Consider the following 131,875-nt stretch of genomic DNA (forward strand, 5'->3'; position numbering starts at 1 on the left):
TATTTATCAGGAACGTAATGAGCACCATAAATGTCCCAACATCATACAAGACCGGAAAGTATACGTCTATTACCTGGGTTGAAAATGACCACTAGACGAGGAAAGCACAAGCCCTCTTTCAGTCTTAGAATATGTACAAATATCTAAAGACGAGGTGGGGTGGTAGGGTAGCCTTGTGGTCAAAGCGTTCGTTCATCCTGGGGAAGGGACGTGTTCGATTCCCCATTTCTGGTGTCCCCGCCGTGATACAGCTGGAATATAGCTACAAGCGGCGTAAAATCCGACTCACTCACTAACGACGAGGTGACGCTTCAACAGCCACAAAGAGTGAAGGGAGACCACTCTTGATCATTCACCTGTGCACGTAACTTATAGTAAGTGAAGCCATCGTAAAATATCTAGACTTCCGACATCAGGTTTGTAGCTATAGGTTCCACTACACTAAATCAGTATCACACGCTCCTGCGCGAGAGCCGTATGTAAACAAGTGTAGAGAGACAGAGACATGTGACAGCTGTGATTGGATGAAAAGAGTGTAAGATGTTTGGGTTTTTTAAATATCAATACCAGTGTGGAAAGTTGAGGGTTCGTTTTTCAGGCAGAAATATCCAAGTCTTCCGATTCCCTTTCTCTGTTATTTCACAAGAAGTTTATCTCAGAAAAGAGAAGTTGCAGTCTATAGGCTACACATGCAGTGCCGGTTATAATGGAAAGATATACGTTAAGGTCATTTGCACCAAGTTAAAATGTATATATAGAGGTTAGGATTTCTCGACAGGGACCATTTCTTTCCAAAGAACTGTAAACAAACATGAAAACGACTACAAATAAGGAAGCACATCCTGCTTTGCCAGCCGTTGCCATGGTTTCCGTCGGTGATAAAAGAAAGTGCATGTTGTCTTTGTTTCGACCCCGAGTTTTAACTGGCAAACTGGTGAACGTAAGTAGTTGCTGGCAAAGTCCATTCATCCGATATGGGCACCGTCTGCTGGTGTGTAGCTCGTGGTGTACATTTATAGGTTGTCGGTAGCTGCACTAATTGCTGCGGAAAGCTAAGCTACGCAATTCGGCTGGAGTCAAATCTGGGCTGATAAACGCTCGCTAATAGTCTGACAAGAGTGGTCTCCCTTTGTGCATCGGCCCACACCAAGCTGGATAAGAGAGACCGGTCCATCCATTCCTTCAAATACACTAAAAGCTCATTAACCTGCTTGCGCGATCAGTTTGTTAATTTTGTGCACGATTCAATCAAGAAATTAAACCCGGCTACATAATATTCCATCCATATTCCCGCTCATCTGAATGCCAAGGCAAGGCGTCTAATTGTTAGGCAAAGCGCGTGATAACCTGCAGTTGCTTGTAATGACCGACCTGTTCTGACAGGTGGTAGTGGTAGCAGTAGTAGTGGTGGTAGTAGCGGTAGTAGTAATGGTAGTGGTAGTAGTGGTGGTAGTTTGTAGTAGGAGAAACAGTAAAAGTAAAAGTAATAGTAGTAGCAATCATTGTCATCATCATCACAATAAATATTGCATGTTTGAATCATGTTTGTGTTCCATCCAGCATACAGCTACACAATAATATTAATTTCCACTCGTGACATAAAAGTAACGTGCTTCTTCTGTACTCGCTTTATGTTTCAGATGATACGTGTCCAACTAAAACGTGTGAAAACCATTCTGTTGCTAAGAGCCAACTACACTCACTCACTTTGAAGTCATGGCGATTTCCGTGTCTAAAATATCAAGGGGAGTCTAGACCTAGTCAAAATGACTGTATTTGTGGGTTTGGTTAACGTTTCTCAAACACCACTATGTTTCTTCATCCAATATTGTAGCCTATATCTATCAGGGTTGGTTGGTTGTTTAACGCCGCACTCAGCAATATTCAAAGCTATATGGCGGCGGTCTATAAATAATCGAGTCTGGACCAGATAATCCAGTGATCAACATCATGAGCATCGATCTACGCATTTGGGATACGATGACATGTGTCAACCAAGTCAGCGAGCCTGACCACCTTGATCCCGTTAGTCGCCTCTTACGACAAGAATGAGTTGCTGAAGAACACTTCTAACCCGGATCTTCACGGGTATATTTATCAGGAACGTAATGAGCACCATAAATGTCCCAACATCATACAAGACCGGAAAGTATACGTCTATTACCTGGGTTGAAAATGACCACTAGACGAGGAGCACAAGCCCTCTTTCAGTCTTAGAATATGTACAAATATCTAAAGACGAGGTGGGGTGGTAGGGTAGCCTTGTGGTCAAAGCGTTCGTTCATCCTGGGGAAGGGACGTGTTCGATTCCCCATTTCTGGTGTCCCCCGCCGTGATACAGCTGGAATATAGCTACAAGCGGCGTAAAATCCGACTCACTCACTAACGACGAGGTGACGCTTCAACAGCCACAAAGAGTGAAGGGAGACCACTCTCGATCATTCACCTGTGCACGTAACTTATAGTAAGTGAAGCCATCGTAAAATATCTAGACTTCCGACATCAGGTTTGTAGCTATAGGTTCCACTACACTAAATCAGTATCACACGCTCCCTGCGCGAGAGCCGTATGTAAACAAGTGTAGAGAGACAGAGACATGTGACAGCTGTGATTGGATGAAAGAGTGTAAGATGTTTGGGTTTTTAAATATCAATACCAGTGTGGAAAGTTGAGGGTTCGTTTTCAGGCAGAAATATCCAAGTCTTCCGATTCCCTTTTCTGTTATTTCACAGAAGTTTATCTCAGAAAGAGAAGTTGCAGTCTATAGGCTACACATGCAGTGCCGGTTATAATGGAAAGATATACGTTAAGGTCATTTGCACCAAGTTAAAATGTATATATAGAGGTTAGGATTTCTCGACAGGGACCATTTCTTTCCAAAGAACTGTAAACAAACATGAAAACGACTACAAATAAGGAAGCACATCCTGCTTTGCCAGCCGTTGCCATGGTTTCCGTCGGTGATAAAAGAAGTGCATGTTGTCTTTGTTTCGACCCCGAGTTTTAACTGGCAAACTGGTGAACGTAAGTAGTTGCTGGCAAAGTCCATTCATCCGATATGGGCACCGTCTGCTGGTGTGTAGCTCGTGGTGTACATTTATAGGTTGTCGGTAGCTGCACTAATTGCTGCGGGAAAGCTAAGCTACGCAATTCGGCTGGGTCAAATCTGGCTGATAAACGCTCGCTAATAGTCTGACAAGAGTGGTCTCCCTTTGTGCATCGGCCCACACCAAGCTGGATAAGAGAGACCGGTCCATCCATTCCTTCAAATACACTAAAAGCTCATTAACCCCGTTTGCGCGATCAGTTTGTTAATTTTGTGCACGATTCAATCAAGAAATTAAACCCGGCTACATAATATTCCATCCATATTCCCGCTCATCTGAATGCCAAGGCAAGGCGTCTAATTGTTAGGCAAAGCGCGTGATAACCTGCAGTTGCTTGTAATGACCGACCTGTTCTGACAGGTGGTAGTGGTAGCAGTAGTAGTGGTGGTAGTAGCAGTAGTAGTAATGGTAGTGGTAGTAGTGGTGGTAGTTTGTAGTAGGAGAAACAGTAAAAGTAAAAGTAATAGTAGTAGCAATCATTGTCATCATCATCACAATAAATATTGCATGTTTGAATCATGTTTGTGTTCCATCCAGCATACAGCTACACACAATATTAATTTCCACTCGTGACATAAAAGTAACGTGCTTCTTCTGTACTCGCTTTATGTTTCAGATGATACGTGTCCAACTAAAACGTGTGAAAACCATTCTGTTGCTAAGAGCCAACTACACTCACTCACTTTGAAGTCATGGCGATTTCCGTGTCTAAAATATCAAGGGGAGTCTAGACCTAGTCAAAATGACTGTATTTGTGGGTTTGGTTAACGTTTCTCAAACACCACTATGTTTTCTTCATCCAATATTGTAGCCTATATCTATCAGGGTTGGTTGGTTGTTTAACGCCGCACTCAGCAATATTCAAGCTATATGGCGGCGGTCTATAAATAATCGAGTCTGGACCAGATAATCCAGTGATCAACATCATGAGCATCGATCTACGCATTTGGGATACGATGACATGTGTCAACCAAGTCAGCGAGCCTGACCACCCGATCCCGTTAGTCGCCTCTTACGACAAGAATGAGTTGCTGAAGAACACTTCTAACCCGGATCTTCACGGGTATATTTATCAGGAACGTAATGAGCACCATAAATGTCCCAACATCATACAAGACCGGAAAGTATACGTCTATTACCTGGGTTGAAAATGACCACTAGACGAGGAGCACAAGCCCTCTTTCAGTCTTAGAATATGTACAAATATCTAAAGACGAGGTGGGGTGGTAGGGTAGCCTTGTGGTCAAAGCGTTCGTTCATCCTGGGGAAGGGACGTGTTCGATTCCCCATTTCTGGTGTCCCCCGCCGTGATACAGCTGGAATATAGCTACAAGCGGCGTAAAATCCGACTCACTCACTAACGACGAGGTGACGCTTCAACAGCCACAAAGAGTGAAGGGAGACCACTCTCGATCATTCACCTGTGCACGTAACTTATAGTAAGTGAAGCCATCGTAAAATATCTAGACTTCCGACATCAGGTTTGTAGCTATAGGTTCCACTACACTAAATCAGTATCACACGCTCCCTGCGCGAGAGCCGTATGTAAACAAGTGTAGAGAGACAGAGACATGTGACAGCTGTGATTGGATGAAAGAGTGTAAGATGTTTGGGTTTTTAAATATCAATACCAGTGTGGAAAGTTGAGGGTTCGTTTTCAGGCAGAAATATCCAAGTCTTCCGATTCCCTTTCTGTTATTTCACAGAAGTTTATCTCAGAAAGAGAAGTTGCAGTCTATAGGCTACACATGCAGTGCCGGTTATAATGGAAAGATATACGTTAAGGTCATTTGCACCAAGTTAAAATGTATATATAGAGGTTAGGATTTCTCGACAGGGACCATTTCTTTCCAAAGAACTGTAAACAAACATGAAAAACGACTACAAATAAGGAAGCACATCCTGCTTTGCCAGCCGTTGCCATGGTTTCCGTCGGTGATAAAAAGAAGTGCATGTTGTCTTTGTTTCGACCCCGAGTTTTAACTGGCAAACTGGTGAACGTAAGTAGTTGCTGGCAAAGTCCATTCATCCGATATGGGCACCGTCTGCTGGTGTGTAGCTCGTGGTGTACATTTATAGGTTGTCGGTAGCTGCACTAATTGCTGCGGAAAGCTAAGCTACGCAATTCGGCTGGGTCAAATCTGGCTGATAAACGCTCGCTAATAGTCTGACAAGAGTGGTCTCCCTTTGTGCATCGGCCCACACCAAGCTGGATAAGAGAGACCGGTCCATCCATTCCTTCAAATACACTAAAAGCTCATTAACCTGCTTGCGCGATCAGTTTTGTTAATTTTGTGCACGATTCAATCAAGAAATTAAACCCGGCTACATAATATTCCATCCATATTCCCGCTCATCTGAATGCCAAGGCAAGGCGTCTAATTGTTAGGCAAAGCGCGTGATAACCTGCAGTTGCTTGTAATGACCGACCTGTTCTGACAGGTGGTAGTGGTAGCAGTAGTAGTGGTGGTAGTAGCAGTAGTAGTAATGGTAGTGGTAGTAGTGGTGGTAGTTTGTAGTAGGAGAAACAGTAAAAGTAAAAGTAATAGTAGTAGCAATCATTGTCATCATCATCACAATAAATATTGCATGTTTGAATCATGTTTGTGTTCCATCCAGCATACAGCTACACACAATATTAATTTCCACTCGTGACATAAAGTAACGTGCTTCTTCTGTACTCGCTTTATGTTTCAGATGATACGTGTCCAACTAAAACGTGTGAAAACCATTCTGTTGCTAAGAGCCAACTACACTCACTCACTTTGAAGTCATGGCGATTTCCGTGTCTAAAATATCAAGGGGAGTCTAGACCTAGTCAAAATGACTGTATTTGTGGGTTTGGTTAACGTTTCTCAAACACCACTATGTTTTCTTCATCCAATATTGTAGCCTATATCTATCAGGGTTGGTTGGTTGTTTAACGCCGCACTCAGCAATATTCAAGCTATATGGCGGCGGTCTATAAATAATCGAGTCTGGACCAGATAATCCAGTGATCAACATCATGAGCATCGATCTACGCATTTGGGATACGATGACATGTGTCAACCAAGTCAGCGAGCCTGACCACCCGATCCCGTTAGTCGCCTCTTACGACAAGAATGAGTTGCTGAAGAACACTTCTAACCCGGATCTTCACGGGTATATTTATCAGGAACGTAATGAGCACCATAAATGTCCCAACATCATACAAGACCGGAAAGTATACGTCTATTACCTGGGTTGAAAATGACCACTAGACGAGGAGCACAAGCCCTCTTAGAATATGTACAAATATCTAAAGACGAGGTGGGGTGGTAGGGTAGCCTTGTGGTCAAAGCGTTCGTTCATCCTGGGGAAGGGACGTGTTCGATTCCCCATTTCTGGTGTCCCCCGCCGTGATACAGCTGGAATATAGCTACAAGCGGCGTAAAATCCGACTCACTCACTAACGACGAGGTGACGCTTCAACAGCCACAAAGAGTGAAGGGAGACCACTCTCGATCATTCACCTGTGCACGTAACTTTATAGTAAGTGAAGCCATCGTAAAATATCTAGACTTCCGACATCAGGTTTGAAGCTATAGGTTCCACTACACTAAATCAGTATCACACGCTCCCTGCGCGAGAGCCGTATGTAAACAAGTGTAGAGAGACAGAGACATGTGACAGCTGTGATTGGATGAAAGAGTGTAAGATGTTTGTTTTTTAAAAGCACATCCAACCAGTAATTAAAACTGACCACAATTTTAAGTATTTAGTGCTGTCATTTTTATCACCATCACTTATGCTTATTGTGTACATATATTTTTTCCAGTAGGTGACATTTGGTGCGGAACTGGGGTTGATGTGTTCCGGCTTCCTGTGCCTCGCAAAAACGAGCCGGACAAGTTGGCTCTGATATTTTGTTTTATGGTAGTTAAAGGGCCAGAGTGTACCCATGTGTACATGGAATGGCTGTTGATAGCCTGGATATTTTAAAAAAATATAAGGTTACTATAGAAGTCTATGGAAAACATTTGGTGGTGTGTAACCTGTAGCTGCACACGACTATAGACTCCGTCATTTCCATCACAGAGAACTTGTTAAACACTCGGCTAGAAGACAGCAACACAGCGGGATAGAGCAAACGACCCCTCAATATCTTCATTTGTTAATTAGTTTACTCTTATAGCAACTTTAAGTTGCATAACGATAAACAGGCTTCTGGTTCAATTGCCTCCTGCTGTGTTACTGTCCCCTTTGTTCTTAGTAGATCCAAAGAAGGAAGGAAAACAGACTCATGTGTATACCATTCACTAATATTTATTATATATCAAGAAATAGAATGGCATGTGCTTAAAGAAAGTATCCGAATCGGGGCCAAAGGGAAGAATGGTCCTCTCATTAGAAGAGAAATAAACTCAGAAATGTCAGCCAAAGGGTATGCCAAAAAGATGCTTGATCGAAAGGGTGTGTCCAAAACAAAGCCCAAAATGTAGTAGCCAAACAGACCAAATAGGGCAGATGGGATAATAGGGGGGATTAAACGGGCAGCCAAACGTGTCAGCCAACCTGAAAAACATGCACATCAGAACAGGTATGCAAACTCTACATGTACATCACAGATACAGAAGAATATCACCCGCACACACACACTCTCTCTCTCTCTCTCTCTCTCTCTCGCTCTCTCTCTCTCTCACTCTCTTCAAACATAAAGAGCGCATTCTTTCACATTCACACATTATGATACATCAAGCACTCTCGCACACATACACGTCTACATCCGATCAAACTTCATAAACACGTTCACACACCTACATATTCACTGCCACACGCACACACACTAACTCACACACAAGCACGCACACACACGCACACACCACACACGCACACCACACACACACACACACACACACACACACACACACACACACACACACACACACACACACTGGACGAGGAATCTACGAGAATACTCTCCTAAAGAAGGCAGCCACCTCTCCTCAGCGCCTTCACGGGTGAATATCCTCCACAAAACTGTCGTCGTCCTCATCCCTCATAGACCCAGTAGTCACTGTCGTCGTCACTTGGGACAGGGTAATAGTCGACATAGGTGATGGTGACTGGGGCAGGGAGCGTCTCGCCGTGGTCAGGGCGGGCCCAGAACGGGGTGAAAACACTCAGGGGGTCGGGAGAGAGGAGAGGGGACGAAGCCAGGGGACGCTACATCGGTGAGTGGGGAGGGTGGGAGAAAGGAGGGTCATTGGGCGAGGTTTATAGGAGTAGTTTATAAGAAACAATGTCAGAAAAGGTCATAGTGCATAGTCCCAGATTACACACTTTATGATGTATAGTATCCCAAGACAAACAGGCTGTGCTGACAGCTGCAGATTGTTAGAAAGTTAACGTGTAATTGGGTGAGGGGTACCCGAGCACTGATTTTCAGCACACCATAACAGAGAAAATACAATAAAATGCCTCTATTATGCATACGACGATTATGGAAACTGGACAAAAGAAGCAAACTATTCCGTCCCAGCTAAAGAAGATGTAGATAAAATGCATACACAGTCGGATTCCTCATCCAGCGACGGCCATAGACTAGCAGCAGGAGTGACATGATACCGGATCATATCTTCCCGTGCTGAAAATAACCAAAACAACACATTTAAATACACATTAAATACATGAAGACTACGGCGACTACAACCAAAATGATTTAGGGGCCGTCGAAACGATAGTGGACAAGCGGATTGCCGATAATATAGACCATGGAGCCAATGGAATCTCTTTTCGGGACAAGTATAGCCACCAAGAATAATAATGGGCATTTAATCGCTGCTTTGTATACACAATCCATCTATTACTAAAGCCATTATGGCCGACTATTGGAAATGAAAAAGTGGACAGAAAAATATGCCCAAACTATGTCTTATAAATAGTAAAAACATGTCTACAGGATTGTTACAATACCCTCCGTCGTATATAACAATACCGAGAGCCTTTCATTTCTGCGGGCAGAAAAGTCATTAAACAGATACACATTTGGGAATTTTCACACAAATTGCAAATTGGCGGCCAGTCATCCCCACCGTTACCGCTGTCAAACTACGGCCAATTTCAATGGTATTCTAACACTTTAAACACTTTAAAAATACAATGAATGTCTGCTTAAATACCTTGAATATGCAGCCTTGCAAACATCTTGTCAGTAGCAGAACCGGAACGATGCTGTAGTCAACGAAATGTAGAGCGATAGGTAGTAAGAGTTGTTCGCGATTCTGTTAAAGCAACAGAGGGACCGTTGGCGGCGGACAACGGTAACTACATGGAGACGAAGTCAGAACGAGGCGTCATCGAATGCTTCTGGTACCGTCAAAACAGCCAGCTATAGCTGCTTCATGGTATCAAATACCTGACGATTTATAACTTTTAAATCAATGCCTATATGTCCCAACGTCGGATATACTGTAGTTCACTACCAATGTCGTGGTCTGTTAGTTCTTGAAAACATGCAGTGAATCTCTATAAAGCCCTGTAAATATCAATACCAGTGTGGAAAAGTTGAGGGTCTGTTTTCAGGCAGAAATATCCAAGTCTTCCGATTCCTTTCTGTTATTTCATTGGAAGTTTATCTCAGAAAGAGAAGTTGCATTCTATAGGCCGCTACTACGCAGTGCTGGTTATAATGGAAAAGATATAATGTTAAGGTCAGCCGGTACAATTCAAGCTGTATATATTAGATAGGTTGGGATTTCTCGACACAGGACCATTTCTTCCGAAGAACTGTAAACAAAACATGAAAACGACTACAAATAAGGGAGAAAGACATCCTGCCTTTAGCCAGCCGCCGCTATGAAGTCGCCGTCGGTGAGTTAAGAAGTGCATGTTGTCTCTTTGTTTCGACCCCGAGTTTCCAAATTCGGCAAACTGGTGAACGCAAGTAGTTGCCGGCAAAAAGTCCATCTATCCGATATGGGCACCGTCTGCTGGTGCGTAGCCTGCGGTGCGTACATTTGGTAGGGTTAGTCGGGTGGAAGCTGCGTAATCTGCCGTATTGCGGAAAGCTTGCTAGCGCAATTCTGGCTGGTCAAATCTGGCTGATAAACGCTCGCCAATAAGTCTGACAAGAGTGTCCTCTCTGTGCATCGGGTCAATGTTCAAGCTGGATAAGAGAGACCGGTCCATCCATTCCTTCAAATACACGGCTAAAGCTCCTACACTCTGCCTTGAGTTGATCAGTTTGTTAATTTTGTACCGATCTAATCAAGAAATTGAAACCCGGCTGCTATAATAATCTGTAACTCATATCTCCCGCTCATCTGAATGCCAAGGCAAGGCGCTCCAATTGTTAGGGCAAGCGCGTGATAACCCGTAGTTATTTTTTTGTAATGACCGACCTGTTCTGGACAGGTGGTAGTGGCAGCAGTGGTGGTGGTGGTAGTAGCAGTAGTAGTAATGGTAGTGGTGGTAGTGGTGGTAGCTCTTCGTAGCAGGAGAAACAGTAAAAGTAAAAGCAATAGTAGTAGTAATCATTGTCATCAATATCACAATAAATATTGTACAAGTTTGAATCATGTTTGTGTTCCGTCCAGCATACAGCCATACAATAATAATATTAATTTCCACTCGTGACATAAAAGTAACGTGCTTCTTCTGTACTCGCTTTTATGCTTCAGATGATACGTGTCCAACTAAAACGTGTGAAACCATTCTGTTGCTAAGAGCCAACTACACTCACTCACTTTGGAAGTCATGGCGATTTCCGTGTCTAAAATATCAAGGGGAGTCTAGACCTATCAAAATGACTGTATTTGTGGGTTGGTTTGGTTAACGTTTCTCAAACACCACTATGTTTCTTCATCCAATATTGTAGCCTATATCTATCAGGGTTGGTTGAGTTGTTTAACGCCGCACTCAGCAATATTCAAGCTACATATGGCGGCGGTCTATAAATAATCGAGTCTGACCAGATAATCCAGTGATCAACATCAAGTGAGCATCGATCTACGCATTTGGGATACGATGACATGTGTCAACCAAGTCAGCGAGCCTTGACCACCCGATCCCGTTAGTCGCCTCTTACGGACAAGAATGAGTTGCTGAAGAACACTTCTAACCCTGATCTTTCACGGGTATATTTATCAGGAACGTAATGAGCAACCTGCATAAATGTCCCAACATCATACAAGACCGGAAAGTATACGTCTATTACCTGGGTTGAAAATGACCACTAGACGAGGAGCAATAAGCCCTTCAGTCTTGTGAATATGTACAAATATCTAAAGACGAGGTGGGGTGGTAGGTAGCCTTGTGGTCGTAAAGCGTTCGTTCATCCTGTGGAAGGGACGTGTTCGATTCCCATTTCTTGGTGTCCCCGCCGTGATACAGCTGGAATATAGCTAAACGCGGCGTAAAATCCGACTCACTCTCACTAACGACGAGGTGACGCTTTTCAACAGCCACAAAGAGTGAAGGGAGACCACTCTCGATCATTCACCTGTGCACGTAACTTATAGTAAGTGAAGCCATCGTAAAAATATCTAGACTTCCGACATCAGGTTTGTAGCTATAGGTTCCACTACACTAAATCAGTATCACACGCTTCCCTGCGCGAGAGCCGTATGTAAACAAGCCGTAGAGATTTCAGAGACATGTGACAGCCGTGATTGGATGAAAGAGTGTAAGATGTTTGTTTTTAAAAGCACATCCAACCAGTAATAATTAAACTGACCACAATTTTAAGTATTTAGTGCTGCTCATTTTTTATCACCATCACTTTATGCTTATTGTGTGTACATATATTTCAGAAGTAGGTGACATTTTGCGGAAAGGTGAATTGTTGATGTGTTATGCTTCCCTGTGCTCGCAAAACGAGCCGGACAAGTTGGCCTTGATATTTTAGTTTATGGTAGTTTAAGGGTCAGAGTGTACCCACGTGTACATGGAATGGCTGTTGATAGCCTTGGATATTTTAAAAAATATAAGGTTACTATAGAAGTCTATGGGAAAACATTTGGTGGTGTGTAACCTGTAGCTGCACACGACTATAGACTCTGTCATTTCCATCACAGAGAACTTGTTAAACACTCGCTGGCTAGAAGACAGCAACACAGCGGATAGAGCAAACGACCCTCAATATCTTCATTTGTTAATTATTTTACTCTTTATAGCAACTTTAAGTTGTATAACGATAAAACAGGCTTGGTTCAATTGCCTCTCCTGCTGTGTTACTTGTCCCCTTGTTCTTAGTAGATCCAAAGAAGGAAGGGAAAACAGACTCATGTGTACATACCATTCACCAATATTTATTATATATCAAGAAATAGGAATGGTATGTGCTTAAAGAAAGTATCCGAATCGGGCCAAAAGGGAAGAATGGTCCCTCTCATTAGAAGAGAAATAAACCTCAGAAATGTCAGCCAAAGGGTATGCCAAGATGCTTGATCGAAAGTGGGTGTGGTCCAAAACAAAGCCCAAAATGTAGCCAAACAGACCAAATAGGGCAGATGGGATAATAGGGGATTATACGGGCAGCCAAACGTGGTCAGCCAGAATTCTGAAAACATGCAATATCAGAACAGGCATGCAAATCACATGTACATCACAGATAAGAAGAATGACAAGGCCGCATCAACACACACACACACACTCACTGTCTCTCTCTCTCTCTCACTCTCTCACTCTCAAAACATAAAGAGCGCATTCTTCACATTCACACACATTATGTGATACATCAAGCACCTCTCGCACACATACACGTCTACATCCGATCAAACTCTCATAAACACTACCGTTCACACACCTACATATCTCACTGCTACACGCACACACACTAACTCACACATTAAGCACGCACGCACAATACACACGCACCACCAACGCACATACACACACACACACACACACACACACACACCACACAATACACAATAATATTACACACACACACAATAACACACTGGACGAGGAATCTACGAGAATACCTCCTAAAGAAGGCAGCCACTCTCCCAGCGCCTTCCTCACGGGGTGAATATCCTCCACAAAACTGTCGTCGTCCCTATCCCTCATAGACCCAGTAGTCACTTCGTCGTCGTCACTTTGGGACAGGGCAATAGTCGACATAGGTGATGGTGACTGGGGTAGGGAGCGTCTCGCCGTGGTCAGGGCGGGCCCAGAACGGGGTGAAAACACTCAGGGGTCGGTAGAGAGGAGAGGGGACGAAGCCAGGGACGCTACATCGGTGAGCGGGTAGGGTGGGAGCTGAGGCTGGTTGGCTAAGGAGGTTTATAGGAGTAGTGTGGTGATAAGCACGGTCAGAAAACAAGTCATAACATGTATAGTCCCAGATTACACACCTCTTTATGATGATGTATAGTATCCTTAAGACAAACAGGTTGCTGCAGCCAGACAGCCGCAGATTGGTGGAAAGCTAACGTGAATCAAGTGAGAGCAACGAGCACCGATTTTCAGCACACCATAACAGAGAAAAATACAACAAAATGCCCTATTATGTGACTACGACGATTATGGAACTTTGACACAAAAGAAGCAAACTATTCCGTCCCAGCTAAAGAAGATAGTGATAAATGGCATACACAGTCGGATTCCTCATCCAGCGACAGGCTGATAGGACTAGCAGCAGGAGGACACGATACCGGATCATATCTTCCCGTGCTGAAAAATAAATGTACCAAAACAACACATTTAAATATGCTACTAACATACAGCGAAGACAATGGACAAGCGACTCCGCTAAACGCCAAAATACCGATTTAGCCGTCGAAACGATAGTGGATGCTGCGGATTGCCGATAATAACAGGACCATGGAGCCAATGGAATCTCTTTCGGGACAAGAGCATAGGGCTTCAAGAATAATAATAATGCTACTTAATCACGCCTTTGGTATGGTTAACCATCTATTAGCCATTAAAGCCATTGTGGGCCGACTGATTGAAATGAAAAGCGGAATGGAAAAACATGCCCAAATCCAAGGGGTCTTATAAATATAAAAACATGTCTAAGCAGGATTGCCATAATACCCTCCGTCGTATATAAATACCGAGAGCTTCCCATTTCGCGGGCAGAAAAGTCATTAAATCAAGATACACATTTGGGAATTTCTACGTACCAGAATGGCGGCGGGCTAGTCGTATCATCCCTCAACGGGTTACCAAAGCCGTCAAACTACGGCCAAATTTCAAATGGTAATCTACACCTTTAAAACATTCTAGGTAAAATTACGCAAATGAATGTCTGCTTAAATAATTCTTTTGAATATGCAAGCCCGCGTAAAACATCTTGTCAGTAGCAGAACTCGGAACGATGCTGTAGTCAACGAAAATGCAGAGCGATAGGTAGTAAGAGCAAAATGGCGACCCCCGGTTTAAAATAGAGGGGACTGCTGGTAAGGACAATCGTAACGCTATGGAGAGCCAGCCCAAACGAGGCGTCATCAATTGTTTCCGGCAACGCCAAACAGCCAGCTATAGCCGCTTCCTCATGGTATCGCAACACCCGACGGATTATAACTTTAAACACGCCTATATGTCCCAACGTCGGATATATCAGTGCCCCACTACCACGTCGTGTCATTAAGTTAGTTCTTGAAACATGCAGTCAATCTCGGCAAAGCCCCTGTAAATATCAATACCCAGTGTGGAAGCCGAGGGTCTGCTCGTTCAGGCAGAAATATCCAAGCCCTCCGACTCCCTTTCTGCCATTCTCACAGCAGCTCAATCCCAGAAAGAGAAGCTTGGTGGTCTATAGGCCACATGCAGTGCCGGTTGGCAATTGAAAGCATATACGTTACAGTCATCGGTAATCAAGCCAAAATGTATATATAGAGGTTAGGATTTCCTCGACAGGGGACCATTTCTTCCAAAGAACTGTAAACAAACATGAAAACGATCGCTGCGGCTGCAGTGAAGATCCCACTTTGCCATGCGTTGCCATGCTTTCCGTCGGTGATAAAAAGAAGTGCATGTTGTCTCTTTGCCTCCCTGACCCTTCGAGTTTTAACTCGGCAACCAGGTGAACGTAAGTAGTTGCTGGCAAAGTCCATTCATACGATATGGGCAATCAGTCTGCTGGTGTGTAGCTCGTGGTATACATTTATAGTTGTCGGTAGCTGCACCAATTGGGTTGCCCATACAAACGCTTCAGTGTATCTATGTTAGAATCGCCGGTGATAACGGTAAAGAAATTTAAATCGATTGCAATTCCAATTGAATGGTCACTCAGATCCCAGTACTGTTCGCTTTTGTCCACGCGATAAAACGTACCGATGAGATAATTTCTGGTTTTACATTTTATTTTTACCCATAACGTTTCTAGACCAGCAATGTCTAATGCTTCCATACTCTCTACACATAAATGGCCACGCCGCCGCCTCGTGTTAAACGGTCTTTTCTAAATGGTATATGAAAACCTGGAATTAGTAAATCGTAAATCGTCTGTATGAACGGTATCATTGAGCCATGTCTCTATGACGCAAATTACATCGTAATCTGCAAATTCTGCATGAATGATATCGATTTTATCTTTCAGACTTCGGATATTGAAATGTATTATCTTCAGATTCCTATCGTGTTTCGGTCCCGAGTTTGGATGGATATCACCGCAATAAAGTAAGAGAAGACAAAAAATATGGAAATTGACGAAGAGTATAAACACCGAAATCTGGAGCGAAATATATACATCATGAAATTATTTGCACGTTTTACATGAAGCGTAACTGCAAAGCGTCCCACTGCCTGTATGTACTGTATTATGTCAACAGACATGATATATACATATATTCAAAAAGTTTCAAAAGACTGGCAGTTGGACTACATTTTGTAAGCAAACAATCATCAAACACACATATACATGTAAATTGAGAACTGTGAGAACATTTGTCTAAAGTTGAACAATAATCACAGAAAGAATTTTCAAAAATGGAAGAAAAATAAAGAAAAAGTATTAAAAGCAAAACACTCATTGCGTTTTAAAACAAACAGAAATAAGAAGAAACAAAAAATGGGTTTAAAATATAACCAAAATCATTAAGATACATTTGTATATGAAGAGGAGACAGTAGAGGTAGATATAAACAAATCTGTCCCAACAGCTGTAAACACATTAAGACTCGCCGGTTACTGTGGTGACGCACGAGATTCATGAGACAAATGCAGCACGTGCATACCGTTCAAGTGTTGTACATTTCATATCCCACTGTGGGAGAGGTGGATAGCTGGACACCTCTACTTGTGATGGGAAAATGCTGAAAGTAATCTTTATTGTAACAGATAGTTATCATTTTTATGTTTTAGTGAACAAATATATATATATGAATTTGAGAGACATAGACACTATTAAGATATACAAGTCGAAGAGGAAGACTTTCATGACAAGTGTTACTGTTATAGTGTATTACAATAATAATCCTTATAATTATTTGAATTCACAATAGAACAAAACATTTTGCATAACAGGATTTTGCAATGTATATTAACGATATACAAAGGAAATACTCCAATTTGGAAACATGTATTCACAACAACAAAAATAAAGAAGTGAGAACAGGCAAATAGTTAACAAGCAACAATATTTTAGATAAATAGTACACCATTTGAAATTCCCAATTCAAAACGAATTCACTGTAATAATTACTAAATTAAAGATATTAATAATAAAAATATTTAAAGAAAACTTTAGACCACGTTAAGAGAAAAAGAAATAAAACTGACAAATACACTCCAAAAATACCATCAAACAAATCCAAACAAATGGCAAACACTCCAAAAATACCATGAAACAAATCAAAACAAATGGCAAACACTCAAAAAATACCATGAAACAAATCAAAACAAATGGCAAACATTTTTTTCTTTTTCCGACAGTACTTTAGAAATGTCTACCAAAGGGTGTGCCAAAACATACTTGATCGAGATGGTGTGTCCCAAAAATAGATGTGTCGGCAGAAGTGATAAGTAATGTAAGCTATTCTATCTGACCCAACTCACTACTTATATTCGGAATACAACCTCCTCCCTTCAGGCCGACGCTACAAAGTTCTAACTGTGAAAACTAAGAGAGTCCGTACATCCTTTATTCCAAGTACCATATCTCTCTTAAAAAATGTGAAGATATTTAAATTCGTGGAATTATGTACATATGTTATGTATTTGTATCTCCCCGATGTGTCAGTAGCTCTGTTGATGTAACACAAATTCCTGAAAAGGCAATAAAGTAATATTATTATGATGTATGACTAATCCATGTTCATATTCATGCAACTGGAGGAAATAGAGAATGTCTTTCTATCTATCAGTGTATACCATTTATTAAAATTTACATAGAATCAAGAAAAAAAATAGCATGAAATTATCCAAATCGGGGCCAAAAGAGAAGAACAGTCCTCTCATCAGAAGAGAACAAAAACCTGTGCCAAGATCGATCGAAACGATCGAAACGCATCCTCTCACTCACACATACTTGCACCCAATCATACCTCATACATGCAGACTGCATTCTTTCACATGTACACCTATTTATCACACAACAAACACTCTGGCAGGCTCACTTACACCTTTACTTCCGATCAAACATTCACTGCTTCAGAAACACACACACACACACATACACACACGCACACACAACATGGATGTTGAATCTAAGAAAAACTTCTCCAGAAGGCAGCCACTCTCCTCAGCGCCTTCCTCACGGGATGAATATCCTCCACGAAACTGTCGTCGTCCTCGTCCTCATAGACCCAGTAGTCACTGTCGTCGTCACTTGGGACAGGATAATAATCAACATAGGTGATGGTGACTGGGGCAGGGAGCGTCTCGCCGTGGTCAGGGCGGGTCCAGAACGGGGTGAAAACACTCAAAGGTTCGGGAGAGGGGCTCGGGGACGCAGCCAGGGGACGCTACATCGGTGAGTGGGGAGGGTGGGAGAAAGGAGAAATCCTTGGGCGAGGTTTATAGGAGGTGTTTAAGAAACAATGCCAGAAAAGCTCACAGTGCATAGCCCCTGATTACACATGCCATGAGACGGTACCCCACGACAAACAGGCTGACAGACTGCTTGAAAGAAGTGTTAACGTGTAAATGGGAGAGGGGTACCCGGGGACTATTCCGTCCAAGTTGAAGAAGATGAGGATAAAACGCATACACAGTCGGACTCCTCGTCCAGCGATGGCCATAGACTAGCAGCAGGAGTGACATATGATATTGTATCGTATCTTCTCGTGCTATAACCAAAACATCACATTTAATTAAACATTAAATACATAAGGAGTCGAACTAAAAACGTCGAAACGATAGTAGACAAGCGGATTGCCGAAAATATAGACCATGGAGCCAATGGAGTCTCTTTCGGGACAAGTATAGGTCACGAGAATGTGTTACAAGAATAATAATGGTCATTTAATCATTGTTTTGATACACAATCCATTTATTAATAAGCCATTATAGGCCGACTATTTGAATGAAAAGTGGACAGAAAAAATATGCCCAAACTTTGTCTTATAAATAGTAAAAACATGTTTATAGGATTATAACAATACCGTCCGTCGTATATAAATACCGAGAGCTTTCGTTTCACGGGGAGAAATGACATTAAAAAGATACACATTTGTTAACTTTCACAAAATTGCAAACGGAGGCCAGTCACACCCTCCGATACTTTTGTAGTCAATTTCAATGGTAATCTACACTCTAAACACTTTAAAATACAATGAATGTCTGCTTAAATACCTTGAATATGCAGCCTTGTAAACATCTTGTCAGTAGCAGTACTCGGAACGATGCTGTAGTCAACGAAATGCAGAGCGATATGTAGTAAGAGCGATAGCGATTCTGTTAAAAGCAGAGGTGCCGTTGGCAACGACAACAGTAACTACATGGAGACGACGTCAGAACGAGGCGTCATCGAATGTTTCCGGCAACGTCAAACAGACTGCTTATTCTTTTCTTTGATAATGTTTCGTTATTGATTGTGCCAAAGTTGATATGATCTCTATTGAAGCTTGCACGCGTTTCTTCGTGTCCTATAACTGCTTCGCTCGTCACGCCGAAGACCCGGGTTCGATTCCCCACATGGGTACAATGTGTCCCCCGCCGTGATATTGCTGGAATATTGCTAAAAGCGGCGTAAAACTAAACTCACTCACTCCTGCACTAATCGAAATACCCCTTAACATGATCTGAATATTCTGAACCTGTTTTTCTTTCAATTTTTTATTCTGATGGAAGAGATATTGGTTAGATCTTCCGATGGGCGGGTTCACATGGGGTAAGCCCTGTCTATGTTCAACCGGAAGTTGGTCGTCATCAACTACCATTTCCTCGATGGACAATCGATCCCGGTAGAGATTGAGTCATATTTGTTTGTCAGGGTGATCAGCAGCTATGGTGTTTATTAGGGCTGCGCAATATAACCGGTTTACCGGTATTTACCGGTTCAGACATGAAAACAATACGTATTGCGATACGCTGATCAAAACCGGTATTTTGACTTGCATTCGGAAAACTTCGTAACATTCGGAAATCTTCGGATATTTCCTTGTTTCATTTGTGCCAAATATTATTTACATTTTTATTTTGTCATGATTAAAGGTTGTTGTTAAAGCTTAATCAAGAATAGTTATTTTGTTGTGTTTTTGCTCTAAAAATCAAGTTTTAACGCTATTGTGAGTAGTTTTTTGTTTAAAAATACTTCTTGCAATATATTGCAATACATATCGCAATATATGCTTTCGCATCGCAATATATCGCAGTATGAAAATTCTCCGCAATACCCACCCCTAGTGTTTATGTAATGTTCAAGGATGTCAATTCCATCATTGTCACTATTGTCATACACTGGAGAGCCTCTGGTGAGATATAAGTAAATATCAACATAGTGTCTTAACACTTTGTTGAAAAATGTAGAACAACAGTATTCTGGAAGTGATCATAAAGTCTTGTAATTAGATTATCTTGTAGCCATTTCTCCTTTGTCAAGACGGTGACAACGCCGGTGTGACGACCTAGTTGTTTCATTTTATCCCTCACAGCGTTGACTGCTCGAAAACCGGACAAATATGCCGAAAATTCGTTTTGAGCTTTCACAAATGATTCACAGAAACATACAACATCAAAATTATGACACAAAGGTTCCATCTGAGAAAATTCATTATCATATGTTTATGTAGCCCGCCGATATTCCACGTCAAACTGTTGAAAGTATAGGGCCATGGCATTGTTTTCGTTAATGTCTTAAAGCTTGTATGTTTTGACAGAAGCTAAAATCTAAAATCTTGACGAAGCGGCTACATAACCTCATTTAGCCTAAAAATGCACAATACGTGAAATGAATTCAATTGATTATTTTATAAAGACGTTGAAAGTGGTCGATTTCTCGGCTTTTCCTATTCTCGCCGAAAGCCGTGTCCAGAAATGCTTCAAATGTAAACAAAATATAACGTGTCATGACCAAATGATATAGGGGTTATAATCCATGACCATTCAGCTAAGAAGACAGGTCGATTTCATAAACATTTACTACTTGGAAATATCAAAATCTTACGAAGTTTGGGACTCACTCTCCACCGGGATCGACTGTCTATCCCGGTGGATCGAGGAAATGGTATTTGATGACGACCAACTTCCGGTTGGGCATAGACAGGGTTTACTCCCTGTAGGGTTTAGCGTTTTTAAAAGTGGTGTTGTTTTCTTCTCTTTGGTAAACTGAAACAGATCATTTGAGCCGAAGTTATAAAAATACAAATATTCTTGAAAAAGTGTTATTTTTGTGTAATGGCGTGAAAAGAGTTCAATACTTGCCAGACTGTGTTTGTCTCACGTCTTGTAGGTACAAGAAAGTGAGGTTTTCCTGAGAATCTTTTTTCTAATTCTCATTTCCTTGATCGATATTTTGTTGTCAGCTCGTTGTTTATCTGCCATAGTATAACTGGCATGTGTTTTTCTGATCAAGTCATCAAGGTTGCTTCAGATGTTTTTAGTACAATGTCATCCTCGATAATCTCCAGGGTATACGTTACGATCACTCTCCACTATACCCTGGATGCATCCACGGCATGGCCCGATGATTTTATTACCTCCCTTTGCTGGCTTTTTATCCAATCAGGTGTCTGCGCTTTCGCTTCTTAAGTTATCTAACTGTTTAAGCTTGGCAACACAACTGATGAAGAGGTACTCTGAAAGAGGTAGAAGGAGTTCTTTCATATATTTTTTTAAAGTTTCAGATCTGTAAATTTGTCTGTATGATTTCCCCCAAAATCTGAGTCGCACGGCGAACAAACCTTCGCGACTGCAACCGCTATCTTTGTTGACACTGGCAAGCTCGGATGTAACGGCGGCTTAGCTGATTGGCTACTGTGAGAATGCGGAGCCAGCAAAGGGAGGTAATATAATTATCGGGCCGTGGATGCATCCAGGGTATAGTGGAGAGTGATCGTAACGTATACCCTGGAGATTATCGAGGATGGTATAATGTGTGAAGCCTATTTCTGGTGTCCCCTGCCATGATAATGTTGGAATATTGCTTAAAGCAGCGTAGGGGCGGTGGGGTAGCCTAGTGGTTAAAGTGTTGGCTCATCACACCGAAGACCTGGGTTCGAATCCCCACTCACCCGGGTCTGCAGCAAACGCTGAAACAACTAGGCTACCCCACCCTCCAATATGGCTTGTTAACTTCCTATGTAGCCTTGTCACTCCGGATGTGTAAGGTACATTGTTTCGTAATACATTTATATAACTCCACACTAAATAGAAACAAGAAAATATTTCTAAATAAATATATCTTTATTGCATAATTGAAAACAGTAACAGTAAAGTTTGTTAAGTCCATCATATAATCATGTCGCATAAGTTACCTCTTCTGATTCTTGCCTTCAGAGTATATTCAAAGGCAAAAATTCCTGTCACCATAGTTTCAGTTATAACATTGAACTTGTGGAAGCCACAACCTCAAAATTCATCCGATTGTGTTCAAATTTTCAAATGTCATTATCCCTTTTCCTTTCTATTTTTAATATCACATTTTTACAATTATTGCACTTATATAGCAAGGTGCAGTCTATTAGTATTTACTTGTTTGACAGTTAGTTTTGCCTTTTGAATATATTTTCTGTTTGAACTTTTTTGATTAAATTGAAAAGATTATTCAGATAACTGTAAAAGGTGCAATGGCTCGAGTGAAGTGATACAAGCAAATAACTTAAATATATCACTGACTACAATCAAATAATACCTACTAAATTGTGATTTCTACAAAAGTAAAACTTGGCAAAAGGATAAAACAAGGTTACCACCTGAGGGTAACCATGGCAACACAGGGGGTAACCATGGCAATATTGAGACTCCATGAGGTCACAATGGTGACAAATAACATCAGTAAGTAATCATGTATTAGATACAACACAAGAAGGGTAAACATAGGTCCTAGAAAATAAGTTTACTGTGATTAATAGATCTATACTGAACAACATTAGAAACGCACCACACTAAAATGCACCGAAGATGCTCAGATATCATGGGTACATTTCAGTCTGATGGGGATATTTCGTATTATATGGGTGATGCGTTTCTAATGTTGTTCAATATATCTTCTGCTGCTCGCCATTCAAACTTGATTTCAGATCATAAATCAAATCAATCTCAGACTAATCTGACTTTCATTCACAAAAGCCTATGTTTGTCCATGGTGAGTCTTCTGAAAGACAGTTTTGTTTTCATTTAGACCCATGTATTTCAAAACATTATGCTCAATTTTAATATTTTTCTCTTCTCTTTTCCTGTGTTGTTTCAGGAACTAGATACTAATGTTTTTGGCTTGTTTAAAATAAATATCAGCAGAAGATACCGAGCAGCATGATATGATTACCATTGTTGTTCCATAACAACATAGTAATAAGTTGACATGGTTTTTGTTCTGTCAGATGGAAACCATGGCAACACATTATGAGGAGGTTCCTATTGTTGTATAGCTAACATCAGAAGGTAACCATGACAACACAGTAAACTCAGGTTACTGATAGTGTGCAGCATTGGACAGTAACCATGGTAACATCAGAATGCTTCTCTGGTGATGCAACTTACAGCAGAGACGTAACCATAGTGACCTGAAGAGGCGAGTTCAACTCATTATTTTGTTAGCACAGGTAGAGTCTTAAACACAAGATCTGATTTTACTGTTTACCCTGATAATTTTGAAGTAACCATGGTAACCATAAACAGAAGGACATGAGATCCTGTAGAACACTGAGGAGTAATGACTGACTTCATCTCCTCAACGATAGCCCTAAGAATTCATTAATCACTATTATTGCACAAATACCTACTGTATGGTAGTACTATGAAAAACAAATACAAGTATTGGTCCTCACATACTGGCTACATTGACGCAGTAATGGTCAAAAACAATCTGTTAAAAACAATGCCCTAAACACAATCTGTTAAACACTATCTGCTAAACAGTCTGTTAAACACAATGTGCTAAACACAATGTACTAAACACAATCTGATAAACACTATCTGCTAAACAGCCTGTTAAAACAGTGTGCTAAACACAATGTGCTAAACACAATCTGTTAAACACTATCTGCTAAACAGCCTGTTGAACACAATGTGCTAAACACAATCTGTTAAACACTATCTGCTAAACAGTCTGTTAAACACAATGTACTAAAACACAATCTGCCAGCACAATCATTTAAAAACAATGTGCTAACCTCTATCTGCAAAACACAATCTGTTAAACACAATCAGTTAAGAACAATGTGCTAACCTCTATCTGCTAAACATGATATGCCAAAAATGATCTGTTAAACAGTCTGTTAAACAACTGATTTAACAAAAATTTCTAACATAATCTGTTACAAACAATGTGCTAAACACAGTCTGTTAAACTCAAACTCCTAAACACAATCGGTAAAAACAATTGTACCTTATTGCAATAGGACCACACAGTGTTTTATTACCACAGTACCATTTAGTTTGTAAAATTGCCCTCAATACTCATCCCTGCAATTAAGCAGAATTCACTGCCCGAGAACCATTTTTTTCAACGCCATATTTCCTGGTCTAGTATCCAAGCCCTTGAGCTAATCTCCCAAAATAGAATGCCATCAGAACAAGCTATCACACACAACAAACATCTTCTGTAATGCAGGGTATTAAATCTCCGTTATGTTACGATAAATACCCTGGACCTATTTACCACCATAACCTCGGTTCAATCGACATGATGATAAAACAGCCATGAAATCATATATTCCACAATTCTTTCATGATCAAAACAAACAGCTGTCTCTTTGGTGCCATCAGAGACCATATATCTTATTATATAGCCTCTGGTGCCATCTAAAATATCAGAGAAATGTCCTGTTGCATGAAGACTTTTCCGCCCAATAGCATCAGGATTTAAATCTATAGATTGTCTGGCCCAGACTTGATTACTTACAGATCAATGGGGAGAAAATTATTGATGTTAACGTTCTTATAATGAGGAACATGATATTTCAGAGTATAATTCTTACTCCTCAATCTGGTGAATGAGTAGTAATATACTCCGAAACATCATGTTCCTGATATCACAGATGTTGACATCAATAAATTTCCCCCTCCCTCTCTTTAACAAATACTTACTTTCTAAATTTCAAATTGTTTGACCTGTTGGTTCGACTGGTAATACAAGTAGGCCTATTATTATGTATTATTGTTTTCGCGAGTACATGGTGTCATCACTGATTTTCTGTGCTCTATTATAATTTTCGACAGCTATTTTGCCCTTTATGTCCAAAAGAATCTGATTTGCTAGCTATTCAGGAGCGGTAATTCTCTCACACTGTGCCTGTGAAGATCAGGGTTAGAATTGGTCTTCAGCAACCCATGCTTGTCGTAAGAGGCGACTAACGGGATCGGGTAGTCTTACTAGCTGACTTGGTTGACACATGTCATCGTATCCCAATTGCGTAGATCGATGCTCATGATGTTGATCACTGGATTGTCTGGTCCAAAGTCAATTATTTACAGACAACCACCATATAGCTGTAATATTGCCGAGCGTTCAACAACAAAGAAAATATTGACCACATGTTTTTGCTCATGTCATCAGCCACTGGTTGTTGCTCATGCCATTGACCACTGGTTTCAGGAAGATTATATCACATGCTGCTGTCACATTACCACATTGCATCTGATAGGCATCCGCATCATAGCTGGCATATTGCTTGTGTGTTAAACAACCAACCAACCAACCAATCTCTGGCACTGATATATAAGATATCCTAAAAGAATGGAGACTTAAAACCCTGTATAAAACTTCTGAGGATGGACTGGGACAAGAAAATAAATACAAATGTTTATAATTACCCCCATTTTTCATGATCAATGCAAACATATCTGAATTATCAGATGTCATGCGAATTAAAAGTGAATGAATTGGTAAAATGTGCAGCTAATATATAGTTGTGATAAAATGTATGTCATGTGAATTAAAAGTAAATGAATTGGTAAAATGTGCAGCTAATATATAGTTGTGATAAAATGTATGTCATGTGAATTAAAAGTGAATGAATTGGTAAAATGTGCAGCTAATATATAGTTGTGATAAAATGTGAGCTGAAATGACATATACTAAAGGCAATAAATAAAGCAACACATAGCATATATCACTTCTTCGGATGACATGCTTTTGTTTTTCATGTTCTCATCTTGCATCCCTCGGCAATTAACAGAATAATCTGAAAGTGTTTCTTGAGCCTCTAATATTTTGAGAACAGACCACTGAAAAGAAATAACAGACCCAATTTATTTTAGTTTATCTGGAAAATTTAGTTCGGAAGCAGGAATTGCATATATAGCCAAGTTGCAAATATAGTATCATGATGACTTTTTTCACAGATGTCAGGAATGAATAATTGTCTCAGCACTAAATGTTCTTCTGCTGCAACAGTGTTATATGTTCCTTTATTTCTTCCTGTCAGTATACATGTACAATAATAAAATCAACAATTGGCACATACAGATCTTTCTCCCATGTAATGCCACTCAAATCTACACAGTCAATATACGAAATAGTCATGGCACACAGTGAATGAGTGAGTGAGTGAGTGAGTAAATATTGCTGAAATAAATATTCCATGCATTCCACAGTATCAGACACAAAAATAGATCTCCATATTAAAACCGCATTGGGTATCAAACGCAGGCATTTGGCAAAATAAACCAACATTTTACCCACCCTACATGGTGAATGTAAAAAAGAACCCCCAAAAATTAAAATAAAATATATTGTTATTATTCAGACAAAAATTTGAAAGAATTAATTTTAACTAAGAAACATGTAAACAACATGTTTTCACTAAGAGACATGTAAAGAAGATTCCAAGCTGATCATTACTGCACTAAGAACCCTTCAAGTACATGGACTAAACATGGCAGTGAATATCATTAGGAGGAGGTATGGACTAAACATGTGGACGCGAGGAGGAGGAGGATGACGATGATGTGGACACCGATGATGATGGTGATGATGATGATGATGTTTTATTGAATATTTCTGCCCGTCAACCTTGCTTCAAATTTTCCCTCGACAAATATTCCTCAGTGCCTTGTTATAAGAGTTAAATATTTGTATATTTCACTTGGTCCACATAGCATGTGAGTACTCAATAAAAGCTTTTTATATTTCTAATCAGTGTCATGATTTTTAAAAATTTCCATTATGAGTAATGCCCAAAGGTTTTACCATTTCAATACTTATGTATCTCTGACTTACATTTCACAAATATCGAGTAAAATTAAAGTATGAGAATACTTTTTGTAAACTAATTTATATACTGAAAACATTAAAAAATAAGTTAAAGGATAAAGTTGGTACTTATCAAACAATCCTCAGAATATTGGTTTTAAATTTTAAAAGTTAAAAAATGTAAATTTTAATGCAACTCTTTAGCATAAATTTAATGACATTCTTAAACTTATTTTCATAGATGTCATGCCAAATTTTGGAGGACAAAAAGCAATGAATTGAATACTGATAAAGACTTTGGTGTTGTTGAATTTCCTCTAAAGATAATATATTAAAAATGAGTCTTCACATTTTTACGTTTTTAGCAAACAACTGACACAACATGTATTTCTGCTGCCACATCACACCCTCTCCATGTAAGGTCATCAACCAGACAAAACTTATCCACTTAAATTTAAGGACCTTAAAATTGAAGTAAAAAGGAATATCTTCCAAATTATATTCAGATCTCTTTATGAACTTGGGCTTGGGCAGAAATGACAGAAATAAGATCAATGCCACAAAATGAAGCTAACAAAGTCTTATCTATAATTTAAAAATACTGAAATAAATAATAATAATGATAATAATTAAAAGGACAAACACACAGTCTAAAATAATCAAACATTAAATTTTCATTTTTTAAAATTTTTGGATAAGACATACACAATTTTGGTATAAAAATATTTTCCTATTTCCGTTATTATCCCTCCAGATGATGTTCCACTCAAGCTATAACTCATCTTTAGATTTGGAATTTCCGCTATATTTTTCTGTGTGTGCTGCGATGTAGCTGGGATGGGACTTCACATGTTTTGCTCCTTGAAATACTAGACGTAGAAATTCATTGACGTCAAAACCATAATTGGTGAATTTAGCATGTGCTCCAAGTGTTGGATGGTGACCCTGGAAAATAACATCATAAAACATCATGTAAAACATCATGTAAAACACCATAGACACACAGCTTTAATAATTCTACTATGACCTGTTTTCCCTTGATACATTATTATTATTATTATTATCATCATAGGATATTTATAGAGCGCATATATAGACCCCAATAGGCAGATCCAGGGGAGGTGGGTACAGGGATGCGCACACCCCTTTTGTCCTGAAATGGGTGAAAATGAACTGTACACCCCCATTTCTCAAAAAGCTGTATCCCCCCCTGGATCCTGTGTCTGCGAAAATTTGAAAATTCAGAAAGACAAAGTCCTATGTATATTTTCAGATTGGCTTCAGTGATCAGATTTATTTTCAAATGATAATAACATATTTTATATACATTGTATAACAATTTTTTCTGTATAATTATAACAAATATATTTTCTGTATAATTAGAACAACATTTTTATATATTTTTTCCCAAGTTTTTTCCTCCAGGCTCCCCCTCCAAATCCAGCTGATACAAAATGGTATAACTTAAATACAGATCATCCAAGTGACCACTGACCTCATCCTCCTGGTCCAGCTTGTCCTTTCTCTCCCAGGTGAGGTATCTGATTCCGCGGAGACGGGCCAAGTCGTAGTAGCAGCTCGGGTCCTCGCAGTTGTAGCTGTCAGACATAGAGAGCGAGTGAGTGAGCTTTTAGCAATATTCCAGCAATATCATGGCAGTTGACACCAGAAATGGCCTTCACACGTTGTGCCCATGTGGGGAATCAAACCTCGGTCTTCAGTGTGACGAGCGAACGCTTTAACTACTAGGCTTAGTCGTACTCAAACTGCACTGCCCCTAGTATATTTGAATTGATCAGTTGTACTCACATTTCGAACACCACCGCCCAGTCAGGTTGGAACAGCAGATGAGTGAGCCCAGCACCATGCATGCCAATGAAGATATCACTGTTATGGGAGATCTGCAGATAAATATGATAATTCATCATACAATGGATAGGGTTCTCGGCAGGATAAGGCCAAAGGATATTTTCAGTATCCTTTGGGGTCATATATGGATATCAATGCAAATTAGAGAGGTCACATGCAACTTTTAGGACTACTTTCACAGTGTAAACAAACATGGCATCATGCCCATCTATTGGCGATTGTGACCGGATTGACGGCCGTGGTTACGATACTGTCATTGCTTTGATCCTAGGCAATTGATGTCTGGTTATGATAGATTGGGTACATTTCGAAGCGAAGATAGAAATTCATAGGCTTACAAAGATACCAGCACCAGTTCCCTGACCAACTGTCAGTGTTAGACGGCACAGGAATCCAGGTGCAGAATGTCACGCGAACAATAAAGTGTATTTGTTGTTCAAAAGTTTAACTGAAGGTTTCTGAAGTTCAACACAATTTTGTTGTTATTTTTCAAGCATAAGCTTAGATTTGTTGCTAACAATACATACAATAAAAACTTACTGGGAACTAGATGACCCCACGCAGTCAACTGAGTGATCAGTAGAAAGAAACACTGTGTCACCGAGCTTATCACGTAACGTATTACTACGCACATATTTGTGACATCATAGATATCTGTGTACATTTCGTGGCAATTGAAATCACATTTTTTTTAAATTATAAAGTAAGAATGACATTGTATGATAAATAGGTTATCACACTCGTGTGTTAATATCCTGCATTAGGAATAGACACTATGTATTTAGCTCGCCAAGTCTCGCTAAATACAATGTTGATTCTTAATGCAGGATATTAACCATCCCAAAACACACTCGCGTGGCAACATTATAAACCTTTCACTCTTTTTTAAGTGTTGATTTTGTTTTATAACCTGACATCCACGATCATACTACGTAAGATCTGATGTTTTACACCCTAACGTCCACGATCATACTACGTAACATCTGATGTTTTACACCCTAACGTCCACGATCATACTACGTAACATCTGATGTTTTACACCCTAACGTCCACGATCATACTACGTAACATCTGATGTTTTACACCCTAACGTCCACGATCATACTACGTAACATCTGATGTTTTACACCCTAACGTCCACAATCATACTACGTAACATCTGATGTTTTACACCCTAACGTCCACGATCATACTACGTAACATCTGATGTTTTACACCCTAACGTCCACGATCATACTACGTAACATCTGATGTTTTACACCCTAACGTCCACGATCATACTACATAACATCTGATGTTTTACACCCTAACCTCCACAATCACACTACGTAACATCTGATGTTTTACACTCAAACAATCATGATAATAACAGGTAACATCTGATATTTTACACCCAAAAAACCCCCACAAAAACAGGTATTGACCGAATTCACCAGTCCATAATTGTTTTCTTATGTAATTACCAAAAAACACTTCTAAACAACACTGCATGTCCATTTAGTCAAGAAAAGTAATTTTATTTTCACTACAAACCAATAACGTTATGTCAACAATACTGTGACGTAAACAATAGAATGACATCATAGCATGATGTCATAGTAACTCAAGTCAATATGACTTTTGGTCGGACCTGGGTTGGAGTCAATATGCTTTTCTGTCAATGGTCACGTGACCACCTCTAGACCAATCAGGTAGCCGGAAAAACATGCTTACATAATAACATGATATACTTCCCCTCTAACATCCATGATCATACTATGTAACATTTGATGTTTCTGCACCCAAACAATCACGATTGTAATAGGTAACATAAGATATTTTACACCCAAACATCCATGATCACACCAAGTAGTTTTTGTCATTGCTGTAACCATGGTGATACTCACCTTCAGCTGGTCTAAAAATGGCATGTCCCTGAAACAGATATAGAAAATATTTATACATTGTTTAAGCACGCAGTCACGAAATCAGTGATATCGAATACAATGTTACCAGACAAACCCTGTAACAAGTAAAAGTGAATGTCCTGACATCTTCACTCACTGTGGACCAACTTTACTGCGAATGTTAGAGAAATCTACAGTACATCAGACTGACTGACTGACTGAGTTTGTTTTTACGCCTCTTTTAGCAATATTCCAGCAATACAGTACATCAGATAGTTTGATAATAAATTTGAGTAACCTGAGGTAACCACATTTCTAACAAACACAAGGGGCGGTGGGGAAGACTAGTGGTTAAAGCATTGGCTCTTCACGCCGAAGACCCGGGTTCGAATCCCCACATGGGTACATTGTGTGAAGCCCATTTCTTGTGTCCCCGGCCGTGAGGTTGCTGGAATATTGCTAAAAGCGGCGTAAAACCAAACTCAGTCAGTCTAACAAACACAGCTAACTTGATTCAACCCGAGTTAACCAGAGTCAACCATGCTAATTTAGAGCAGTACCCAAAATAAGACACAACAAAATGGCCGCCAGAAGGAAAAACACTACAACTATGTGTATTGCCGTAACACACAGACATGAGACATCGTTGTTATTTATTTAACATCGCTACCTTTGTATTATTTCTACTTAAAGCATATTAAACAAAAAGCAAGTTCCAAATAACACATAGAACATCAAACAGATTTGCAAAACCCTTATAAAACTTTCAGATTTTTTTTCTAAAGTATTGATAAAAAAATTCAGATAAATTTCCGTGGCACATATGATACACTTTGTTAATTTTATTCATCAAAATGCTTTCATTCAGTAATTCAAGTCTTAGCTTTGGAAAACTTCGTCAATTGGACTGTTAAAATTCTTGTCATAAACCATATTTATAAGGTCTGTATTCTGACTAATGCCAAATGAAAAATCAAGAGATGTCTTAAGATTTGTAAATCAGTAATTATCTGGAATGAGTTTCACACATAATCTACTACTCCCGAAAATAGTTTAGAAATTAAAGCGAAAAATTTAGCATCAATAGCATTTGAATTAAATCACCAACTAGTTACAAGAACTGAGTGATTTTCAAATCACAATTTAGTATCCATTGACAACAAGCAAATGATGATGAACCAACAAGTACCATATTTGAATGGGGCGGTATGGTAGCCTAGTGGTTAAAGCGTTCGCTCGTCATGCCGAATGCCCGGGTTCGATTCCCCACGTGTACAACTTGTGAAGCCCATTTCTGGAATCCCCCACAGTGATATTGCTGGAATATTGCTAAAAACGGCGTAAAACCATACTCAGACAGTCAGCCATATTTTAATGTTGTTTGGTAAGACGCGATCGGGGATCGAACCCACAGCCTTCTGCTCTCCCGGCGGACGCTCTAACCACTACACCACGGCAGTTCCATCATAATGAAACATGTCAACAATCTGAGACATGTCGTCACGAACATGGTGCAGAGAACGAGTGAGTGAGTGAGTGAGTTTAGTTTACGCAGCACTCAGCAATATTCCAGCTATATGGCGGCGGTCTGTAAATAATCGAGTCTGAACCAGACAATCCAGTGATCAACAGCATGAGCATCGATCTGCACAATTGGGAACCGATGACATGTGTCAACCAAGTCAGCGAGCTTGACCACCCGATCCCGTTAATCGCCTCTTACGACAAGCATGGTTTACTGAAGATCAATATTCTGACCCAGACCTTCACGGGTTGGAGCAGAGATAAGCACTTACTTGTTGAACACAACCAGGTTCACCTCAAATTCTCCAATTGTTTTTAGAGCCGAAACCAGCTGAAACAGATAGACAGCAACCATGAACCTGTTCATGAAAGGTCATCATTTCATCATCATTCTTTCAAATGGAAAACAAAACCTGTTGTCTCATGAATTAGTTTCTTTAACTTGATAATACACATGTTGTTTTTTTATGACGCTCTAGGAAAGGACTAAATGTAAAAGCGTTACAAAATAAACTGTCCATGTTTCCATGTCCATGATGAATATGTGTAGTATGTTTGGTGATCCCTGGATTCTCTGATTTCTCATCTTCCTATATAAAACATGACTAGCCCCCAATCTGACCTTCTTCTCAAAGAAAAGTAGTATTTTTTTACATATACATGCTGTAACTTGTAATGCATACTGTATGCGAAATAGCCACTGGCCCGCTAGCCCATGGCTAGTAAAAATCCAGTCGGGCTATAATCTCCATAGTCACTGGCTAGTGATATTTCATGGGGTCATTTTGTAAATATATCACTCTCTCTCCGACTTGTTAAGTTATAACACACTTTTAAATAATGCAAGGTTATGGCCTGATAAAAATGTTCATCATATTAGCAGCTTTATTGACAAGGTAAATATACAGTGAGTGAGCATGTTTTACGCTGCTTTTTGCAATATTCCAGCAATATCAGGGCAGGGGGCACCAGAAATGGGCTTCGCACATCGTACCTATACTCTATGACCATGATTACTGTGACAGAAGGCAAAAATTGATCTGCTTGCCATTGTACAAAGCAATTTTAGCACCAGGTGATCGTAACTTGCATACCTTAACACTGACTTACGACCACTGTAGTGCTAAGATTGTTTTGTACGATGGCATCCTGGTCGTGAGTGAGTGAGCGAGCGAGCATGCAGCGTTTTGATGCACAAGGTCAAGGTGATTACCTCATCTTGGTTCATGATGTTCCGGTACTTTGTGTTCCGTGCCAGCACAGTCACTCGAACTTTGTCCCTCTGCAATACCAACAGAACACTATGATCACAGAGCACCTAACTCCAACAGAACATGCTCCAGAACCATGATGATGACATTTTACTACTATTGCTCCTTAAGTAATTGCTCCAGGAATTCCCTCACCATTAGGATGTGGCTTTCCATCAAAACTACAGGTCATTCAATAAAATAATAGGTAAAATACATATTCTGTAACAAGGATTTAGTTAGAATTAATGGGAATGTGCTTAATCTGAAAGTAGAATGGACTGATTCTCTCAAACTCCCCATGACAAAATACTGCTGGTTCACGTGAGTGAGCGGGAGAGAGGGAAGGAGTGAACATGGTTTTACGCCGCTTTTAGCAATATTCCAGCAATATGAAGGCAGGGGGCACCAGACCAGAAATGGGCTTCACTCATTGTACCCATTTTTGGAATCGAACCCGGGTCTTCGATGTGATGAGCAACCACTAGGCTACCCCAGTGCCCCGGCTCGCTGGAGCTAGGTGTGATTAATCTTGAAACCACGAAAACCACACAGATGACCCACATGATAAGAACATCAATGAATACATTCAAATTCAGAAATATACATGTACAATGATTTTATTGCTATTTAAAACCCTATCTAAAAAATTTCTGTAGCAATCTCTGCCACACCTGTTGGTACTGGTTTGGTTTAATGCAGCAGTCAACAATTTCCACACTCAATTGAGGCTGGACAACAAACAACAATAAGTGAATGACAACATATTCTAACTCCCATTTAGCCAATTTATTTGACTGAGTTTGGTTTTATGCTGCTTTCAGCAATATTCTCGCAACATCACGGCGGGGGACACCATAAATGGACTTCACACATTTTACCCATGTGGGGATTCGAACCCGGGTCTTCGGCTTGACGAGCCAACGCTTTAACCACTAGGCTACACCACCGCCTGTAGCCAATTTAAGAGCAACAGTGATGGGGATCTTGTATATTAAGAACTATACATTTCTGAAGAAATGGGTGCTTGATCAAAATTGCAGTAAATGAAAAAATTCAGTCTCACCAGCGGTCCCTCCTGAGGGACTTCCAGTCTGTGGATTGTGTGCTGCGAGAATGCGCGGATCAGTCCACTTCCCTCGCAACCATTCACCTGCATCACAAAATGGACTGTTCAAATGAGTTGAATACGGTTTATTTAGACATCACTGAAACACATTTAATTTGCGCAGCATTTTCAATGTCAGAAACAAGCTCCTTTCTTCCATACACCAAGGGAGGCAACCTTGTAGTGAAACAAGCTCCTTTCTCCTTTACATGGAGTCCTGTATTGACGGTCCCTGGGACTCATACTCTTTATTTTCAGGGGTCCTGGACAACAAAATATGGGTCCCAGACACTTAAATATTATTATTAATACTGTTATTGTATTGTGCATCATGATCATCACATTGTTACAGTAATTAAATTGCAAATGATACCATAACCCAGCTAGTAATAAACTCAGTGATAACTCATTGTCACTTGATTGGAATTTTTACAAAAGTATTTGGACTTTTTCTGCGTCCCTGTGGATGCACTAATAAATTTGGTTGCTTCCATTGTCAGTTTTTATGTGTATAGGACGCAGGAATTCGCATCCTGTAAATCCCTGTTTCACCTGTGTTTGAGTTTTTGTCAGCTGTGTAACGCCGCACTAAGCAATATTCCAGCTATATGATGGCATTCTGTGAATAATCGAGTCTTGACTTTACAATCCAGTGATTGACATCATGAGCACCGATCTAACTTGGATATGATGACATGCATCAACTAAGTCAGAGAGCCTGACCGCTTAATCCTATTAGATGGCTCTGACAACAAGCATGGGTTGCTGAAGATCAATTCTTGAACATGATATTAACCATATTTCACCTCACCTCAACTCATCAACGACATACTAATTGCAAATGTGATATTCCTGACATAGCCATGCTATAAAATGAAGAAATATTTTAGATGACCTTTGAACTGAGTCTGAGTATGGTTTTACGCTGCTTTTAGCAATATTCCAGCAATATCACGGCAGGGAACACCAGAAATGGGCTTCACAAGTTGTACCCATGTGGGGAATCGAACCCGGGCCTTCGGCGTGACGAGCGAACGCTTTAACCACTAGGCTACCCCACCGCCCCCCTTTGAACTGAGATGTGATAGGGCTGAAATAAGGCCAAAGCAACATTAAATATTTACTCACAGATGAAATTTGAACAGACTCAGTAGTCATTGGTAAGTCTCACTTACAAATCACATAGGTCACAACTAAAAGAATTCTTGACTGCAAAATGTAGCTAAAGCTCACCAGTGGCATATTGTAGTACAGTCCCAGCCTTATCCGAGCCAGAAAGGAGAAAACAGCTTCCTTAAAACATACCTTTAAATAGAGAAAACACATGCCTTAGATAGAGAGTTAGGTTTACGCCACTGTAACCAATATTCCAACACTATAAAAGCAGGGGACACCAGAAATGGCATTCATTACTGAAACTATGTAAGGAATTGAACCTGGGCCTTTGGTGTGACGAGCAAACACTTTAACTACCAGGCTACCCTGTGATTAAATATCAAACAAACCGAAAGTGGTAGACAACATAAATTTTCAAACTACTCTCAATGTAATCTACAAAATACCAGTGCAATCATTGTTCCAAACTGACAAACAAACTGATTACTTTGATAACTGTTGATAACATTGACAATTCCTGACCAATTGACATGGGTGCCATTGGATCAAACAAGTTTAGCACTAAAATTATCCATGCTGTCTTGTGGGAGTTACGATCACCTTATCGCTAATATCGTTCTGTACAACGGCACACTGGTTTAAAAAGGAGCAGCCAATATTTATCATCCAAAACTGTGTTCCACAGTAGATATCGCTTGTGTGAGATCAAACGATAACTCCTAGGAGATATCGTTTTGACAGTAGATTTTGTACAATGCCCTGACAATGCTATGACGTCATGTACTTGATGACGTCACAATGCTATGACATCGCTGCACTGCAAGTCTAATGGCAGTACCGTTTTCAGAGATGTACATTTTTCATTGAAAATTAATGAAGACTGATTTTGGATGATAAATAGAATCTCACCCTCGTATCTTCTGATATCAAATATATCAACACTCGGCAAGCCTCGGATATTTGTAACTTTATCAACTCGTGTTCATATAATTGATATCAGAAGACACTTGGGTGTGATTCTCTATTTGTTGTCCCAGTTGAATATAATTAATCATCAATAATAATAATACATTAAATGACCAAAGAATACCCTGACTGTCATTTGTTTTGTGAACAGACAGATTCAGAAGGTCCACCTACCCTTTTGCCGTCGTACTGCTGCAGAGGAATAATGGGATAATCTGAAAATACTTTCCACGTGGCGCTGAAGAAGTCGCCATAATGGAAGCCACTCTGAAACAAACGAAAATACAGAGTGAACAAATAATTGAAAATTGAACAATGAAAAAGCAACGCACCAATAAATACAGTAACTGCTTCACTACACAGAGTGCATACACACTGATCTCAAATCTCTTCTCTGCTTTGCATATGTAAGTTCATATTCAGTTTGACTGATTAAGCGAACGAGCGAACTAGAGTTGAGAATTGGTTAAAATCTCATAATTGATGATTGGCTCGTTACTACCGATCAATCATCAAAAATAATTGGTTAGTTCATTTATGAAATTTGTTAATGCACACAAAAATAAGGTAAAAAACAAGTAGTTCTCTTGGGTTTTTTGGCAAAATTTCACATCTTTAAAGGATAACTAGTATGTTAGTAACATAAATTTCTTGGAATCTTTAACATAAATTCAATCGTGACACTTGAAATGAGCTTGTAGTGCTTACGAAATGTAACAGACAAAACCAACCATGTGAAAAATATTGTTAATGAAAACAAGTGTTCCAGAATTGTTTGCGTTATATATGAAAATTGTGATCGATTGCTTGGTCATTTAGTCACCAAGACCAATCTTCGATTATTTCAATTAATCGGACCACCACTAGAGCGAACACTTTAACCACTAGGCTATCCCACCGCCCCCGAGTATTTAGAAGCTGGACCCTAGTTTTATAAAGTAATCTCAGTGGTCGGATCCATTTACCATGTTTACAGCTTCATCAAACTGCATGCCAGAAGGGCCTGCTGAAATATTAAAGTACTAGCCCGAGAACAAATCTGTTGGACCCTGCAGACCGATGTCTATTTTGAACTATAAAACTTGTGTAGCCAGATTATTCAGGAGAGCAGTGTTAACACACAATAAGTGACTGTATGTTACTTGTATAGAGCAACAGAGTACTGGCAATATAATCTGACCCATACTTGTCGTAAGAGGCGACTAACAGGACCACATGGTCAGGCTCGCTGACTTGGTTGACACATGTCATGGCATCCCGATGGCGTTAGACGATGCTCATGATGTCAAGTTACAGACCTCTGTCACAGAGGTGGAGAATTGCTGAGTGCTTTGTTATAAAACCAGTGATCCGGGTTAGAAATGGTTGTCAGAAATGGTTATCATGCTTGTAAACAATAACAATGAGGATCGGGTGGTCAGGTTCACTCTGTTGACACTCATCATCGTCTCTCAATTGCGCAGATTGATGCTCATGATGTTGATCACTGGATTGTCTGGTCCAGATGCGATTATTTACAGATCGCAGCCATATAACTGGAATATTGCAATAAACAACAAACAAACAAACAATGTCTCTCCACAACAAACAAACAATGTCTCTCCACAACAAACAAACAATGTCTCTCCACAACAAACAAACAATGTCTCTCCACAACAAACAAACAATGTCTTTCCACAACAAACAAACAATGTCTCTCCACAACAAACAAACAATGTCTCTCCACAACAAACAAACAATGTCTCTCCAACAATGTCTCTCCACAACAAACAAACAATGTCTTTCCACAACAAACAAACAATGTCTTTCCACAACAAACAAACAATGTCTCTCCACAACAAACAAACAATGTCTCTCCACAACAAACAAACAATGTCTCTCCACAACAAACAAACAATGTCTCTCCAACAATGTCTCTCCACAACAAACAAACAATGTCTCTCCACAACAAACAAACAATGTCTCTCCACAACAAACACTGCTTAACTTAGCCTGATTTGTGACTGCACACGAGGCCACATGCAACCAAAGTAGCATGCAACTGGTGACGTGTCTACTCACGGTGTCCCACATGATGATGTTGATATCGGTGGAGAAGGAGTTGTTGAAGTGTTGGCTGAGGTAAAGGTTCACGTAGTCGCAGAAATGATGGAACATATTCACTCCTGAAAACAATTCATCAAAACATCCATGTATCATGGATATGTGATGGACACAAGCTCTCATGTATACTTAACAACAAAAGCAGTGTCACCATATCAATTTATTGATAACTAAAATTCTGTACCATCAACAGCGACACCAATTTCGTTTGTTTAGATTAGTTCAAGATCAGAGGACTAGGAGAAACCTTCTTTTACTAGTCTTTATTATATGTAGCTAGTCCTGCTTCATTTTGTGTCAGTTTTAATCGGGTGGTGAGTGCCCCAACACACACACACACACACACACCAACTGACATTCTCTATGACATAACAAGAGAGCATTTGCACGAGGAAAAAACCCCCAAAACAGACCACAGATTCCCCTTCCCTCCAATGTTTAACTTCAAGCCAGAAGTAAAGCAGGAGACTGTAGTACCATGTTCAAACCAGCTGTTCAGTCTGTGCCAAATGTTTTGGAGTGTTAAGTGATAGCTTGATTGAGAAACTTGACACTGAATCATTTTTAAATAAAGAAGACTTACAATCTGTTAATTGAAGGTTCAAGGCTGATGTGTGTATTTTTGCTTTGGTGACAAATATTGGTTACCAACAATCATGAGTGTGGATTTAGGCTAATACTCTGTTGTTTGAGTGACCAGAGGCAGATTAATCAGAAACGGGATCACAGCCTGTGACCATTATTAACCATTTTTTGTCTGTCATACCAATGAAGACTGCACAGAAATACCCAAGGGTTTCTGGACCAAGGGAGATAACTCACCAGCATCCAGCTTGATGAGGTAGGTTGGTTTTTCGATGATGATGTCACATTCTCCTGAGGTCAAAGGTTGTGACTCTAATGATGTGAAGTGTTCAACCTCTGCATACCTGGAACACGACACATGGGATGGAAATAATTAATTACACTCTGTACATGTAATTTTACTTTTCTTAAAAAAGTTTCTTATCAGTTTAGCAGGTTTAAGATGTTGTGGAGTAGTCGATTAGTTAAAGCATTTGATGTCCCAAGTTGGGTTCAATGTGTGAATAATTGTTCTAATATCTTGGGACTGTAATATTGTGGGAATATTAATGAAACCTGAATAATACCAAACATAACCTATATAATATGGTATTCACATAACTAATTATGTCTTTTCTCTTAGTACTCACATACAAAATGGACATCGTGGTAGGGTAAATGGTCATAAAAAAAATTGCATTCATTCTAAAAGTAAAACAGCTATGAAAATGACTGAAAAATGATATATCCAAAAATGAAGAATAATGACTTTTAAGTTTCACTCCATCACAGCACATAAAGATCAAACATTGGTTAGAAAATAAAGTTAGCAAAAATGAATACAAATGCTTTCTTAAATTCATTTTAACCATGTTAATGGCAAGTTTATTTTGAATCAAGTAATATCAGTTTCCATCTCACCATGACTGCAGAGGACTCTTGTGGTCACCCTGCCTGGCTAGAGAGGCCTTGTCCAGCGTACAGTGACCTCCAATCTTCCCGTCCTCCAAGAGATCCTCACGGTACCTGGAAACACACAACAGTGCCATCACCTATAGACACAGTTCACTAACTACCAGAAACATATGGTGAGGTGAGGTGAGGTGAAATTGGGTTTAACGTCGTGCTTGAGAATATTTGACTCATATGACGACGTGCATGCGTGTGTATGTGTATGTGCGGCTGCTTGTACTAGCCCAGACTTAGGCTGGTTTTATAGTGCTAGCCCACTGACATACCACGCCGCAGTGAAGCATAAATAGACACATTATACTGACTCCGAGCCGGCCTTGTTGTATCCATTAATGCCGAGCGCCAGGCAGGGACCAACAAGTACCATATTTTAACGTCTTTTGGTATGACACGGTCAGGGATCGAACTCGCGACCTTCCGCTCTCCGGGTGGACGCTCTAACCACTACACCACGGAGGCGGTCAGAAACATATGGAACTCTAGGGCTGGGATGAATATAAATTTACAACTTGTGTACCCGACTCCCTTACACTACCCACTGTAAGTCTCCATAGTTGGGTGCATTTATGATCGGAACTTAATATACTCATGGAAATAAATAAGGGAACACATGAAAGTACAAGTGTTCCTTTATTCATTCCCACAATTTTACCCACAGTGCAATACATACCTTGTGAAGAAACCAGGAAAAGAATAAAGGAACACTTGTACTTTCATGTGTTCCCTTATTAGTTTCTATGAGTATATTTCAACTTGGGAATCGACATGTAAATTTGGTCACAAGTGCTCCATACAAGTTTCAGAGGGCTGCTATGTAACAACATCAGTGAAATATTTACAAAGCACTGGCACATTAGGGATCCCTAAGCATACGTCAAAAACAACACTTTTTCAAACAATAATTTATTATTATTTATTATATAATATTTGTGTAGCGCCAATATCCAGCTCAGCTCAGCTGCTCAAAGGGGATCAGTTGGGGATCATACAACTACTGCAGCCATTGAGGCGCACCAAGTTAATGTGGCTTTCCCATCCTTATGAGGTACCCATTCACAGCTGGGTGGACTGGGACACATAGTCACAGTACTTTGTCCAAGTTTACTGCACGTTGCTGTACTCACAACAAGCACATATTGATGTGGCCACCATCTGGTCATTTACCAAAGGATTCGTGGGTTCTGTTAAGTGCACAGGGTTATGTACTGTACACTAGGGGCTGTGACAACACTGAAAGAATCTGCACACAAAGTTGACACCAAGGTTTTTACTTCCGTTCACAGGTGGGCTCAGCACCTCAAGCTCGCTGGATCTCTAGCCTGGCGCCTTAGAACTCTAGCCTACCGCAACACCTGACTACCATTTATAACTTTGTGTCATCATTCTAATTCATAAGGCCATAACATATCTCCTTCTTATAGCTTTCGATATCATATCCTCAGTCCATAGATTAGGTTCTATTTCTGGTTTTGTCTCAACTGTCCTTGTCTAAGTGGCTGGTCATTTACTAACAGCATGACATAGGTGAGGGGGGCCAAGAAGCCCCTCCCCCATCATGACTCCCCTCAATAAAATTTGACCCCAACTTCTCTTTCACTGTTATTTTTTTCTCAGAAACTCACATTTGTGTTTAAGTGTGTTCTAGTTTTATTATACATCACAAAAAATGTTACTTCCTGATTAATTTTGATGATTTGTTTAAAGAGTGGTCCATCATTTCAAAACCGATTCCCTCTCCACCAAACCAGTAGTGATAGACAGTTGTGTTAGTCCTGAGATTCTGTGATTAAAGGCACAATGTCACACATTTTCGATAATATTATGGCCTATATTATATATATTGGGGGCATATGTACTCACTTTAGCTTCCTACTGATGCAATAAAAGACATATTATCCCTTACGAGTTACCTGAAATAAGTAATTGAAACTTCGAGGTGAACATCATCCAAACACATCACACTTGCCGAACTGGTTTCATTCACAAGTTGTGTGCAGAATATTTGTAAAGAGCACTCCAAGGGACATAACTCTATGGGATTTGCTTGAAATAATGCTCGGCCAGTTGAGGGCATGAGAGTCGATTTAATGCAACGTTGCATTAATTCATTCGAACATTTTAATTTAATATTGTAATGCAAATACGTTATTTTTAGGGGAATAAATAAGATGATAGCTTCCCTGAGAGCTGATAGTTAGTATTATTGAGAGAAATGCATTACTTGTTTTTAGAGAAGTGTGGTGTGACTTTGTGCTTTTAATTCTGACCTGTTGTTGCTCTGCTTCATGTTGGCCCTGCGGAAGTCCAGGTAGAGGTTGGTGACGTGACAGTACCGCATGTGGTCCACGCAGCGCAGCGAGGAGTCGTCCTGTACAACATGGACAGTCAGTAATCTCCAGACAGAATACATTAAATTCCTTTGAAAACACTAACAATAATCTGCTTGTTACTCTTTAATGATCCCTCAGTGGGAGAATATGTCCCTTGCAAAATGTTGCACCTGTGCTGGTCTTAAGGGTTGACCAAATGGACTGGATGATCACACCTGGTGACTTGGTTGTTATGTAATGTACCATTGCACATGCTGGCATGGTTCATTGCTCAAAAACCAGTGAAAATCCGGGTTAGAATTGGTCTTCAGTAACCCATGCTTGTCGTAAGAGGCGACTAACGGGATCGGGTGGTCAGGCTCACTGGCTTGGTTGACATGTCATTGGTTCCCAATTGCGTAGATCGATGGTCATGCTGTTGATCACCGGATTGTCCACCCACTCACTCACTCACTATGCCACTCACTGAAGCTTCCAATATATCACAATACATATCGGAATATGGGTATCAGAATCACTATATATTGCAATACAATTTATTTGCCAAAACACAGCCCTAGTGATGTCACGCTTTTGTTGTTGCTGTCGACTCTGAGTGAGAATTTCTGAGCATGCATTTTGGGAAGTAAACGTGTTGCAAGTCAAGGTCATGAAGCAGAAGTATAGAGAAATTCATATCAACCATTATCTGGTTTAACTTAGAGAAATCAACAGAACCTTTTGACTCTGGAAGCAGAATTAACAGATGACTTGCTTCTCCATGATTGTAAGTGAATATGGTTTTACCCCGCTATTTGCAATATTCCAGTAATGTTACGGCAGGGGGCACCAGAAATGGGCTTCACAGGTACTGCTTCACACACTGAACCCATTCTCCATGATTGTGACAGAAGCCAAAAAATGATCTGCGTGCCATTGTACAAAGCGATCTTAGCGCCAGGTGATCGTAACATGCACATCTTAACACTGACTTATGGCAGTCTTAGTGCTACGGTTGTTTTGTACAACTGCACCATGGGCGGATCCAGGAATTTTGAAATGGGGTTGGGGGGTGTCAGGATTTTCGAAGCCCCTGAACCCAAACCCCCACCCCCCTTTTTCAAAAGGGGGGGTTCGAACCCCCTGAAACCTGAATATGTTAAGAGTGAAACAAACACAAAGAACTTAATTAAGCACGCCCTGTATTTTTGCAATGATAGGTTTTCAACATGAACATAAAACTTCTTGTGGTGACCACGATGGAAAAACATGAGTTTTTCTGACCCATATGATCCTTTGACTCATAAAAAAGGACAAAATGATTGCAATCCATGTTGATTTTATGATGATAATTGCTCATCTGAAAAATAAACCCACTGATTTTCATACAAAACTATGTCTGTACAAGTATGGCCCTGGAATGTTTAATGTTGAATTTATTGGTGAATGTGAACATTCAAAATGTCATTTTGCGTGTCTTACATGATTTAAGATCAATACCGAGGTAACCTCCATGTGACTGTATGACAGCCAGCACTCTCCTCATCATACCCCCTGTCAGCCTCCTGATCTTCTTCGGCCTACGCCATTCCTCGTGTAAAGCAGCTTCCAATTGGGCCAGGTTCTGTACAGGAGGATCCTTTTGTTGCACACGACGACCAATCATGTCCCAGATATTTTCCAAAGGGTTAAGATCAGGGCTCATTCAATCGTGAGATATGTCAGGGGGTGCTTAACTAAGTTCTTTCTGTATAGATGTTTTAGTGAGCCAATATGGGGAATAAATTGTATTTTATCTTGATCACCAAATGCTTACTTTGTGAGTAGGCTTGCAGTAGTACTTGAATTCACTGTGCCTCTCCTTCACCAAGCCAAAGTCAGCCTGCTTCCAGAATATCTCCAGGTTGGTCTCTTCATTGCTTATCCTTCTGGAGAGCATCATATATATCATTAGTATGTTATGGATATTATCTAAAGACTTGAGATAGATAGAGAATCTCACCAGTGTCTATTGATATCAAAATATATCACCACGAGTTGATAAAGTTACAAATATCTGAGGCTTGCCGAGGATATTTTTACTTCTATCAACGAGTGTTGATATATTTGATATCAGAAGACACGAGTTTGAGATTCTATATATCATCAAAAATCACTCTTCATTAGTTTTCAATGAAAAATGTACATCTATGAACACGGTACTGCCATTTGCAGTACAGCGAAGTCATAGAATTGTGACATCATCAAGTTCATGACCTCATAGCATTGTCAGGGCATTGTGCAAAATCTACTGTCAAAACAATATAATAATAATAGTAATAGTCCGTTTATATTGCGCTCATATCCAGGCACATTGCCTGCTCACGGTGCTACGAACATTACTCCTAGGAGATATCGTTTGATCTCACACAAGCAATATCTCCTGTGGAACACACAGTTTTGGATGATAAATCAGTATATCATGTGCATTGACTTGAGACCATGTATTGCATATAGAGACTTGAGGCTTGGCAGTACATGGAAAAGGGTAGTATATCATATGTCTACCATAGAGATACTTGAAACAGAATATTATGTGTGTAACAGAAACACCTAAAACAGGGCGGTATATCATGTATATCGTAGAAACACTTTAAACAGGGCAGTATATCATGTATATCATAGAAATACTTTAAACAGGGCAGTATATCATGTATATCATCGAAACACTTTAAACAGGGCAGTATATTATGTATATCGTAGAAACACTTTAAACAGGGCAGTATATCATGTATATCATAGAAACACTTGAAACAGGGCAGTATATCATGTATATCGTAGAAACACTTTAAACTGGGCAATGCATCATGTATTTCACATGAACAAGAAACAGATGCTGTATGTAATTTAACTTATGTTGACTTCAACAATCTGAAACACAATTTTGTTTATGCATATCGTTTCTGACAAAATAAATTTGTTTTTAAAAACTCCATGCCCACGCCATTGTTAAATTGTCAGACTGTCCCTTGCATATTTCATTACAGCCTTATCATACTAATCATATGCCGCAGCATGTTCTAATTTGACGGATACATATTATTGTTACCATGGTTACTCACCTCTCCTTGCTGTTGCAGTGCGGCATGCTCATCCTCTGTTTCTCGGGACATGATTTCTCGTAACCCCAGCAACGCTTTGATTGGGTTTCATTCTGAAAAATGGAAAGAGTGACTCGAGTTGAAAGTTGTAAGTATATAAAATTAATTTGGTCTCAAACACTGACATTTCTTAACCTTGTTACCCAGAAATCCAGAGGGTGTACGGATTAGATGCACTGACTGGATGTTAGGGCTGCTCAATATAACCAGTTTACCAGTATTTACCGGTTCAGACATGAAAACGATATGTATTGCGATACGCTGATTGAAACCGGTATTTTGACATGCATTCGGAAAACTTCGTAACACTCAGAAATCTTCGGATATGTCCTTGTTTCAATTGTACCAAATATTATTCACATTTTTATTTTATCATGATTAAAAGTTGTTATTAAAGCTTAATCAAGCATAGTGATGTTGTTGTGTTTTTGCTTTATTAATCAAGCATTAACTCGATTATAAGTAGTTTTTTGTTTAAAAATACTTCATGCAATATACTGCAATACATGCTTTCGCATCGCAATATGAAAATTCTCTGCAATACCCACCCCTACTGGATGTACTGCCTTGGTGTGTGACTAGTTTTGTGTACTTCAGTGTTGATCAAAACTGACAGCTTCCCTTCCCACTTCAGATACAGTACAGAGGACAAGACTTTCATCACGTTAATGCTAAGGTTTACAGGGGTTGAAAAATACCATTGCCCGATGCCTGGGTCAAGTGGAATTCTCTGGTCGGTCAAGTTAATATCAACATTAAACTTTACCGTGGTACAGTAGTGCCAAACTATGGAATGTTTTGACATATGTATTTTGATGATGAAATAAAAAAGCAATTGTCTGTTGTTTATAATTGATAAAGATTATTTGCAAAAGAAACCAAATTGTTAATTGTGGTCAAGTGAAATTAATATTTGGTCAAGTGGATTTTGAAAGTTTACTGGACCTGTGACCCCTGGTTTACAATATCACAGGTACTGTTTAAATAGCATAATAGTGAGTGAGTATGGTTTTACGCCGCTTTTAGCAATATTCCAGCAATATCACGGCGGGGGACACCAGAAATGGGCTTCACACATTGTAGCCATGTGGGGAATCGAACCCGGGTCTAGGCTACCTCACCGCCCCTTAGCATAATAGTGTTAAAGAACCCCTGAAACTAATTTTTTTTAGCAATTTTGATATAACTAAATTTTGAATTGTTTTCAATAAATCTTTGCTAGCCAAGGGCTCTTAGATTGAGACGGTGGGGTAGCCTAGTGGTTAAAGCGTTTGCCAGTCACGCCGAAGACCTGAGTTTGATTCCCCACATAGGTACAATGTGTGATGACCATTTCTGGTGTCCCCCATCGTGATATTGCTGGAGTATTGCTTAAAGCAGCGTAGGGGCGGTGGGGTAACCTAGTGGTTAAAGCATTGCTCATCACGACGAAGACTCGGGTTCGAATCCCCACATGGGTACAATGTGTGAAGCCCATTTCTGGTGTCCCCCGTCGTGATGTTGCTGGAATATTGCTAAAAGCGGCGTAAAACCAAACTCAGTCAGTAAAGCAGCTTAAAAACAGACTCACTCTCTTTGGAACCCTTAAGAAATTCCTGCATGATTGTGTTAAACAAATCATTGCTGCACTTATCATCCATACCTTGTAAGGACATGCATCATCATCTTGGCACTTCTGTTTGATGTCAGGATTGTTCCTGAAGAAGTAAGGCACATGCTCCTGGGGGAGTCTCAGGTCCCCCCAGTCAGTGGCGCCACCTACTGTCACCAGTACTGCTGCAAACACCACCAGGGGAAGTAACTGAGTATGCCTGCATTTTCCCAGCATTCTGTGGACATAGATGAAACATTCATGTCAAACTGCATATTAACTTCAAAAAATTATTTTGAAAAAATAAGATTCAATGATGATGTCTATCAGATTTTGATACCAGTGACTGTGAGGCAATCTTATAGCTGACAATGAATATCCAGATTTGAATAGGTGTTCAGTGACCATTGCTTGTCGAACTAATGGGATTGGGTGGTCAGTCTTGCTGACTTCATCGATACATTTCATCATATCCCAGTTGTGTAGATGAGTGAGTGAGTGAGTTTAGTTTTACGCCGCTTTTAGCAATATTCCAGCAATATCACGAAGGGGGACACCAGAAATGGGCTTCACACAATGTGCCCATGTGGGGAATCGAACCCGGGCCTTCGGCATGATGAGCGAACCCCTTAACCACTAGGCTACCCCACCACCCTGTGTAGATGAAGTCCATCAGGTCAGTCACTGGATTGTCTGGTTCAGATTCGACTACTTTCAACTGCCATCACACAGCTGGAGTAGTGCTGAGAGTAGCATTAAACAAAAAAAACAATCATATATTTTAAAGTTCAATATTAACATATTTAATGGGTGAATGATTGTTGTTTTATGGCACAGTCCGCGTGTGTGTGCTGAATCAGCAATATTACAACCATAACACAGCAGCATTGACCAATCTGAACTTGTGTTACATACTAAGTTGAATTAGAATACAACACAAGTTGTAGCCTTTAGGACTGCAACGATTCACCCAGACCTCGATTCAATTAAATTTTCGATATTGGACCCTCGATTCGATCATTTTCGATTCGACTCTTCATACAAGTAAAAATATTAGATTTCATTTAACTCTCATGTCTGCTTTTCTGGCGTGAAATCCATTGTCAACTTGGCGATGTCTACTAACAACAATTCTCTTTGGATGATTAACCCGGCGTCAACCAATCACGTTTCGCTTTATTTCAGTGCTTGAAACTGCTCGGGTTGGAGTCAAAATTACGTTCTGGTTGTGTGGAATTAATTTAAATAGGTATTCAAATATCGAATCGAAATAGTGATAATGGTTATCGAAAATCAAAACTAAGGTGTCACATTTGATTTTCGATGAATTGAACCAAATCGTTGCAGCCCTAGTTGGGACATGACATGTGTCAATCAAGTCAGCGAGCCAGACCACCCATCCTGTTACTCGCCTCTTACGACAAGCATGGGTTACTGAAGATCAGTTCTAACCAGGATCTTCACAGGGTAATGCTGTCTCCACAGATGCTGTCAGCCATAATTTTATAGAGTTCCATGATGTTTCTCGCACACAATATAGAATCGTGAAAAGCCCCCACCTACCCCCCGATATGAGTTTGAAAGGTTTTTAGGTTATAACAAGTTTGTTTGCTTTCCCTTATGTTCCTCCATAACATTTTGTCAAAAAGTTTTAAAAACATAAAGAATATTATTAAAAGCCCATTTCTGGTGTCCCCCCCCATGATATTGCCAAAGGCGGCGTAAAACCAAACTCACTCACTGACTAGTACATCCTCGCACATCTGATCTCTCCCTCATACACATAGCAGTGTCCGTCCAATATTAAAATATATTTGACATAGCATTATCCTCATAAACATCTGAAAAATGGACAACTTTGCAAGGAAACCATGGTTTGAGAATACCATGCACTACTGGGACATAGATAACTTTCCTAACATGCTACTATATTTTGGCTTCATCATTTAATGAAGTCATGATAGATTAATGATTTTTTTTTTTAAATTGTCATAGATTTCAATGCACAAAGTGTAAATTTTGGGCAAAATATTGTCATACTTCTGCAATCATAAAACTTGATTAATTGTTAATTACATATATCTACTGCTAAGCCAAATATGTTATTCTGAATTCTCTCACCGACTTTTCATGTAAGTAGAGACCACGTAATAAACTTTTTTTGTGGTCTCTGGTGTAAGCTTGGTTACAATTTATGTGTTAACCTAAACCTTTTTAACATCTGTTCAGAAAATTTTCAGATATTACTAGCTAACACAGCTGTATGTTATGTCTCATGTTAAGACACTTAATCTGTTTTATGCTTAATGACAATTCAGTTTGAATGACTTGACATTAGGTTTGAACATATTGCAATTTCAAAGAAATCTGGATCCATAAAAAGCTAAACTTGCTTATGTAAATACCTCTCCAGGTAATGTGTTGAAACAGCTGGTTAGTACACATAGATCATGTAGATAGTGCTACGATATATGTTAACTTTTGTACTTTTGTTTCAACCTAAAAAAAATTAACTGCTGAAACAATTATTTTTCAAAACAATAATATAAAAATTCTAACTCGCTAGACCTGTCGAATCTCCTCTCTCTCAGAGATAGATAGAAAAGACCCGAACTGGCATGCAAATCTCTCTCTCTCTCTCTCTCTCTCTCTCTCTCTCTCTCTCTCTCTCTCTCTCTCTCTCTCTCTCTCTCTCTCTCTCTCTCTCTCTCTCTCTCTCTCTCTCTCTCTCTCTCTCTCTCTCTCTCTCCATATAACACATAGTAACTTCTTAGAGCGGACAAAATGTCACTGATTACACTGTACATATAGTGGCTTCGTACGTACATTTCATTTGAGTATCGATCACCAATCATCACAAGAGCAGATCACTTTCACAAAACACCATGACAACATGTACAGAATACACATAAGCTGTCAAAAACAAGTGCACAAACACCGTGCACAGATGCAGTGCAGAGATCTTGCACACTGTGACATGTAAACACCTTTGTTGTGGGTGCCCTCATGCCCCGTCGTCTATCCACGTTACTTCCTGGTATGCGCAATATTTATGCGCAGTAAACGCCCAAACGCGCGATCGTCACAACAAACCTTTATATTAAAGCGCGGTTCGATCCTGCTTATCGCGAAGCTTTTTTTGAAAGCATTTTCCCTTCGTTATATACGGGATAGGCTACTTTCGATATATAAATGGTAGATTATGTTTGCTACATGCAGAGAAGATTGTGTTCGTTTTATGTATATCTAGTGAGTTTGAGTGAGTAAGTTTTAGTTTTCTCCGCTTTTAGCAATATTCCAGCAATATCACAGTTGAGGACACCAGAAATGGGATTCAAACATTGTACCCATGTGGGGAATCGAACCCGGGTTGTGGGCATGACGAGCGAACGCTTTAACCACTGGGCTACCCCACCGCCCCTCGTTTTATATAGAGTAGACTGTGTTCGTTATACAGGCTGTGCAGAATAGACTGTTCGTTATACCCAGAGTAAGCTATACTCGTTATGTACACGATATACTGTGTTCGTTATATGCAGGGTAGACTGTGTTCGTTATTTGCAGGGTAGACTGTGAGTGAGTTTAGTTTTACGCCGCACTCAGCAATATTCCAGCTATATGGCGGCGGTCTGTAAACAATTGAGTCTGGACCAGACAATCCAGTGACCAACAGCATGAGCATCGATCTGCGCAATTGGGAACGGATGACATGTGTCAGCCAAGTCAGCGAGCCTGACCAACCGATTCCGTTAGTCGCTTCTTACGACAAGCATGGATCAATATTCTAACCCGGACCTTCACGGGTCAGGGTAGACTGTATTCGTTATATGCAGGGTAGATTGTGTTCGTTATATGCAGGGTAGATTGTGTTCGTTATAACCACGGTAGACTGTGTTCGTTATATGCAGGGTAGACTGTGTTCGTTATATGCAGGGTAGACTGTGTTCGTTATATGCAGGGTACACTGTGTTCGTTATATACAGAGTAGACTGCGTTCGATACATACAGAATACATAGGTAGTTCGTTACATACCTGACACCAACAACTGCCTCTGGGATTCACCTGTTTGAAGTGTGGGTATTACCTGCATGCCTGTTAGGCTCGCTGAAAGGGCACTACGATCAAACAAGCTGAAATTTTATACCCCGGTACAGTACGTGGTTAAACATTCGGCATGTTGACAAATACAGGCTCACTGGGAACATCCTCAGGTGGGCCGGCCGACGAGGAAATGTACAGATAGCACAACCGTTCACAACCGCTGCATAGGGATGAAGAGGTCGGAGATGAGAGTAGGGCTTGCGTGATCAGTTGAATTTACACGACCCCCTCCAAAAATAAAATACAAAATGATAATCCTAAAAGGTAATAATGTGGGTATGTCAGTTTGATACCGCATTTTCAGTAATATTCCAGCAATATCACGTCGAAGGACCCCATTTTTTAAAAATGTTTTATTCACGTGATTTTGTATGGTTCCAGAAATGTTTTAGAAACATTTTCAAATGATAAGCAAATGTTTTCAAAATATGTTTTATTCACGTGAATTTGTATGGTTCCAGAAACGTTTTTAAAACGTAAACCACTAAAACAAAACGTAGTTTTACAGTTAACAGTGTACATAATATGTCTGTTAATCCCAGACTGTTCATCTGTAATGATCCGGGTTAGAACGGTATTCAGCAATCCTTGCTGGTCACAGGTGAGGTGAAATTGGGTTTAACGTCGTGCTTGAGAATATTTCGCTCATATGACGACGTGCATGCGTGTGTATGTGTGTGCGGCTGCTTGTACTAGCCCAGACTTAAGCTGGTTTTATAGTGCTAGCCCACTGAGATACCATGCCGCAGTGAAGCATGAATACCCCACTCAGACACATTATACTGACTCCGAGCCGACCAGTCCTTGTAGTACCCATTAATGCCGAGCGCCAGGCAGGGACCAACAAGTACCATATTTTAACGTCTTTTGGTATGACGCGGTCGGGGACCGAACCCGCGACCTTCTGGTCTCCAGGCGGACGCTCTAACCACTACACCACGGAGGCGGTTGCTGGTCATAAGAGGCAACGGAGGGGATCGGGTGGTCAGGCTCGCTGACTTGGTTGACCATGTCATCGTATCCCAATTGCGTAGATCGATGCTCATGACCTTGAAAATTGTATTGTCTGGTTGTACAATTATACTATTTATGAAACAGAGAGATGTGTATAAAAAAACAGCTGGGCACATGAGAAGACAAAATACAGCGTTTTTGGCGTGCATCTGACAACGGACATTGTGATAAACACAGGGAGATGGACACCAGCGTGGCCTGGCAGTAGATGCGTTTGCTTGATGCGACTACCTGGGTTCTATTCCCCAGGAGGATATGCCAAATATGTTTGTTGTTTAACGCCGCAAGGCTGAAAACTGACATCATGAGCATCGACCGACACAATCGGGACACGATGGCACGCATCAATCAGGCCCTGACCACCCGATCCCCTTATCCGTCTCTTACGTCAAGCATGGGTTTCTGTAGACCAGGGCCCCGTTCCTCAAAACGATTGTAGCGCTACGACAGTCGTAAGTCTATGTTAAAGTATGGGAGTTACGAGCATCGTAGCGCTACGATCGTTTTGAGGAACGGGACCCAGGGCCCCGTTCAACAAAGCGATCGTAGCGCTACGACAGTCGTAAGTCTATGTTAAAGTTTGGGAGTTACGATCATCGTAGCGCTACGATCGTTTTGAGGAACAGGACTTCAACAAAGCGATCGTAGCGCTACGACAGTCGTAAGTCTATGTTAAAGTATGGGAGTTACGACCATCTTAGCGCTACGATCGCTTTGTGGAACGGGGCCCAGTTCTAGATTAAACATTGTTATCATTACGTTACAGCGTATAACTGAGTTAATTGTTGTTAAAGTTCACCGTTTAAATCTGAGTTTGTACTGGCCTTGAAGTAATCATAAAGAGCTGGGAAAACAAGTAACTCTTATTCGATACAGTTAAACCTCACCATACAGAACGGTGGCGACGAGCTAAACGCGCCACGTATTGCAATATTCTAGGAAAAACACAAAATGGTCATCAAACGTCATCGAGCGTCATCAAACGCTTTAGCCACCGCCATAGTGGACTCGCTATGGAACGAATATATGTTGGGCATAGGATTCACCAAAGTTTCAGCAAGATACATTCATTGTGAAAATGAAATTATTTCTGCATATAAAATGTGACATATTTCACTCACTAAATCTGATCAATCTACGTCTTCAATGCAAGGCGGAAGTTAAACTTAATCGTACCCTTTATGACTTTGATCACAGACGATGTACTAGTCAATACTCCGTCACATTAAACTGTCATATCGTCACCATTCCGCAATGCGCCAGCGTTTTTCACACGCGCTAAAACCACAGGGGCGTGTATATAGACCCTACCCTAGTACTATATAAAAGGATCCTTTTATATAGTATTAGGGTAGGGTCTATATCCATGTACCTATATGTCTTTCTAACGCTGTTTCTTAGCGTGACACGCCCCTGTGGCTAAAACCACGTGATAATGAAATAATACACCATACATATGTGAAAACCAGTGACACGTAAGCTGAAAATATTTACCTATGTTCAAGCAGTTCGCCACGCGACAGTGTAATCTGAATTCTCTGAAGAGCAGGTGAGCGACAAACTTACCTGGTGTACATTTCAACGTGCAGGCTTTCTTAGCATCGGTTTACCTGTTAGCTGTTCCCGTGGGCATTTTAGCAAATAGTGGGCCAGCGAGCCGTCACTATACTCAAGTCTATTATACCCTCTGTTTACCAACAGTAACGCTATGGCATGGACCGGCTTCTTTCAACAAGTCGAGTCCCAATTATACAACGACGAGGGGCTAATGCACACGTTAAATGTTGAAACTGCCCTTGGCTAGCCACTGTGTGTTGACACATTAGGACAAGTCAAAGGTTCTGGTTTGTCCATTTGAACACGCCTGTACCCCAACACGAATAGATCTGCCGTTGTTGTAGCCTACCCTTGTCTGCGGTACATTGCGGTAATAACGGTATTATGGCCAGTATGCTTAATATGCTGGGCGTTGTTTTGAAACTGTAATACACACAAAGGTAATAAATCAATAATGATTAGTTTATTGTCCCTGTTGGATGAAGCGGCTTTGTGTTTATGAAGGTGATCGATCCGTTTTCATCATTGAATACTGATTCGTGTTGGGGAAAGCTTCACGTTTTCTTCATATTGTCAAACCTGATTATACCGAACTGTTGAAACGTGCAGTGTGTAGTTTCTGATAATTCGCTGTTACGAATTGTGAAGTTGGTCAGGGATTACTGTTTTACATTCCCAGCAATATCACAGTGGCTGAGTTTAGTTTTACACTACACTCAGCAATATTCCAGCTATATGACCCATTCTTGTCGTAAGAGGCGACTAACAGGACCGGGTGGTCAGGCTCGCTGACTTGGTTGACACATGTCATCGGTTCCCAATTACGTAGATCGATGTTCACTGGATCACTGGATTGTCTGGTCCACACTCGATTATTTACAGACCGCCGCCAGCTCAGCTGGAATATTGCTGAGTGCAGCGCTAAACAACAATCAGTCAATCTAATTACCGTTGCCGTTACGTGACCACTTCTCAAAAAGCTATTTTCGCTTTGTCCATCAATTTCTGTTAGTGAAAGGGGCGGTGGAGTAGCCTAGTGGTTAAAGCGTTCGCTCGTCACGCCGAAGACCCGGGTTCGATTTCCCACATGGGTACAATGTGTTAAGCCCATTTCTGGTGTTCCCCGCCGTGATATTGCTGGCATATTGCTAAAAGCGGCGTAAAACCAAACTCACTCACTCACTCTGTTAGTGAAATACCAAATCTATTTCAACCAACCAATCTTGTCATTTAAAAGACGTTTATATTTCGGCCAATGGAAAGAATTCCAACATTGATCGGTGGTGTTTACAGTACCTTTCAGACTATAAAAAGAGGTCAGTGATTGTTCTATCAACACATTTAAACTCACAATAAATATTTACACATCTCCTTGACTGAACACTGACAAGGAATTCTCCATTTTTCTTTAAGGTAAGCACTCTATTTCAAACACTATCAATTATGCAAAATAATAACATTATTGAATATGTTAGTGAATTAAATGTATTGTAATGCGCACATGCAATGCGAACTAGCTATAACAATTTTGGTCTAACAGATATCTAATACAGACAACGCGGTCTACCTGTAATAATTTGGGTCTAACCATTGTCTAATCTCGCGATCTACCTGTAACAATTTGAGTCTAACCATTGTGTAATCTCGCGATCTACCTGTAACAATTTGGGTCTAATCATTGTGTAATCTCGCGATCTACCAGTAACAAGTTGGGTCTAACCATTGTCTAATCTTGCGATCTAGCTATAACGATTTGGGTCTAACCATTGTCTAATATCACGACCTAGCTATAACAATTTGGGTCTAACCATTGTCTAATCTCGCGGCCTAGCTATAACAATTTGGGTATAACCATTGTCTAATTTCGCAACCTAGGTCCAACGATTTCGGTCTAACGTACCATTGTCTACTCTCGCGACCTAGCTATAACGATTTGGGTCTAACCATTGTCTAATCTCGCGATCTACCTGTAACAATTTGGGTCTAACCATTGTGTAATCTCGCGATCTAGCTATAACAATTTGGGTTTAACCATTGTCTAATCTCGCGATCTAGTTATAACAAATTGGGTCTAGCCATTGTCTAATATAGACATTGAGATCAAACAATTCGGATTGAAGCTGCAGCAATTGTAATTTTACACTGCTCCCTACAAACTATGTCAATATTGACTTAGTGCTGCTGTTTGCTATCGGCTGTTCCACCACGGTTTCCAGATAGATCCCCGATCCACATCTGCAATGCACTTGACAGGTGGCAGAAAAGTGCATGCATCGTGATCTAACGAGGAATGTGACATTAGTTAATTTCCTGACACACTTGTATTACAACACGAGCACGTATATTTTAGATCGATATTTACATTTCGAATCCGTAACCGGACCGGTGAAGAGTTTTTGCTCACCTTTGCGCTCAACGTTGGCAGCAAAAAAGCAATACCCTCCTTGCTTACCCAGTGTACAAAGAAAGTTGTGTGAACGAGCATCTTTGTTCGTTGTTTAATGCCACACTCAGCAATATTTCAGCTCTTTGACGGCGGTCTGTAGTCCATGTGTTTTCTTGACCAGACTTCCCGAGTTCTATTCTCCAGAAGGATACGCCAAATAACCTGTCGCCTGCTTGTTTGTTTAACGCGAAAGTCAGCAATATGTCAATATGTCCCTGACGTGGGTCTGTAAATAACCGAGTCTCGACCAGACAATCCAGTGATCAACATCATGAGCATCAATCTACGCAGTCGGGATACGATGTCATGTGTCAACCAAGTCAGCTAGCCTAAACATGTTATTTTTGTCGCAGGAGGTGTTGAAGACCAATAGTAACCTGATCATTTTCATGCACATGTTTAAAGGCAATTGTTTTTATAGGCGAATCGAGGATTTATTAGAACAGCCCGAATGTGCAACTCAACATGATAGAGAGCTGCGCAGAGACACACTTACAGCAGCTATTTCGAGCTTATCCACAATCTTTACACACAAAACGTAGTTGAGCATCCCCTGAAATATCTCACGATTGAATGAGCTCCGATCTTAAAGGAGAATCCGAACGAAAACAAAACTTTTGATATATTGTAAAGGATATTCTAAAAGTCACCTTCCGTGATTAAAATAGAACAAAAAGTTTGTAAAATAGCAGTAAAAGCACACAAAAACGTACTCGTATTTCCGCCTTTTACGGAAACACCCGACACTTAATGAGCAGAGGGGGTATCACGTGACATGACGTCACATGTGCCTGTTGCTGATGGCTGCCTCTTTGATTTTACCTCACGACTTAACAGTGTCCATGGATTGCAATTCACTCGTATTCTCTTTAAACCCTTTGGAGCATATTTGGGACATGATTGGTCGTCGTGTGCAACAAAGGGATCATTCTGTACAGAATCTGGCCCTATTGGAAGCTGCTTTACACGAGGAATTGCGTAGGCGGCTCCTACAGAGGATCAGGAGGCTGACAGGGGATATGATGGGGAGAGTGCTGGCTGTCATACAGTCACATGGAGGTTACACTCGGTATTGACCTTGCATCGTGTAAGACACGCAAAATGACATTTTGAATGTTCACATTCACCAATAAATTCAACATTAAACATTCCAGGGCCATACTTTTACAGACATGGTTTTGTATGAAAATTAGTGTTGTTTTTTTTCGAATGAGCAATTATCATCATAACATCAACATGAATTCCAATCATTTTGTCATTTTGTATGAGTCAATAATCAGAAAAACTCCATCGTGGTCACCACGAGCATTTTTATGTACATTGTTGAAAACCTATCATTGCGAAAATACAGGGGTGCTTAATTAAGTTCTTTGTGTATACTTGTGACCTCGCGATATAACCATAACAACCTGCAAGGACCTCGTGATCTAACATTATTAGATGATACCAAGAAATATAACATATAATATACTCTCCGAAAAAAGAAACGCATATTTGAATTTCAACTGTATTTTTATGTTTATTTTGAAACATCTTGTAGGCGTTATGAGTAAATGAAATATAGCGAAATTGCACACTGGGAATGCAGACTTATCCGTCTTTGGCACGAACTCGAGGAAAGTCAGTTTGAGTGTCACATGGAGACGTGTGGTGGCGCTGAAGTCAATACCTCGTGTGACCACCGTGGGCGTCCAGAACTGCACGGCATCGCCTCGGCATCGAACGAATAAGTCTCAGAATTTCGTGTTGCCCAATCGCAGCCCACTCTGCCTGTAGTGCCTGTGCGAGTTGCTGAAGTGTCTGGGGCTGAGGGTTACGGCGTCGCACCCGTCTGTTCAGGGCATCCCACAGATGTTCGATCGGGTTTAAGTCCGGTGATCTTGAGGGCCAGGGAGCACATTGATGTTGTGGTTCTGGAGGAAGTCTTTAGTGTGACGTGCTGTGTGTGGCCTGGCATTGTCCTGTTGAAACAACCCCCTCTGGCGATCAATGATTGGAAGGAGGTGTGGGCGTAGGATTTCGTCACAGTACCGTTGAGCTGCCAGGTTGCCCTGGATCATCACCAAATCACTTCTCCCACGGCAGGTGATCGCTCCCCACATCATAACACTGCCCAGGCCGAATCTGTCCACCTGGGGAACGCAAGCGTCGGCGAAACGTTCACGTCGACGTCTGTACACCCGCATTCTTCAATCGCGTCGTCCCAATAGAAATCGTGATTCATCACTGAACCAGATTCTACGCCAATTCGGTAGGTTCCAGGCCTGAACGTTGGTGCACCATTGAACTCGATTTCAACGATGTTGTTGTCGAAGCACACGGCCAAAATAAGGTCTTCTGGCACGTAAACCAGCGTCTCTCAACCTGTTCCTGACGGTCTGTGCAGAAAGCCTGCTCAATCCTGATATTTGTCGAGCGGTACTGGTCGCCGTAGCTGTTTGATGACGCAGGTGATGTACCCGGATGTAGCGATCCTGCGCCGCAGTGGTCGCTCGAGGTCGCCCACTACGAGGGGCATCTGCTACCGAATTCTGCCGGCGATATCTCTCCCAGAGCCGTGAAATGGTGCTTTGGTGAACATTCATGCGTCGGGCAACTGCACGTTGAGACTGGCCAGCTTCAAGCAAACCAATGGCGATATGACGGTTGGCTTCACTGAGACGTGGCATTTTGCGTTCGTCAACAATGTTCCAAATACAGTGAATAATCGACAGACAGCGATCAACCTTTTATACCCATCATTGAGACTATCTGATCCCCAGCTTTCACGTGCATTGCATGTGAATTGTGTATTCTGTGACACTACACGCCGAAATTGAAAATCATGCTGTTGAATACGGGTATTTTACGGATGGTGCGTTTTGTTGTGATGTTTCAAAACATAAACACCATAGGACTCATAAACAGAGCAAAACCCTTTGTAAAATGAATCGCGTTTTAATTCATTGCTACATGAAATTGCTATTTTCATGATGCGTTTCTATTTTGGGAGAGTATATTTCATAATGTGTAGATGCTATCAGCAGTTTATTGTATTGTATTTATTTTCATATTGTATTGTATTTCACTGATCTATGGTTCCACGAGGACGTGTAGTGGATATTGAGCATATGATGCGTTAGCTTCCAAAACCATTGAGATGACATATCTCCTATCTCTTAATAAGAATTATAGGGGGATGACATTTCGCCTGATTTGTTAACAAGATTCATCAGAAGCTGACATATTCCCCATATTGTAACAAGAGGCGTCAGAAGATGACATGTCCCCCGACCTGGTAACAAGATGAAGCTGACGTATCCCCCGACCTGGTAACAAGAGTTGTCAGAAGCTGGCATGTCCCCTGATCTGACATATCCCCCGATCTGGTAACAAGATGAAGCTGACATATCCCCCGACCTGGTAACAAGATGAAGCTGACATATCCCCCGATCTGGTAACAAGATGAAGCTGACATATCCCCCGATCTTGTAACAAGAGTTGTCAGAAGCTGATATATCCCCCGATCTGGTAACAAGATTAAGCTGACATATCCCCCGATCTGGTAACAAGAGTTGTCAGAAGCTGACATATCCCACGACCTGGTAACAAGATGAAGCTGACATATCCCCCGACCTGGTAACAAGATGAAGCTGACATATCCCCCGATCTGGTAACAAGATGAAGCTGACATATACCCCGATCTGGTAAGAAGAGTTGTCAGAAGCTGATATATCCCCCGATCTGGTAACAAGATTAAGCTGACATACGCCCCGACCTGGTAAGAAGAGTTGTCAGAAGCTGACATATCCCCCGACCTGTCAACAAGAGTTGTCAGAAGCTGGCATATGCCCCGATCTGGTAACAAGATGAAGCTGACATATCATCTGTCCTGGCTTCCTTGTCTTTATTTGCCTCTTACAACAAGCCTGGTTAGCCTAAGATCGATTCTAACCTGGATTTTCGCGGATCTAAACATTTTCGTTCATGTCTGAAAGATAAGTGTTTAAAGAAGCGCCTTGTGTTGCAGTGAGGATACGAGCCATGTAAATTATTGGAGGGGTGTAAGCGCGGTATATGCAAATTTGGTTATGTTTTAGAAAAAACCCACAGTAGAACAGCCCGAAACTCTGTGTAACGACATGCAAAGATCAACGTCACATGGGAGTGAATATTGTTAAGCGCCGCATGGGGAGCAATACACAGACACGTTTACCGCAGCTAAAGTCCAGGCACAACCTTCTGTAGTGACCCTACTCTAACTCTTCTAGATCTGACTATCATTGCAGAGACCTCGTGCTGCCTAGAAATATTACATGACATAAACAATGGTCGTGTATTGTTCTTCAAGAAATATAAGAACCGTGAAGGTCCGGGTTAGAATTTATCTTCAGTAACCCGGCCATGCTTGTCGTAAGAGGCGACTAACGGGATCGAGTGTCAGGCTCGCTGATTTTGTTGACACTCGGTTCCCAATTGCGTAAATCGATGCTCATGCTGTTTATCACTGGATTGTCTGGTCCGGACTCGATTATTTACAGACCGCCGCCATATAGCTGGAATATGGTTGCGGCGTAAAACTAAACCCATTCATTCATTCATTCGTTCAATTATTCATTCATTCGTTCAAGAAACAGAAACAGTCGTGGCTTACCTGTAATTTGAAATCGCACCTCAGCCACCTCTGATGACGATCATTCATTCATTCGTTCGTTCATTCATTCATTCTTTAATTCGTTTGTTCATTCATTCATTCATTCGTTCATTCGTTTATTCATTCATTCATTCATTCGTTCAAGAAACAGAAACAGTCGTGGCTTACCTGTAATTTGAAATCGCACCGCAACCTCCTCTGATTCCGATGGTGAATGTGTAGACCCTGTCAGCTGTTTATTGTATTTGACTAATCAATGGTTTCCTGGAGGACTCGATGCGTTTAGAGAATATTGAAAACCTGATACCTTAGCTTCCAAAACCAATATGCTGTTGTATTGACATTGAGTCGCGTACACAGCTAATTAACAGTCATCTGGAGATCCTATATTTCCCACTCCCCCTTCCGTTCAGGCTAGCTATACTCGAAACGTTCGTATCCCTACGAACTTCTCAAGCCCAATCATAATACATTGGCTACGATCAAAGTTAAGAATTCTTAGGGCTACGAACGTTTCGAGAATAAGCTCCCTGATGCAGTTCAGAAATGACCCTATTTGCTGAAGTGCAAATAAAAGTTTAATTAATAAAATATGAACAGCATTTGGTGAAATCCCAAACCATGGGATAGGACCATTTCAGTCCATCCCTTGACTGAGCAATTGTTATATCATCCTACTATGGGGGAAATTGCAAATTTATGTCGTTTCATGCCTCTTTGGCTCAACAAGGCCCTCCTTGCTTTACATTGTCGTGCCTTTACAATTAGTGATATTCTCTAATTGGTTCTGAAAAAGGAGATATTTCACTGTACCTCTTGTAAAGAACACTCCCGTTGTTGCAACGATGCAGTTTGTTCATGGAGGTGTGGGTTGCTCCTTATGGGTTAGCATTGTCACCCATCCTCTCCCCCCTTCCCCTTCCCGAAGTCCACATTGCGAAGATGTTCGCGTGTCAGGGCCTAGATTTTCGAAGCTCACTCAGTGCCAAGATAGTCGTAAGAGCCATACATTAACATTAACTTACGACTATCTGAGCGCTAAGAGAGCTTCGAAGGTGTCCTCCCATTACGCAGACAGCCAGTTCGCGGACACCTTAAAACAACAATATTTACGGTCCAGTGAACAGATTATCTACTACCTGTTACCTACACATTATAATGAAATAGTCCAAATAATAACACAGGAACAAACTGAAGCTATATTATTTATTTCGAAAGATTGACAAAACGACAGCAATTTGAACTTTTATTGCGGCAATATAAAAACAGTTTATTTTCATAAACATTTCGGTTTACCCTTCTAGTCTAACGGGAGTCGGAATCATCATATTGAAAACATTAGCTTAGCTATTAGAAATTGCGACACTTATGTATCATATAAATCAAATAAAGACAAATGTGAACCTAAATATTATTCATATGGAATAAAGAAGTTATATGTTTTGCACACAACATTAAGATGTATGACAAGTGCACTTAATTACGATTTATTTAGAATAAATATTAAAAATATATGACTCATCATGTCAATGTGGCCATGGATGTGAGAATGTTTTTCATTACTTCCTTGAATGAACTCTTTTCACACTTACTGTGTTTTTAACGATGTATGCAGCGCCGTTGAGCTTCTGTTATGGAAACTAGGCGTTATACAAGCCAATTATTATTATTGTGTCCATTGTATTACTACTCAAAAACATAAACTGTTACAATCTTTAGACAGTTTTGTTAAAATTAGAACACTGATTGGTATTAATCGTATCTTACATGGCAATGCAGGTGTCTCATTTACTGCAAATCAGAATGTTTTCAAATATGTACATATCTATATCTCTCTAACAAAACATTTTCTCAGTTAACTTCTGTTGTACATATACTATTATTGGGAGGGGTCTTTTCTATCAATAAACACAATCAAACCTCTTAGTGACAAACTTGTTTTTTATATTCGATAGTAATTGATAGTAAAATCAATTTTGAGAATAGAAATCATTTATGATTTAATCACAACAAAGTTCTATTTACCCACAATCAAACTTCTCAGTAACGAACCTGTTTCAGGCTCACCCTGTTCTACTCACTAGAAAGTGGACTGTTCCATTATACCCGTAGGTGTTACCCTAATTAACCTTCTGGTTCAGTGTCTGCAAATTGGGTGTCTGAAATGGGAGATAACCGCTTCGAAAATCTAGGCCCTGGATCCCACCAGCTTGTGATTGTGATTAGCCAAAGCCGTGTCAATACACACACAAAATTGACACTTCTTAAAGGTTATCGTCACATGGCCTAATGGATGGACTCGCTAGCTGTTGAGCGGACGGCCAGTGGTTCGATGCCCGGCCGCATCACACCAAAGTACGTCATGTACGCTACTTGTTGTTACCCTGTCTGGCGACCGGCATCAGTGTGTTACCCAAGAAGCTGTTCGGCTCGGTATGTGTATAGTAATAGTAATAGTCCGCTTATATATGGCGCTCGTATCAAGGCACATTGCCTGCTCACGGCGCTACGTACATTACTGACCGCCTCAGTGGTGTAGTGGTTAGAGCGTACGCCCGGAGAGCGGAAGGTCGCGGGTTCGATCCCTGACCGCGTCATACCAAATGACGTTAAAATATGGTACTTGCTGGTCCCTGCCTGGCGCTCGGCATTAATGGGTACAACAAGGACTGGTCGGCTCGGAGTCAGTATACTATGTCTGAGTGGGGTATTCATGCTTCACTGCGGCATGGTACCTCAGTGAGCTAGCACTATAAAAACAACTTCAGTCTGGGCTAGTACAAGCAGCCGCACATACACATACACACGCATGCACGTCGCCATATGAGCGAAATATTCTCAAGCACGACGTTAAACCCAATTTCACCTCACCTTACTATCCCCGGTCAAGGGACACTATCATACTTTCCGGTACTTTTTCAACTCCCTCTGTAGCATACAGCCATGCTGCCTGTTAGGCGCAATGACCTACACACTCACATTGCCAGCACATTCTCACGGGTACCCATCTTACAGCTGGGTGACAGTCTATTGTGTCTGAGTGTGGGAATCATGTTGAATTGTATCTCAGTTGGCTGGCACTATAAATACGGCTGTAGCTCGGACTAGTACAGGCAATCACGAACACTTGCACGCACGCACGCACACACACGCACACAAGCACATATGCGCGTCGCTATGTGGATGCAGTAATCTTGAACGCCACCTGAAATCCCATTTCACATATCTTAATTAAGAAATGCGTAACCAAGTTTAACCCGTCTTCGCATAGAAGTCAGAAACAAACACAGCCTGTGCGTTATTTGTTTACGACTTAAAAAGGTCTTTGCTCCCGACGAAATGTTCTGTACGCTGAAGTCGCATAATGACGCCCGAGATTGCACAGCTTCAGACACCTGCTACATACCTGCACACCTGCCTTGTGCTGGAGTCAACACCTCAGTCAGACTGCGGACATACGGCATGTATTCTTTTAAAAATATAAACTGAAGGCCTCATAATAATGATCCACGAGGTAGCTCACAGGTGCTTCACACTTAAACATCACTTACAGATACTTTAAAGATGTACTGACGTTTCGAGGCGACCCAGAGGAGAATCTCCACCAACGTATCTTCAACCTTCAAATTTTAATTGTCTTTTAGTTATCCATTCACTTAGGATTAAATCCCTTTCAAATCTCTTCGAAAGGGTGTAGAATTGGTACTGACTTTGTTGAGACTGGGGTTCGCTCCAGAGTACAGATGTTACTAGTCTGTCTCACAGTCCCTGAACCGTATCACTTTCCCTTCTGTCCGACCCTTTCTGCAATGCTAAAGCCCTAAAAGAAGCAAATCTAGATTTGTTCAAGTTCCCTATCTTCCATCTCGCTGGGGCTCCTTTTCTAGTTTAAAAGGAATTATTGGTTTGTATCAAAATTACATACATTCAGAGACTAAGCGTTAGTCCCTGTTGTGCTATACCAGACATCGTGATGGAACGCGGTGGCTGTAAGTATTTTGGTGTACTTCTTCCGAGCAGTTTGAATGTTGCTCGGTTAGCAAAAGAGACCGCCAATGAAGCTGGCGTGATTGGCTTCTGTCTTTAACACCCAGTTGTGATTCTGCCTTTGTGTTCTGAAAGACAGGAAGACGAGCGTGGGGACATGCAGCAGGGAATTTCCCACATCCAGACTATGAAAACACGCATGTGTTTTGCATGTATGTATGTGTAGGATGACAGGGAACGCTTTTTAAGTGAAAGTGGTCGCGCTTCGTTTTGTGATTAGGTGCATGTGTAAGAGAATGTTTTGCAACCGGTTGTAGCTTGCATGGTCTCCTGACTTTAACCCAATGGAACATTTGTGGAATCAGTTCCACTGAAGGTGACCAGTACCTCCACTCAAGACCTGGAGCGAGGTCTCATCGAGACTTCACAAATGATTCCCGCTCGGCGTTTTGTATTCTAACAGAGGTTCGATATAAGCATATACAGTTGGCAACATGCCAGTAGAGTGGTCTCCCCTAGTGCTGTGTAATTAAGTGGACATATTATTACTGTGATAGCCTTATAACTTTTAATGAAACAAGGGCTTCTGTTTAAAGGGTCCTTTATTCAGAAACCACGTGGTCGTCATGGTGGCCATTACACGTACAGCACTCAGGGGAGATCACTCTACTGGTATATTTTACATTGATGCTACATATCGACAACTATATATGCTTATAGCGAACCTCTGTTACCTATGATCCGAAGTACATTTCACCACAATTACATTGGTGAATAGTCACCAAACCGTGACTTACAGCTCTTTTGTTACAAATGTCAATCTCATTTGGACCCACTGCGTATTTCTGTAATGGTTACACGAAAAGTATTTGCTTTAAAGGACTGAAACTTCGTTCAGGGGACGCCAAACGCCAGTATACACACAGTGTGCGAAATAGTTTCCAAATTTTGCCAGCCGGTCGGGCTAGCTATGCCTGAAAGTTACTAGCACACAAAATAATTCACTAGCCCGGAATTTGAATGTAGAAACTTAGCAAACGATAACAAAAAGGTAAAATACCATAAAAAAAAACAAATAAGAAAAGACATCACTTAATTTCTGAAATATTTTGTTTATGCTCAAATAAGTCATCATTAAGCTGCTAATATGATGAACACTTTTATCAGAACATAATATTGCATGATTTAAATGTCGGAGAGAGTGATATATTCACAAAATGACTCCATGAAAATTCACTAGCCAGTCGGGCCAGTGACTATGAAGATTTACTGGCCCGACTGGCTTTTTACTAGCCACGGGCTAGTAGGCCAGTGGTTATTTCGCACACTGTATACAAGCAGATGTCTTATCCTCCAAGATGTTTTTGTTTTCTTTCGATCGTCTTTCACGGTCCGTGTACTTTTATTTGCACGTCAGTTTAATTGGGTTTTCAACGTAAAAATATCCTCATTGTCATCGTTGAGCCGTATTTGTCCAACCCGTACGATAAAGTATATGTATACACACAACGATGGTGTTCTTTGTGTGTTTCTGTCGTTTGACTATACATGAAGAAACATTCACGGGAGACGCATCTTTTTGTCTATTCTCAACCGGGATGCTGCATATCTACGTGAAAATGTTGTCATGCCCACTTGCCCGTGTACACACGCCACTGCTTGGGGCGACTACCCTATGATAACACTACGTTACTGGGACAAATAGACAACTGTGGACACTAGTGGATGTCGTTTATCCAAATACGTATTCGGGTCAAGTGTTTTGTTCAAAAAGTGTTTATTCAAGAATTAGACATAACTTTAAGAAAATATGTACATATTCAATTCAATTCGGTTTTGTAGGCCGTTGGCCCATGTACAATAATAAGACAGTTTACAATATTAAAAGTAGCAAATTATTCAAAGAAAAAAAGCAGTTAACGTATTACAGAACGTATAACAGGTTTTCTAACAGCAAGAGCATCTTTAATATATTTCGAACCAGATAAGGGGCGCACAGGCGTAATGTACGCCTAAAAATCAACGAAGTACGACATAATAAAATATTTTAAGCTCATGATATGCCCATAATACCTTTGTACGTCTAACATATATGAAGTTTAATAGCTGAAAAGTTGTTTAATATTATATATAACAAACCACATCACCAACTCACTCACACAAAAATATGTCAATACTCCTTCAAAATTATCAGTACACCTCCACTTGCAATATGAGGTGTAAGTTCACCCCCACCCCCAAAAGTTATCTGGAGCCCTGGGTACAATTGCTGCTAATGAAATGAATATATATGCAGTCAGAATGCTATCTTGTCCACAATATGGAAAATACTTATCTCTAATAAAATTATATGCTGCACATTCAAGCATGAAGTGAATTTCATCTTCATTCAAGCCGCTGTCACACATTTTACATTTCTTATCAGAATTAATACCTCTAATATTACATCTCAACGGAAGGGCAAGCAAACATATAATTCCCCAAAACTGATCGATATTAAGTAAACGTTCATCGATCTCTATGATTTATATCGATAGCCTGCGCTACGCGATATACGTGGAATACTCTTCAAAACGTCGTTAAACCCGGAAGACGGACGGATTCATTCACAAACTATCACTCAAAGCTCTCCCCATCCTCCACCCCCCACCCATTCCCCCAAAGTAGTTACTCACGTACTATCACCTAAAGCTCCCCTCCCCTCCTATATTTATTAAGTCTTGCTTTCACGAGGTCGGGGTGAGAGGTCACTTGATCTGCTGCAACTCGAACCAGCCTCACAAACTCCCCCACGTCAAAGCTATAGTTGGTGTAGTTGGGTAAGGCGGTCTGAAATGCGACAACACGACGGTGATTTGAGGCAAATTCGACAAAAACGAACTTTACAATGTATTTACCATACGATGGACACGGTATGACAATACAGACAGACAGACAGACAGACAGACATTTTATTTCAGTAACGTAGGCCATTGGCCCATAATACAACATAGTGCAAATATAAAGAATACATACATGCTGGATATAGGATAACGATTGGAATACAGGGTCAATTAGTTGTAGTAGTGGGTTTACTTCTTAGTTTTAATACAGTGGAGAGGAATGTAGTTATTGGTTTTAGATAATTTATGTTGTTGCAAGTAATTAAACGCACAAAGGTTTCAGTTGTTGGAGGGTGGGTTGTGAAACACTTATTTCTTATTTCAGAATATTTGTCACAGATAAGTAGGACATGGAGCTCGTGTTCAACATAGTTTAGGCCAACAGAGTGACAGTAGAGGCATAGAGACGTTGATCATAGGGTGTATTTGTGTGACGACCGGTTTCCACTGCTAATCTAAAGTTGTTACAGCGGAAAATAGCCATAACTTTCCTTTCATAAAGTCAGGTATGACAATAAGATTATTAGAACGATGCGATAAATATTCAAGTGACGTCATTTTGCAGGAATTTCTTCGATGTCCACTTGCCGAAGAACCATTGTATTATGTTTCCAAACAGATAGATTTGTCTTCTAATGAGAGACACTAATGTAACATACAAGATTATATCCTCACTGTAGGCTAACAACATGTACACTGGCGATAAAATTTATGTTTACATTGTGTGATGCATGTACCTCTAGTTGAAATAATTACGTTCACTTAATAAATATAGTATAATGGAAACTCAAAATGTAATAATACGTGATATCTGTTGTTATCTATTTAATGTTCAAAAGATAATAAATACGTTGACCTGATTTAAATAGCCTTAATTTCCATGAATAGTACGAGCGATGTTTTGTTGTTCTGTGACGCCGCACTCAGCAATATTCCAGTCATATGGCGACGGGCTGTAAATAATCGAGTCTGGACCAGACAATCCAGTGATCAACAGCATGAGCATCGGTCTACGCAGTTGGGATACGATGAAATGTGTCAACCAGGTCAGCGAGTCTGACCAACTGATCCCGTTAGATGGGTTGCTGAAGACCAATTCTAACCCGGATCGTCACTCGTCAGTATGAACGATGTGTGTCTGAGCGATATATATTTTTGTATAAAACATGTATGTATTTATCTGCCTCATTCTGAAAAGATTACAAATTACATCTTTAATTACCGTCTGGTATCTATAAATTGCTGCGCTATGAAATATCACCTCTACACATTAATATGTTGAGCCAGTGATCGCAGTTACTGTCGGATTCTGACTAGCTTAGACACATTCTATTATTTCAATGTACCACACTAACGTGTTAGGTTCTTACGTTGCGCATTACATTTACAACATATAGATTGCAAGTTTGTATCTCGAATAAACTGATGCCAAGAAGCCATTCTCCGGATACTTCCGACATTTTCCGAATCAGACAGATCTAAGGGAGATAACTCTAAGTTTGTTTTCTGTCGTCTGTTTCGTGGATAAATGCCCAAATGTGGTAAGCTATATAATTAAGAGTGCGAGGAGATTATTTGTAGTCCACTTATCTCTCGGGTGACATTAGTTGACACACGTATATGTTAAATGTTTAACATAAATTAGACAGAGAGTACATCATCCCGTTTACCTCTCGAGTTCACAACATAAAAAGAATGAAAGCGTATACCAACAAACATGGCTACAACCACAGGGGCTTGTAACGCTAAAAAATGCCATCAAGGTCTATACTGTCACTGACGGGGTCTCAGTACTATAGACCATGATGGCATTTTTTAGCGTTACAAGCCCCTGCGGCTACAACTACAAGTCATTGGAATATTGGAATATATTCGGCGTACAGGCATTAGTTAATATGCAACTTCTATAGCGAATTAGATATATTTGATAGTTTCATTCGATTGTTTTAGGAACAATATGATTGTTCATGTTATGATTGTTCTAAATATACGATTGTTTTATCTGATTGTTCTGCAGATGCCAATGCTTATTTTATCTCATTGTCTTGTTTACGATCTTTGTTTTATATGACTGTTCTGCAGATGCCAATACTGATTTTATCTCATTGTTTACGATCCTTGTTTTATCTGACTGTTTTTCACATTCAATTCTGTTTTATCTGTTCTTACTCTACGAATTCTCTCTTTATTAGATTATTCTTTATGTATGAAAATTTGTTCCATCCGATTGTTCGTTTATCTGCTTGTTCGTTACAGCTGATATTGACCTGACACAACTTCATTTCTCAAATAAACAGTATTTGATGAAAATTCATATAGGTGATGAGTGAGTGTGGTTTTACGCCGCTTTTAGCAATATTCCAGCAATATCACGGCGGGGGACACCAGAAATGGGCTTCACATATTGTACCCATGTTGGGAATTGAATCCGGGTCTTTGGCGTGACGAGCGGACGCTATGACCTCTAGGCTACCCCACCGGTGGTTACCAGATGTTTCTGTATAACAATATTCCCGTTCCGTGCGACTCAATTTCCTCACGAGGGTATAGAAAGTGAAGGAAGTGTGTTACCTTGTTTTCTGGGGTGAGGGTATCCATGTTCTCCCAGGTGAGGTAGTTGATGCCCCTCATTCTGGCCAGGTCGGGGTACATGTCGTCGATGCTGCACCTGTAGCTGAACATTACACACGTCAGTCATTTCTGTCCCAGTACTTATGGGCCCATAGCGTTAATGGACATTGCGAAAAACCGATAGTATAGAGACGTCATACTAGTGCATAATAAGAATGTGTCCATTTATATAGTGCCATACTCCACACTAGGTATGCTCATAGCGCTAACAATCAAGGCACAGCACATTATTACCCCGGATAACCCAATCTGCCTGTTAGGCGCTGGACGGTTATAGTCATATGACCCGCCGGTTTCCTGTTGGGTTTACAGAGACACGTTTGTGGGGCATGACTAAAGTCCTAGAAACTATCAGGAGTCAAGCTGCCAAAGACGGTCACCCATCCAAGGTCTCTCCGAGCTCGACATTGCTTAACTTCACCGATTTGTGACCTGAGCTTTGAGCACAGGACCACAGGCCGCGACATTTGGGCCTCATGTATAGAAGGACTGACTGACTGAGTTTAGTTTTACGCCGCTTTTAGCAATATTCCAACAATATCACGGCGGGGGGACACCAGAAATGGGCTTCACACATTGTGCCCATGTGGGGAATCGAACCGGGTCTTCGGCGTGACGAGCCAACGCTTTAACCACTAGGCTACCTCACCGCCCTTGTATAGAAGGAGATGGTATGTCATGGTTGCAGAGAAACAATTCGTTCTTTTCGTTAAATAGATATGTCGTGGTCACTGCTTTAAAATTCTTTGGTTTGGGTGGGTACGTGTTAAATATGATCAATAAAGTCGGACACCCTCACACTTCATGGTGTCATCGTATCCCAGTTGCGTAGATCGATGTTCATGCTGTTGATCACTGGATTGTCTGCTCCAGACTCGTCTATTTACAGACCGCCGCCATATAGCTGGAATATTGCCGAGTGCAGGGTTAAAAACAAACACAACTTTATCATACGAAATCTCATGGCAAAGCCGAGTCAGTTGTATGTTTCATAAGCTTGTGTCTGTGAAGGACCATCCAACAATCATGATGCCGTGTGTTAGCGAAGAGGGGAGCGTATTCTATCCCATCGAGGGTTCCCGTCACTAAGAAAGGCAACAAGCAAATACGTTAATCTCAACCCAACATGCTTACATTTCAAAGACGGTCGCCCAGTCTGGTAGGTAGAGCAAGTACGTCAATCCTGCGCCGTGGAGGCCAATGAACAGGTCAGTGTTGTGGATAATCTGTGAGTTATAAGACAAAAACGAATCAAAGACGATTGGGTACCATTCCTCAACAATGACCTTGACCTTTATAAACGATAAGCACAGTAAAGTTTGCCTTTACAAAGTAACACTTGGCGGTCTTTAATTATTACATTCCAGTAACATGGTTCATAAGAACACCAGGTGTGTTAACCGTGCTAGAACGTGGCTCTTGATTGTAAATAAAAAAGTGGTTCCCCACTATATTTTATCCTTACTTAATGCTCCCACTTCTCACGCCGAAGACCCGGGTTCGATTCCCCACGTGGGTACAATGTGTGAAGCCCGTTTTTTGTGTCCCCGTCGTAATATTGCTGGAATATTGCTAAAAACGGCGTAAAACCAAACTCACTCACTCAAAGAAGTTAACTTACCCGTAGCTGGTCTGTGAAAGGTACTGATCTGCAACACACAACATTCAACAAAACAATACATTTGTTAAAATCGAATAATGTTATAGAACACGTCTTCATTTCACGGTCTGATTCGCATGAACGTGCGCACACACGACATAGTTGTAAATATTTTACAACAAACACTTACTGAATGTATTACAGTCCCCTGTTTCAAAACATTTGTCGCAAGGGAATTCGCGGATCGAGTTCTAAACTTATTATTGTTTCAATTCCACACCACTTGATAAATACGGAATTGTAAAACTGAAGACTTGCAGCACAACCTAAGAATAAAGATTCAATGCTTACCTATTAAAATCCACCATTTGTACATCCAAGTCTGAGAGTCGTTGTAAGCCGTAAAACAACTAAAAAGAATGGAAATATAAAACTGAAATGTAATATATGATATGAATGGAATCATAATGCTACATCTACAAAACGGTAATGTGATATCTACAGGTAATATATATATTACATACTATGCACATAATGGTTGATATCTTACAGGTAATATATATGTATAAAACACTTTTGATGAAATGGTGAGTTATGGTGAACTGATGAGTATCCATGAATTGATGAGTGTATCTTGAGCTCTACAATGTGTTGGAAGTGGTCTAAGGAGCTTACTTCTTCCTGGTTTAAGATCCGCCGGATTTTCGTACTTCTGACAAGAAATGTCACCCTTAGCTTCGCCGGCTGAACAGAAAAATATTAATAACATGGATATGCATTCAGACAAATGATCGAGTACCGTAATTAGTATTGTATACAGTGATGTGAGGTTAAACAGGGTTTAGTATCGCGTTCAATAATATTTCGGGCGGTGGGGTAGCCTAGTGGTTAAAACGATTGCTCGTCTAGCCGAAGACCTTGGTACAATGTGTGAAGCCCATTTGTGGTGTCCCTCGTCGTGGTACTGCTGGAATATTGCTAAAAGCGGCGTAAAACTAAACTCACTCACTCAATAATATTCACTCACGCGATGTGGCTGCATGGACTAGCCTGGTTTTGTAGTGGCACGTTGATCATTGATACAACACTAGGGTGCATTATACTCACACCACGACGACCAGTCCTCGTTTTATCTGGATAAAATATTGTGTTCAGACACATCCAGACATGTCTAGATCTAACTGGGTGTGAGATCCACAAAGCGTTCGTAACGTTACGACCTGTCGTAACTCTACAGTTTATCACAGGCTTACGAATGTCGTAGCGCTGTACGAACGCCTTGTGGATCGGGGTCCTAGGCTCCTATTCTCGAAAGAATCCTAGCCCAAGGATATCCTAACTTCTGTCTTAAAAATAGTTAGGATCTGTCTTAGCTGGACAATTTCGAGAATAGACACCCAGGTCTTTAACTCCGCTTTGAACAGTATTTACATCTATATGTCTGTTTATTGTGTGAGAAAAACCCGGAGTGATACAGGCCTTAACCGTTTATTTTTGGTGAAACCTACAAGCTAAGGTTTGTTGCTGAGAAACCGAGAAACGTAATGAATCCTGGATTCGAACCCACGATCCTAGTTTTCTGGCGTACCCAAATGGTAATACAATAAATGTACTTTACCTGTATGGCTTCTTGTGTTACTACAACAAAGGATACGGAAGATGGCAAAGAATCTTCACCTATATGATAGTTAAATCATTACGTTCTTTTCGTTCCATGCATTTATATCCCCATTGGAGTAGCCTAGTGGGTAAAGCGTTTGCTAGTCACACCGAAGACCAGGCTTCGATTCCCTACATGGGTACAATGTGTGAACTCAATTTCTGGTTTCCGCGCCGTGATATTGCTTGAATATTGCAAAAGGCGGCGTAAAACCATACTCACTCTAAAAATGGTATACTTGGCTGCAATGGTCAGATTGCATCAAGTCTACCAAAGATCTCCACAAATACACACGCACGCACACGTACGCACGCACGTACACACACGCACACACACACAACGCACTCCGCCAGTACTCTCGCGTAATGACTCACCAGTGGACCTGTTTGTTGAATATTCAGATTATACAACACATGCTCCGAGAAGGCATTCACCAAGCCGCTAATCTTGCATCCCTTTACCTGAAAAAATATCCATGTGTTCACGTCCCCGTTTTACTCTGTGTGTCGTGTATATCAACATGCCTCCAGATTATGTAGGGGCCATTTAGTACTTACTGACAAGTAATCATCCACAAATGAGCATTGATAGATTTATTTCTGTGTTCAATACTTTATCACTCCCTTGGGTCACTCTTTTTCACTCCCTTGGGGCAATTCTATTGGGTATTTTGTAGGGCTGCGCAATGTAACCGGTTTACCGGTATTTACCAGTTGAGACATGAAAACGATACGTATTGCGATACGCTGATCGAAAACCGGTATTTTGACTTGCATTCGGAAAAATTCGTTACACTCGGAAATCTTCGGATATGTCCTTGTTTCATTTGTACCAAATATTATTCATATTTTTTATTTTATCATGATTAAAAAAAGTTGTTATTAAAAGGCTTATCAAGCATAGTGATTTTGTTGTGTTTTGCTCTTTAAATCAAGAATTAACTCGATTATAAGTAGTTTTGTTTTAAAATACTTCATGCAATATATTGCAATACATATCGCAATATATGCTTTCGCATCGCAATATATCGCAATATGAAAATTATCTGCAATACCCACCCCTAGTATTTTGAAACCAATGAGAATACATATTTCAGATAATTCTACTTGTGTTTTATTTCATAAAGTTATGTTTACCAGTATTCCAACTACATGACGGGGCCTGTAAATAATCAAGTCTAGACCAGACAATCCAGTGGTCAACAGCAGGAGCATCGATCTACGCAATTGGGATACGATAACACGTGTCAATTTCACAGTCGGAATGGCAAATTCACAGTGCTCAATAGTGAGCAGATTGAAGTAGGTATTTCTAAGTGTGTATTGTCTTTTTGCCCAGTAGTTTGTTAATCCGTAACATAAACTGACACCTTTTTCACTACTGATGTTTGATACCTGAACAGCTTACCGGTGCTAAGTTGTAATAAATTCCGAGCAACATCCGAGAAGGAAGCGAGAAGATGGCATCTCTAAAACAAACCTGGAACACAATATAATAAAGCTACAAGAGGTCTTTAAATGGGCAAAACACTATTTGGGTAGCGTTGGTAATGCTGTTGTTTAACATCAAGTTTTTGAAAGAGGAAGAATTGAGGTTACAGCGTTCCCTTGTCACATCGAAGCCTCGTGTTCGATTCTGATTATGAAAACACTTACTCGTTCGCTCACTCACTGACACACAAATGCACCCACACGCTCACCAACACACCCACCCAGTCACTCACTCACCCGCCCAACCAACTACCCACTACCCTTACACCCAATATCTCACTCACTCACTCACTCCTCGCCCGCTCGCTCACTGGTAAACACGTCCCACCTTCCGTCCCTCCGTCCCAGCCTCCATCACTGGTAAACGCGACACACCCTCCCTCACTCACCCCTTCACTCACTCATTCCTTCTCTCAATCATTGTTTCACCCACATACTCACTCGGTCACTCACAGACACAAAGATAAAAACTACGTCACCCTCTTCCCGTCCAAGTGTTTCAGAAGCATGACGTCATGCTTGGTAAACGCGCCACGTAACTCCGCCATGTACCCTAGGAGGTCGAAAGCACTCTGAAAAGACAAAAATGAGTTTACAGTACGCAGTGGCTAATTCATGTCGAGTGAGTGAGTGAATGTTGGCATTATTGTTGTCAAAGCGGTATATTGATACTCGATTCGTGAGCAAAATAAACCAGTGGTTGATAGCACGAACAACCATCGTCATCTGGTACGAAAACACGGGGTGGGATATGCAAATACCATTTTTGATTTGGTGATAGACGGAGCATTCACGTTGGTGAAAGTAATAAGAAAGTGAGTGAGTGAGCTGAGTTTTACGCCGCTTTTACCAATATTCATGCAATATCACCGTAGGGCACCAGAAATGCGCTTCACACATTGTACCCATGTGGGGAATCGAACCCGGGTCTTCGGCTAATTAGAATGTGTATCTATCGATTCAGAAACACCAATTTTGACGTTTTACAATATATTTCTAGAACTGGGCCCGTTTGCGCGAAGCGATCTCACCACTAATACAATCCCATACTTTAGCACGAGTCAATCGTAGCATTAAGATCGCCTTGTGGAACGAAGCCTAGGGTCATGTTTCCGGTGTCTTTTGCCGTAAAGAAATCGAACTACCGTGTCCCACACAAGGAGGTTGACGTCTTTGGAGAAGGAGTTGTTGAGGTGCAGACTGATGTAGAGGTTCATGAAAACGCAGGTGTGGTGAAATATGTTGTATTCTGAAATTTAGGAATGTGAAAACAACATGAAAATCTGGACGGGTTACTTCGACCTCCGGCCACTGAAGACCATGTTACAGTTATTATTGATAAATGTATATGTTTTGGGGTTTTGTTGTTTGTTTTTGCTTTTGTATGCTGACCTATAGTTTCGTTAGTATTGCATGTAAAATGTGTTGTTAAAGGGTCAGTATGTCTCAAGAGTAAATATATATCATGGTAAGGGTTCAGCCCTTTAATTCAATATAAACTATTCACACTTTGCTTAAGAATTGCACAAGAACAACTTTACATAAACGTAGGTTTATAATTTGAAATTGTATCCATTTAAAACTAGATAAATAATATTAGGGTAACCCCACCTTAGGCAAACAGTCAATAAGCTAATCTTATGCACTAGATACACGAGTAACCATAAAAATAGTTTTCATGGCACCAATCAATCATTTTGCAAATCATGGAACGAGTCATTGACAAATAAACAACACCTGTCAAAAGCAGGTATGGCCGGGATCCACAAGTTGCAAGACATACTGACAAGCCTAGGATCCATGCTTACAATAAGCTTACTAGGTATTTAAATCCAATTTGACCCCATATCATAGTTTTCTGTTGAATCCATGATTTGATCCTTATCAAAGTGTGAATAATATATTTGTGACAAATACAGCAATTGAAAATATCAAGCTTGATGCTATGTATATCATATTCCACAATGTGTATACCAGGTGTGACGGTGTATCGTGTTCCCTGATGTGTATAAGAGGTCTGACGGTGTCATATGTTCCACAATGTGTATATCAATTTCTAAATGAGTACAACGGGTTTGACGGTTTGTATATCAGGTTCCACAACGAGTATATCAGGTGTGATGATCACAACAAGCATGTTAGATTCAACAGTATCCAGATCAGGTTCAGGATTTATATATCAAATGTAATAGTGTGTATATCAGATTCCGCATGACGGATCAGGTCTTTGAGTGTTTGATCATTTATTTCTGAGAACTACCTCATAATGAAAATAGTAACACAAACTAGGATAACACAATCAAGGATTCAAAGGACACACGACACCATTCATACCTTCGTCCATTTTGATGATGACGGTTGGTCTGTCGATGATGACGTCACACTCACCAGTAGCCAATGGCTGCGTTGGAAGAGATGAAAAATGTTCCATCTCCTGCATCCTGGGGAACACGTGGTAGAGTTACAGGATAATCGTGGAGTAATCAACATTCAACACCATTCATCCGTTTTAGTTTAACATTCAACGCCATTCGTCTGTTTGGGTTTGTACTGGTCTTAACGATGGTGCGCGTACCTTCAAGCCCGTTTGGCATGACAAAACTATGGTGGCTGAGCTGGGCATCGCTTTTTTATTTTAATAACGGTAGCGAGATTGCGATATAAGGATACACGAGCCGAGATGGCGAACGGTACTCGTGTCGTCATTTTGACAGGATGTAGACTGAGTATGACTCATGATTTGACGGGATATAGACAGACTACAAAACATGGATTGCTAGGATATAGATGATTATAACACATGGGTTGACAGGATATAGATGATTATAACACATGATTTGACGGGATATAGACGGACTATAACACATGGATTGCAAGGATATAGATGATTATAACACATGGGTTGACAGGATATAGACGGACTACAACACATGGATTGCTAGGATATAGATGATTATAACACATGGGTTGACAGGATATAGATGATTATAACACATGATTTGACGGGATATAGACGGACTATAACACATGGATTGCTAGGATATAGATGATTATAACACATGGGTTGACAGGATATAGACGGACTACAACACATGGATTGCTAGGATATAGATGATTATAACACATGAGTTGACAGGATATAGACGGACTACAACACATGGATTGCTAGGATATAGATGATTATAACACATGGGTTGACAGGATATAGACAGACTGCAACACATGGGTTGCTAGGATATAGATGTTTATAACACATGGGTTGATAGGATATAGATGATTATAACACATGATTTGACAGGATATAGATGATTATAACACATGATTTTTCACGGGATATAGACAGACTACAACACATGGATTGCTAGGATATAGATGATTATAACACATGGGTTGACAGGATATAAACAGATTACAACACATGGATTGACAGGATATAGATGATTATAACACATAGGTTGACAGGATATAGATGATTATAACACATGGGTTGACATGATATAGACAGACTACAACACATGGATAGCTAGGATATAGATGATTATAACACATGATTTGACAGGATATAGATGATTATAACACATGATTTGACAGGATATAGATGATTATAACACATGATTTTTCACGGGATATAGACAGACTACAACACATGGGTTGACATGATATAGACAGACTACAACACATGGGTTGCTAGGATATAGATGATTATAACACATGGGTTGACAGGATATAGATGATGTATAGACATCTGATGTATCTATCACTCGGGGTTGTAAACGTGTGTTTTAGACAAGCAAATGGGACGACTTCACCAGGGACTGTGATAACATGTGAAAGAATGCTGACATTTTCATTTAAAGTAAATTTTACTGCTCTATATCGATACAGAAAGCCTGGGGACTTCCTATTATAGGTCATGTCATGTTTCTCCATTGAAGCAATTGACGATGTTTTTGACTGTCATTCGGAATGCCTCCTGTTAACCTTTTCAAAGCTGCATGACATTCGTCACCTCTCGCCCCTTTCCGTAACCTCCAAGAAGGCTTGTCCCGGAATAACACGAGTTGGTCACGAATGACTGCATGATTCGAAAACAAATTTGAACTTTCACTTTCGCGATTTCTCGTTGTGACGTGATTTGTAACGGGATATACTCAGATCTGTGTGTAATGTTAACGAGCACTGACATAGTGTTTTAGATTACCATGAAGCCAGGGGCCGCTTGTTGATTACTGGTGACGTCATGGCTGCATCTAATCCAACCTTGTCTAGGTCACAGTGACCGCCAAATGTAATATTATGGACAATATCGTTCCTGTACCTGTAACATAATGTCGAGAATCAAAGTCGTGGTTTAATGTTCTTGAATTATGTTTTCACCCCTTCCACTTCAAAATGGTATCTGCTAACATGTAGACTATTGAAGGTAAAGCAAAGTTAAAGCTACACTCTGCTCCCGAAGTATATGGGTTAAAGATGCTTCTTTTATGATTGAATGCTATGTGTAACAAACTGAAGGGCTACAATAGTTTTCAGGGTTTGTGTTTTTAGGTAATTGAAAATCCGAATAAGTTTTTTTAATTTTTTTTTACAATCATTCATTCCAGTCTGAAAAACCCGTTGCTGGATTTAGTGTAATTTGAGGTTGAGAGAACCACGGGAATGGCCCCAGGGTTATTCCCCTGGATCTAGAGAGGATGGGTTGTAAGATGGGTGCGACAAACACTTTCACCTGTCTCTGGTTGCCATGTTGGCGTTACGTAGGTCCAGGTACACGTTTCTCCCTCGGCAGAACCCGAGTGCATCTGTACACTCCAGGGACGAGTCAGTCTGTAGAAGAGAGAGTGAGTGAGGGAGGGAGGAGAGAGGGAAAAGGGATGGAGGGGAGTGAGTGGAGGTTGAGTGGGCTGAGGAGAGTGTGACGGAGAGCGTGGGGGAGGTGTGAGTGACGGAGAGAGTGGGGAAGAGGAGTGACGGAGAGAGAGTGGAGGAGCGAGACGAGGGGAGAGTGGGGAGGAGGGAGGTGAGTGACGGGGAGAGAGGAGGGAGGAAAGGAGGACCGGAGAGTGGGGAGGAGATTGAGTGGAGATGGAGTGAGTGGAGGATGAGTGACGGAGGAGGAGTGGGACAGGAGGACAGGAGTGGAGGAGAGACGAGAGTGAGAGGACACGACGGAGAAGGACGGAGGGAGTGAGGAGAGAGGACAGGACGGAGGAGGAGAGTGGAGGACGGAGTGACGGAGGAGAGTGAGTGGAGGTGGACGGAGTGACGAGGAGGAGTGAGTGGAGTGAGTGGACGGAGAGGAGGAAGGAGGAGGAAAGACGGAGACGAGGAGTGGAGGAGAGGGCATGGAGGAGTGAGACGGAGAGAACACTGAGGAGGACGGAGGACGGCATGGAGGACGGAGGGGAGGAGCGTGAGTGACGGAGAGAGTGCATGACGGAGGAAAGGAGTGAGAAGGAGGAGTGCATGATTTGAGAAAGTGGAGTGACGAGAGAGGATGAAGGAGAGAGAGGAGGACGGAGAGCAGGGGAGGAGGAGGACGGAGTGGACGGAGAAAGAAGTGAGACGGAGGTGAGGAGAGAGAGTGGGGAGGAGGGAGTGACGGAGAAAGGAGTGAGTGACGGAGAGCGGGGAGGAGAGGAGTGACGGAGGGAGGCAATGACGGAGTGAGGAGGACGGAGGAGGAAAAGGAGGAGTGGAGGAGAGGACGAGTGAGGACAGGAGGATGAGGACACAGTGAGGACGGAGAGAACGAGGTGGAGAGACAGTGAGTGAGGACGAGAAACTGAGAACCCCAGGACAAAGATCCCTAGAACCCATGAGCCAACCCATGCACGAACAGGACAACCCACACAACTACACACACACACACAGGCATGAATTGTACGACACAATGAAAACTACACAGCATGACCGGAAGAAAAAATGGAATGGACACAGTGGACAGCACACAGAGTATCCCAGACTTTATACAGAATGGAAATGGAAGACCACAGAATAATGGTATGGTGACACACAAAAGCCAGAAGAGATCCATCAGGAACTGAAAGAATGAGCCGTATCAGGGACAGCAGACAGGAACAGCCCGGACCTGTGCATGGACCTGACACATGGACATGAGAGCCCCATGTGGAATGGACAGGACCTGACTTTATGGACCCGACCCCGACACAGACAGACACCACACAGAAAGGACAGAGACACAGACACACGAGACCATCCTGTGGAAGGAGGACAGCCACCGAGCCTTGATCATCTGATCCCCAGGACCAAAGGACACACAGTGGATCGACACCACGACCACACTGACACAGACACATATAACTGGAGTGAGTGGAGTGACAAGGAAAATATGCCCCACACACCCAGGAAATGGACCACACAAGAATGGAACTTGGCCTAGGACAACTGAAAGAATCTTTAATCACAAAGAACGAAGGAGAGACAACACAATGAACAGCCTTTACAGCCTGACTTCACACAGTAGGTAGAATTGGGAAACTTAATAGGTTTGGGATTACACACACACATGAAAGCTTAGTTCCACATATGTATAGAAATAATGTATGAATAAACATCTTCATACATGAACATACATACACATGCATATATATATACATAATAATATATATGAAGCATACACACAGCACACAGTATATATATATATACACATATATATAACACAGCATGCATGACATGCATGCATACACACACACACACATTATACATATACACATATGAAAGACACAGTGGTATGCATGCATAGAAGAATATATATATAATAATATGAAGACACATGGACACAACACATATATACATACACATGCATATACACACACACACATGGCATGGACAGAAGCATAATAATAATAATAATATATATGACACATATATATTGGATACTTATATAATGGAACATATATATATATATATATATATATGAATATATATATATATATATATATAATGAAGAAGGACACACACATGAAGGACACACACATATATATATATATACACATTATATATACACACTTAATGGACACATGCATATGGACACACAATCACTGCTACTACCACTACTACTACTACCACTACTACTACCACTGCTACTACTACGACCACCAACACTACTACTACTACTACCACATACTACTACTACTATATATATAGCATATATATATATATATATATATATATATATATATATGGGATCAGGGATCAGGAATGATTAATTAGGTTAATAATACATTGGGAATCGAACCCAATCTTCACCATCAGGACGGAAAGATTCAGTAGTCAGGCTACTTGTGTCTCACCTTATAAGGGCAGGCATCCTCATCCTTACAACGCTGTTTGATGTCAGGATTGTTCCTGAAGAAGTAAGGCACATGTTCCAGGGGGAGTCTCAGGTCCCCCCAGTCAGTGGCGCCACCTACCGTCACCACCAGAGTGAGTAAGTGAGACCACATCCCTAGCATACTGCAAGAGAAGCCATGGCAAGATATCACATTCTGACATGAAATGAATTTCAAAATATATGGTTGCTAAGTAGTGTTTAAGAGGATAATTTCATGTATGCAATGAATATTTAAAATATTTACGTTTTAGTTACATGTAATTTAATGAAAGGTCGGTGTACGTTTTCAGTCCGTACCAGCTTCCCAGCCAAAATACCGAATAGTGTCATCAGAATTGATAAATTATCTGCAAATTGTAAAATCAAATTTACTATTTCGACGTACAATACGTTCCCAATTCTTCTCATGTGGACAATTGTCTAGGTTATAATAGGGTTTTAAAAAGACCAAGCATTTTCAATTGGTAACGTTAAATTGTTATTTTATTTGTTTCAATATTTAAAACTTTGTTTTGCACCGATGGTAAATTCGTAATAGAAAGTCGATGTCAATAAAGTAGAGTTTTTAAATATTTATTTTCATTTTATTTATAGGCGGTATTTAAAAAATGGCCAAATTAATTTTTATTTTCACTTTAACAAAATTACAGTCGGCGGATCCGTAAACCAAGAAATATAAAAAGTGCGGCCTTAAAATCGATTCTGTTCTTGGCAGTGAATTCTGGAATGTGGAAAGGGTTTTGTTGCTATTATACACAAGGTTATTCGTATTAGTCAAGACTACCCTAAGTACATGTACGTCTTGGATCCAGAATGGTCCTTACATGACTATTTAAAATATTGTATCCACCTACATCGCCTTATACAATTTAGTTCTTTTTCAACAAAACCTAGCATGAACGTACGAAAGTCAAAGGTATAAAATGCATACATGGAAATGATATAGCATTGTCACATGATCTACATACATGACATTCTTGCATTTTCATATGACACCCTTACCTGAGCGTCCGCCCGGAGAGAGGAAGGTCGCGGGTTCGATCCCCAACCGCGTCATACCAAAAGACGTTAAAATATGGTACTTGTTGGTCCCTGCCTGGCGCTCGGCATTAATGGGTACAACAAGGATTGGTCGGCTCGGAGTCAGTATAATGTGTCTGAGTGGGGTATTCATGCTTCACTGCGGCATGATATCTCAGTGGGCTAGCACTATAAAACCAGTTTAAGTCTGGGCTAGTACAAGCAGCCGCACATGCACATACACCCGCATGCACGTCGTCATATGAGCGAAATATTCTCAAGCACGACGTTAAACCCAATTTCACCTCGCCTCACCTTACCTTATATCATCACATGACAACCCTTTATATCTTCACTTAACATCTACACACATGACATCTCTTACACCACATCCAAACATGACTGACATCCTTACACCCCACATCAACACATGACACCTTACACCACATCCAAACATGACACCTTACGCCACACCCACACATGACACGTTACACCACATCCACACATGACATCCTAACACCACATCCTCACATTACACCTTACACCATTTCCACACAATACACTTTACACCACATCCACACATGACATCCTTTTTAATCTTATCTCTTCTTCACATGACACCTTACACCACATCCACACATGACACCTTACGCCACACCCACACATGACACGTTACACCACATCCACACATGACATCCTAACACCACATCCTCACATTACACCTTACACCATTTCCACACAATACACTTTACACCACATCCACACATGACATCCTTAACTTATCTCTTCACATGACACCTTACACCACATCCACACATGACACTTACGCCACACCCACACATGACACGTTACACCACATCCACACATGACATCCTAACACCACATCCTCACATTACACCTTACACCATTTCCACACAATACACTTTACACCACATCCACACATGACATCCTTAACTTATCTCTTCACATGACACCTTACACCACATCCACACATGACACCTTACGCCACACCCACACATGACACGTTACACCACATCCACACACCTGACACCACTTCCTTACACCACATCCACACAAGACATCTTACACCAGAACCTCACATGACACCTTACACCACATCCACACATGACACCTTACACCACATCCACACATGACACCTAACACCACATCCACACATGACACCTTACTCCACATCCACACATGATACCTTTCACCACATCTCACCTTACACCTTACACCATTTCCACACAAGACACCATACACCACATCCACACATGACACCTTACACCACATCCACACAAGACACCTTACACCACATCCACACATGACACATTACACCACATCCACACATGATACCTTACTCCACATCCACACATGACACCTTACACCACTTCGTTACACCACATCCATACAAGACATCTTACACACATCCACATATGACACCTTACACCACATCCACACAAGACATCTTACACACATCCACACATGACACCTTTAACAACATCCACACATGACACCTTTCACCACATCCACACATGACACCTTACTCCACATCCACACATGACACCTTACACCATTTCCACACAAGACACCATACACCACATCCACACATGACACCTTACACCACATCCACACATGACACCTTACACCACATCCACACATGACACCTTACTCCACATCCACACATGACACATTACACCACTTCGTTACACCACATCCATACAAGACATCTTACACACATCCACACATGACACCTTTCACCACATCCACACAAGACATCTTACACACATCCACACAAGACATCTTACACACATCCACACATGACACCTTTCACCACATCCACACAAGACATCTTACACACATCCACACATGACACCTTTCACCACATCCACACATGACACATTACACAACATCCACACATGACACCTTTCACCACATCCTCACATGACATCTTACACACATCCACACATGACACCTTACACCACATCCACACATGACATTTACACCACATCCACACATGACACCTTACACCACATCCACACAAGACACTCTTCCTTTCACTCACATCCACACAAGACATCTTATTACACACATCCACACATGACACCTTTCACCACATCCACACATGACACCTTTCACCTCATCCACACATGACACCTTACTCCACATCCACACATGACACCTTACACCATTTCCACACAAGACACCATACACCACATCCACACATGACACCTTACACCACATCCACACAAGACACCTGACATCACATCCACACATGACACCTTACACCACATGCACACATGACACCTTACTCCACATCCACACATGACACATTACACCACTTCGTTACACCACATCCATACAAGACATCTTACACACATCCACACATGACACCTTTCACCACATCCACACAAGACATCTTACACACATCCACACAAGACATCTTTCACACATCCACACATGACACCTTTCACCACATCCACACAAGACATCTTACACACATCCACACATGACACCTTACACCACATCCACACATGACACCTTACTCCACATCATGACATGACACCTTACACACATCCACACATGACACCTTACACCACATCCACACATGACACCTTACACCACATCCACACATGACACCTTACTCCACATCCACACATGACATCTTACTCCACATCCACACATGACACCTTACACCACATCCACACATGACACCTTACTCCACATCCACACATGACACACCTTACACACATCCACACATTATCTCCTACACCACATCATCACACATGACACCTTACACCACATCCACACATGACACCTTACTCCACATCCACACATGACACCTTACACCACATCCACACATGACACCTTACTCCACATCCACACATGACACCTTACACCACATCCACACATGACACCTTACTCCACATCATCACATGACACCTTACACCACATCCACACATGACACCTTACTCCACATCATCACATGACACCTTACACCACATCCACACATGACTTCCTTACACAAGATCCTCACATGACAACAATCACTTTTCATCCTTACATGATACCCTAAAATAGTACATTCTAACACAATAGGCCATTCTAACACAATAGTACATTCTTACACAATTTTCTTTCATTCTTAAGTTACATATTTTCAGGACATCCTTACATGACATCAATATTTTGCATCCTTTTCAAATTAACATAACATCGTAAAATCCTTCCGTAACATCCTTACATGGCCTTTCATGGCCGCATAAGGTATTTACATAATGTCCCAACATGACATTCTCACATGTTAACTTTACAAACATCCTGAGACGACACTGCTTAAAACGCACAAAGATCCGTAATGACAAATTAGTTAGCATCAGACATTGCGAATTTCAGCTTGGCTGCTTCTCGCGACGTCATTGTCCTATCAGCTCTAATCAATACTAGCCCGGGTTACACAGGACAGGCTTTTGTTATTGTTAATGCACCGAAACAACAAACAGGCCGGATTCTACCGGTCACCGTTCACTGGCTTTCCAGGTCACAATGCCTCCGCGGTCACCGTCTTTAGCTGACATTTGACTCACACTTGCAGTTTTAATGTTGATGATGATGCTGATTTCTTTGTTTTATCCCCTTAATGCCTAGCACCGGGAGGGGTATTACCAGGAACCATCTTTAAAGTATATTTGTAAAGGTATTTGTTTCAAAGTAACACTTATGCACAGAACAAATTAATGGATTCACAAATTGGTAAACAAGTCTCAACATCGAATGCATTTGTTCAAGGAACGTTCTCAGTGTTTGATGGCCATGTCCTATCGTGATCTAGATGTTGAAACCAGTACCATGTTCGTTCGTTCGTCCGTTCGTTCGTTCGTGTGTCTGCAAATCTCACTCAACAGAGAGTAGTCTGCAAGCAAAAATTATTCTTGCATATCATCGTATCCCAGTTGCGTGGAACAATGCCAGTGTTGTCGATCACTGGATTGTCTGATCCAGTTTCCATTTTAACAAACCGCCGTGACAGGAATCTGTTGAGTGCTGCATTAAACAACAACCAAGACATCAGTGTGACGGTACGACGCAGGTAGTGAACCTGCGCCAAAAGTTCTTTGCGGACAATGGAATCGTGAAACTATTATCCTCGGGATGCAAAATCACAGAGCCATCAATGAACAAATATGGCTCATCTCCGCAATGTGCTTAACACTTAACAATATTCCAGCTACATGATCTGTACAGAATCGAGTCTGGATCAGACAAGCCAGTGATGAACATCAGGGGCATCGACCTACGCATTTGGGATACAATGACATGTGTCCACCAAGTCAGCGAGCCTGACATCCCGATCGCGTTAGTCGCCTCTTACGAGCATGGGTTGGTAAAAACCAATTCCAACCAGAATCTCCACGGGTCGTGCAAATTAGACACGACGCACGTCTTACTTTGCAGCTGTTGTAAACTCTTACCTTAAAAACAACCTTTTTTAGAAGATTAAGTTAAGGAAACATTATCTTACCTGGCTCATCAAGCTTCACCCACGAGGTGCTGGAACAGAAAAACGCCTCGCGTCTATCTCCTATATTTCTTGCGGATGTAAGTATTGATCAGAATGATGCTTATCTGTCCGTATTGTTCTCTCATTTCCCATCGATCCATAATTATCGTTTCGCCCTCTTCATTAAAAATAGAAAAACCGACTATCAATTAATCCTCTTACTTGAATATATACCAACATGATATTTAAACAAACAAGAAATTCAGTTTCATTCAAAGAAATTCTCACCGTTTTTGTCGCAGGGTTTGCCCCAAAAGGGAAATAACTCTGTCGATTGTTGCCTTGTATTCTTTGGCAACATATATTGCACTTCGAATATGAAAAGATTCTTTTTGGAAAAAAAAATGTTCAAAAGTACAAAAAAAGCTTTTCAACACTGGACTCTTAGATTCAAATAGTTCACACAATTCTCAACCGAAGGCAATACGTTTGTGCTTTCACAGTATACATGTAGTAGTAGTGTAGTAGTAACAGCAGCAGTAAGACGCAGAAACAGTAGTAGCAGCTGCAGCAGAAATAGTAGTAGTAGTTGTAGTAGTAGTAGTAGTAGACCCTAGGTGTGTAGTGTGTGTGTGTGGGGGTGATGGGGGAGGTGTGTGTTTTGTCTGCTGTATTTGTGTCTGCGGTGTCTACTTAGGTGAACGTCATTCTATTTCTATGTCTGCCTACTGGCATATCTACTGGAGCATTTGAGAGCACACTCGCCTGTCGTAATACGTGTAATCATTGGAAAATACAAGCTAACGTTTACCCGCCGGTATAAATGTATTGTACCATTATCCAATAGTTTTCTGGGGTGTATTGATCATTCACTAACCAGTTTCCATCGCACACTTAGAGGTATGAGGGTACCACCTTAGGTTGCGTATTGGGATTTCCCGTATTTAAGCCCACTCATAATTACGCCCATGGGCTTAATAACGGGATATTTCAAATGTTATTGTTTAGAGTGACGCTGCTTTTGCAACAGCACATGACAAACTTCAGCATATATAAGGTTTGTAGTGCACGTTAGTTACTGAGTTTTATTGTTTACATGGAGTCCCAAGATAGGTCAGGTACTCTGTACCCATACAGACAATCCCAATCCATATGACTCACACGCAGTCGCAATAAAATATCATAATAACATAGGACACGTTCCCCAAGAACAGTAAAGTATGTAAATATAACAGAGAGGATGTCATTCAAGTTCAGGTCTAAGACAGTTCTTGGATGATTGTCTAAGGTTCAGGTTTCTGTATTATTCCGTTTATATTAAAGTTCATTCCATTAATTATGGGGTTTTATTTGTGGGCTTAAACGAGAAGGGTCATTTTCCGTTATTAAGCCCAGGGCTTAAATACAAGAATTCACATTTGGTACTGCAGGTACAATATTGATCATTTATCCCTTAGTGTAACATAAAATAGTGTTGGAACACTTATCCATTCAACCGTTTTCCATTCTATACTTAAGGACCTTCGTATGATCAATACCCTACTTCATGTTCCAACTCGTGGACTCATGTGAGCATAAATTACTGATTTACCAACACAGTACAGTTCGGCAACCTAACTAGGGACTATTTTATCATAAAGTTTGTAAACAGTGAGGTGAAATGGGGTTTACAGCGTACTTACTAGTAATTTCTTTGAGAGGCATTTCACTAGTAAGTTTATTTCGCTCATATGACGACGTGCATGCGTGTGTATGTGTATGTGCGGCTGCTTGTACTAGCCCAGACTGAAGCTGGTTTTATAGTGCTAGCTCACTGTGATACCATGCCGCAGTGAAGCATGAATACCCACATTATACTGACTCGAGCCGACCAGTCCTTGTTGTACCCATTAATGCCGAGCGCCAGGCAGGGTACCATATTTTAACATCTTTTTGGAATGACGCGGCTGGGGACCGAACTCGCTTCCGCTCTAACCACTACACCACGGAGGCGGCCAGTTAGTAAACGAGCTTTACGTTAGAACTACTCGAGGTCTTGTCCTCGGTCGTGTACAGTGCACAGGTTCTTCATGTCAGGGGCGGTGGGGTACCTGGTGGTTAGGTTGGCTTCATGCCGACGACCCGTGTTCGAATCCCCACATGGGTACAATGTGTGAAGCCCATTTTGTCCCGCCGTGATGTAGCTGGAATACCCGCTGAAGGTCCGGCGCAAAACCAAACTCAGTCAGTCAGTCTTCATGTCAGTGTGTATGCTGCCATGCTGTCCCTGTTTATCTGAAGAGGCGAAGGTAGAACTGATCTTCAGTAACTCATGTGGTCGTAAGGGCGACTAACGCTGGGTGGTCAGGCTCGCTGGCTTGGTTGACATATGACATCGTATCCCAATTGCGTAGATCGATGTTCATGATGTTGATCCCTGGATTGTCTGGTCCAGACTCGATTATTTCCAGACCGCCGCCATATAGCTGGAATATTGCTGAGTGCGGCGTAAAACTACACAAACTCATTCACTCACTCGTTTATCTGAGACACTTGTAGTGTTGCTGGAACTCCATAACTTCAACGTTACATCCGGTACCAACCAGCCACACGTCGTGTCTGTCTTTCCGGTCCAGTGACATGTAACTGATGATGAACGGTGAGTTCCCGTAGTTCCAGCACGAATTTCACATTTACCTTCATAGCTTGTATGTCATCGTATCTCAATTGCGTAGATGATGCTCATGCTGTTAATCACTGGGTTTACAGACCACCGCCATATAGCTGCAATACTGCTGAGTGCGGCGTAAAACAGCAAACCAACCAATAAACCATAGCTTGTACCCAGCAACATGTCATCAAATTATTGTATTTACCCTGCTAGTAAATATAATTCGTTTTGAGACAGAATACAATGGTTTCACACCCAAGATCCGGGTCAGAAATGGAAGTCAGCACCCATGCTTGTCGTAAAAGGCAACAAACGGGAGTCAGGTCAGCTGTCTTGGTTGAAAAATAAATTCTACCATGACTTCGTGAAATTCTAGAACTTGACTGGACAGTAATAAATTAGACACTATCAATTTCGATTGAAAAATGCATCATTTTATGACCGCTTCACTGCGCATGTATGCAACACTGCTGCACTACTTACGCTTGACCACCAACATGGCTGATATCAACACAGGAGACGTGGCTACGCGTTCGGTTTCAAATGAAATTTAGAGACTATTCTTTCGGCCTAACATTCATCTAGAATGTTCAAACATTGTACGTTTTATCCCCTAAATCCCGAATGAGTAGATGGCTGCTCTTCACTGGATTGTCTGGTCCAGACTCGAGTATTTACAGACTGCTAGCATATAACTATGCCAACAAACAAACAAACACATAAACAAACCAATGGTACGACGCAATGATTGCCTTATAAAGAGTGTCTCATGACCTGCATTATATTGTACCGAATTTAAATACGCTGGACGGCCTAAGTGAACCCGCGTTGACCAAGGTAGAGCAAAAGATGGCTAACCAAGATGAGCACATGTGAACTTAATTTCGTCATATTGTCTGTACCCATTTCACCCCCGATCTTGAGGAGGGATCAATGGGATCTTGAATAAGAACTTCCAAGTGACGTCAGCGTTAAAGTTCCTTAGTTATACTTTATTGATTTAGTTATGACTTAACTCCGTGGGGGTGATTATATGGTGCTATACGACCAGTCCTGTTTCGTCTCATAATTTCGAGTGCAAGGCCAGGTAGCCTAATGATTCTGGATTTATTACCACCAAATCTGTGCTCGTAAGAGTGAGTGAGTATAGTTGTACACCTATACATACATACAAACATTTGTATAGCGCCGATATCCAGTACAACTGCTCAAAGGCGCTTTGTTTTTCCTCGATCATTGGATATCCATCACAACGGCATATCGTATTTTTCAATCTCAACTCCCTGGGGATCATACAACTCTTGCTGCCTACTAGGCGCACCGAGTTAATGTGGCTTTTCCATCCTTACGAGGTACCCATTCACAGCTGGGTGGACTGGGGCACATAGTCACAGTACTTTGTCCAAGTTCACTGCACGTTGCTGTACCCGCAACTAGGTGTTTGCACGTATTCATGTGGCCATCATCTGGTCATCTACCAACGGATTCGTGGGTTCTTTAAAGTGCACAGGGTTGTTCTGTACACTAGGTTTTGTGACAACAATGAAAGAGTCTGCACCAAAAGTTGATTCCAAGGTTTTTTATACCCGGTCACAGGTGGGCTCGATCCCGGCACCTCCAAGCTCGCTGAATTACTAGCCTGGCGCCTTAGACAGCTCGCCCACCGCGCACCCACTTATCAGTAATAGTCCAGCAATCTCACGGTGAGGGGACAACCGGAAATGGGCTTAACATATTTAACCCAACTTGGTAATCGAACCAAAGTCTTAGGTGAGGGGACACCAGAAATGGGTTTTATATATACATTGTACTCATGGAAACGAATAAATGGCTGCAAGAGTTGTATGGTCCCCAGGGAGTTGAGATTTAAAAATACGGTATGCCGCTGAGATTGATATCCAATGATCGAGGGAAAGACAAAGCGCATTTGAGCAACTGAACTGAGCTGGATATTAGCACTATACAAATATTATATAATAAATAATAATAAATCATTGTTTGACAAGTGTTTTACTTTGACGTATGCTTAGAGATCCCTAATGTGCCAGTGGTTTGTAAATACTTCTCTGATGTTGTTCAGCAGCAGCCCTCTGAAACTTGTATGGAGCACTTGTGACCAAATTTACATGTCGACTCCCAAGTTGAAATATACTCATGGAAACGAATGATGGAACACATTAAAGTACAAGTGTTCCTTTATTCTTTTCCAGGTTTCTTCACAAGGTATGTATTGCACTGTGGGTGAAATTCTGGAAATAAATAAAGGAACACTTGTACTTTCATGTGTTCCCTTATTCGTTTTCATGAGTATATTTAACCCAATTATGTAATCGAGACCAGAGTCTTAGGCGAGGGCACATCAGCAATGGGCTTAACATATCTAACCCTATGGGAGAAGCGAACCAGAGTCATCGGAGAGGGGAAATTCTACACATGGGTTCAATTTGTGAAGCCCATTTCTGGTGTCCCCTGCCGTGATATTGCTAAAGCCGGCGTAAAACTAAACTCACTCACTCACTCACACTCACTTTGGCGAGAGGGCACCAGGAATGGGCTTAACATATTTAACCCAGCTGGGGACTCGAACCAGTCTTAGCCGTGCCGAACACTTTAGCCGCTGGGCTATCCACCTCTTTTCGTGGTAAGACCTGCATCACCCCGGGCTTCCCTCCAACATCGAGAGGTCATAACTAAAATACTTTTAAGATGGAGAAAAACACAACTCATTCGTTCATACTAGTTGCCCACTTCGCTAGCCAGATAGCTTTCGCTATCCAAATATAATGTCTTGCGTAGCAGCGGGGCGCTGAAAGTGCACGTGCCAGTTTAAGAGCAAACACACACTGTTTAATGTCATATATGTCGAAATAACAATAAATTATCATGTTTCGTAAATTGTTTTATTGAAAATAATATTAATTGAATGGGTGATTTAAAAAGCAAAAACTGTCAAGAACACATGGCCTCACTCAGTTGTTTTCACTTGGAAAGTCCTCCATGTAGTATACACTCAACACATGATTAGATGCTGGTGAAACATATTGCAGTTTGTCATCGCATACACGTGTTATGTACTAAATTGTCTGTTCATGCGATTTGCATTGCAGTTGATCTGTCACAAGAGCTCTCTGGATGTCCATGCCTCGTCTTCTCGAATATCCGGATATCTCGAAGTTATAACACGATTTCGCTGGGTTCGAGATGGGTTTCAGCTTCCATGAATTCACTACAAACTGTGTGTAACGCCAGATGCACAGCATATGTTCATGTAACCTGGCGTACCAGTGATGTTTTATTACATATTATGTTGTGCTTGATAAACATTAGGCCTCAGAGGTGATTTGAGTGAGTGAGTTTAGTTTTACGCGGCTTTTAGCAATATACCAGCAATATACCAGCAATATACCAGCAATATCACGGCGGGAGACACCAGAAAGGGGCTTCACACATTATACCCATGTGGCGAATCGAACCTGGGTCTTTAGTGCGACAAGCGAACGCTTTAACGGCTAGGCTAACCCACCGAGAGAGAGTTGATTTGAAGAGAGACACACAGAAACAGTTTGGGCGGTTGTGTATGTCTCAAAACGGTCAAAGGTTTTGTTGTGCCATTTAATAGTCACGTGAACGAAAATACGTCCAACATGGATTCCTGACCCAATGCGCCTTTGAATGTCGTTCCAAGAACAGTTTCACGTTAGGTTTGAAATAAAAAAACACGATTACCGACTACTGAATTCGTTGAATATTATTTTACAAAAGCAAATATATTCTGTTAATGTAATAATGTGTCTACAATCATAATTCCACTTTATGAATATGTTGAGAGTTCTGTTCCCCTGCTTTGATGAATGCATGATGGAAAGTCACGTGATCTGCTGCCCTTCGAACAAGTCGAAGAGTTTCATGCGAGTCAAACTCGTAGTCGACAAACTTGGCCTTGGCACCTCCTTTGTAGGCGTCGTCCTGTGACAGAACAGAAACATCGGTGAGTATATACTGATGATGACAAATAAGGTGACATAGGACTGACTGACTGACTGATTTGGTTTTACGCCGCTTTTAGCAATATTCCAGCAATATCACGGCGGGGGAAACCAGAAATGGGCTTCACTCAGTGTACCCATGTGGGGATTCGAACCCGGGTCTTCGGCGTGACGAGCCAACGCTTTAACCACTAGACTACCCCACCGCCCCAGGTGACATAGGAGTATTGCATGGTAACATTACTTATGGTTGAATAAATATGCTCCATAGCAATGTATAGCAGCCTTCGATGCTTGTTTCTTAGCCCTCCAGTATAACTGAAAGCAAAACGATCAAACAGGAACCTGGAAATTACCTCTTTCCAAACAAAACTACACATTTTGACAATAATTCTATTATTCGGTGTGTGTTTTTGCCACAAACTGTTTTTCCTTTCTTGTGTTTTTAGAATAGAATAGGCTGCTGTGAGAGTGAGTGAGTTTAGTTTTACGAGGCTTTTAGCAATATTCCAGCAATACCACAGCGGGGTCACCAGCAACAGGCTTCACACATTGTACCCATGTGGGGAATCGAACCCGGGTCTTCGATGTGACCAGCGACCTCTTGATTCTGCATGAGCTAACAAGCGGATACCCCGTCGAAGGGCTAAGGGACCGCAATTCGCCCGTGTGCCCAGAACCAACAATAGCGGGTTCAAATAATGTCATGTGTCATCAGTATTTCAGCCATATTCTTTCCTGTTTTTTTAGAATTGCTATTGAAAGTAGGTTGGTTGGTTTGTTGTTTAACACCGCACTAAACATGATGTTTCCGGACACCATAAATCAGTGCAGGTAAATGGTTCACCAATAAAGTGAAACGACTGACTGACTGAGTTTGGTTTTACGCCGCTATTAGCAATATTCGAGCAACATCACGGCGGGGGACACAAGCTTCACTCATTGTAGGGACCGGGTCTTCGGCGTGACGAGAGCGCTTTAACCACTAGGCTACCCCATGTGAAACAACGTGCACCACTGTTAAACCTAGAGACCCCATCGGAGCTAACCGTCAACTCACCACTTTGATTGTCTTTTGTTGTCAACGTTTTCCCAGGTCATATATTTAATCCCTCGGAGGCGGGCAAGATTGAAGGTAGCAGGAAGGATCCTCGCAATTGGAAAATAAAGAAGGTAGGTTACAGAGTCCATCGATCAACAATTGAGGCTTGAATTTATAGAAATAAAATTATACGCAATGAATCCAGGGCTTGATATGATGTACCGGAAATGTGAGCCCATAGATCACAGAAGAATCTTGTGATGTTCAATGACTTCGAGACCTCCTTAACGGATGTGTCTACTAATGATAGAAACAGCCCTATTTCTTCATCTAGAGATTACATCACGCCCAATGCATACACACCTTTCATCAGAACTGGTTCCTATCTGTGGTACGCTCCACCACCGAGTGAGTGAGTTTAGTATTAAGCAATATTCCAGCAATATCATGGCGTGGGACACATAACACATTGTACCCATGTGAAATCGAACCCGGATCTTCGGCGTGACGAGTGAACGCTTTAACCACAAGGCTACCATGCCGCCCCGCTTCCACCACTGGAATGGTTTGAATTGACCTTCCTATATTAACGCGCCATCTTTTTCTCTTCAAAGTATATATGCCCGTAGCTATGTCGCTATTGCACTTTATTTGACAATCGAGTGATCCAGTGATCAACAGCATGAGCATCGATCTACACAACTAGGATACAATGACATGTGTCAATCATGTCAGGAACCCGACATCCGATCCCGTTAATCGCTTCTTATGACAAGCATGGCTTGCTGACGACCAATTCTAACCCGGATCTTCACAGGTCACTTAAAGAGGAGAGTTATGGCGATTTATTACATATCAGTTATAATCCTTCTGTAAATCTGAACCACTTACATTTCAAACACCACCGCCCAGTCCGGTAGAAACAGCATGTGTGTCAGCCCCGCGCCGTGGATGCCGATGAGGGATGTCAGTGTTGTGGGATATCTGAATAAGAATTTAACGTATGTTATATTTGGGATTACACTTTCTTAGTAAAGTACATATTCTAGTACCTTTTGGGTTGAGTCCCATCCGGGATTCGAACCCACAACCCTCAGAGTCAGGCACCTAATCGCCAGCACACAAAGTCAGACGCCTAGACCGCTCAGCCACCGCGTCTTCCACAAAATGGAAGTCGGACAACTGGTAGTCTAGACTGCGGACTTTGTGTACCCCTCTGATAAGTGTTATTTGGCACGGCTCCACGACCGAAAGCTATGAAATACACAATGCCATTTTAGAAAGTGGTCAAATGTAACATATGTTATATTTGGGATTACACTTTCTTAGTAAAGTACAGATCTCTGGAAAAGTAAAATTAGACTCTGCACTTTAAGAAAGTGTAATCCCAAATATAACATACGTTACATTTGACCACTTTCTAAATGGCATTGTGTATTTGAAGAAGAATTGAAAATTAAATCTACAAAAACTTTTCAATGAATTTTAAGGTGAACTATTCTGGTACAACGCTCTTCTTCAGGGTGGTTAGTGATGTAACATTGTTCTTCGTACATCATCACATGAGGTTAAAAGTGTTTGTTAAAAGTGCTGATCATTTTGTTTTGTTCTGTTGGTTCGGCTGTTGTTTAACTCAGCAATATCAGCGAGTCTGACCACCCGATCCCGTTTGTCGTCTTTCAACAAGCATTGGTTGCATGAAGACCATATGATGACTAACCAACCATCTTCACGGGTCTGACTTGCTGAATGAGGGACCGTTACAAGTTAGTGTTCTCCTTGAGGGCGGGACTTCAGTGTTGTCCTGCTTCCTTGAGGGGCGGGACTGTGTTGTCCTGCTTCACCAGTGTTGCTGTTACTCACTATTTATATCCGGTTCAGTATGTGAATTATGAATCGGTAAACGTTCAATTGTTTTCTTCCCAATGGCACACAGCTGAACTTGCTTTAATGAGGTGAGGTGAAACCTGGGTCGTCGCGCTGGAGAATATTTCACTCATATGACGACATGCATGCGTGTGCATGTCTATGTGCGGCAGCTTGTACTAGCCCAGACTTAAGCTGGTTTTATAGTGCTAGCCAACTGAGATACCATGCCGCAGTGAAGCATAAATACCCCACTCAGACACATCATGCTGACTCCGAGCCGACCAGTCCTTGTTGTACCCATTAATGCCGAGCGCCAGGCAGGGACCATCAAGTACCATATTTTAACGTATGACGCGATCGGGGATCGAACCCGCGACCTTCCGCTCTCCGGGCGGACGCTCTACTCCACTACACCACGGAGGTGGTCTCACTTTAATGAACTAGTACGATGGTGTAGCATGCCATTTCTACTGTATCTGGTAAATCAAAGATAAAGGCGATGTTACCAATCTAATTTCCAGTCGGGCGGCGGGGTAACCTGGTGGTTAAAGCATTCGCTCGTCACGCAGAAGAACCGGGTTCGATTCCCACATGGGTACAATGTGTGAAGCCCATTTCTGGTGTCCCCGCCGTGATATTGCTGGTATACTGCTAAAAGTGGCGAAAACTAAACTCACTCGATCACTAATTTTCAGTCGTTTCGGTGTTCTTATGATGACCAACAATCAATTATACATCCGAATGGCGCTATTCGTGACGAAATGCGATGATTTTACGCCGCTTTAAGCAATATCTGTGCAACATTACGGCTGTGAACACAGAGTAATGTACAGTTTGGCTTCTTAAAAAAGGCTCTCAGTGTATTTCAAACTCAAGGACATGTGAGGTGAAATTGGGTTTAACGTCGTGCTTGAGAATATTTCGCTCATATGACGACGTGCGTGCGTGTGTATGTGTATGTGCGGCTGCTTGTACTAGCCCAGACTAAAGCTGGTGTATAGTGCTAGCCCACTGAGATATCATGCCGCAGTGAAGCATGAATACCCCACTCAGACACATTATACTGACTCCGGAGCCGACCAGTCCTTGTTGTACCCATTAATGCCGAGCGCCAGGCAGGGACCAGCAAGTTCCATATTTTAACGTCTTTTGGTATGACGCGGTCGGGGATCGAACCCGCGACCTTCCGGTCTCAGGGCGGACGCTCTAACCACTACACCACGGAGGCGGTCCTCAAGGGCAGGAGTAAAGCTACCAACTCAGCACGAAGTGTCCCTTACCTCTAATTGCTCCAGAAACGGTATATTTCTGAAGAAGAAAGATATGTTGTAAATATATAGATTTTAGTGTACATGAATTCTTGCATGTTGCATGAGTCTGTTGTTGGTTGTTGGATTGTTGTTTAACGCCACATCCAGCAATATTCAAGCTCTATGGCGGTGGTCAGTAAATAATCGAGTTGGCGTGCAATACAATATGGGCGGGGATACAAATAGAGAATCTCACCCGAGTGTCTTTTGATATCAAATATATTTTCACTTTAATCACCGAGGGTGAGATTCTATTTATCATCGCAAATCACTCTTCTTTAGTTTACAATGAAAAATTAATGTACATCTCTGAACACAGTACTGCCATTAGGCTTGCAGTGCAGCGATGACATAGCATAGTGACGTCATCAAGTTCATGACGTCATAGCATTGTCAGGGCATTGTACAAAATATACTGTCAAAACGATATCTCCTGTTGGAACACAGTTTTGGATGATAAATAGAGAATACTACACGAGGTCTCATTACATACGAATTATACGAAAGCGAGTGTCCTTCCCATGGTATCTGACCGAGCGAAAGCGAGGTCAGATAACATAGGAAGGTCACGAGTTTCGTATAATTCGTATGTAATGAGACCGAGTGTGGTATTTTATTTATTACCCACGTCTTACATGCATTAAATTGACAAAATAGCGTATTTTTGTTATGTTTTGGTTTCAAACCGAAACCGGTTTCATAAAGAGGTTGCGGAAGAGTTTTGTACTGTAGTACAATATTTGCATGACGTCACACTAATGACGTCACTGCCATGGTAACCGACGTCACGATGCATGTCAGTTGTCATCGCCTCGTACAGCCTCCTACAGTAAACTACTCCGTAGCACCTCGTTTCTTGGTTTGCAGTTGCTTCATTCGGCTAACATCACTGGTGGAAACATTGCGTTTATGTTTTTCGACGGATATAATGTCTCAGTTCGACTCACAATTAAACAGCGACACGGCAACGTTCGCAATGTTTACATTCCCACAATGCATTTAAGTTGTAGAATGAATGAATTCACGTGTTTGTTATGAATGAAAAATAGTTACGTCAGAATGTGACCTAATTGAGAGGTCATCGGTTATCCAATCAAATCGTTAGAATCTCAGGTCAAGTCGTTACGACACAGGTCAACGCGATACGACACTCGTGTGACGTACGAGATTAGTATGCAACTACCCATACGTTGACCACGTGGGTAATAAATAGAGATTACTAAACGAGTGTCTGTCAGATACCATTTATCTTACAACGAGTTGTAAGATAATGGTATCTGACAGATAACACAATTACAATAATCTGTTTCTTACACACCATAAAATCGCACCATTTTAAGGTCGAATAGATTGACATTTCATATTTTCTCATCGTAGCTGCGCAATAATACACAACACAGCGTTTATGAATGAGTGACGTCACTTGGCTTCCTAATCACTACTCATCCCCATGGTGACCCTCCACAAAAAAGTTTCTGCCACCTCTTCGCATCATCAAGCAATAGTGATAACGAAAACTAGATAACATCACAGAAAATTAATTAAACCCTCTAAAACGATGATGTTATCGTGCAATGTGGATGATTTAATTCTTGCAAGCAAAAAATATTTGAGCGTGTGACATCATCGTTATCGCTTGGTGGTTGTCGTCATCGGAAGATTGTTTTGGATATCTCTGCACATTGGGGATCTGTACTTGTGTACCACTTTACGTTCAATGTTCTCCCATCGACCGGAGCCAAAACTATTGATTGTGTGCAATTAGGTGCACCCAGTGTGCTTGAATGCGACATTGCTGAGGTTACGTTCACTATCAATGGGGACTACTCTTCTTCGCCACATCCTTCTCGTTTTCCCCAGCCAGAAACTGCCACTTGGAATGTAATGGAATTTACGCAGTTTTCAGTATGAAATGTGAGTTGATTACATCCTGTATGTTATCAAGACATAAACTTTGCATTATCATGCGTCGGAGGAATATCTTGAGCAATGACTTATGTGTAGATCAACCGTTCCTGAACATGTTCGATTGAATAGAAAGGACGTGTGCCGCCATTTGCACTCATGAAGCCTTGCAAAACGTACCATGTTGTACATTGTTTCAACGAGTGTGTTTTGGTTCAGATTGTCATGAGTGAATTTGATCACATTGAATCACATAGTATCCGGAGCTGGAAGTGGGTCTTCATCATGTGTATCAGTGAAAAATGTCATCTTCCGAGCATCAATGCATCAAAGAAACAACGAGGCAAATCGATCTCACAATGGACAGGCACTGACGTTATCGTGTCAGGTATTTTTTGCAAGACTGGAAAGTAGTCTGTCATAACCTGACCCTAGGTCATCACCATGGAGTAGCCAATCACGGGATTAGAAATCGATCTCTTACAATACTGGAAAGTATCCGTGTGATACCAGGGATTTTTCACACATGGTTTCAGTCTCACATGGAACTTTCTAATACACGGGTGTGTAAGAAATCATATCATTTCAATAATAGACCATATCTCTGAAGTGGCATGTTTAGAAGGAACACATGAAATACATACCTATTGTTACCAGAGTTGTCGAGTGTTTCACTAACTGTCCACAGGGTTTTTTGTTTAATGTTTAGGTTAGGTTTTCGTACGTTCTTCAAACATAGTGAAGCATAGGAAATATTGGGAATGTTGATTTTATTTATTCATGTTAACATTCAAATGTTCAACATATTTATTGATCCATGTAACTTTCATGATAGATAACCGTTGTAATGTACAAACGCAACCTTTGTAGTGAGTGAGTGAGTTTAGTTTTACGCCATTCAGCAATATTCCAGCTATATGGCGGCGGTCAGTAAATAATCGAGTCTGGACCAGATAATCCAGTGATGCATGAGCATCTATCTACACAATTGGGATACTATGACATGTGTCAACCAAGTCAGGGAGTCTGGCCACCCGATCCCGTTAGTCGCCTCTTACGACAAGCATGGGTTACTGAAGATCAATTGTAACCTGGATCTTCACGAGTCAGATGGGATACGTAAACACACTCTTCTGTAGAATATGTAGCCATTGTTTTAAAATCATATTCTGTAGCCTAAAGTAAAATCTCACCTGTTGTAGTCAACTACTTTCACGTCGAGGTCGGAGTGACTCCTCAGGGCGGATTCCAACTTGAACGAATTAAAATAAAATTTGAGTTGTTACCTTATATTATATTTTATATGTATACATATATATATATTGTGACAAAGTATTTAGGATTCTAGGAGCTGTATTACTCGTTAATCATTAATGTAACATCGTGATGAACACTATTCCAGCTATAAATAATTCAATCGGAACCACGCAAACCAGTGACTGATATCACGAACAACGCGCTACTTAGTTACACTGACCAGCAGTTCTATTTTGTCGGGAGGCCCTTGGGGAACCTTACTACATCATTAGTGTCACACTTATAGTATCGGTAACATTATCATAATCATCATCATCCTACCACCATGACATCATCATTATCATCACCATCAACAACAATATCAACAGCAACAGCAGCAACCTACCTTGTCAATATTTCGTATCTTCCGGTACCTGGTGTTTCGAGACATGAAGGTCACACGTACTTTCCTCGCCTGTTGAGATAAATTATATGGTAGCTTTCCTGAGGGCTCATAGTTAGTATTATTGTGAGAGTTGCACTTTATGTTTTTAGAGAAGTGTGATGTGCCTTTCACATTCAATGAATGATCATCGGCACACATGAATTAATAACGCTTATATTTAAGTATTCGAACCGTTGATGATTTTGAAATTGGAGCAAAGGTATTAAATACTATAGGCAAAAGTCTCCTCATTTTGATTCGATACGAATAATAATATATGGATTCAAACAGTTTAATTATGTAGGGATATAATTTAGAGATGTACACAGAGCAAATACATAGAAATTCCGGAATCATTTCATTTACGTAAATGTACGAAGTGTTGGCGCAACAGCCTCGAACCCTGAAGGTCAGAGATCTTGGCGCATGTTCTTCACGTCACATGTTTTCACAACTGTTGCATGCTTGTATCGGTGTAGTCACGAGTTTCGACGCTGTATCCTCAGACTGTGCGTGTACACATTTTGTAATGGGACACATCTGAAGTTGATCACGTTGTGAGACTGCTGCTGTATGGGGTGATGTGCTGAACTGCTGAGTCAGCTCATTCCGGTGCCGCCGCGTCTCGCATGTTTGCTCTAACACTATATATCAGTGTGTTTGTCAACCACAGACCCGTGAAGATCCGGGTTATAACTGGTCTTCAGCAACCCGTGCTTGTCGTAAGAGGCGACTAACGGGATCGAGTGGTCAGGCCGCTGACTTGGTTGACACATTTTATCGTATCCCAATTGCGTAGATTGACGCTCATGATGTTGATCACTGGCTTGTCTGGTCCAGACTTGATTGCTTACAGCTGGCATAGAGCTGAAATATTGCTGAGTGAGCGTTAAACAACAAACAATCTGCATGTATATCAAACAGTGTTTGCCACCCACAGCTGGGACCGCCTACGCCTGTAGCAGAGTGTCTGCCCAGGGAGCCACATTGGCACGTTCGATCGTCATAGCAAAAACGGTATTTGTTACCCTTGTCTGGTGTTTGGGATACAAGAAATAGGACACAGGTCTGTTCGGAAACAGTGTCCTATGTGTGAGTGGGACATCCGGGATAAATTGCCACAGTCTATCAGTGGGTTAGCACTCAGACTGACTGACTGACTGAGTTTGGTTTTACGCCGCTTTTAGCAATATTCCAGCAACATCACGGCGGGGAACACCAGAAATGGGCTTCACTCATTGTACCCATGTGGGGATTCGAACCCGGGTCTTCGGCGTGACGAGTCAACGCTTTAACCACTAGGCTACCCCACCGCCCCGCTAGCACTCAGAACAACATTAGTTCGGATAATTACAAGCAGCTACGCTAACGTGGAGCTGCTGGTGCGGCGTAAAACAACATTCACGCACTCAAATATATAGGGACTGAGATCATGTTGACAAACGTATCAGACAAACCAGTGGTGGACAGCATGATCACGTTTCCACATTGGAGCACAAAATCGCAATCTAAGTCATTCTTGAGATAGGTGTGTGGTCCAGAGAAGCCAAAACGAACCGCCTTATTAACCCATTTTAGTCTGTATCTCCAGCGTAGACAATTCAAATTGGCGTCTGTTTTTTTCGGACGTGTATGCGCACACGTGTATAGAGTAGCGGTGGTCCGATTAATTGAAATAATCGAAGATTGGTCGCAGTGACCAAACGACCAAGCAATCGATCACATTTTCTCATAATCGAACACAAACGATTTTGGAACTACTTTTTTAGTGTTTGAAACATTTGACACTGGAACATATCATAGAAGTTGTCAGGGCCCGGAAACGTGTTTAATTCTTAGTAAACTCACTTCACTTACTGAAGTCATAACTGAATATTTCTTAAAGACTCTTAAAGTTTATGTTAATGATATATTAGTCATCACTTTAAAGTTGCATCATTTTGCATTGGATGTGACATTTGCAAACGCATTATGCAAGTTTCTAACTAAAAACAAAACAAAAGGAAAAAAAAAAAAAAAAAAACCTAGACAAAAAAAACCAAACAAACCCAAAACAACAACAGGCAACCATGTTATGCTTATCTGCAAGGTCAACTTGAATAGGAAAATCTGAAAAATGACGCTAATCAATTTTTTTCGATGATCGGTCGTTGGTAGTGAACCAATCATCAATTGTGAGATTTCATCCAATTCCCAACACTAGTATAGAGGTGAATGTGAATGTCAGTATGTGCGTCTGTGAAACAGCTTGACGTACCAGAGGTCCGTGTTGACGTACCCCCAGTCTGTGGAGGATGTGCTGGGAGAACGCCCTCATCAACCCGCTGTTGTAGCAGTTATTCACCTGGAAAACAGTGTAGTAACGGACTGTGTTTGTGTTCTATATTACAAATACAAGAAGTGAGGCTAGCCTAGTGGTTAAAGCGTTCGTTCGTTCGTCACTCTAAAGACCCGGGTTCGCAGAAAATCACATACATTTCTGTATATGTTGATGTGATAATTTGCTTGTATACAGTTACAGATAGTAATATTCCAGCTTTGTGGCGGCGGTGGTTGAGGGGTTAAAAATAACAATTCCATCATAAAATAGAAACGTCCTAAGGATTTAAAGTTCAAATTCATATAAAAAACATAATTCATCAACTTACTGTATATAATCTCCATCTTTGGATTTAAACGGAGTGATTTTAATAAGCATTCATCTTGGCTCGAAAGTACTACTTATATACAGTTGCTTGTCCCTGCAGTATGCCACATACATAAGGGCGGTCTCTATATAATTTGGAGTTTGGACCAGACAAACCGTTTTCTTCCGCTTTTAGCAATATTCCAGTAATATCACAGCGTGGATACACAATTGTCTTCCCACGCTATACCCATGTGGGGAATCGAACCCGGGTCTTCTGTGTGACGAGCGAACGCTTTAACCACTGGGCTACACCCAACCGTCACCACAATGAACCAAGTCACCGAGAACTCGCTCTAACTGTCGCCTCTTTCGACAAGCAGAGGTTGCTGGGAACCCGGCATCTCATCGAGGTCACATACATGTTATGCGGGGGGTCAAACATAAAAGCGTTAGTCACAGGTTAAAAGCAGGGACACAGCCGTCTTTACAGCATTACACCCTCCGGGCCAAGCAGTGCATTGGACCGCTACCACAACCACTCACAGGAATAAAAATTAAATGGGCTATAGAATTAAACATATATTTTTTGTTACTTCGAACAAAGCAGTGTTCAAACAATAAAAGACATGCTGTTCAGGAATGAATCAACAGTGTGGCGCTCTAAGTTGGGATCCGGCAACTGCCGAGCGAGCCCATGCGCTAAGAGTGAGTGAATGGTTTTTGGTTTTACGCCGCTTTTAGCAATATTCCAGCAACATCACGGCGGGTGACACCAGAAATGGGCTGCATATATTGTACCCATGTGGGAGGCTTGTGGGTAGCCTTAGTGGTTAAGGCGCCCGCTCGTCACACCGAAGACCCGGGTTCGATTCCCCACATGGGTACAATATGTGAAGCCCAGTTCTGGTTTCCCCGCCGTGATATTGCTGGAATATTGCTAAAAGCGGAGTAAAACAATACTCACTCACTCACTGTACCCATGTGGGGAATCGAACCCAGGTCTTCGGCGTGGTGAGCGAACGATTTAACCACTAGGCTACCCCTATCGCCCCAGAGTTGATTTGAAGAGAAACTCATACAGAAACAATTTGGGCTACCCCATCGCCATGTCTATTGAAGAAAAATAAGGACCTACGAATGATTACAGATATTCTTCGACGTATGAATTGATTTTCCAGTTCCGCGCCACGGAAAATCCGTAATCCTTAGTGGCTCGGGGTTCTTTTTGACTAACGTACGATTTACTCACGGGTCGAAGGGCGTAGAACAGCCCCTGTGTCATCCGGGCCAGGGAAAGAAAAGATGGCTTCCTTGAAACAAACCTGAAAACAAAACATCTGGTGACTGATATGCTTAATACGTTCAACTAAGAAGTGAGTGAGCATGGTTTTACACCGTGTTTCGCAATATTCCAGCAATATCACGGTGGGAGACACCAGAAATGGGCTTCACACATTGTACCCATGTTGGGGGGAATCGAACCCAGGTCTATCGGCAAGAGTTACCTTTTCCCTCTCTAACCCAAAATGGAAGGCAAAAACCACCAAGCATTTGTTTTAGAGGCATTACAGAAAGAAGAAGAATATCCCTCTTTAACATAGCAATCTGATCAGATTTCTGTTGCTAAAATGCAAACATCAATTAAATCAGTTAAAATAATTGGAAATATGATGAAGGAGCTTGATGTCAATAACTGGCAGCAGAAGCTGTACCCATATAGGGAATCGAACCCGACCATTCGAAGAGATGAGGAATAACTAACGGGCAAACTCACTAAGAAAGGTATTTACTTCGATCTTCGTTGTGACAAAGGAAACGTTCTTTATAATTTACCAACCCAGTCCGACGATACCCTTCTAAAAATACCAAAGCCTTTAAAGTGCCCCCACTTTAGTGACACAGTAAACTGCCAACAGATATGTTACGGCCAGACGCCATCTTGTTTTCCAGCAGACGAGAGTCTATTAATCACGTGACATATCAATACTGATCACGTGACGAGTTAAAATTCGCGATCACTGTCAATCACGTGATTGAATTGTCCAATGAAATGTACTGTTTCGTGGAAATATAAGATTCTCAAAAGAAGTATATGAAAACAATTTGTCCACAGATATAAAGGCACTTACTCTTTTCCCTTCAAGGTCAACCAGCATAAGGCGCGGGTGATCAGTAAAAGGCGACCCATGTCTCCCCGAAGAGTTCCATGTACTTGCGAGACTGGAAGACAGGTTCAATGCTTTCTAGAAGTTCAACTAGAAATTATCAAGCGTATGTTGAGGCGATTCTTATTGATTGATAGAGTAAGTTGGGTTCAATGTTGCCTTTAACAGTTTTTCTGTGGACATTGTTGAATGTGGAAGAGTAAGTCAGTGAGTTTAGATTTACGCTGCATTCAACAATATTCCAGCTATATGAAGGCGGTCTGTAAATAATCGAGTCTGAACCAGACAATCCAGTGGTCAACAGCATGAGCATCGATTTGCGCAATTGGGAATGTGGGAGGAAGGCCCGAAGTGTACGCAAGTCTCAGACGATTACCACTCTGGTGAAACCAACGAGTTAGGGCATTGCCCTGACAAATCTAGAAGCAGAATCGGAGGAACCTGGATTCGAACTCAGAGTCATTGGTTTCTGATGTTCCCAAGGACGCCACTCAGTCTATTCTAAGACGACTTGGCCACCCACCCCGACTGGGTGATATTCAATGTCATTGTCACTCATCGTCAATGACATGGGCTGCCAGTAGAGATGTGACATCAGATGTGCCATTAGATTGCCATTAGATGCCATTAGATGTGACGTTAGATGTGCCATTAGATTGCCATTAGATGCCATTAGATGTGACGTTAGATTGTCATTAGATGTGCCATAAGACGTGACATTAGATGTGCCATTAGATGTGACGTTAGATGTGACGTTAGATTGTCATTAGATGTGCCATTAGACGTGACATTAGATGTGCCATTAGAAGTGCCATTAGATGTGCCAATAGATGTGCCATTAGATTGCCATTAGATGTGCCATTAGATGTGCCATTAGATGCGTTAGATTGCCATTAGATGTGCCATTAGACGTGACATTAGATGTGCCATTAGATGCCATTAGATGCGCCATTAGATGTGACGTTAGATGTGCCATTAGATTGCCATTAGAAGTGCCATTAGATTGCCATTAGATGAAATTGGATTTCAAGATGTCATAAAATATTTATTGAAATACAATCGATTTTAGATGTCAACAAATGAGTTTAGTATATACCAATGCTATAATTATTGTTACCCCTACGAAGATCTAAAGTGCGACAATTAAGAATGTTAGGATATGTTAAGAGCTGGAATACCATTGCTGAGTGCGGCGTCAAACCAACAAAGATGTACTCACCGTGTCCCACACAAGGATGTTGACGTCAGTGGAGAAGGAGTTGTTGAGATGCTGACTGATGTAGAGGTTAACGAAGTCGCAGAAGTGGTGGAACATGTTCCCACCTGAAGCGGGATTACGATGTCACTGTCGTAGAACCAACACTATACATTCTGCCGCTTATTAACGAGACTGAATAAGTCTGCCTCATGGAATTCACGGGTTTGGTTCGCATATACAATAAAACTACGGTTTAGCCAACGAACTCAAAGGGACCACTAAGTTTAGTTCGTTATAACCGTAGTTCCCTTATCTACATTTCGACGAAAAAATATACAGCGAGTGGCTGGAATCTACTGTATAAAAGGCGTTACACTCATCTTAATTACTCGTGGACCCGTGAAGAACGGGGTTGGAATTGATCTTTAGCAACCCATGCTTGTTGTACGAAGCGACTAACGGGATCAATTGGTCAGGCTCGCTGGCACTTAGTTGACACATGTCAAACATCCCATTGCGTAGATCGATGCTCATGTTGTTGATCACTGAATTGTCTGGTCTAGACTCGATTATTTACAGACCGACGCGATATAGCTTTGAATACTGCTGAGTGTGGCGTTAAACAACAACCAACCAACTCACTCAAGTTTCTAGACATGAAACCAGTCAGAAGACCAGTAACAAACAACCGGTGTCGAAATACAAGTTCTGGTTGTCTTGGGTTGTTGTTTTTAATCGCTGCCGTTTGTGCTGTATATTTTATACGAACTGCGTACAACATTAAAAATTTAACTAAAATTTATGGTCGCTTTGAGTTCGTTTTTAACCCATAGTTTGCTACGCAAATGTTTAAGCGTTGCCATCGCCTTTTCGAAAGTAGACCAGTTCTTCGAATTTCCTCATGCTATTTTCTGATCCAAGAGGGAAGCAGTGTATATGGAAACAATCGTTCACCTACCTGCGTCCGGGCTTCATAATGAATGTTGGTTTGTCGATAATGACATCACATTTTGCCGGATTTTAGTGGGCGAGAAGTAAGTGAGGTGAAATGTTCCATTTCATGATACCTGAGTAGAGAGAACAACCATTTGTACAGAATCTGGTGAATGTCATTCCATGTAAGACGACATTGTTATAGGGGGTCTAGAGGGTCAACAGAGTCCAGTTTCCGCCTTTAATCGAAGTCCCGTTTTAGCATTTTCTCCTTTGTTTCATCGTAGTATTCTTGGTAGTTTTGACAGTTTTGAATAATCATCTAATACCTCGACAGTTGACTGAGTGATGGTGTAGATGCAACTGGGGTAATTGGTGCAGATCGATGCTCATGTAGTTGATCACCAGATTGCCTGGTCCAGACTCGATTATTTATAGACCGCCGCCCTATAGCTGGAGTGCGGCGAAAACATGCTCAGCCAGCCTATCCAAATTCAGCTGGGGTACCATGCAATTAGCAGAAGTAGCGTTAGTCCCTATGGTCAGTATAGGGGTGGCCAAAGTTTGGCTGCTGGACATCTATAGCTCATGTTTATATCGTATCGTTTTGATTTATAATATTTCAATGATTACATATTTATCTCTAAATCAATCTCTGTGATACTCCAGTTCTTTTTTCCTTTCCTGCGGCCGAGAATAGCTGGAAAATTGCCGATTCGGCGTAAAAGGCGAGTATTCATTCATTCAATCATTCATTTCATTCCTGTTCTATGTCGACAAATATAATAAAAATATAATATAATAACATGTACAAAATAAATAAAATTACATTAGTGTATTACCCCTGATTGTGGCTAAATATTCACTCACTTTGATAAAGTCGGCTGAAATTACGTGGCTCTATCTTGCGTTCGCCACTGGTTGCTATAAACAGTTCTGTCCCTTAGATGTCCCTTCTATTAACCAGTCAGATTGATCCTCCTCATGTCATGTGCATTTTTTTTTTAAACATATTGGAAAAAAAGCGTCCTCGCATCATCAGTGCGAAATGCAGCGGTACAATTGTAGCAGTTAATTCAGAAACAAATAGATCTGGGCTCTTGATTTTTGGAAGCTCTCATAGCACTAAGATGGTCATAAGTGCCATTAACACTAACTTACGATTATCTTAGCGCTAACAGAGCTACGAAAATCTAGGCACTGGAAACTATCTGTCGACGCCCCGATGACGTTATCCAGCAGTCGATCGCAATCTATACGGCAGTCTACGATTTCGATTTCGTTTCTCGATTTTGATTGGGCTACGCATAGACTCGTTAGGCCAGCCAAAACGTAACTCAAAGTTTCAGCATTCTTCGGCATGGATGGAAACCACACTTTTATAGTCGGTATACTATCTAACCTGGAGAGGAGGCTGTCAGTGGGCTAAAAAGCATGGTTTTGGCATACTGACCAAGACGACAGGAGGAATCCAGTGTTGTCCTTCTGGGCGAGGCCAGCCTTGTCCAGCCGGCAATGACCAATTAATCTGACCACTCTTTAATACGTCTGGCGATAGCTGAAGAAGTTTTAGACACGGATATAAATATAACATTGACTGGTGATAAAGAAGCGTATTTGACATAATGTATGTTTACTAATTATTACGAGATTTGGCTGAGGGTAAAATGTTCTAATATGGACGCATGATTTCAAAATTTCAAAGGTGTTTATGTGAAAATCTAAGGGACCCTAATGGTACCACTTGAGTGCCATAAATTGGTTTTGTTTTAACCATGTGTGTGTGTGTGTGTGTGTGTGTGTGTGTGTGTGTGTGTGTGTGTTTATTCTACTCCTTCAGAGATATTGCTCTCGTGGCAACCACGGAATTTTCTTTGTTCTTATTTTCTTTATTACCTTATGTTATAATTAAACGAAAACACTTTCACTTGGATACAGAAACACCATTTACGACCAGACAAGTTACGATTACTCCTAAGATTCTTTAACTATGGATACAAATAACAAAATTAGCATAGTTTCAGGTAATTGTAGAGGCTCTAGCCGATAAAGGTAAACGTAAAGAAGTCATGAATTTATATAGAAAAAGAACTTCTCTATCATATGTTTACAAGACATACATATATTTCTGCAGAGTATGAGAACACAATGAGAAATGAATGGGGTTTAGAATGTGTCATTGCTCCATATAAGTCAAACTCAAGAGGTGTAGCCATTCTTCTAAATAATAACTTTGAATATGAAAATACACAATGTTTCTCAAGACGAAAATGGAAATTACATAATTTTAGATATAGCTGTTGATGACATAAGATTAAAATCTTACAAATTTATCTGATAGTCCTTCCTTTATGTATCTTTATTTGTCAAAATTATTACCTGTAAAAAAAACCGATGTAGATTTTAAATCACTATTATGTTCTTGCAATGAACAAAATATTAGAAATCTGTCATTGTTTATATAACACTCCAGTAAGTTAAGAGATGAATTGTTGAAACATTAGTTACAACTTCTTGTAAAAATACTTATGTACAACTCTGTAAACTGTATATGGGCCGGAGGCCTTGAATACAATAAAATTCTTGTCTTGTCTGTCTTGTATCTTTATTTGATAAGATTGTAAATATGGGTAACGATTCAATTGCAGTGTGCGGAGATTGGAATCTTGTCCAAGACCCCTCCATAGACCTCGAAAACTATAAACACATCAATAACCCACATGCTCGTAAGACTGTCTTGGACCAAACAGAAAATTTAAACTTAATAGACGCATGGAGAGAGTTACACCCTAAAGAAAACAGTATACATGGTGGAAAAAGAATCCTCGCCAAACAAGCCAGATTAGATTTCTTCTTGGTAACTGAAGACCTCTTTAACATAAATAGTAAGATATCCATTATAACTGGTTATAAAAGTGACCATTCTGCAGTAACGTCATATTTAACTACACAAACAAATAAGGAAAAGGGACGCGGCTATTGGAAGTTTAACACATCATTATTGAGACGAGAGGAATATATAACACTAGTAACTGACTTACTTAATGAAACCAAAATGGGAATACGCAGACCCTAAGCATATTCAGATGTAAATTTATACGAGATTAATGATGAACACTTACGTTTGACTATCAGTGACACTCTTTATTTTTAGAGACATTTTTAATGAAACTTAGAGGAAAAATCCATCTCATAGTCTTCATATCTTAAGAAAAGCAGAACAACAAAATATAAAAAAAGAACTAGAGGGGAATATATGTCATATAGAAGATGAGATAAGAAGTAACTTCCAAAACCTTAATGAAACACTTCTTGATGATTTTATCTAAATGTAAAAATGAATTGGAAAATATAAAAGAAGAAGAAATGAAAGGAATCCAAATTAGAAATAGAATCCAGTGGTCTGAAGAAGGGGATAAACCTACAAATTATTTTGTCATTTGGAAAATAGAAACTATACAAACAAACTTATGTACTCCCTCATTATTGATAATGGAGATGAAATAGCAGATGGACGAGAAATAATAGTGGAACGAAAAACGATTTTATGTAAAACCCGTATAAATTGTGACATAGATGAAGACATTTAAAGTTGTATTCGAAAATATTGCTACTCCTTTTGAATAAAGAACAGTCAAATAAACTAGAGCGCGACATTAGTGTTGAAGAACTTAAGCATGCTTTTAAATCAATGAAAAATAACAAAAGTCCAGGTTTAGATGGTTTCCCTATCGAATTCTTCAAATATTTCAGGAACAATCTGAAAATTTGGATTCACCGATATATAAAAGAAACTTTCAACCAGAATCTATGACAACGACAATGATTAGAGGAGTAATTACATGTATCCCTAAACCAGGTAAGGTTAGAAGATATCTAAAGACTTGGCGACCTATCCCTCTCCTAAACGCATTGTATAAAGTTATAAGTACTTGTATAACAAACAGGATTAAAAAGACTTTGAATTTTCTCATAAACGAAAATCAAACAGGAATCCTTGCTTTACGGAAAACTTCTCTATGACATTATGTTTGAAACTAAAAGGCAAAACATAAAAGGTTTACTAATCTTAATTGACTTTGAAAAAGTTTCGACACAGTGTCAAAATAATTCATTAAGATTTTGGGAAGTAACATTCAAAGATGGGTTAACATATTGATATCTAATGCATCCTCGTGTATGATACAGAATGGTCACTTGTCCACGTTTTTCGATAATGAAAGGGGATGTGGACAGGGTGATCCCATATCTCCATATAGTTATTCTTATTGGTAGCAGAAATACTAGGAATAATGATCAGAGACAACCACAGAATACAAGGAATTGTTTTAAACACGACATCGAGCATGTTATTGGTCATATGCAGACGACACTGAATTATTTTTAGGACGGTTCCGAAACCTCTCTTAATGAAGCTATGAAAACTTTGCTTTCCTTTACAAGGTGTCAGGTTTGAAAATAAATATTGATAAAACAAAAGCAGTATGGCTAGGCTCAATGGCAGGTAGTAAAATAGTTCTATCATCCCAGGACTATAAGCTGGATTGGAATAATGAGAATTTCGACGTATTGGGAATCAAATTAAATGCTCATTTTAGAAAACCTATGGGTAATCAATAGATAGAAAGAGACTCGAAAATATAAAAAGAATTCTACTGAATTGGTAAAGACGTAATTTAACGTTGATAGGGAAAATAACCGTCATTAAAAGTTTAGCTTTTTATCCACGATTATCCACATCTCTTCTCTCCCTAACCCCTCCTCCAAAAACAACAAAAACAACAACAACAACACAAAAAACCAAGCATTTCTAACATTTGCAGAACTTAAAGCAAAATTTGGCATTAAGGGTACTGTACTGTTCGTTGAGTTATACGAACAAACAACAATTTTAATATACCGTCGTTATCTGTGTGCTCTCCTTGAACGATTTGATTAAACCTAGTAAAGGTTCAAAGGATATTCTATGATAATTTTGTATCTTACTATAACATTCCGAATGTGTGTCCTCAAATGGAACGGGAACTAAATGATTTGATAAATTGGAAAACCATATTTTCACAATATAGACAATGCACTAAAGACACAGAAACTATTAGATGTTCAATATATGTTTTTGTACAGAGTCATTTACACTAAACGAGAACTTCTAAAAATGAAATTGATAGATAATGACCTATGTACATTATGTGGTTCAGTAAGTGAGGATATTTACCATGTATACCTTGATTGTCCAACCATCAAAATGTTCTGGTCAGAATTTAAATGCAATTTTATAACTCAAGTCCTTGGTAAAACGTGTGAAATGTTAAACCATGATATTCTATTTTGTTGCAGTGGTAACCAGTTATTCAGCCACACATGTTACTATTGGCAAAGCGCCACATGTTCGTGGCATGAATATAAAAGGACACAAACCTAGCTTCACCATCTACAGAACATTATCAAAGTGCTTGACGTCTATGAGATTGAGAAATTTATCGAGAAGAAAAACGATAATACGGTGAAACATTTTACAGAAAATGGAATGTCCTAGATGCAGTCCTGTAGGTTATACTTTTAGTCTTTCAATTCTCTTGTACATTAGCTTGCATCTCAGTTGTTTAATCTATATTCCCAGTACCATATGCTATACATTGTCTGCTTTTTATTATGCAACCTGAAAAATTCATTTTATTCTACCCACATATCTTGTCTAATCCGTAACTAAGTAAAGTGAAAAAATATACTAAAAAAATTAAAAATTGGTTTTGTATATTTTTTCGTCCCTGAAAGTTCATAGTTTTAAAAACCGAAGTATCTCGTAACATGTGTTTCCAGTTGTATACTTTCTCGTTGATTCGATTTTTACCTGTTTTTAATATAGACCTCAAAATAACAGAGAGAAATATTAAAACATAAAGGAAATAACCGAGGTAACGAGAAAATATCGATAATTTTTAAAATACACAAGTATTTCAAATACTGAGAAATTTCATTTAAAAATTGAGTTTATGCAGCCAGTTGTCATCACATTAGGCTATTTTCGCAGAAAGCAAAAGTACAAATCGTAAAATGGTTGACTGGCGTCAAAACTTGACAAATACAGATGCTCCTTTGAGATATGACATATTGTAATCTTAACCGTTTCCTTGTAGGCATCAAAGTGCAATTGTATAAAAATCAAGGAATCTAGGGCATCCAGGACATGTAGGAATCATAAAATGTAGGCATCAGTAGACATGTATATAGGAGTCATAAGCATAGGATATACATGAAGCTAGGAATGTAGGCATCAGGATATACATGAAGCTAGGAATGTAGGCATCAGGATGAACAGGAAGCTAGGAATGTAGGCATCAGGATGTACAGGAGAAGCTAGGAATGTAGGCATCTGGGTATACAGGAAGCTAGAAATGTAGGCATCAAGATATGCAGGAAGCTAGGAATGTAGGCATCGGGATGTACAGGAAGCTAGGAATGTAGGCATCAGGATATACAGGAAGTTAGGAATGTAAGGCATCATGATATAGAGAAAGCTAGAAATGTAGGCATCAGGATATACAGGGAAGCTAGGAATGTGGCATCAGGACGTACAGGAAGTTATGAATGTAGACATCAGAAATATACAGGAAAGCTAGGAATGTAGGCATCCAGAATGCACAGGAAGCTAGGAATGTAGGCATCAGGATGTACAGGAAGGTAGGAATGTTAGCATCAGGATGTACAGGAAGCGAGGAATGTAGGCATCAGGATATACAGAAGCTAGAGATGTAGGCATCAGGATGTACAGGGAAGCTAGGAACGTATGCATCCAGGATGTACAGGAAGCTAGGAATGTAGGCATCAGGATGTACAGGAAGCTAGGAATGTAGGCATCAGGATATACAGGAAGCTAGGAATGTAGGCATCGGGATGTACAGGAAACTAGTAATGTAGGCATCAGGATATACAGGAAGCTAGGAATGTAGGCATCAGGATGTACAGGAAGCTAGGAATGTAGGCATCAAGATATACAGGAATCTTGGAATGTAGGCATCAGGATGTACAGGAAGCTGGGAATGTAGGCATCAAGATATACAGGAAGCTAGGAATGTAGGCACCAGGGTGTACAGGAGGCTAGGAATGTAGGCATCAGGATGTACAGGAAGCTAGGAATGTAGGCATCCCAGGATACACAGGAAGCTAGGAATGTAGGCATCTGGATGTGCAGGAAGCTAGGAATGTAGGCATCGGCGATTATGAAAACAATGGAAGGGGCAGCTTGGGCTGTAGGCACTTTCGAATCAAAACAATAAATCTTGATTCCCACGATAAGCCTATTCCCACGTTTATATACCCTTTTTCGTGCTGACTGAAGTTAAAAACCGTTTCCTACACATCACAGTCATGACTTACCAACGTACCTGCTTATATACACATGCAGCGGCACGTACATTTGTGTTGAATGACGGTACTGATGTTTACTTAAACAGAAAAGATGATGCCTGCATGCTTTAAACACACATGACCATCTTAAGAAAGAGACCACTTCAAAACCATGTAAGCAGTGTAGCAAGTTGTACGGATGAGCACAGGGGCTCTGTGTAGGTACACACAGAAACAGACAAACATCTTACACTGTTACGTATGGGAACTTTCAATATTTCTATAACGTATTGTAACGTACACAAATAGACCAGGAAGCTTTTTAAAGGTTGTACAGTTAGGGGATGCCGAGTGTCTCCCTGGATGAAATGAGCTGCGAGTCGTAGTGTTTAACACGACGGTTAATTATGGAATCCTAGAAGGGATATTATCGCGTTGTCGCACTGTCGCCCTCTCAAAACAAGCAAAAGAGGCAAAATTCAAAACCAAAGACAACGCGAATATGTTTCTATTCATCCAAAGGCGACAGAGCGACAAGTGTCCCTGCTTGGATTCCATAGTTAATTGTGTGTAACATGCAACTGTACCTCTTTCCCCTGATCTACCAGCCTAGCTGTACGGAAGTCGATGTATATGTTTGTTGCGTGGCAGTACTTTAGGCCGTCCACGCACTCCAGTGACGGAGAGTCACCCTGTAGGTATAAGAGTACATTCAGGGGTATTTTATATTCCTAAATATTTATTTACAGGATAGACAAATAAAATGAACTGTGTTAACGTACCAGAACTCATATTCTGACTAGTTCAAAACGTCCGAGGTAGCCGAGTGGTTGGAGGTGTACGCCTTAGTCTTGCCAGAAGTCCTGGCTCGATTCTGAAATGGGTACGTGCGCTTTCATGTCCCTCCCCAACATATGCGGTGATTGAGTAATGCTAACAGCGGAGTACAACGATGCAAAGTAGTTTAACACGTCGTCAAAGGCCTGGACACCGTATGGCTATCGTTATCATAACCTATGCCGCCAGAGCATCCAAGGTGTAATAAAGGTCCCAATGCGATGTGAAGAGTCGCGTCCCTTTGGCACACCCGAAACCTGTGAACACTGGTTCGAGTTACAGGTTCACGCGCCATTTTCCTGTAAATACTTGCGTTCGAGGTTTCCCCAGTGGTAAAACAAATTAACTCTGCATTACTTTGGATTTCCTCTCAAATCAGGATGACGGACCTTGATATAACTGAATTACTATTCACAGCAGTACTGCTAAACCCAACTCACTCACTCACTCACTTGAACAGGTATCAAGATGGGGATCCAGACAACGGGGTTCGTCTGTACGTGGGGTTTAACTTCGCGTTCAGTAGAGTTCATATAAATGTGTGTGCGTGCGTGCGTGCGAGCGCCATATGGTCGAGATGTATTTCCAGAGGCATATTATTTGTAAGTGGGTGGGCGTGTATATGTGTCTGTTTGGGTGTATGTATGTATGTATGTATGTATGTATGTATGTATGGATGGATGGATGGATGGATGGATGTGTGTATGTATGTATGTATGTATGTATGTATGTATGATGTATGTATGTATGTATGGATGGATGGATGGATGTGTATGTATGACTGTCTGTCTGTCTGTGTGTGTGTGTGTGTGTGTGCGTGCGTGTGCGTGCGTGTGCGTGCGATGTGTGGACGTACTTTAGTCAAGACTTCAATTAATGCCGGTGTTACACTGGTAGCCCGCTAATAGTGATAGCCCGCCATATGGATATCAACACAAACACAGCATACACCCAGCTGACCACTTGCTTAATGCCCTTAAGGTCGAGCGCGAGCCAAGGAAACAACAAATACCATGTTATCTTTTTGAGATTAAGCGTCCTCCCGCTCACCCAGAGGATATTCTGCCCAGCACCCATTCCACGATTTATGATGGCAAAAAGTAACCAACAAAAATGATTATTCGATTATGAGTATTGTTTTCAAGTGATTCTGCTTGACTGATTTCAGCCTTGAGAATTGACAAGACAAGAAATGGTTATTCGGTGGTGAGTCTTTTGATGCTGACAATATAGTTCTGGACCTGAAACTTGTAGTGTTTTTCATTACGAAAGGATACTTGTCTTCCTAGCTGCGTTTTGATGACTCTTATACTTTCTAACCCAAAACAGTCCACAATGCATGATGTCCGTATTAAAGGTTTCAGACAAACTGGGTATCCGTCTACATGCATACTCCGCATTGATGACTGGCTTCGGTCCACGTGACACTGAAATTAATCGAACTCACGTTCGAGACATACTGTTGCAACACCTTAGTAATTCAAAGCCAAGTTTAGTAACGTTGGTCCAAGTTCGACAGCTTGTGTTAGTGGGCTTCGGTAACATATGTTGCATGTGGTATCCCTTGCCAAGTGGCCTTCGAAATATGTCTCCCAGCAGTGAATGGGTACCTAGTAGGACAAAGATTGAACTGTGTAGTTAATTTCTAAGGCCTAACAGGCAGAATTTGCCTGTATCCCCAGGGGAGTCGAAAAATGAAAATCGACTGCATACTGATCCATATACCGGGTAAATGACGTAATGGGGCGGTGGGGTGGCCACCTGGTTAAAGCGTTCCTTCGTCACGTCGAAGGCCCGGTTCGATTCCCCACAGGTGTACAATGTATGAGGGCCCATTTCACAAGTGTTGTCCCCGCCGTGATATTGCTTGGAACATTGTTAAAAGCGTCGTAAAACTTAACTCACGGAATGAGTGTTTCAGATTTATAATAGTATATACTGCTTTATGAAGAAGAGACATTTCCATCACATATTAATTCATACGGTCCAGACTCGATTATTTACAGACCGCCGCCATATTGCTGAGTGCGGCGTAAAACTAAACTCACTCACTCAAAAGGCACACACTCAGTTCCATATGGACAGTGTATTTATGTAAAATGCACTAAAAAATCACTATTACACAATAAGGAATTGCATATGAGCTTGGGACAATTACACACTCACTCGCTTATTCACTCAATAACGTAGGGCTCTCAGTATGCCTTAGGATGTGGATCTGACGCGTTATAATCATACATATTTTTATCGTCATTATCGTCGTCGTTGATGCTGTTAGATAACACCGACATCGTTTTGATGTCATTCATGAACTGACAGAATGAGTTAATATCCAGCCTCCTATATACACCTGTTGCGTGATGCTTGTTACATTAACGTGAGCCACGAACTGTTTCAGGACGGCTGGTTGGTCTGGTATGAGGTAATCGTCATCACAGGTGTTATGTATGAAGGTGGTGTATCAGACGCTGTGGGGTTTTGTTGCATCAGTTCGTGGTATATCGAACAGTATTTGATCAGGGTTACAAATGTAAGGCCTTTAGGAAAACTATCAGTAACGTTCAAAATGGACATGAAGAGGTCAGTTACAAAATATCAGTGAGTGAGTGAATTTAGTTTTACGCCGTTTTTAGCAATATTCCAGCAATAGCACGGCGGGGACGCCAGAAATGGGTTTGACACATTATGCCCGTAATGGAAATCGAACCCGGGTCTTCGGCATGCGACGAGCGAACGCCTTAACCACTAGTCTACCCCAATGTCCCTACAAAATATTATTACCGGTGACCAAAATATTGCCGTACACAAAACTCATGATTTTAATGTAATTGCCATAAACCGCCGTAATTTTTCAGATAAAATTTGAACTGCCTTTGCATGTGTTTGTGACATGTACAACCGGTGGATCATAGGTATGTTAACGCTTACGGCAACACCTGGTGTCAACACTATTTGACAGGGATTCATAAGCATGTGTTCTTGTCATTGTACAGCGAATTTTGCGGAAACCACGAGCTACAGCTTTGTAGTATCAGAACAATGACACATGTGTGAGAGTTTAAGCCGTTTTAGCAAAGGCGGGAATATCACGGCTGGGACCACCAAATATTGGCTTCCGAACATTGTACCCATGTGGTGAACGAACCCGGAATTCGGCATGACGAGCGAACACCTTAACCACATGGCTCTCCCGTCGTCCTGGAATTAAACAGGACGCTGAAATATATATCAAATCATGAAGACAGAAAATGACATTATGAATATCTATAATCTATAAATGTATTCTGATCGGTCAGGAGTGGTGGGGTGGCCTTGTGGTTAAAGCGTTCGTTCGTCGAGACGAGGTCGGGTTCAATTCCTCACATGGGTCCCAGTATGGAATCCCATTATATTCCGGGTAAAATCCAATAAATCAATCAATGTTATGAATGGCATTAAGGAACAACCTGTGCTTGTGGTCTGCAATATGTCCTCAGGTTGTTTTTCCTCTCTTTAACGTAGCCAAAATCTGCCTGCTTCCAGAATATGTCTGTGTTCGTCTCCACCACTGAAGGTTTGACCCCGTCTGTCGACAACAAACATTTGAATGTACATATTCTAAACATAGCCGCAATCCTATTGGCTGGAAGACCGTATCAAATAGATTTGATACCGGAAAATCTTCTGGACGTTTTACTTCCATGCGTCCTGTGTGATCTTTTAGCGTATCGAATAATATCACAATTATTCCCGCAAATGAGGAAACATGTATGTCCTCACGGTATCATACATATTCGTGTTAAGCTGAGGCCTAAAAAAATGTTGCTTGCAGTTCCGATTACCCTTCGACCGACCTTGAATTCAGGTGCCGATCCTATTTTTTTAAGCGGTAGGAATAAAATAAAGCTTTCAGATACCAATGTTTTCCCCTGGCACCGACGGGACATCGGTCATTCCTGATAGAGAAAGTCGACTTGATGGCTGCAGGCTTCTGATTGACTGAACAATTAAACATTGATAAATGTGTTATTAGTTTGTACGTTACTTGAAAAAAAATGAAAAAATCCTACCTACCCACCCTAAATTTTAAAGAGGTAATCGGGTCCACAACATGTTTTTTTATTTGGCCTGACATGTAAAAGAAAGTATACACGCATACATTTCCGATTATTTGAGAAGAAATAAAACGCAACGTCAATATTTTGAAAAGCGTTTGGATTGTGAGAACAAGTCTCCAACATTGTGTACCTGTTTCCAAAGCACCACAGAGACCCATTATAGTGTTGTGTTATGGATAGCATGAAAATCAGGGTTGCACCGCACCTGCAACCCATAACACAAATACACAACAGTGCGGGCAGTGGGGTAGCCTGGTGAAGTTAAAGCGTTGGCTCGTCACGCCAAAGACCCGGGTTCGATTCCCACATGAGTACAATGTGTGAAGCCCATTTCTGGAGTCCCCTGCCATATTGCTGAAATATTGCTAAAAGCGGCGTTAAACCATACTCCACTCACTCACAACAGTACACTGCATTTGCACCCCATGAAACACGCCATAACATAACTACAATACTGGTTTTGTAACAATGGCACTGCGAATATCATTGAGCGATCTTGCGAATAACACGTAGTTGACTTGTGATACAAAGCCAATTAATCTTTCACAATTTTCCAACGTGGATACCTTTCAGTTTACCTTAGGTTCTGTGACTCATCGTCGGTGCACAGGGGCGTACTCATCCTCTCTCCGACTGGGCACCCGTCTTCATATCCCCAGCATCTCCTAATCTCCAAGGAGGACTGTCAAAACAGACAGAGCAATAGATGACATCGGACTGCTGGCTCGTGGTATAAAAGCGAATATTAGACGTTCAAACCACATGTACCCTACTGATACTGGTGAAGCTTATGGCATACATGCACCTGAAGCACTAGCGATGCATGTGAGTGAGTGAGTTAGTTTTACGCAGCACTCAGCAATATTCGATGCATGTAAACTGTTAATTCACACAATACGTTGTAAGTAAAGAAACAAACCCTTCAATATCCATAAGAAATCTCTTCTAAAGCAGAGTCGACTAATTCCGACTAAATTGTCATGATCATGTGTTTGTGAATCTATACACAAAGAACCCTGGCAAATCTCACGATTGAATGAGCCCAGATCTTAACCCTTTGGAGCATATCTGGAACATGATTGGTCGTTATGTGCAACAAAGGGATCCTCCTGTACAGAACCTGGCCCAATTGGAAGCTGTTTTACACGAGGAATGGCGTAGACGGTCCCTTCAAGAGGATCAGGTGAGTGAGTGAGTTTAGTTTTACAGCGCACTCAACAATATTACAGCTTTATGGCCGCGGTCTGTAAATAATCGAGTCTGGACCAGACAGTCCAGTGATCAACAGCATGAGTATCGATCTGTCTAACTGGGAACCGATGACATGTAGTCAACCAAGTCAGCGTGCTCTGACCACCTGATCCCGTTAGTCGCCCTCTACGACAAGCATGGGTTACTGAAGATCAATTCTAACCCGGATCTTCACGGGTCTCAAGAGGATCAGGAGGCTGACAGGGGTATGAGTAGGAGAGTGCTGGCTGCCATACAGTCACATGGGAGGTTACACTCGGTATTGACCTTGAATCGTGTAAGACACGCAATGATATTTTGAATGTTCACATTCACAATATAATAAATGCAACGTTGAACATTCTTGGGCCATACTTGTACAGACATGATTTTGTATGAAAATCAGTGCTTTTAAAGATATGAGCAATTATCATCATAAAATCAACAGGGATTCCAATCATTTTGTCGTTTTTATGAGTCAAAGAATCATACGGGTCATAAAACTGATGTTGTTCCATCGTGGTCACCACGAGAAGTGTTATGTACGTGTTGAAAACCTATCATTGCAAAATATACAGGGCGTGCTTAATTAAGTTCTTTGTGTATATATAAAAGAAGTGATTATGCCAGGTGTGCGCGAAAGGTGACCTGCCCACCGGTGGCATCCGTCATAAACACGTGTAAAGGCAAGTCAATTGTTTACCTGAAAAACTCTCGGGAATGGATGGTATCAAGGCAAAATACGGAACCTACTACCATTAAGGTTTTGGAAAGCTTTACAGAAGCCTTGATCAAAACTTCTGGAGCAAGAATAGTAAGACGCTCATTGGAATCCTGGTAAAACGAGCATGTTCAATTAATTACCTCAAAAGTTGTGAAATGTAAACACCCAAGCATGGAGCTGCTGCAATAATGCTCGACATGACAGGGAAATTTGACTACTGAAGACATTAAGCCTTCTTGACAGAAATTAAAATATATTTTCGCGCGGAACACCATCTGGCTAGGACATGTTTAACATGTTTTGCTCTTTCTGCTAATGGTTTTATTCAGCCAGATGCAACCAATTTCGCCAAACGTTGCATCCGAGTTTCATCTTTTGATATTACATTCATATTACGGCAGAGAATTGTGAATCGAACAGACACTTTTGCGTCACAGTGAGTGAATATGGTTTTTCGCTGCTTTTAAGCAATATTCCAACAATATCAATGGCGGGGACAATGGGCCAGAAAATTGTCTCATGTACACATTGTACTCATGCGGGGAATCGAACCCAGGAAACCCTAACTGTTTCATTTGGCGTCACAGGGCGGTAGGATAGCCTAGTGGTTAAAGCGTTCGCTCGTCTCGCCGAAGACCCGGTTCGATTCCCCGCATGGGTACAATGTGTGAAGCCCTCTGCGTCCAACGCCGTGATGTTGCTGGAATATTGCTAACAGCGGCGTAAAATTCACTCTCACTCCATTTGGCGTCACAACGGTTTAATCTCCAAGCTGTTTGTGTCTCACCTTATAAGGGCAGCTATCCTCATCCCTACAACGCTGTTTCATGTAAGGATTGTTCCTGAAGAAGTAGGGCACATGTTCCAAGGGGAGGCTCAGATCCCCCCAGTTAGTGGCGCCGTCTACTGTCACAAACAACGCTGACGTCACAACCAGGGGAAGTAACCCAGACCAAGTGCCCATAGTCCACATTCTGTGAAATGAATTTTTTTTATAAAACGGTATAAAAAAAGATGCATTTACACTTCCATCCATCCGTCCGTCCGTCCATCCATCCATCCTGGATACAAAGTGACCACCCGATCCCGTTAGTCGCACCTCTTACGACAAGCATGGGTTGGTGAAGACAAATTCTAACCCGTATCTTCATGGGTAGTCTAAGATGTAATTTGGGAATACTCTTGATTTTGAGGAATAATGGTCCTCAAAGAATATCCCAGGATACCTGCGATAGGGATCTGGCTGATGGCACGTCATCACAAGGTGGGCCGTTAGTTCATGCTGCGGCGTTACATAACATTCAATCAATAATTCATTTACTCACGATATTCAACCTCTTTCGTTATTCGACCGCCTCCGTGGTGCAGTGGTTAGAGCGTCCGCCCGGAGAACGGAAGGTCGCGGGTTCGATCCCCGACCGCGTCATGCCAAAAGACGTTAAAATATGGTACTTGTTGGTCCCTGCCTGGCGCTCGGCATTAATGGGTACAACAAGGACTGGTCGGCTCGGAGTCAGTATAATGTGTCTGAGTGGGGTATTCATGCTTCACTGCGGCATGGTATCTCAGTGAGCTAGCACTATAAAACCAGCTTAAGTCTGGGCTAGTACAAGCAGCCGCACATACACATACACACGCATGCACGTCGTCATATGAGCGAAATATTCTCAAGCACGACGTTAAACCCAATTTCACCTCACCTCACCTCATGCTGCGGCGTTACATAACATTCACTCAGTAATTCATTTACTCACGATATCCAACCTCTTTTAAATACATGTATGTACTATAATAATTCACCATCGTACATGCTTAGAATACACGTAATGCCGACTACGCTATCAAACGCCATGGTACAGCATATACCTGTAAGAAAAGAAAATGTTTTTAAAAAAACACCTGGTCATACAAAAAAATCATCAGTTTCACCTTGTTGCAACGTCCAATTTCACAGCTCTAACGCACTTTTACAATTCGTTGTGCATAATGGAATATGCCCTCAGTCACCAGTATTCCAATGTCACAGATATATCTTGTGATGGTCGCTGACAGTCATCCTAACATCATATGAGCGCAATGTTACAACCCAGCCGCTATTATTAACGTACAAGCCTTAGAAAGGCAGTGCACTGTTGTCGTAACACGCCCTTGCCCGCCAGCAGCAGTGTGCAAAATGGATATTGTCGGCAGGCATATTGTATGGATCCCATATTGTCGGCGGCTGGATTGTATAGGATTTGATGCGGTCTAGAAAGGTCGTATTATTTAGAGGTTTACTTACGGTGAGATGTAACACTGTATTATTTGTGTACAGAGGTATATGAATGTACACAGAGAGAAGGAAGTTGGTTGTCACTCTCTCTCTCTCTCTCTCCTCGTACTTTCCTCTCTATCTTACTCTCTCTCTCATCTACTCTCTCTGGGAATTGGTGGGGTAGCTCAGTGGTTAAAAGCGTTGGCTCGTCACGACTGCAGACCTGTTCGAATCCCAACATGGGTTCAATGTGTGAAACCCATTTCTGGTGTTCCCGCCGTGATATTTGCTGGGAATATTGCTAAAAGCGGCGTAAAGCTCAGTCAGTCTTATTCTTCATTCCCTCTTACTCGCTCGTACTTTCTCTATCTCTTATTCTCTCTCTATTTCTCTCTCACTTTTCTCTTTATTCCCCTCTCTTACTCATCTACTCTCTCTCTCTCTTACTCTCTCTCTTCACTCTTCTGTCTCTCTCTCTCTCTCTCGCACTGAACTGAAAGTATATTATTCAATAATGACCACTTTCGTTGCGTGATAACATTTGTTTAAAGAAACTTAACTGTCTTTATATAATGGTTAACCATAGTTAACAGATCGGATTGCATCCAGAACCTGGGTACGCAGAGTGTTGCTCTTTGATGGTGATCCCCTCCGTAATAGTGTTGAAATGTTACTATAAGCGACGTAAAGCCGCTCACTCTCACATATCACCCACCACCTAAACAATGCAATGTCCAGTTTGTCGATACATAGATTAGCAGGTTTATAAGCCTTGAATGGACAGAGCTGGAATTTACATCCTAATCAATGTAAGAATTGTATGAATTTTGCTGACAGTTGGCTTTGACGTATTGTTCTGTGACAGGCCTAGAACTAAACACTTGTTGAACAATCAGATGTATCAAAATATTGACAGCTCCACAGTCACTACAACAGAAGCTCATAAACATATTTACATCAAGCACAAGGCCACTCAGTACGCAGTAGCGTTCTTGGCCACGAAGCTTTCATCAAAGCAGCTAACTTATTGTCAGTATAAAGATTAAAAAGTCAATAGCACTTAACTTTGAGTTAAGAATTACATGTAGTACAATACTTTCTGGACATCTGAAATCGTTTAGGGGAACACAGATGACTATTAGCACAAGCAACATCGAAGGTCTGGGATCGATCCCCCATATTCCGTTTCAGGTGTCCCCAATAAAGATGTACATTGCTGGAATATAACTAAAACGGACTATGAAGATTAGAGAATATCGACCTATATTTAGCCTGCACATATATGTGAAGTCTATATTGGAGAAAATACCTAAGTTTGTGAGGTTTTTTTTGTTGTCGACATCCTAGAAGTTGATGAGTAAATAACACAGTTTACGACATTTTTTAAACAACCGAGCAAAGGCATGGTGCAGACAAACCAGGACTGGTATCACAGAATTCGAACACACGATCATAGAAACGTGGTTGGTGGATACAACCAAGGGAGGCCACTCTTTACTGGTACAAATTTCAGACAAACAACACACACACACACACACACACACACACACACACACACACACACACACATACGAACAAATACATGATTAAATAAACAAATTAAATTAATAGGTAAATAAATAAATATCTCAGATACAGTATTTGGATCCATAACCTTCATCAAATGAAGTACACTAATGTGCAAAAGATAATACACATGACTGGACCATAATACGTACATGGTTTGGAACAAAACGTTACAAGCGTTATACAAAACGTCACCAGGCTGAATACATCCGCCGAAATACAAGTCCAAAACACAACCCATCGTTGAATAATCATTTTTTGTCCTCTTCATTTTGCCACAATCAAACACAGGTGTATACTACGCTTTGACAGACAGTGTACATTCCACATAATACTTGAGTGAGTGAGTTTAGTTTTACATCGCTTTTAGCAATATTCTAGCAATATCACGGAGGAGACACCAAAAACTGGCTTCACACATTGTGCCCATGTGGAGAATGGAACCCGGGTCTTCGGCGTGACGAGCGAACGCTTTAACCACTAGGCTACCCCACCGTCTCAAGTCTCCGAGATAGATGAAAAAAAATGCAGATTCACATCTACAAGATGCGGAGATGTAGATGTGATATTCTTACCTTATAGGCTACAAGCGATGTATGTAGTCTCTCAGTGTGTCTGATGATTTCTTTAATTTAAAAAAACCCGATCTTGTGATCTTGTTTCAAGTAAAGGATCACTAAATTTGATCTTTGCCGCAGATGTATATTTAAGACTTTCCTCGAGTACCTCCGTGTCAGCTTGTCAAAAATCCTTGATCTTGACGTCGTACCAGCTGGATTGTTATTAGACAATCCTCGGTAAGGAAGCTTCTCAACATTACAATAAGCCCCCTGCTGTGTTTAGTAGAACAACGCTGCTTGTAAGATATAGATCAATATACTACACGTTGTGAGGTTCATTGTCTGTTCGATATGGGCTTGTAGGAAATTGCATTTGGCCCTGAACGTGGATATTACGATTTCTCCAAAGGGAAATGAATATGCAGGTACGTGGTCAGCAGATGGATTAATAAACAAACAGATAGATTACAGGGGCATAGGACCGGTTTTCAGGAGCAGGGGTGGGTACGGGTGGGGGTGGGGGTAGAGGTAATTTATGAAAAGTATTGAAAATCAAAATGAAATTGTAGTTATGGCAAGGTAGATATGGTTTCGTCTTGAAAAAGGCCCCCCAAGCCCCTCCTGTCCCTACGCCCCTGGGATTAATGGATAAACACGCTGTACATCACACGTGTCACACAACTGGAAGTGAGTGAGTGAATTTAGTTTTACGACGCAATATTCCAGCAATATCACTGCGGGGGATACCAGAAATTGGTTTCACAAATTGTACCGATGTGGGGAATCGAACCCAGGTCTTCGCCGTGACGAGCGAACGCTTTAACCACTATCCTACCCAACCGCCGTAGAAGTAGTGGTGGTGGTGGAGGTGGTGGTGGCGTTAGTTGTACTAAAGTACAGTCGGAAATAGAAAAAACTGTTTTTAGGCTGTTACTCTGTATCCCTAAAATCCCACAACTGCAAAATAGTATATGTCGAAATAACCAACTACGGCCTAACTTGGCATTCAGTGGGATGCGTAATAAGATATCCAGAAAAGCATGTTTACTCGTAAAATCGGGAAAACTTAGATAAAATACGAATAGCTGCTGAAAACAATAGATCAGACTATAGATGGCAATTAAAGGTCGCTCAGCCAGGTATGACGACGGACCGTCGAACTCACCTGGCATGAAATGCACGCTACGCCTACAGGCACAAGCATTAAGGGGTCATCTCAAAGATATTTTGTGCTTTTCATGTGTTGACTACTATGTCTCATCTATTGATTAACATCTTACACGTGTCTTTCTTTCATATAGTTTATGTTGAGATATGTAAAAGAGCATGATACCTGATAACCATAGAAACGCATCGTATTAAATGTCTCAAAATATATAGGTGGTATGACCACCTCGATCGCGAAAGGTTGACAGGACCGGATATTATTTGTAAATTGTTATGACGTGTACTTCCCAGCTAGTATAATTGCCCTGAAGGACTATCTTATCTTAGCTGATATCTCTCATCCCCCAGCCCGATCCCTAAAGATCGTCTGCGATAATCTGGGTTTTGTTTTTTTGAGACGAACCCTCCCATCCACTTCTTTCGTAGTGATGAGTGGAGACCAAGATGGTAGCTACATCCTTTAATAGTTTCAACATTGGAAGTTATTATTTTCACCCCAGCCTCGCGCTCTTCTTATAATGAAGCCAAGTCTAATTCTCAAATGGGCATTTAAAAAGTGTCCTTTGGTAATACAATATCGTCGCACACCAATTCTGTACAAAGTCATGGTCTGTTCCAAATAAATCGTTCTGCACCTAATCTCCTCCTCAGTAAAGTCCCTTTCTACGTTTCCTATGTCTCACCACTGAGACTGCAGTTAGGCCGAACTTAGTTTTAACAGATATTTCACACTTGCACATATCAATCATTATTAAATTGTAGATGCAACAGAAAATACAGTTTTTCTATCACAGCAGTACCCTTTAGACGTACTATTTTCAGCAATACAAGCCCCTGTGGTAGTAGCAGCAGCAGCAGCAGCAGTAGTAGTAGTAGCAGTGGTAGTAGTGCAGGTAGTAGTAGTAGTAGTAGTAGTGGTGGTTGTGGCGGCAGTGGTATAACCACCTAATGCACGCAACGCACGTACAAACACACCTTCATACATTATGCACAAAACGCATTTCACATTCCATTACATAAATCGTGCTTCACTTTACTAATATTGATCTATGCCTATTTGAATTAATTAACTTTCGTATTGATATTTGCAACAAATCATCGCTTGTGAGAAAAATAAACATGTGATTTCACACAGATATATCCAACACTCACATACGTCAGCGCTGTATATCCCTTAGATCATTCGGATGTTGTATCTAGAAACTACGGCTTCCATATTAAAATTCCTGCGATGCACGTCCATTACCAACACTCATTTCATAATTATTATAAAGATGGTGGGAACTGTGCCGCACGTGTCAGTAAACTCACGCGACCGGCGAACCATCTTTCCGTTCAGATGCTTAACAATCTAGAACCGTTGAAGAGAATCGTCTTTCTTCGATCTGTTCCTGGGTTGTAATACCCTTGACTACGGGCCGCGTCGTTGACAATGGACAGCTCCATGTGACATCAGTACAGTAGAATGTCAAGTTGCATTGACCTGCTATAAAGCAACGCGTCGGAGTATAGCATCATCAATAAATATCACTAAACCGCTTCCCGCGTGGGCAGGGTATCTGGACAAACTTCACGAAGTTGGACAGTATGATATGGTACAAAGCAGTTTTGATAACCGCGTTTGCCACAAGTATTCTTATAAGGTAAAAGTAAGTAATCGATTGGAAACTCTACGTCGCTTCACGCTTTGTAAAACGTGACCAGACTTCGTCTTTTCCCCCGATTGCATTATTATTAATATTGTTTTGGAACATTTAAACAATTGTAGCTGTTGTGTGTCAGTCGGCTAAGTGATGTTTTTCTGAAGTCAGACCGACTGACTGGATTATGGTTTTACGCCGCTTTTAGTAGCAATATTCCAGCAACATCACGGTGGGCACACCAGAAATGGCCTTCACATTGACTGGTAACCCATGTGGGGAATTCAATTCGGTCTTCAGCGACGAGCCAACGCTTTAACCACTAGGCCACCCCACCGCCCCCTTCTGAAGTCAGGAGAAGAGCCACTATGATAGGTATCATAGGTGGATTATGAGGCAGGTGCAGAGGTGCGCACCCCAACCCTCACCTCCCTTTTGTCCCGGAGTGAGTGAGTGAGTTTAGCATACGCCACACTCAGCAATATTTTGTTTGCCCAGTTTCAATAAGTTCCTAGTTTTCCAAGATTCGTATCGAGCCGCAGCATTCGTACCTCGATCCTATACTGTAATATAGTGGAGGCAATGAATGCTACGAGCAATCATACGAGATCTCTGTACTACGATAGCTTTTGTGGAACGGGGCCCAGAACGTTTAATAAATGACCACGGGAAAACGGGTGAAATGAAGCGTACATCCGAGTGAGCTGGGCTTCATAACGCTTTTAACATTATTTCAGTAATATCACGGCGGGGGATGACCAGAAATGGGCTTCACGACATCTGTACCCATGTGGGGGAATCAAACTCAAGTATCTGGCGCGACGATCGAACGCTTGAACCGCTTCTTGGCTACACCACAATTCATGAAACCCCTTTATACATACTATGGATACTTAAAGAGGTAGGGCGGTGGGGTAGCCTAGTGGTTAGCCTCGCCACGCCGAAGACCTGGGGTCTGAATCCCCACACGGGTACAATGTGTGAAGCCCA

General features: G+C 41.0%; 5 protein-coding genes across 6 annotated transcripts; all 5 read right to left on the reverse strand.

Annotated features, from left to right (window-relative positions):
• Window positions 1–27,049: 27,049 nt before the first annotated feature.
• On the reverse strand, window positions 27,050–50,259 carry LOC124264435 (EGF domain-specific O-linked N-acetylglucosamine transferase-like). 2 transcript variants are annotated; one of them, XM_046699180.1, is made up of 17 exons: window positions 50,203–50,259; window positions 47,267–47,453; window positions 45,586–45,677; window positions 44,301–44,412; window positions 42,443–42,543; window positions 40,125–40,229; window positions 39,462–39,568; window positions 38,598–38,701; window positions 36,711–36,803; window positions 35,688–35,759; window positions 34,413–34,499; window positions 33,310–33,378; window positions 32,369–32,427; window positions 30,573–30,600; window positions 28,627–28,718; window positions 28,313–28,415; window positions 27,050–27,762 (listed from the first exon to the last, which is right to left on the reverse strand). In XM_046699180.1, the coding sequence occupies exons 2-17, from the start codon at window positions 47,450–47,452 to the stop codon at window positions 27,589–27,591; spliced, it is 1,584 nt and encodes a 527-aa protein (XP_046555136.1). In that variant the 5' UTR covers window position 47,453; window positions 50,203–50,259; the 3' UTR covers window positions 27,050–27,588. The 2 variants fall into 2 exon arrangements, with proteins under 2 accessions (XP_046555136.1, XP_046555135.1); XM_046699179.1 differs by having other exon boundaries at window positions 50,042–50,226.
• Window positions 50,260–67,231: 16,972 nt separating this feature from the next.
• LOC124264438 (EGF domain-specific O-linked N-acetylglucosamine transferase-like) lies at window positions 67,232–76,457 on the reverse strand. Its single transcript, XM_046699182.1, has 10 exons — window positions 76,363–76,457; window positions 75,697–75,789; window positions 75,135–75,206; window positions 74,102–74,188; window positions 72,743–72,811; window positions 72,419–72,477; window positions 72,089–72,116; window positions 71,602–71,693; window positions 70,408–70,510; window positions 67,232–67,783 (listed from the first exon to the last, which is right to left on the reverse strand). Exons 1-10 carry the CDS (start codon window positions 76,432–76,434, stop codon window positions 67,640–67,642), a joined length of 819 nt encoding a protein of 272 aa, XP_046555138.1. The 5' UTR covers window positions 76,435–76,457; the 3' UTR covers window positions 67,232–67,639.
• Window positions 76,458–77,516: 1,059 nt separating this feature from the next.
• Window positions 77,517–82,686, reverse strand: LOC124264423 (EGF domain-specific O-linked N-acetylglucosamine transferase-like). The gene is made up of 4 exons (XM_046699164.1): window positions 82,534–82,686; window positions 79,947–80,044; window positions 79,419–79,535; window positions 77,517–77,658 (listed from the first exon to the last, which is right to left on the reverse strand). Exons 1-4 carry the CDS (start codon window positions 82,684–82,686, stop codon window positions 77,517–77,519), a joined length of 510 nt encoding a protein of 169 aa, XP_046555120.1.
• A 13,974-nt stretch (window positions 82,687–96,660) lies between these two features.
• LOC124264433 (EGF domain-specific O-linked N-acetylglucosamine transferase-like) lies at window positions 96,661–108,652 on the reverse strand. Its single transcript, XM_046699177.1, has 7 exons — window positions 108,552–108,652; window positions 107,297–107,387; window positions 106,417–106,489; window positions 104,796–104,882; window positions 102,500–102,568; window positions 102,051–102,109; window positions 96,661–96,757 (listed from the first exon to the last, which is right to left on the reverse strand). Exons 2-7 carry the CDS (start codon window positions 107,353–107,355, stop codon window positions 96,661–96,663), a joined length of 444 nt encoding a protein of 147 aa, XP_046555133.1. The 5' UTR covers window positions 107,356–107,387; window positions 108,552–108,652.
• A 7,475-nt stretch (window positions 108,653–116,127) lies between these two features.
• LOC124264434 lies at window positions 116,128–124,666 on the reverse strand. Its single transcript, XM_046699178.1, has 3 exons — window positions 124,486–124,666; window positions 122,323–122,426; window positions 116,128–116,305 (listed from the first exon to the last, which is right to left on the reverse strand). The coding sequence occupies exons 1-3, from the start codon at window positions 124,660–124,662 to the stop codon at window positions 116,128–116,130; spliced, it is 459 nt and encodes a 152-aa protein (XP_046555134.1). The 5' UTR covers window positions 124,663–124,666.
• Between the last annotated feature and the right edge of the window lie 7,209 nt (window positions 124,667–131,875).

The sequence above is a fragment of the Haliotis rubra genome, unplaced genomic scaffold (assembly GCF_003918875.1).
Source record: "Haliotis rubra isolate DU_JTF1 unplaced genomic scaffold, ASM391887v1 Scf923, whole genome shotgun sequence".
Classification (NCBI taxonomy): domain Eukaryota; kingdom Metazoa; phylum Mollusca; class Gastropoda; order Lepetellida; family Haliotidae; genus Haliotis; species Haliotis rubra.

What these genes read in the sequence shown, in the direction of transcription:
- LOC124264435 (XM_046699179.1), bottom strand. Translation starts at nt 50,070, where the DNA reads ATGATTGGTGATCGATACTCAAATGAAAT. An exon ending in ACTGCAAGCCTACTCACAAA is followed by an intron (nt 42,544 to 44,300) that starts GTAAGCATTTGG and finishes CATGTTGTACAG; the next exon opens with GACGACTCCTCGCTGCGCTG. An exon ending in AGCAGTACGACGGCAAAAGG is followed by an intron (nt 35,760 to 36,710) that starts GTAGGTGGACCT and finishes CTCTATTTAAAG; the next exon opens with GTATGTTTTAAGGAAGCTGT.
- LOC124264438 (XM_046699182.1), bottom strand. Translation starts at nt 76,434, where the DNA reads ATGAACCTCTACATCAGTCTGCACCTCAACAACTCCTTCTCCAAAGAC. An exon ending in TTCAACAAACAGGTCCACTG is followed by an intron (nt 72,812 to 74,101) that starts GTGAGTCATTAC and finishes TTTTCTGTTCAG; the next exon opens with CCGGCGAAGCTAAGGGTGAC. An exon ending in CTTTCACAGACCAGCTACGG is followed by an intron (nt 71,694 to 72,088) that starts GTAAGTTAACTT and finishes TATAACTCACAG; the next exon opens with ATTATCCACAACACTGACCT.
- LOC124264423 (XM_046699164.1), bottom strand. Translation starts at nt 82,686, where the DNA reads ATGTGGTCTCACTTACTCACTCTGGTGGTGACGGTAGGTGGCGCCACT. An exon ending in AGGATGCCTGCCCTTATAAG is followed by an intron (nt 80,045 to 82,533) that starts GTGAGACACAAG and finishes TCTCTTCTACAG; the next exon opens with ACTGACTCGTCCCTGGAGTG. An exon ending in AAGCGGCCCCTGGCTTCATG is followed by an intron (nt 77,659 to 79,418) that starts GTAATCTAAAAC and finishes CGTGTTCCCCAG; the next exon opens with GATGCAGGAGATGGAACATT.
- LOC124264433 (XM_046699177.1), bottom strand. Translation starts at nt 107,355, where the DNA reads ATGGGTCGCCTTTTACTGATCACCCGCGCCTTATGCTGGTTGACCTTG. An exon ending in TTGACCTTGAAGGGAAAAGA is followed by an intron (nt 106,490 to 107,296) that starts GTAAGTGCCTTT and finishes TTTTGTTTTCAG; the next exon opens with GTTTGTTTCAAGGAAGCCAT. An exon ending in TACGTCAACACGGACCTCTG is followed by an intron (nt 102,569 to 104,795) that starts GTACGTCAAGCT and finishes TTATCTCAACAG; the next exon opens with GCGAGGAAAGTACGTGTGAC.
- LOC124264434 (XM_046699178.1), bottom strand. Translation starts at nt 124,662, where the DNA reads ATGGGCACTTGGTCTGGGTTACTTCCCCTGGTTGTGACGTCAGCGTTG. An exon ending in AGGATAGCTGCCCTTATAAG is followed by an intron (nt 122,427 to 124,485) that starts GTGAGACACAAA and finishes CTGTTTTGACAG; the next exon opens with TCCTCCTTGGAGATTAGGAG. An exon ending in GATGAGTCACAGAACCTAAG is followed by an intron (nt 116,306 to 122,322) that starts GTAAACTGAAAG and finishes CTACATTCCTAG; the next exon opens with CTTCCTGTACATCCTGATGC.